Raw genomic sequence first — 134519 nt, forward strand, 5'->3', positions numbered from 1 at the left:
ATATTTTGATTTTTCAAATAATAAAGCTGTAACACCATTTGTAGGTAATGCATATACGTCCATTTAAAAGTTTTACCCACTCAGATGTTTAAAATGAGACTTCAAAATGTAAAGACCACCTTTGTTAGACATGAGGGGTGACTGTGGGAAACACCAGAGCTCAGGTGGCCAGGAAGCAGAGGTAGGCAATTACTCCTACACGCACACCACCCACCGAGGAGCCAGCCGGGCCTCAGGCGAGAGCCCTGGTTGTCCTCCAACCTGATTCCTCCTCGTGGCAGCGTTTCAAACTCCTTCCAGCTCCTCAAGCTCCCCGGGTCTCCCCTCACAGCTCCCCTTACATCACCAGATGACGTGGTCCCCACTCATGGAGGCCCGTCTCTCCTACAAAGGTCAGAGGCGAAGGTGGCCCTGCTCGCATCCATCCTTTCCTTGGTCTCTCCTGTGCTGTCACCTTCTCCCTCTGCAGCAATTCCTCCCCCTCAGGCCTCTGAACAGGCTTCCAAGAGAAGAGGAAACACACCTCCGCCTCCACCTTTGCTGTCTGTTACCCCACGGCTCTGCCAAACGTCAGGGTAGAAAGAGCCGCACCGCAGCAGCAGCTTCTCCAAGCAGCTCAACTCCTTTATTTTTATTTTTGATAATGAGAAGATGGAACTGCTGAAATCTTCTACAGGAATGGAAAGACAGTGCTTTAGGAGAAGACAATTTGGGAACTAAGGCTTCAGACTGGCCTCTTAAGTGTTCACACATAAGGCACATGTGTGCCCACTGTTGTTGGAGAAGCCCTGGGGTGGGGGGATTACCGCAGGTTTTGTTCTGTTCATCACTAAGGTCAATCCTACCTGATGCTTAACGGCACTTACTAAGAGCTTTCTGTGCATCATCCAGCAATTCTCACAATGCTGTGTGGTACTGTTATCCAACTTACAGAAAGGTGGGTACCATCGATAGGGTAGTGTTGTTCAGTCACTAAGTCGTGTCTGACACTTTGCAACCCCAGGGACTGCAGCACACCAGGCTTCCCTGTCCTTCACCATCAAACTCATGTCCATTGAGTCAGTGATACTATTGAACCATCTCATCCTGTGCCACCCTCTTCTCCTTTTACCTTCAATCTTTGCCAGCATCAGAGTCTTCTCCAGTGAGTCCTCTCTTTGCATCAGATGTCCAATGCTGGAGCTTCACCTTCAGCATCAGTCTTTCCAATGAATATCCAGGGTTGATTTCCTTTAGGACTGACTGGTTTGATCTCCCTGTAGTCCAAGGGACACACAAGGCTGTGATTCGTGAAGAGGTGAAAGGGTAGTGAAAAAAGCGAAAGTGTCAGTTGCTCGTAACTCTTTGTGATCCCATGGACTGTATCTCTCCAGATTCCTCTGTCCTTGGAATTCTCCAGGCAAGAATACTAGAGTGGGTTGCCATGCCTTCCTCCAGGAGGTTTTCCCAACCCAGGGATCAAACTCCCTGCATTGCAGGCAGATTCTTTACTGTCTGAGCCACCGGGGAAGCCCAATAGAGTAGTACCATTATCCAATTTACAGACAAGGAAATTGAGCTCAGAGAGGCTTCAGGGACTTGGTCAAGATTCTGCAACTGGGGAATGGTGGGTTGGAACTGAGCTAATTCCCCTGAGCTGCCCTGCCTTTCTGGCCAATAACAAGTTGGCTCCTGAGGTCAGAGAGAGTTAAAGAGGAGTGGATTCTTCAAGGTGTGGAGGTACCTGCCAGGACCCCGAGATTGGCTTTTGATCCAGGAGTGAGTGGAGGTGGAGGCAGGCACCGTGTCCCTGTTCTCAGAACAGGGAATGACAAGAAGAGAGGAGACCCAAGGGAGCCTGAGCTTCCGGATGGGCTTGGGATGCTGCAGAAGCAAGACAAGATGCTACAACAGAGTGATAGACTCTGTGAACACCCTGGGCCCTCAGGCAGGACACAGGGAGGTCTGCTGGAAGAGGGGACTTCCCATGAGAGTTGGAACAGGGACCTTCCCTCCCAACCAATTCGCTCTTTCCACTCCTCCATAATCACTCTTCTGCTCTTTGTTTCTCAGATTCCTCTTGGTTGACTTGCCATCTGAACCTCGCAGATCCCTGGGGTTGAGTCCCCGGTGGACAGCTTGCTCCACAAGCTCTCTGTCATCCACACGCAGGCTTCAGCTGCATCTGTGTCATCCCCAAATTTCCATCTGCACTGACCCCAGGATCTGCATTTCCAATTGCTCATTGGACATCTCCACTTGAAATGAACATGTCCAAGACAAAGAATGTATATCCCCAACCCACCCCTCCTCTTTCAAACCTCGTTTCTCCATTCTCCTACTTGGACAACCTGAAGTCATTGAAGCTCCTTCCTTCCTCGCCACCAGCATCCAGTGGGTCACTGAATTCTTACCTTTTCTCTGCAAAGCTTCTCTCCCCCATAAGACTTTCTACCCTATTCCCCCAAATCCCATGCCAACCCCTAGCTAGGTCATCTTTGGTCTGGGTCTTTGAGCAGCCTCCTCCCTGGTTTCCCTTGCTGCAACTCTATTGTCTACATCCAGATCCACTTTCCACATCACCTCTAGAATGATTTCTACACACAGGTCTGGTTCCATCTCTGGCCTGCTTCCTAATCCCCAGTGGAATGGTCCACAGGTAACATCCAAACTCCATAGCATAGTAATGGGTGAGGTTCCTTTTAAATTATTTGCTCATGTGCTACACTTTTAAAGAGTTAACAAATAATAGTTTTCTATTGCTTCTGTAACAAATTACCACAAACTTTTTTGTTCAGTCGCTTAGTGGTGTTATACTCTTTGTGGCCTCATGGACTGCAGCACACCAGCCTTCCCTGTCCTTCACCGTCTCCTGGAGCTTGCTCAAACTCATGTCCATCAAGTCAGTGATGCCATCCAACCATCTCATCCTCTATCATCCCCTTCTCCTCCTGCCTTCAATCTTTCCCAGCATCAGGGTCTTTTCCAATGAGTTGATTTTTCTCATCAGGTGACCAAGGTATTGGAGCTTCAGCTTCAGCATCAGTCCTTCCAATGAATATTCAGGACTGACTTCCTTTAGGATGGACTGGTTTGATCTGCTTGCAGTCCACAGGACTCTCAAGAGTCTCCTCCAGCACCATGGTTTGAAGGCATCAATTCTTCAGCACTCAGCTTTTTTTTATTGTCCAGTTCTCACATCCGTACATGACTACTGGAAAAACCATAGCTTTGACTAGACGGATGTTTGTCGGCAAAATAATGCCTCTGCTTTTTAATATGCTGTCTAGGTTGATCACCACAAACTCAGTGCCTTTAGTGACATGAACTTGTTACCTTACAGTTCTGTAGGTTAGAAGTTCAATGTCATCTCACAGGGCTAAAATAAAGGTGCCATCGGGGTTGTGCTCCTTCTGTTTCAATGCCTTTTCCAGCTTCTAGAGGCAGCCTTTATTCCTTGGCTTGTGGCCGCATCTTCCATCTACAAAGCCAGCGTTGCATCGCTTTGATGGTTCCTCTGGAGTGCTGTCTCCCTCTTTCCCCTGGGGCTGAACTCAGTCTGAGGTCTGAAGCACATCACTAAGGGTCCAACCAAGGCTTCACTCTGTCTCTGATTAGCTTTGTCTACCTCTTAGTGTTCCTGACCCAGGGTCCAGCCTTGTCTGGCTCAGTCCCTGAGTCTAATGGAAGCTAGATACAGACCATGTCTGGACAGAGACCTGAATAATCTTATTGCCAGCAAAGCTGCCTAGAGTGCCTGGCATGATCTGTGGACCAGAGGACTTACTAATGGTCACCCCAGAATTAGACACACTGGATTATGAGCCCATTTGGATTCCACAGGGTTCACTTTGCAGGGACAGGCCCCTTTTCTCTGGGGCGGAGAGTTGACCAGGGTGCATAGTCCTCTGGATGGGCTGGCTCCCAGACAGAGGCACCAAGAAGCCAGACCGTGGGCTGCCCCCTGGGGCCTTGGGAGTCTTGACCCATCAGAACTGCAAGGCCAAGGCCCTGGGAGAGGTGCAAGGGGAGTCTGTGCTGGGTCTAAATAACCTTCCACTCAGTTCAGAATTCCAAGTACTAACTTGATGTTTAGGACATGGCAGCGTTCTGGACTCCAAGAAAGCATATCCCAACTAGTGGAAAACCCCCGGTGCTGGGAGGTCAAAACCATAGTGTGATATAGACACATCTCAGAGTCTCTTTATTCCAGATTTTCCTTCATAGAGATCAACCTGAAGGATGGGAAAAACTCCTCTTTGCCCTTGCAGATAAATCACAAATAATTACTTAGAAGCTAAGTTGAACATATTCTCTACAGGAGTCAGCATGTGTCCGTAACTCGAGCCCCTCCCAAGACATATTTGATCAGTTAGCCTTTGTTGTCTTCTAGGAAAAAAAAAAAAAGTTCCAGGAAAAAGCTTCTAGGATTGTCAATGAAGATTTTCTGATGGTAAGATAACAGCCTCCTAAACTGACAATTCCATGAAATCTCAGGACTGGTTCCAGAGAACACATAATACTTCAAACCAGACAGAGAACATGCTGTACAAAGGCAGTGTCTCTTGGATCCAAAGCAATATTTTCCACCTCTCCCTGCCAAAACAAAACAAAAACAAAATTTAAAAAATATCTCCAAAACAGGCACACAAAAACAAGAAACCAGAAACAAACAAACAACAACAAAAAACAAACCCAAAGGAAAAACTTCAAAAGGAAACAATCCTAAGAGAAAACAACAAAATGAAACCCAGGGCTCCTACCATCTGCATCTTGTCCTTTGAGACCACCTGCCCTTCTTGGCTGGGAGAGCCTGATGCAAATGAGCTTGGGAGGGTCCCTCCAAGGTCTGCAGTCCCAGGTGATGACAGGGTGGTCCTGGGGACCCATGGCTGTGCTGCACACAGCAGAGTGGATGTGCAGGCCCACAGATGGACACATTCCTGACTTCACGACCCAGGCAGGCAGCGAGGCTCTGTGAGAGCCTGGGGATAGCAGATGGTGGCATCAGAACCACTACATGTAAGCTGGGACCAAACCTGGGAGATGGGGCAGGGGGCTGCCACCCTCAGGGCTTGTGAATGGTCATCCCAGCTTCCCTCCACTCCTTTCTGGCCACGGTGCCTGGTCACCTTCGCTGGAGAGGGGCAGCCGGGGGAAGTGACTGATGGTAGTCTCTGGGTATTTGCATCCCTGTTTCAGTTCAGTTCAGTCACTCAGTCATGTCTGACACTTTGTGATCCCATGGACGGCACCATGCCATGCTTCCCTGTCCATCACCAACTCCCAGAGCTTACTCAAACTCATGTCCATCGAGTTGGTGATGCCATCCAATGAACTCATCCTCTGTCATCCCCTTCTCCTCGCGCCTTCAATCTTTCCCAGCATCAGGGTCTTTTCCAATGAGTCAGTTCATCATATCAGGTGGCCAAAAACTGGAGTTTCAGCTTCAGCATCAGTCCTTCCAATGAATATTCAAGACTGGTTTCCTTTAGGATGGACTGGTTGCATCTCCTTGCAGTCCAAGGGATTCTCAAGAGTCTTCAACACCACAGTTCAAAAGCATCAATAATATGGTGCTCAGTTTTCTTTATAGTCCAATTCTCACATCCATACTTGATTACTGGAAAAACCATAGCCTTGACTAGATGGACCTTTGTTGGCAAAGTAATGTCTCTGCTTTTTAATATGCTACCAGTAGACCATTCAGGTATGACTTAAATAAAATGATTATGAATATATAGTAGAAGTGAGAAACACATTTAAGGGACTAGATCTGATAGACAGAGTGCCTGATGAACTATGGATGGAGGTTCATGACATTGTACATGAGAAAGGAATCAAGACCATCCCCAAGAAAAAGAAATGCAAAAAAGCAAAATAGCTGTTTGAGCAGGCCTTACAAATAGCTGTGAAAAGAAGGGAAGTGAAAAGCAAAGGAGAAAAGGAAAGATATACCCATTTGAATGCAGAGTTCCAAGCAAGGAGAGATAAGAAAGCCTTCCTCAGTGATCAGTGCAAAGAAATAGAGGAAAACAATAGAATGGGAAAGACTAGAGATCTCTTCAAGAAAATTAGAGATACCAAGGGAATATTTTATGCAAAGATGGGCACAATAAAGGACAGAAATGGTAGGGATCTAACAGAAGCAGAAGATATTAAGAAGAGGTGGCAAGACTACACAGAAGAACTGTAAAAAAAGATCTTCATGACCCAGATAATCATGATGGTGTAATCACTCACCTAGAGCCAGACATCCTGGAATGTGAAGTCAAGTGGGCCTTAGGAAGTATCACTATGAACAAAGATAGTGGAGGTGATGGAATACCAGTTGAGCTATTTCAAATCCTGAAAGATGACGCTGTGAAAGTGCTGCACTCAATATGCCAGCAAATTTGGAAAACTCAGCAGTGGCCACAGGGCTGGAAAAGGTCAGTTTTCATTCCAATCCCAAAGAAAGTCAATCCCAAAGAATGCACAAGCTACTGCACGATTGTATTCATCTCACATGCTAGTAAAGTAATGCTTAAAATTCTCCAAGTCAGGCTTCATCAATACATGAACTGTGAACTACCAGATGTTCAAGCTGGTTTTAGAAAAGGCAGAGGAACCAGAGATCAGATTGCCAACATCCAATGGATCACTGAAAAAGCAAGAGAGTTCCAGAAAAACATCTATTTCTGCTTTATTGACTATGCCAAAGCCTTTGACTGTGTGGATCACAACAAACTGTGGAAAATTCTGAAAGAGATGGGAATACCAGACCACCTGACAAGCCTCTTGAGAAACCTGTATGCACGTCAGGAAGCAACAGTTAGAACTGGACATGGAACAACAGACTGGTTCCAAATAGGAAAAGGAGTATGTCAAGGCTGTATATTGTCACCCTGCTTATTTAACTTATATGCAGAGGACATCATGAGAAACACTGGACTGGAAAAAGCACAAGCTGGAATCAAGCTTGCCAGGAGAAATACCAATAACCACAGATGTGTAGATGACACCACTCTTACGGTAGAAAGTGAAGGGGAACTAAAGAGCCTCTTGATAAAAGTGAAAGAGGAGAGTGAAAAATTAGCTTATAGCTCAACATTCAGAAAACTAAGATCATGGCATCCGGTCCCATCACTTCATGGCAAATAGATGGGGAAACAGTGGAAACAGTGGCTGACTTTATTTTTGGGGCTCCAAAATCACTGCAGATGGTGATTGAAGCCATGAAATTAAAAGATGCTTACTCCCTGGAAGGAAAGTTATGGCCAAACTAGATAGCATATTAAAAATCAGAGACATTACTTTGCCAACAAATTTCCATCTATAGTCAAGGCTATGGTTTTTCCAGTGGTCATGTATGGATGTTGGAGAGTTGGACTATGAAGAAAGCTGATCACCAAAGAATTGATGCTTTTGAACTGTGGTGTTGGGAAGACTCTTGAGAGTCCCTTGGACTGCAAGAAGATCCAACCAGTCCATCCTAAAGGAGATCAGTCCTGGGTGTTCATTGGAAGGACAGATGTTTAAGCTGAAACTCCAATACTTTGGCCACCTCATGCAAAGAGTTGACTCATTTGAAAAGACCCTGATGCTGGGAAAGGTTGAAGGCAGGAGGAGAAGGGGACAACAAAGGACGAGATGGTTGGATAGCATCACCGACTCAATGGACATGGGTTTGGGTGAACTCCAGGAGTTGGTGATGGACAGGGAGGAATGGCATGCTCCGGTTCATAGGATCGCAAAGAGTTGGACACAACTGAGTGACTGAACTGAACTGAGGTTGTTCATAACTTTCCTTCCAAGGAGCAAACATCTTTTCATTTCATGGCTGCAATCATCATATGCAGTGATTTTGGAACCCCAAGATAAAGTCAGCCACTCTATCCACTGTTTTCCCATCTATTTGCCATGAAGTGATGGGACCAGATGCCATGATTTTAGTTTTCTAAATGTTGAGCTTTAAGCCAACTTTTTCACTCTCCTTTCACTTTCATCAAGAGGCTCTTTAGTTCCTCTTCACTTTCTGCAGTAAAGGTGGTGTCATCTGCATATCTGAGGTTATTGATATTTCTCCCAGCAGTCTCGATTCCAGCTTGTGCTTCCTCCAACCCAGTGTTTCTCATGGTGTCATCTGCATATAAGTTAAATAAGCAGGGTGCCAATATACAGCTTTGATGTACTCCTTTCCTGATTTGGGACCAGTCTGTTGTTCCAAGTCCAGTTCTAACTTTTGCTTCTTGACCTGCATACAGGTTTCTCAGGAAGCAGGTCAGGTGGTCTGGTATTCCCATTCCCTTCTCCAGTGGACCACATTTTTTCACAACTCTCCAAAATGACTCATCCATTTTAGGTGACCCTACATGGCATGGCTCTTAGTTTCACTGAGTTAGACAAGGCTGTGGTCCATGTGATCAGATTGGTTAGTTTTCTATGATTGTGGTTTTCATTCTGTCTCTCCTCTGATGGAGAAGGATAAGAGACTCATGGAAACTTCCTGATGGCAGAGACTGACTGAGGGGGAAACTGGGTCTTGTTCTGATGGGCAGGCCATGCTTGGTAAATCTTTAATCCAATTTTCTGTTGATGGGCGGGGCTATGTTCCCTCCCTGTTGTTTGACCTGAGGCCAAACTATGGTGGAGGTGATGAAGACAATGGCAATCTCCTTCAGAAGGTCCCATGAATGCTCTGCTGCACTCAGTGTCCCCAACTCTGACGCAGACCACTGCTGACCCACACCTCTGCCAGAGACTGCTGGACACTCACAGGCAAGTCTGGGTCAGTCTCTTGTGAGGCCACTGCTCCTTTCTCCTGGGTCCTAGTGCACACGAGCTTTTGTTTGTGCCCTCCAGGAGTCTGTTTCCCCAGTCCTGTGTCAGTTCTGGCAGTGCTATGAGTGGGGCTAATGGCGACCTCCTCCAAGAGGGCTCATGCCATACCCAGGTCTACTGCACCCAGAGCCCCTGTCCCTGCGTCAGTCCACTGCTGACCTGTACCTCCACAGGAGAAACTCAAATACAGTTCTGGCTCAGTCTCTGTGGAGTCTCTGGGTCCTGGTGCAGATAAGGTTTTGTTTGAGCCTTCCAAACGTCTCTGGTGGGTACGGGGTTTGATTCTAAACATAATTTCACCCCTTCTACCATCTTGCTGGGGCTTCTCCTTTGCCTTTGGACGTGGGGTATCTTTTTTTTTTTTTTTTTTGGTCAGATCTAACATTCTCCTGTCAATGGTTGTTCTTAGCAGTTCAAGATGGTGGAGTAGGACATGCGCTCATCTTCTCCTGTGAGAACTCCAAAAGTACAGCTTGCATTCTGGTTTATTGATGCAAAATACTCAGCCTCGGTGCACCAGTGCTGAATCCAATCTCAGAGACAGCGTTTTGGGTGAAGTTGAAAAGAACAGCTTTATTGCTTTGCCAGGCAAAGAGGGAGACAGTGGGCTCCTGGCCTCAAAAACTGTGTGTCCCAACCTGGGAAGATTTGGTGAGTTTTATAGCAATAGTTCAAGGGTATGACTGCTGACAAGATTATGGTGTGTGTACTCCTTTAATCCAGTCTTAGGTGATTTTCTCTGATATGAAAAATGCTGACATCTTTCACTGGGGATGGGGTGGGGTGTAGTTCTATAAAGGGCTCAGAGATACTGTTATGTGTATTCCTTGTGCCAAGTCACTTCAGGCATGTCTGACTCTTTGTGACTCTATGAACAGTAGCCCACCAGTCTCCTCTGTTCATGGGATGCTCCAGGCAAGAATCCTGGAGTGGGTTGCCATGCCCTCCTCCAGGGTTTCTTCACAACCCAGGAATCAAAACCACATCTCTAGTCTCCTGCATTGGCAGGCAGATTCTTTACCATTGAGCCACCTGGGAAGCCACAGGCAAGATGATATTGCCTCCCTTTTACAGAACTATTACTCTATTAATGAAGAAAGAAAAGTTAGGTGGTCCGTGGTGAGTCTGCAGTATTGCTGAGAATGCTTTAAAACATCCTCAGGAGCAGTTGGTTGTGATAAAGAGTATGTGTTGTGATAAAAAGAATGTGTTTTATTAAAGAGAATAAAAGCTTTATTATGAAGTACAGTTAACATTTCAGGACTCCGTTCAGTTCAGTTCAGTCGCTCAGTCCTGTCTGACTATTTGCGACCCCATGAATCACAGCATGGCAGGCCTCCCTATCCATGACCAACTCTGGACTCAAACTCATGTCCATCAAGTCGGTGATGCCATCCAGCCACCTCATCCTCTGTTGTCCCCTTCTCCTCCTGCCCCCAATCCCTCCCAGCATCAGGGCCTTTTCCAGTGAGTCAGCTATTCACATGAGGTGGCCAAAATATTGGAGTTTCAGCTTCAGCATCAGTTCTTCCAATGAACAACCAAGACTGATCTCCTTGAGAATGGACTGGTTGGATCTTCTTGCAGTCCAAGGGACTCTCAAGAGTCTTCTCCAACACCACAGTTTAAAAGCATCAGTTCTTTGGTGATCAGCTTTCTTCATAGTCCAACTCTCCAACATCCATACATGACCACTGGAAAAACCATAGCCTTGACTATAGATGGAAATTTGTTGGCAAAGTAATGTCTCTGCTTTTTAATATGCTATCTAGGTTCGTCATAACTTTCCTTCCAAGGAGTAAGCGTCTTTTAATTTCATGGCTGCAATCACCATCTGCAGTGATTTTGGAGCCCCAAAATATAAAGTCTGATACTGTTTCCACTGTTTCCCCATCTATTTGCCATGAAGTGATGGGACTGGATGCCATGATCTTAGTTTTCTGAATGTTGAGCTTTAAGCCAATTTTTCACTCTCCTCTTTCACTTTCATCAAGAGGCTTTTTAGTTGCTCTTCACTCTCTGCCATAAGGGTGGTGTCATCTGCATATCTGAGGTTATTGATACTTCTCCCGGCTATCTTGATTCCAGTTTGTGCTCCTTCCAGCCCAGTGTTTCTCATGATGTCCTCTGCATATAAGTTAAATAAGCAGGGTGACAATATACAGGACTACTCAATGCTTTTCAGCTGTGACAGAAGTACTGTACACAGCAGAATGCCTGGGATCTGAGAGATGGCTGTGCCGGCTATTTCAAGCCAAAAATGTCTAAGTGCATGTGAATTACAATGTTTTAAAAAAATATTTTTTTTTTATATTTGGGTTTTGCAGAGGTATCTTTAATACTGCTGATATAAAATTTAAGAGAGAAAACATTATCTCTTTGTTTGTCCCCCAAGTGCCTCGCGTACTCAGTCGAAACTGACTCTTGCGATCCCATAGACTGTAGTCCACCAGGCTCCTCTGTCCGGGATTTCCCAGGCAAGAATACTGGAGTGGGTTGCCATCTCCTCCAGGAGATCCTCCTAATTCAGGGATCGAACCTGCGTCTCTGGTGTCTCCTGCTTTGGCAGGCAGATTTTTTTCTTTTAACCTCTGAGCCACCTGGGGAGCCCCAGGGCAGAGGGTACCTTAGGTTAATTTCCCCAAAGAAAAGCCTGAGACTCCAGCTCAGGTGTAACAGATCTATTATTAGTGCATTCCCAGGAGACACTGGGAAACGCGTGAGGGAAGTGTGATGGGAAAGAGGAAGAAGCCGAGGAGGGTGGGATTTCAGACACGGTCCTGAGGAGAGCAGCCCTCACCTGACCCCACAGAGGACGCTGGAGGTAAGTGGCTGGGTCCCCAGTGTGTGTCCTCAGCCAAGACAAGGGGCCTGGGCTGTATGCTTTTAAACCCCTTGGTCATTGCTACAGGCTTCCGCACTGGGTGTGCAACTTTCCAGGCACATTTGACTGTGTGTGGAGGCCAAGGACACCAGATGCCCACCTAAGAGGAGCCACAGGGACAAGGGCAGGAAGCAACGCTTGGGACCTTGGCTGATGGGGAGATGCACCAGCATCCCCGCAGAGCGGTCACATTTAGCAACTAAAAATACAGAGCACGTGTTTATTTAACAAGAACCAGGGACAGGGCTTCCCTAGTGGTGATAGTGGTAAAGAACCTGCCTGCCAATGCAGGTAGATGGAAGAGACGTGGGTTCAATCCGTGGGTCAGGTAGATCCCCTGGAGGAGGGCATGGCAACCCACTATAGTATTCTTGCCTGGAGAATCCCCAAGGAGAGAGGAGCCTGGCGGGCTACAATCCATGGGGTTGCAAAGAGTCAGACACGACTGAAGTGACAGCATGCACCCAGGTTCTATGCTATGTGTGTTGGTCAAAGATTATGTCATTTTAATGTTCCCCAGGCGGCCTGGGCCGGTGAGGGGACACCCCCAATATTGAGGCTAGAGCTAGAGCAGGATCATTGCAGAGGATCTGTTTCGAGCCCACGCCTTGCTGCCTGCTCACCTGCAGCCTTGCCTGAGTTCCTTGGCCTCAGTTTCTTTATAAAAGAATGGGTGGGGAGAATAGTATCACTGTATTTAATTAAGTGGAGATTAAATGAAGCAAGGATTATTCTGAGCTGAATTCACTACTTGGCATGTACTAAGTGCCCAGTGAGTAAAAGATATGCTTATTACTTGCGTTAAAAGATATTTTAAAAATAGTATTTTGAATGTGAGACAGGAAAGTAAATGGTGATAGAACTTTTGAGGAGTGAAGGAAAGGTAAGAAATAGTTCTTGCAGTGGTGAAAGAATAATTTTATATTTGCAGTTGGTTGGACATCGTGCTGGTCTGCCCCAAAATATTTTGCAGGAGGAGGAGAGGCAGGCAAGTAGGTGTGTCCTGGGCGTGGACCTCTGGATGAGGGTCAGGGAGGGAGAGGCCCTGGTAGGATCCTAGTGATCCTGGTGTGGGGGAAGACGGCAACCCTGATAGAAAAAGTGGGTGGGGCGTGTGGGTTGTTGAAATGGAGCTTTTCCAGTGGGAGTGTTGGAGCAAGTAGGCAGGGGAGGGGAGGCTGTTTGACTGAAGGGGAGGAGAGGAGAGGAAGTGTTCTGGAGATTTTGAGGTTGGGAAACCTGAGCATCAGCCGGGTTGTCTGCTTCAGGCCTGTGGGCCCTGCCTCAACACTTTCTCCCACCTATCTCTCATCAGGATTCACCAGATGTTGGGAAACAATTACTGATACCTATTTTCGGAGCCAGGACATGGAAGCAACCTAGATGCCCATCAGCAGACGAATGGATAAGGAAGCTGTGGTACATATACAGCATGGAATATTACTCAGCCGTTAAAAAGAATTCATTTGAATCAGTTCTAATGAGATGGATGAAACTGGAGCCCATTATCCAGAGTGAAGTAAGCCAGAAAGATAAAGAACATTACAGCATACTAACACATATATATGGAATTTAGAAAGATGGTAACGATAACCCTATATGCAAAACAGAAAAAGAGACACATAAGTACAGAACAGACTTTTGAACTCTATGGGAGAAGGTGAGGGTGGGATGTTTCAAAAGAACAGCATGTATATTATCTATGATGAAACAGATCACCAGCCCAGGTGGGATGCATGAGTCAAGTGCTCGGACCTGGTGCACTGGGAAGACCCAGAGGAATCGGGTGGAGAGGGAGGTGGGAGGGGGGATCGGGATGGGGAATACATGTAACTCTATGGCTGATTCATGTCAATGTATGACAAAACCCACTGAAATGTTGTGAAGTAATTAGCCTCCAACTAATTTTAAAAAATTAAAAAAAAATAAATTGAAACAAACAAACAAACCTGCATCACCTGTCAACTGAAAAACGAAAACTCAACCTAAAAGTTGAGAATGATGTTTCATTCACTGGTCTTACTGAAGACAGTAGCCCAGGAGACCGGCTATCAGTTAGCTCTGAGGAATTGCTCCAAGGAGGTAAAGAGGGAATCAGGATATACATAAATTTTTGCCTCAAAAGCCAAAAAACACCTACATAGTTGAATATCAAAAGATTACTGTGGTGCTCGCTTCGGCAGCACATATACTAAAATTGGAACGATACAGAGAAGATTAGCATGGCCCCTGCGCAAGGATGACACGCAAATTCGTGAAGCGTTCCATATTTTTAGAACATTACAGTATACTAACACATATATATGGAATTTAGATAGATGGTAGCGATAACCCTATATGCAAAACAGAAAAAGAGACACAGGAGTACAGAACAGACTTTTGAACTCTGGGGGAGAACGTGAGGGTGGGATGTTTTGAAAGAACAGCATGTATATTATCTATGGTGAAACAGACCACCAGCCCAGGTGGGATGCATGAGTCAAGTGCTCGGGCCTGGTGCACTGGGAGGACCCTGAGGAGTCGGGTGGAGAGGGAGGTGGGAGGGGGGATCGGGATGGGGAATACGTGTAACTATATGGCTGATTCATGTCAATGTATGACAAAACCCACTGAAATGTTGTGAAGTGATTGGCCTCCAACTAATAAAATAATATTTAAAAAAAAAAAAAAGATTACTGTGAATCACAAAAACCAGACATCTCAAGTTAAAGAATCTAAGGCTTTTCTATCTCTGCAATTCGAAAGTCTGGGCTTTTTGTAATCAGTCCTTCGGTGTGCATCTTAACTATCTAGGGCCAGTATCCTGTTTTTTCTGTTCTGAATTCCCCTCAGGTAGGGAGAGGCTGTAATTGCTGATGGCTTTATGGCCATTCTGTTTACTGAAATGACAGGTGACATTCTTACATTCTCAAGCCTGGCCTCTAGCCCAGGTATTTCTTCAGCTTCAGTCTCCTCTTTTTATCATGCTGCATATGCACTTTTGAAGCCAAAATGCATATGTAGTTTTAAAATCTCTCCAGTGCGTTCTCTTCCCACTTGACCTTCTCTCCTGTATTTGGTGGAGTACCTACAAGTGCCCACTCAATTCACTATCTATATTCCCATAATACAGGGGATGTGGGTTCTATCCCTGGTCAGAAAACCAAGATCCCACATGCCTCGGAGCAACTAAGCCTGCATGCCACAACTGGGAAATCTGTGAGCTGCAATGAAAGCTCCTGCATGACCCAACCAAAAGCCTGTGTGACAACAAAGATCTGATGCAGCCAAAAATTAATAAATAAAAATAAATGACTTTTTAAAAAGATACCTTGTGTGTGTGTTAGTCACTCAGTCATGTCTGACTCTTTGCGACCTCATGGACTATAGCCCACCAGGCTTCTCTGTCCATGGAGTTCCCAGGCAAAAATCCTGGAGTGGGTTACCATTCCCTTCTTCAAGGGTTCTTCTCAACCCAGGGATCTAACCCAAGTCTCCTGCATTTGCAGGTAGATTCTTTTCTGACTACTTAAGCAACACCTCTGAAGTTTTAACTTTCAAAGTGTTCACATCATTTTCTTCAAGATCTCATTGAGAAATAGGGGGATCATTCTCTATTTGGAGCTGTCTTATTGTTTAACCTGGAGATAACTCAGAGCCTGGTGTGTGGCTTGGACTTATTTGCCTTTTCTGATGTGTTCTTTTTTAAGGCTAATCCTAAGCCTGTCTATTTCACCTTCCATTCCAGACAATGACCTCTGAGAGCAGGGCTGTCCTCTTTTTCTATTAGAACCCTCCTGATTGAGTTTTGCACTCCTGTTTCACTTCATTTGTTCATCTTCTCATTTTCTTTGTCTGCAAGGTAAGACTGAATAAAATAGTCTGTAAAGATCCATACTGGCTTTCATTTTTTTCTTAAATTTTTGTGGAAGGTGTTTGGGGATGGAAATCAGCAGAAGCTTTCACATTGGAGGTGGAGAAGAGGACAAGTTCCTAACTTCCCATGGTGCTATGCAACTCTGGGTAAAACAAAATCTGAGACACATACTAAAAAGAAATTCACTAACAAAAAGTCTGTTCTGTCTATACTTTCATCCAGCTCTTTCTATAAATAAGATTTTTCAAGCACCTATAAATACCAAATACTATGCTAGGTGCCAGGGACTTAGAGACAAGTAAGACAGGGACCCTGCCTTCAGGGGGTTCAGTTCCCTAGTCAGAGAGAGAGATAAACACTGGCATCAATCTGGTCTCAGGATGCAGGAGGCCCTTAACTCCATGGGGAAGGAGAGAGGAAGAGAATGGAAAAGGTCTCACCCAGGAGGATATGTGTGAGGCTTTTATTGGTAAATAGGTAAGAATTTTCCAGTTGAGCTATTTCAAATCCTAAAAGATGATGCTGTGAAAGTGCTACACTCAATATGCCAGCAAATCTGGAAAGCTCAGCAGTGGCCACAGGACTGGAAAAGGTCAGTTTCCATTCCAATCCCAAAGAAAGGCAATGCCAAAGAATGGTCAAACTACCACACAATTGGACTCATCTCACACGCTAGCAAAGTAATGCTCAAAATTCTCCCAGCCAGGCTTCAGCAATGTGTAAACCTTAAACTTCCAGATGTTCAAGCTGGTTTTAGAAAAGGCAGAGGAACCAGAAATCAAATTGTCAACATCTGCTGGATCATCAAAAAGGCAAGAGAGTTTCAGAAAAACATCTATTTCTGCTTTATTGACTATGCCAAAGCCTTTGACTGTGTGGGTCACAATAAACTGTGGAAAATTCTGAAAGAGATGGGAATACCAGACCACCTGACCAGCCTCTTGAGAACTCTATATGTAGGTCAGGAAGCAACAGTCAGAACTGGACATGGAACAACAGACTAATTTCAAATAGGAAAAGGAGTATATCAAGGCTGTATATTGTCACCCTGCTTATTTAACTTATATCCAGAGTACATCATGAGAAATGCTGGGCTGGAGGAAGCACAAGCCGGAATCAAGATTGCTGGGAGAAATATCAATAACCTCAGATATGCAGATGACACCACCCTTATGGCAGAAAGTGAAGAACTAAAGAGCCTCTTGATGAAAGTGAAAGAGGAGAGTGAAAAAGTTGGCTTAAAGCTCAATATTCAGAAAACTAAGATCATGGCATCTGGTCCTATCACTTCATGGGAAATAGATGGGGAAACAGTGGAAACAGCATCAGACTTTACTTTTTGGGGCTCCAAAATCACTGAAGATAGTGACTGCAGCCATGAAATTAAAAGATACTTGCTGCTTGGAAGAAAAATTATGACTAACCAAGACAGTATATTAAAAAGCAGAGACATTACTTTGCCAACAAAGGTCTGTCTAGTCAAGGCTATGGTTTTTCCAGTGGTCATGTATGGATGTGAAAATTGGACTCTAAAGAAAGCTGAACATCGAATAATTGATGTTTTTGAACTGTGGTGTTGGAGAAGACTCTTGAGAGTCCCTTGGACTGGGAGGAGATCCAACAGTCCATCCTAAAGGAAATCAGTCCTGAATATTCATTGGAAGGACTGAAGTTGAAGCTGAAACTTCAATACTTTGGCCACCTGATGTGAAAAGCAGACTCATTGGAAAAGACCCTGATGCTGGGAAAAATTGAAGGCGGGAGGAGAAGGGGACGACGGCAGAGGATGAGATGGTTGGATGGCATCAGTGACTCAATGGACATGAGTTTGAGTGATCTCCGGGAGTTGGTGATGGACAGGGAGGCCTGGCGTGCTGCAGTCCCTGGGGTCGCAGAGTCAGATGCAACTGAGTGACTGAACTGAACCGAGGTAAGAATTTTCCAGCTGAGCTATGGATTGTGGCCAGGAGACCATTTTAGAAGAAACGATATGCATGGGCCGGGAGATCGGAAGAAACACAATATGGTCTGGTAACTAGCGAGTATATACCTGGAGAGGAGGCTGTCCGAGGCTGGAAAAACAGGATCAGAAGATGAAGACTGGAAAGCAAATGTTGACCTTTTGGTTGGAGTAGCAGGACCTCAGGGGGCCCTTCCTGCTGCCAATGCTGCCCTCTAGTGGATTAGCTGGAGTTGGGCAGGCACAGCTGGAAAACCACTTTGAAAAAAAAGCCTCTGAAGAGGTCAGGCTGAGGGGGGGGCGGGGGGGGTACCTGCGCTTAGCAGCAGACACGTGAAGTCCATGGCAGAACCAACCAGGCGAGGAGGGGTGTGATCTGAGCACTGCGGAAAAATGCTCTCCCCCGGGTCTTTTTGTCACTGGCTGCAGTTGTCAGGTTCCACCATTAAAAGAGTTGTTGTTGTTGTTGTTGTTGAATAAAGTAATGAGACTGCATGGACTTTGCTGGTGGCTCAGATGGTAAAGAATCCACGTGCAATGTGGGAGACCTGGTTTTGATCCCTGGGTTGGGAAGACCTCCTGGAGGAGGGCATGGCAACCCGCTCCAGTATTCTTGCGAGGAAACTCCGTATGGACAGACGAGCCTGGCGGGGTACAGTCCATGAGGTAACAGAGTCGGGCATGGCTGAGAGGCTAAGCACACACAATGAGGATGCGGAAGCTGCGTTAACAGGCATTGTGCCTGGGAAAGAGGGACACCGGTACTTCTCTCTGAGGTCTTTCTACATGTGGCTGGAGCAAATGCATGTGCTGAGGGTGATCTCCACAAGGCAGCCACGAGCAGTGGCGTGAAGTGAGACCAGGGAATTGAACTGAGGCAGCCTGGCAACCGCAATCAGAGAAAGCGAACCAAAATGACCACATGGATCACAGGCTTGTGTAGCTCAGTGAAGCTGTGAGCCATGCCATGCAGGGCCACCCAAGGTGGACGGGACATAGTGGAGAGTTCTGACAAAACGTGGTCCACTGGAGAAGGGAATGGCACGTGACTTCAGTACCCTTGCCTTGAGAACCCCATGAATAGTGCTAGGCTTCTCAGGTGGCACTAGTGGTAAAGAACCCACCTTGCCAATTCAGGAGACTTAAGAGAACGCAGGTCGGGGACTTAAGAGGATCTGCGGATCGGGAAGATCCCCTGGAGAAGGAAATGGCAGCCCACTCCAACATTCTTGCCTGGGCTCTTCCACAGGGTTGCACAGAGTCAGACACGACTGAAGGGACTTAGCACAGCACAGCTCGGCCTTGCCCCAAGAACCCCATGGATAGTAGGAAAAGCACAAAGATTTGACACCAGAAGACAAGCTCCCCCAGCTTGGTAGCTGTCCAATATGCTCCTGGGGAAGAGCAGAGAGAGAGCTCCAGAAAGAATGAAGAGGCTGGTGGAAAGCAGAAATGACACCCAGGTGTGGATGTGTCTGGTGGTGAAAGTAAAGTCCAGTGCTGTGCAGAACAACACTGCATAGGGACCTGGAAAGTTAGGTCCACGAATCAAGGCAAATTGGAGGTCGTCAAGCAGGAGATGGCAAGAGTGAACATCAACAGTTTAGGAATCAGCAAACTCAAATGGACTGGAATGTGTGAATTTAATTCAGATGGCCATTATATCTACTACTGTGGGCAAGAATCCCTTAGAAGAAATGGAATAGCCCTTGTAGTCAATAAGGGTCTGAAATGCAGAACTTGGGTGCAGTCTCAAAAATGACAGAATGATCTCGGTTCATTTCCAAGGCAAACCATTTAACATCACAGTAATCCAAGTCTATGCTCCAACCACTAACGCTAAAGAAACTGAAGTTGAACAGTTCTATGAAGACCTCTAAGACCTTCTAGAACTAACACACACACACACAAAAAAAGATGTCCTTTTTATCATAGGGGATTGGAATGCAAAAGTAGGAAGTCAAGAGATACCTGGAGTAATAGGTAAGTTTGGCCTTGGAGTACAAAGTGAGGCAGGGTAATGACTAACAGAGTTTTGCCAAGAGAACACACATTCACAGCAAGCACGATTTTCCAACAACACAAGGGAAGACTCTACACATGGACATCAGCAGATGGTCAATGCTGAAATCAGATTGATTATACTCTTTGCAGTCAAAGATGGAGAAGCTCTATGCAGTCAGCAAAAACAAGACCTGGAGCTGACTGTGGCTCTAATTATGAGCTCCTTATTACAATATTCAGGCTTAAATTGAATTAAGTAGTGTAAACCACTAGGCCATTCAGGTATGACCTAACTCAAATCCTTTATCATTATTCAGTGGAGGTGATAAATACATTCAAGGCATTAGACCTGGTAGACAGAATGCCTGAAGGACTATGGACAGAGGCTCATAACATAGTACAGGAGGAAGTACCAAAACCATCCCAAAGAAATGCAAGAAGGCAAAACGATTGTCTGAAGAGGCCTTTGTCTGAGAAGATAAACAGCTGAGAAAAGAAGAGAAATGAAAGGCAAAGGAGAAAGGTAAGTATATACCCAACGGAATGCAGAGTTCCAGAGAACAGTCAAGAGAGATAAGAAAGCCTTCTTAAGTGAACAATGCAAAGAAAGAGGAAAATGGTAGAATGGGAAGGACTAGAGATCTCTTCAAGAAAACTAGAGATACCAAGGAACATTTCATGCAAAGACGTGCACAATAAAGGACAGGAATATCAAGGACCTAGCAGAAGCAAAAAATATTAGGAAGAGGTGGCAAGAATTCACAGGACTGTACAAAAAAGGTCTTCATGACCTGGATAACTATGATGGTGTGGTCAGTCACCTAGAGTCAGACAACCTGGAGTGTGAAGTCAAGTGGGCATTATGAAGCATTACTATGAACAAGGGCTTCCCTGGTGGCTGTTTGTAAGGAATCTGCCTGCAATGCAGAATACCTGGGTTCAATCCCTTGGTTGGGAACATCCCCACTCCAGTATTCTTGCCTAGAGAATCCCCATGGATAGAGGAGCCTGGTGGGCTTACAGTCCATGAAGTCGCAAAGAGTTGGACACGACTGAGCAACAAAGCAGCTAGTGGAGGTCATGGAATTCCAGCTGAGCTTTTTAAATCCTAAAAGATGATGCTGTTAAAGCGCTGCACTCAAAATGTCAGAAATTTGGAAAACTCAGCAGTGGCCACAGGATTGGAAAAGGACAGTTTTCATTCCAATCCCAAAGAAAGGCAATACCAAAGAATGTTCAAACTACCGCACAATTGTACCAGTTTCACATGCTAGCAAGGTAATGCTCAATATCTTTCAAGCTAGAGTTCAACAGTATGTGAACCAAGAACTTCCAGATGGAAGTTCTGGACTTAGAAAAGGCAGAGGAACAAGAGACCAAGTTGGCAATATCTGATGGATCATAGCAAAAGCAAGGGAATTCCAGAAAAACATCTACTTCTGCTTCATTGACTACACTAAAGTCTTTGTGTGGATCACAACAAACTGAGGGAAAAAAGAGATGGGAATACCACTGTGGACAGTGACTGCAGTCAAGAAATTCAGACACTTGCACCTTGAAAGAAAAGTTATGACAAACCTAGACAGCATATTCAAAAGCACAGACATCACTTTGCTGACAAAAGTTCATATAATTGGAACTATGGTTTTTTCAGTAGTCACGTAGGGATGTGAGAGTTGGATTCTAAAGAAGGCTGAGCGCTAGAGTTGATGCTTTCAAACTGTGGTGCTGGAGAAGACTCTTTGAGTGTCCCTTGGACAGCAAGGAGATCAAACCAGTCGATCCTGAAGGAAATCAATGCTGAATATTCATTGAAAGGAGTGATGCTAAAGCTGAAGCTTCAATACTTTGGCCACCTGATGTGAAGAGACGACACATTGGAAATGACCCTGATGCTGGGAAAGATTGATGGCAAGAGGAGAAGGGGGTGACAGGATGAGATGGTTGTGTTAGGTAGATAGAACAGGAAAAAAAAGAGTCCAAAATGGTGGGGTCTAAAAGACAGGCAAAGAAAGCAGAAAAGTCCTCAAAAATGGAACAAAGGAAAAATCCACAGACCGGAGTGAGAACCTCAGATGAAACAAACAGGCCCCCTTCCTGGCTAGCCCTAATTTGCATTGCGTGGGCAGGGGCGGGGCAGGGGAGGAGAAAAAAGCGTATAAAAAATGGGGAGCCAAGATGGGTTGAGACCTCTCCTTTGGGGTCGGCCTGCCCTCATGCCTCAAGTGTACTATCCTTTGTTTATTGAATAAAACTCTGAGGTGTAACTAAGCAGTCACACTGGTCCACCATTTCAAATCTTTGTTGAGTCAAGGCAGAACTGAGGAAATTATACACTATTCCAACAGTTGGATGGCATCACTGACTCAATGGATCTAAGTTTGAGCAAACTCTGGGAGATAGTAAAAGACAGAGAAGCCTGGCGTGCTGTGGTCCATGCACTGTGAAGAGTTGGACATGACTTAGAGATTGAATAGCAACAAAGCCTGGATGAAAACCAGGAATCCTGGCCATCAGGCCAACAAAAGCTAGACGCCAGAAGCTAGTTTCCCCTGGATCTTTGCCCCAGTGAAAAATGCATTTATCACTGAGGCAAAACTGTAAATGCAGATATTATACAAAGTCTATTTTTAGAAACAGAGCACAACAAGTGGGAGAGCACACAGAGAAATTAAGACAGGTGAAGCAGAGGTGTATTACCCAGAGAAAGGACGTGGGGGTCCCCTCTGGTGAGGAGGGGCACGGAAAAGTCTCTCAGTCCTGACTCTCTGCAACTCCACAGACTTGCAGCCCGCCGAGCTCCTCTGTCCGTGGGTTCTCCAGGCAAGAACACTGGAGTGGGTTGTCATGCCCTCCTCCAGGGGCTCTCCCCAACCCAGGGACTGTATCCAGGTCTCCTGCAATGCAGGTGAATTCTTTACTGTCTGAGCCCCCAGGAAAGCCCATTGACCTGGAGTCACTATATGCTTCCCTTTGCTTCTCCACTTCCTTCTCTATCTCAGGCCTCTTTGCCTCCTTCTCTTCTATACTCTATTGAGTAGCCAGAGCATGTTTAACTAGACTTAAACATGGAAAAGACCCTAATGCTGAGAAAAACTGATGGCAAAAGGGGGTGACAAAGGATGAGATGGTTGGATGGCATCACCGACTCAATGGACTTGAGTTTGAGCGAACTCTAGGAGATAGTGAAGGTCAGGGAAGCCTGGTTTGCTGCAGTCCATGGGGTTGCAGAGTTGGAAATGACTTAGTGACAACATCAATGAAATATGTATGTGGGCTTCCCAGGGGGCTCAGAAGTTAAAGAACCCACCAGCAATGCAGGAGACATGGGTTCAATTTCTGGGTCAGGAAGATCCCCTGGAAAAGGGAATAGCTACCCACTCTAGTATTCTTACCTGGAGAAACCCCATGGACAGAGGGACCTGGCGGGCTACAGTCCACAGGGTTGCAAAGAGTTGGACATGACTGAGCACACATGCAATGCAAACATGTATATAAGAGCACAGTTTGTACTATTCTTGTTTATATTTTGAGAGCGTTAAAGGAAGGTTTTATATTAAAAAGAATAAAATTTAAACCAGAAGTTAAAATTGTTTGTCTCTGGGCCAGGAAAACTGAATGTCTTTTTGGCAGTAGGATGGACTGGACCCATAATATAAATTAGGATAAGACAAGAAGTATTACAAAAAAGTCATGCTGTAACAGCCTGTAAGAGACCTAACCAAAGATTTACACAAACACATAGCCCAAGGCTGAGATGCTATTTCTACAACCTTTAGTATATATGTGAAAGGATGAAGTTAACTTGTGTGTGGATTTTTCACTCCCTGCATATTTAGATAAATCACAATGTGAGGTTACAAAAATCCAGTAGTTCAGATTTCCTTCCAGGTGGAAGTAGTACTTTTATACACTACACTTAACAAGCTCAGGGGAGTGGTGGTGGGATGCTATGGATCAGTCGGCTTCACGCCTCACCGTGACAGGACCCCAGTAGGGTGTGGATACAGACAGGCCACAAGGTGGCACCGTGGCAATGCACTTCTCACGGGCAACCAGCTGAAAAATATCCAATGAGAGGTGAGATGCTGGGATTCTAGAAATCATGTTGTAAATCCAGAAAACTCGTAAATTTGCCATCTCCAAGTCTATTCTATATTTATTAAGGCTGAGGTAGGGTATTGATTTTCTTCTAAAGCCTGATCCATTATGTTAAATGAGGAATTAAGAAACCACAGAACCCTCCAAAAGCACCAAGCTTACACAAAGCCTCAACAACAATAATGATAAACACCGCTACCTTAAATATTACGGGTAATGACATCAAATGGTAGTGACCACACCCAGAAAACATTTGAGTAAGAATTTATTACATTTACTTAGAGGATTAGAGCTGATATATAACAGAACATTTAGTTATTTCAACATAAAAACAATAGCTGTGGTTACGATTCGCACATGCAATTCATTCTGCAAAAGTAAAAATACACACACTACTCTTTCTAGACAAGCCTTCTATATGAAGTTAGATTAGGTCAAGGTAAAAGAGCAAGTGAACTTGAAAGGATTGCACTTATAATTAAATGGGACATAGCCAGGGTATAAAGAGGAGACATACCTAATGCTAACTTACTGTATTGCAGTACTAGCAAATTGCACACTTATTTTTAGAGTATACTATTCAACATACATATATACTAAGACTAAAGAAATTTCAAATAACCACCTTTAAATTATCCCTTTATTTCTGACATATCACATTTTTATATTCATGTAATAGCATTTGAAATATGTAGTTATCATTGTCAAAGCTTATGTTTAAGGGATAAAAGGTCTGTAACATCTACCACCATTGGCCTCAAATGCACTTTCATCATGGTCTATCAAGTATAAAGAAGAACTGGGTAATAAAGTTAAACTAACCTGCTTTAACTACAAAAAGCCTTTAAAAATTTAGGAACAAATATGTAACAAAAGAGCTCATCCAGAGCCACCTTTTCGTTTTTAATGCAATGTATATTAGAATATCATGTGAGTACACATACAAGTAGAATATACAATGAAAAAAAAAATAGATTTAACTCCAAAGATCAGTATTTGGATTTGGAAAGTTTTGACTTGCATCTAAATTCTGCTTATAAATAGCCTGAAAGGAACTGCTATCAAGGACCAGTCTAAAGAACTAGGCTGTTAAGTTTGTTAGTTTAAAATTTCTTAAACCTAAATATCTTGCCATTGTATGGCTTCATATTCTTTCAGTTTACAAAAAAAGTGCAAACATTTTTTAAAAGTAATCTTAGAGAGCAATAGAATCTAACACAACCTACAACAAAGTTATCCCAATATTTTTAATTAATTGAACTTTTTAAGTTTTATGTAGCTTATTATGTTGACATTTTACCCATTTCAACAAATAGAAGTGTAAGGTATAGAAATTTGTTCTTGACACCAGAGGAGGAGATTGGTGTGGAATATAATGGAATAGAGGAAGAGCTTTCCTACTTGATTTACAGTTAGTCAATACATGCCAGTTAACAGAAATATTTTAGGGAATGCTACTATATAATTATTCTACTTCTAAATTTATGTCGTGATTATTTAACTATGTGAGCAGAAAAAAGACATCTTTTTAAAACTTGTTTGATTGCTATTTATAGAGCTATTTTAGATGTTTCACTTTAAATGTGAATTTTCATAAATAAATGTTTTCACAATAAACTAGGGTCACTAGATGACTTCACATGTTAAAAAAAAAAGATCTCTCATCAAAGAAAAAGGCTGAGGTTAAAACAACTAGATGAAGAACACACGTGAACACAAAACATGGGAATGACTCTGCTTTTTCCCTTGCTTCTACTCACGTGTTGGGTATATTTCCCAGTGATGAATGATCCATGTTAAAAAAAGAATTAAACTGTAAGGTTTTAGTATAGGTTTGAAGTCTGATAGTTTTCCAAGAATTATTTAGCATCGTGCCTTTATGAAGGATGAGGGTAAGATATCAAATACACCAGTAATGAATAATCAAATTACAGTAATAACAAAGGTAACATATGCTTATTATTTTCAATCTTACAAGAGGGTAACTGCATCAAATTTTTGGATACTAGATATTTAATGAGTACTAAACCCACTATCTTAAAATATAGTCTAACTTTCACATAAATTAACCTAATTTCTCTGCCAACCTAAAGTATAATTCACATGTATCAAAACAGATTATTCTATGACATGCCTTATGAAAGTAATCTTGTACTTAAGTTTCATGACTGCTTTTCTCTTTTGGGGCAAAGATGTATATTATATAAATATTTCCTGAATGAATTTTTGCACAGTATCCAAACATCCATTTAATATACCTAAAGTGCTTTTGTGGTTAGAGGGCATTCGCTCACTGCACCATGTTGTATGTAAAGTTTCAACATACAAATCTACTTATAATGATGTCCTTTCTTAAATAACTATTTGTTCTCATTCCTTTAGATCATGAGTTCACATTTTATAACTGCCCTCCCCCCATGTACAATCATTACATTAAAATGTTCTTCATAACACTGCTATGTGTCAGGAGGAAAGTCAGAGCTAAACATGGTTAAAACAACATGACTACTTATTTTGAGGAAATGAAAAAAATGTAGTAGATATAAATTTGTTGACATTTAGCAAGACCAATCCTTTCCTGATATGGACCAGCCTTTGATGGTCAACTTAAATGGTGGTGATGCTATTACCTTGTCGAGTGTGAGTTTGGGGTCTGTTCCTACTTTTCCTCATTTCCTTCTAATTCTGACAGTCTACCAATCTCATGTTGGTTTTGCCTAAATAACTGGATATATCAGAATAAAGCATCTGCTCTGTCTCACAAAGACCATATATGTGAAAGAACTCTGTGAAGTGTTAGGGAAGAATACAAAGGATAAAGCATAACAAGAAGTCTACTGTGAACAATACTGATGAGAGAGTAATGAGTAGACTTACATCTCAACTGTAAATGTGCGCTAAATTTTCTCAACCTTTTATTCTTCAATAACCTCTGCAAATATTTTAAGTGGGCTTGGTTTCTGTATCTTAAATATGACAGAAAAACAAACTTACTTGAGAGCAGTAGTCAATACATGATCTATTTCTTCTTACTTACTCAGCCCCTGGCTTTAGCCCTACCTCCTTGTCAAAGGTGGTGGATAGAGGATAACATGAATGTGAAAGTGAATATAGAACTAAACTCTGGAGGCTCAACTCACTTTTCCCCTGAAGAAGAGAACATGTGGGATGAGGTTTAAAATATTCCTAAATCATCATGTAGAATTAAATTCCACCTACCTCAGAACTGGCAGACATTAAATACTATCTCTTCATTAAGTGCCTCTACAATAAGGATATTTGCTAACTGTGATACTTACTAAGGTCAATATGTACATTTTAGGGGTGGTATTTTGCTTTGGTGAGTATCGCCCAAGTCCTATAACTTATTAGTCTGCTTCAGATACCTACTAGGAAAAACAAACAAACAAACTCAATCTTGGCCTACGGAAAAACAAAGCGTATTAAGTCAAAACACATTTTAAGGTGAAGATATATTGTATAAAGTGCTTAATCAATCAAATTCTCTGACGTCTTAAAAAGAAGGGTCAATGAAGTTTATATATAGGTATAGAAAAGTGTTAATAATCTAAGCCTTTATTAATGGCAAAGAATGTATTAAATGTTTGAGATAGTTGGTCATATTCATTCCTAGCTCTTATCCAGACACTCTGCTGAGTGTGTGAAGTGTATCTTCAAAGGTTGTCAATAATAATAGAAAGCAAATTTTTGAAAATTTACTTAATTATTGATTGTCTAATATTCAAAAATTATTTTTAGTTTGCCGTGTTAAAACAGAATTTCTTTTCTCCAGTAACTGGCAGTGTCACTACCAATGGAAGAGGACTAATATCTTACATGTTGGTATGATTATAAATGACCCCAATTTTTTCTGGCAGACAACAAAAGTTGGGCTCATATTAGCTGTATCATCTGGATTCTTCTTAAATTATGTTGTCAGCTAAAGTAGAGGGTCTAAGACCTTGTTCCTCTAATTTTTGTTAATTCTCTCCCTAAGATTTGATATTCAATGACTATTTTCATTAAAATCAGTATAGCTGTTTATGACTAGCTTTAATTTAAATACCCTCTGTTTTCTAGACAGCAAAACAAAAAGTTTCACTTTATAAATTTTAGACAAACTGTTTTTTTCTTCAGTGCAAACATCCTGAAACAGCACAAAGTCATTCAGCTATTCAGAGGATGAAGTCAGTTTATGTAGTGCTTAAAGTTGAATCCCAGATACACTGGGATGGAAAAAGCCCACGTGGCAGGACAGTACATTCTTGTCCTTAAGGGCAAATGATCATCTTCAGCGAGTGAAGATCTGAAGTCACAGATAAAGTACTTTTAGCTTTACTTTACAGGTACTTCCGAAGCTGTAACCGGGGCTGGTCTTTCACTGAGGCATGTAGCCGCCTCGTCTTACAGTCTGTGGTAAGTAGCTTTTAGGCATTCCTTCATCAACCGCAGCCTCCATCCCAACTGTTTCAAATCTCTCTACTTGTCCCTCAATGCCTGGACCAAAAGCATCCACTGCAGGAACTTCCTGAAACATTTTCATTTTCCCAGATCCATAGGGCTGTGAAATATGATCTGAAATCTGCTGCTGTTTAAGTCTAACAAAATCTTCTTCATTGACTGAGGGAACTTGCTGTGACCTTTCAAAATGTGAAATATCTGGACTGGTTTCATGCTGACTGCAGTTTTGCTTGAAATACCGCTGCCTGGGCAGAATGCCATCGCTGCCATCTACATTATCTGCCAGCTGTAAATCTTCTGGCCGCTCCTCAGAGTCGAGCAATGGCTGGGTGGACTCAGATCTTGAGAAGACTTGGACTGACGGTACCTGGTGTCTGTAGCCACTGTGTACCACTGTGGAATACTGGACAGTGCTTGAAGTGTTCTGTGCAGATTCATTTTCATCACTGCTAGAAATGCTTGGCCTCGAAGATGACATGCACGAAGACCCTCCAATACCACTACTGTGTCCTTCAGTATTAACTTTTTCTTTCTTGAATAGGTCCAAAGATTTTAGATCCTCTGGGAAAGGCTTTTTGTCATTTGCTTCTATTTCCACAACACTTACATCAGTGAAATTGCCATCTGGATACATTTGATCTTTTGAATTAAAATGCTAAGAAAGACAGAAAATGAATTATTACCTATGGTACACATTCATTTAGAAAATCTGAAATAATTATGTATAACATATTAGTTAGAGTCACAAAATGCATCTCTGAAACTTCTCAGTAACTTAATAGTGCAAAGATAATCTATATCACTAAGTCACTGCTAACTACTTGAATCACGGATTTTGTGAAATTTGTTTAAAAGGTAAGAATTAGACTGTATTTCCTCAGAATTCCAAATCAATATTGTTGGGGTGTTACATTTTTATAAACTAACCAACTCAATGGACATAAATTTGAGCAAACTCCAGGAGATAGTGAAGGACAGGGAAGCCTGGTGTGCGGCAGTCCATGGGATCGCAAAGAGTCGGATACAACTTAGGGACTGAATAATAGTAACAAAAGTCTAGAAGTAAAATTTCATATTTCATGCCTAGTCTAGGCAGCCTAGGATTAACTGGATAGAAAAATGAAGAAAACATTAAGAAAAATCAAACTCAAGTTTCATAGGTTATGAAGGACTGTCAGAAGTAAAAAAATAGAAATAATCTTCCCTTTAAGGAAATTTAAGAAATTTATTATAGGCTTCCAGAAGTCATTTAATCATATTAAAATCATAGATTTTAAGTTTGATTTTAATATACAATCTAAAATGCTTATCTTACAACAGAATTATCACATAGCTGTATTAAAACACTAGGCTTTCAACTTACAAGTTCAGTCAAATATTTTTAATGTATACTAAATAGAATTAGGAATATAAAGACAAATATGCTATGGTGATAATAAACTCCTAGAATATGCAAGTATTATTTTTAACTTTGACTAAAATTCTAATTTATGTACTATTTTCATAAACTCTATAAATATATCCTAATATGCTCATGTATTCTAAGTAGTCAGAAACATTTTATCTTACCCTTGGAGGTGTGTGAGGTGACCACTGGGCAATATGACTCTTTGAAGGATCTGGAACATTAGGCCAGATGTGTTTTTTAATTCTGGAGAGGAAAGAAATACTGCATATGGAGAACCACTTGTAATAAACGTGATCATCTAAATCTTAAGAATAAAACCAATTAAACAAAAAATACCTACTGTACTCCAAAGCTAACAAAAACATCATTTTTCTTGTAACCAATAGAATAAAATACTATTTAAAAATGCATAAGGATCTGAGTCTTTATCCTTAAAGAAAAACTGTTTGTTTATAAGACTAAAGCTGGTAATCAGTATTCAATTTTTTAAAATCTCTGAAATCAAATTCTGCAATAATAACCACTTAAAAACTTTAGCCAGGGGTACAAAACATTGTGGCACACCTTCTCTGCAAAACAAAGACTCCAAAATGTTCAATTTCCAACTAAAATAATTCAGACAATGATAAATTATCACACTGGTACAAGATAAAATAATGATTTTTCACAAGGGAGAAAAGGCTAACATAAAAATAATTAATTCAAGATATCTGTCATCAAAAATCTATTTAAATATGTTTAACATAGTCCCTAGCACAACATCAGAGGTTCACAAGGGTATGTGAGTACACAGGAAATGAGTCATCTTGAGAATAAGCTCAAATAAACAATAAAGATGGGTACTAAGATTCTAACAGATTGTCCAGCAGGAACAACTATGAAGTCTGACATAATAGAAAAAGCAATAGAGTAACAACCTAAATAAATTGACCAACCAAAAAAAAAAAAAGGAATTCCTTGAAAGACACCGATTACTGAAACAGACTGGAAAAGAAAACTTCAATAGCCCTATACTTATAATAAATTCAATTTGTAATTAAGAATCTCCCTAAAAGGAAAGAGCATCCCCAGACAGCTTCACTTGTGAATTCCATTAGTTATTTAAAGAGGAAACAATACAAACCCTATACAAACTCTCCCAGAAAATTGAGGTAATATGTACTGATTAACTTTAAGAGGGCATTCATTTTATGAGATAATCAGTATTACCCTGAATCCAAAATTAAACAATGATGCCACAAAAAAAGGACAAATCAATACCACTTTTTAACATAAAAATACAAAAATTGTTAACACACTGAATCCAGCAAATTCCAAGGAATGCAAGATATAACATCTGAAAATCAATGATAAAATTCACCATATTTATGAAAGAAAAAAAATCATAAGCTCATCTCAACAGATGCAGAAAAAGCATTTGACAGAATTCAATACCCATTCATAACAAAAACTCTTAGCAAAACAGAAATATAAGAACTTCCTCAACTTACAGCTAATATAATATGCAATAGTGTTTAAAATATATATATATACAAATAGTGTTAAGAGTGAATGCTCTCTCCCCTAAGATTAGGAAGAATGGAAATGTTGGCTCTTAACACGTCTATTCAACATTGTACTTACTGAAGGTCTTAGCCAGCAGAATAAGGAAAATAACTAAAAGTATAAAGACTGGAATAACCATCTTTACTTGCAGGCAGCGTGACTGTATACGCAGAAAGTCCTATGGAATCTAAAAAGTGACTACAATAATTTATCAAGATCTCAGTATACAAGATCAATATGCTTAAAAGGATCAATTTTCAATACACCAGAAATGAACAACTAGAAAATAAAAATATTTAAATTCCATTTATAATAGTGTAAAAAACACTTAGGAAGGAATAAATTTAACATAGCTTGAAGACTACGAAACACTGCAAAAGGAAACAAGGAATGTACCATGTTCGTGTACTGAAAGATACATGTGACTCATGAACAAGTTCACACTGTACTTTCTCCTAAACTGATGTATAGATTCAATAAAATTCCACTAAAAATTCTAACAGATTTTTAAGGGAAATTTATAAGGTGATAATTTTATAGGAAAAGGCAAAGAATCTAGAAAAAATAATTTTGGAAAAAAAAAATACTGGAGGAATTCTGCCACCTGGTCTTATTGTAGAGCTATAATAAATCAAGACCATGTGGTATCAGCACCAATAGGCATACATAACAAAGGAACAGGATTAAGAGTCCACAAATAGATCTAGACTTATACGAATAATTGATTTTGGTAAAGGCTGAAGGCAATTCAACAGGAAAAGACAGTCTTTTTAATAAATAATGCTGGAATGGTTAGATATCTATGGAAAAACTTCTTTGACCCTGAATTCACACCATGCACAGAAATTTATTCTAAACATCACAGCACAGGGTTAAAACCATTAAATTTCTAGAGGAAAATACAGGAGAACATATTTGTGACACTCGATTAAGCAAAGATTTCATAAAAAGGACACAACATCAACAACCATTAAAAAATAAAAACCCTAACAAAATGGATTTGATCAAAATTAAACACTTGCTTTTCTGAAGTCACAGTTAAGAAACCAAAAAGGCAAGCCACAGTCCAGAATTTGCAAAACATATGTGACAAAAAATTTGTAACAAGATATATAAAGAACTCTTAAAGCTCAATATTAACAAATGGCCCAATTTAAAAATGGGCAGAAGATTTCAAGACATATCACAAAAGAAGATGTGAGGTAGCACATGAAAGTATCTATTACTAGTCCTCAGGGAAACAGAAGTTACAATCACACTGAGATAGCACTATAAACCCCCGAGAAAGAATGGCTAAAATTAAAAACCTTGACAGTACCAAGAACTGGGGATGATATCGAGCAAATGGAACTTTTCACATTGCTGGTGGGAATACAAGATGATATGGCCACTTTGAAAAACAATTTGACAGTTTCTTATAAAGTTAAATATGCATCCAGCAATCCTGGATTATATGATCCAGCAATCCCACTGCTAAATATTGACTCAAGATAAATGATAATATATGCCTACACAAAGATATGTGTGTGAATGCTCATAAGAGCCAAAAATCAAAGAAACAACTTAAATTTTCATAACAGATGTATGGGTAAACAAATTTTGATCTTTCTATACTATAGAATACTATTCAAGAATAAAAAGGAGAAAAATATTAGTATATGCAACAACATGGATGAATCTCAAAAAAGTCAAGTGAAAGACACCATACACAAAAAATTACATGCTGCTTGATTCTATATATGTGAAATCCTAGAAAAGGCAAAAATACGACCACAGATCATTGACTGCTGGTGCCAGGGGCTGAGGGAGAAGACAGACTACAAAACAGAACGAGGAAACTTCCAGGGTGATGGAAATGTTCTCCATCCTAAGTGTGGTGGTAGTTACACATCTACATACAGCTACAAAAATTCATCAAACTGTTCACTTCAAATGGATGAATTTCACTGCATGTAAATTATAGGTCAATAAAAGTGGGGGAAATTGCAAAAATATGAACAAGGGTACTTACAGGTCTCGCTTATTAAAGCAGAATAAAACTCCCAAAAGGGTTGTCAACAGGAATGCTAAGCAAACAGGTACAACAATAGCTTCAATTTCTCCTTGAGCTAAAAAACAAAAAGGGGAAAGAAGGAAAGTTGTTGACACATATGCTACAGACAAATAATGCAACTTTCCAACCAGATTACTGTTGAAAAGATGAAATACCATCCTAATTTTTTTTTACAAACTTTTCAAACTTAAAGGTGTTTCTCTCTCCCCATCCCTCCCCCTTGGTAAATCATATCCTAGTTGCTTATGCCTTAGGTCATGGTAACCTGGCCACAAAGTATACATAAAATAGAAGTTGGCTGGGGGAATAAACTGATTAGTTCAGTTTACTGGATAGATAATACACCTGGTAACAGCTTTGAAACCTATTTATTTATTACATTTATCACTTGCACTCAGCAGAATCTTAGCAAAAGCTTACTTTTGAGTTCGAGGAGTAGAATTGGAAAAGCTCTAAACGATCTCAATAACTGAACTACAAATGCAACCTTCTATAAGGAATAAAAATGTAAAATTCAGATAAAAATTTTAATCATTATTTACTGATATAGGGCTAAGAATTTTAGGAGAACCTTAACAGGCACAAGGAGTGGCAGAAGTAGGAATAATATCACCTAAAAAGCAGCAAGCCTCAGATTCTTCAATACCACATGAATCCCTCTCTGAATTTGAAAGAGAGCTTAGTAATCAAATGAATCGCTAGTTGGGAGAATTTTTATCAGAAATTTTTAAATGATTTGGTTGTTTCTGGTAAACTCCTCCAACCCTCCTTCAATTAGTCTTTTACAGGAAAAATGTATGAAAGTAGTGTGACAGCCACACATTACTCAGTCATACCTTCCCACCACACATATGCCTTTACATCCTGTGAAGCATAGTAGGAACTGAGAAATCAGAGGAATAAACCATAGGTTGGAAAATATTAATTCCTGAATGCTAAGATTCTCACACACATGACACATCAAATTCAGGCAGAACCTGTCCTTTACTGGCGCTGAACTTCCTTCTAAGCTTCCATGCCTTGGGCCTTTTGCGCATGCTGCTCCAGGATGCTTTCTTCTCCCTGTCTGTCCACATCTAAACTTCAAAGCTCAAGTACTGTCTTCTCCACAAAAATCTTTGAAGGTGAAACTTTCCATTACCAGTATCTTTAAATTCTTGTTCTATTTACTAGTAGCATGGCTCAAATGGCTCTCTGTATTGTTTACTTATACTTTATTTCTTCAACTAAGCTACATGGTCCTTGAGGGCAAAGTCAAAGCCATGTGAAGTAGGTATAATGGATCCATAAAACAACAGGTCAGAGGGAAAAGTGGATGAAACAATATTAAATATGATTTCAGTTTTGGGGAAAAATGTATGCACAGAAAAGACTAGGAGGATATATAAATATGTTAAAAGATTATTTTGGATGAGGGATTAGGAGTGATTTTTCTTCCTCTTTGTGTTTTACTGTATAGTCTAAATTCCTTATAATGAACACTATTTTTGTTAACAGCATAAATTTTTAAAGTTAATTACTTTTATTTTTCTAAAGATCATGGCACAAAGTTTTATTTCCAATATTACAGGTATGCCCCCACTTTCAGAAAGTTCCAATTTTACCACTTCACTTTCACAAAAGATTTACATTAATATAGTAAAAAACTTTTTCCATAAATTACATTGTCTGTTTTTGCTAATGAAAATAAACTTATAAAAAAAGCTTGTTAGTGTACTTAATGTAGGTCTTTCATGAAAATGCAGTGGCATAATGCAAACTTGCCCAAGGTGAGGGATACTCTTTGCTCTAAACCATTCTGGCTTATAAAAGGTTTCAGAGGAATGCTCAACTTTTGGTTAGAGGTAGAAACCTATATTTGTTACATATATATTCTACAAACATGTCAACACAAATCTTATCCCACAGACGATATTCATTATTGGCCATCACACAGCAAAGCTCAGGATCTTTCAATGTCTATCTTATGTAGTAGTCACTTCTCCACTTATTTTCTCATACAGCAAACATTCAACCAACAAGGAATATGGAGCTTACTATTTATCAGTAACTATGTTGGTTCTTAGATATGACAAAAACAATAACAATAAAATAAGGTAACTGGATGATGATTCAAAATGTAGTAGTTACAGGAAAGAATGCATTTTAAGTCTGCTGTAGAGAAGCTACAGGAATAGCCAAAACAAGAAAAGGTATAGGGGAATGAACTGGGAAAAGACATAGAGGTGGGGAAAATGAAAAGAAGTTTAGGGTCAAAGAAAGAGATTATTAAAGGGCATGCACAGCAGTAATTAGAAGGCATGAGCAACTGAACTTGCTAGTTTATGTAAGTGAGAAAGAGATGAGAAATTTACTACGACTACCCCTAAGTTTCTGGGTATGGCAAAGAGTTGTGACATGAAACAAAGAAAGAGAAACCTGTCTGGGAAGAGCAGAGAGCGTGGCTGGAGTCTTAGACAGGGACTCTGGAATGGAAGACAAGAAAACAGTGCCAGGAACAGAGCTCTGGAGAATACAAAACTTTTAAAAGAGCAAAAAAGGAGACCAAGAAAAAAGTACCACACAAGGAGGAGACTCAGGAGAGTGCTACTAGAAAAATAAACCGAGGGAAGAGACTGTTTCAAGGATGAACAGGCCAATAGGAAGGATCAAACGTTGGCAAGTGTAAGGAGAAAAGATGACTGAAAAGCATGCACTGGACAGGACAACTAAGAGGTCTTCCACATGTGACAGCAGACAGGTTTCAGTGGAGTGGTGGGTGGGGTGGAAATCTGGTTTCAGCAGGTCAAAAACTGAGCTGGAGGTATGGAAATGAGACTGCAAGCGTGACTTAGTCTTTACAGCCTGTGTGTGTTAGCTGTTCAGTCGTGTCCAACTCTTTGCCACCCCATGAACTGTAGCCCGCCAGGCTCCTCTGTCCATGGAATTCTCCAGGCAACTTGCCCATTAAAAGAAGAACAAGAGAAGAGACTATACCCAAGTTTTTTTTTTTTTTTTAAGATGGTTGAAATACAACTTTATCCTGATTCTAAATGAAAAGGAGTGGGAATGACAGTAACAAACAAGATTCCACCTCTCAATATAGTCATGTGACTATAGCAGTCTTATATTTGAAACTCAAGGAGGAAACAACTGTGTTCCAAAACACCTAAATATGCAGGTCCAAAAAAATGAAGCTTTTCTTTATTTTTAAACGGCCACATTCATTCCAAAGCCCAAACATCTCCTTCAGCATCCAAAGATTAAGCACATGTTCTGCTTAGTTAGATAATAGAGTGGCAAACACGCTGCACCACTGACATTACAGGATAGTTGCCTATTTAACTAGACTTCTGACATGGGCCCCAGCTTCACCTTCTCACAGGTCATCATTTTCATCTGGGAGAGCAGTCGTCTGAGTAACCTCTAACTCATGCTTGTACTGTGCTATCAAGGCTGTGTCCATGACCACCTCTGGTGGGGCAAGAGCAGGCATGGAGACAAACTCCAAGTTACAGTCTCCGATCAATTTTCTAGCAAGCCAGAGGAAGGGTTTTTCAAAGTTGTAGTTACTTTTGGCAGAAATGTCATAGTACTGAAGATTCTTCTTTCGGTGGAAGACAATTGACTTTGCCTTAACCTTTCTGTCCTTAATATCCAACTTGTTGCCACACAACACAATCGGGATGTTCTGACACACTCATACCAGATCTCTATGCCAGCTAGGCACATTCTTGTAACTCTCGACATTACATCAAACATTATAATGGCACACTGACCTCTCAGTCCACCAAATTTCTCCTGACCAGCTGTATCCCATACACTGAACTTAATCAGTCCTCTGTTGGAATGGAACACAAGAGGATGGACCTCAACACCCAAGGTAGCTATATACTTCTCAAATTCACAAGTCAGACGACGTTTCACGAATGTAGTTTTTCCAGTACCACCATCAACAACCAATACAAGTTTGAATTGAACTTGGGGTTCTCCTTGGGCAGCCAACGCAATGTTACTTCCAGAAGCGTCTCCGCGCCCGTCTGACTAAGCGAGACCATACCCAAATTTTGCCAGTGAAAAAAATGAACCCATTTAGAAAGATAAACAAATTATTTTGGGATTTATAGAGTACAGGTAAAATTAGAAGCAGTTGAAGAAACAACAACAAAGTATGGAAAACATTTTCTGTAGTTTAAAGAAATAACCAAACAACAAAACAAAAATCATAATTTATGAACACATCATTTATATGAATCCAAAGATGCACTTTAAACAAAATTTTAGCATGTAAGTTAAGCCCATTTTTAGTCTGATTAAATTTTTAAAAGAAAAGAGAAAGAAGGAAAACTCAAGCATCATTATTCCTTACCAAACTTTGGTGTAGTAAAAGTGAACTCTGGACCATCCTTTCCACCTTCGTCTGTGTATGCTGCCATTCGTACCATATACAAAGTGTCACTAGTCAAAGAGGACAGTGTATATTCTGTGTGGGAAGAATCCACATTCACAGCTGGAAGAAAGCAGTAAGTGCACTTTAACCAACTACTCTTGCATGGTTTGGCCTTTATTTGATATTGGGAGAGTACAAAAAAGGAATCAAACCATATTTCACTAGAAAACAATGTATTTTTAGTAGGATCGTGAAGGCAACCATAAAGCATATTTTCATGTATCTCTTTTCTGAGCATAAAATGCTATATTAAGATGTAAAAAACACAAGAAGGTAAGATTTAAATTAGTATTTAAAAGCCAATGAAAAAACACCTGATTCTTAATAACTGATATAGTTTTACTACCTGTTTCATTTCCAATGACGGTTCTATAAAATATAGTATAATTTCTGATAAATCCATTCTGAACATCAACAGGAAGTTGGTCCCACTCTAAGACAGCTTCATTTTTCCCCACTTTTTTTGTCCGAACAGTAGGTCCTTTGGAAGGTGCTGAAACAGAATAAGGTATTTACTAACTGAAAAGCATAAGAATTTAGTAAACCACTAGAACTTGGTAAAATTTCATTATCATGGAATTATTTGAACATAATGAAACATATCCTTATTTAAAAAGGATAAAATGTCTTTGTCAGTACAAAATGCGATGGTTTTTCAAAGAAAGTAGGGCTGGACTTACCAGCTTGTTTAAGGTATGCCTTTATATGCTCGGGGCTTCCTGGTCCATCAGCATATACTGGAGTAACTGTTATCAAGTAACATTTGCTCTCTACTAGGTTTCCTAAAATAAGAATAGTAGATTAAGCATTTTCTTCCTTATAATGAAAAAAAAAACTTAATTAACTCCATTGCTTACTTTTACATTATAATTTTAGGACCACTGAATTTTATTTATTCATTTAAGTTTTTAAAATTGAAACAGTTGATATACAATGTTAATTTCAGGTATACTAAATAATAATGACATCTGCATACATTATGAAATGATTACCAATGAACTTTCTTTAACACTACAACTTTTAAGTAAACATTGCCTTTTGTGTACTAGATTCAAGCTTAACAGTAAATCTTTATGAAAATAAAAGGCTATTTTTATTGCCAATAAGTGAATAAAAATATTTATACTGTCAATAAAAGTAACAAATGACTGCATTTATATTCAGGATTTATCAGATGGGTCTTTCTTATAGTTTGACAATTTTTGTACATTTTACCTAATTGAGAACTGCCTATGAGCAAGATGTCAGTAATCAGAGCTAGGGAAAGCACAAACGGCTGTGGTTGGCCAGGTGACTGGGGAAAAAGACAATTAAGTGTTATTTCCCACAATAACAGAATTTTAAAAGAAAAAATTATCTTAAATACTTCCTTTATTTATAATCTTCTCAAATTAACACAGTAATCTATGTCTTTAGCACACAACAACAAAACTTATTTTTGTTTATAAACTGAAGTTTATACCTTCAACAGGAACTTACATTTCCTTAAGTGTTTATTCATGAAGTTATATATGCTTCTTTGTCTTCATAAACAGTCATTTTCTTAATGATTCAATGTTATCAAGAAGATAATTTTTATATTCTGCTTATACAGTGATGTTTTATCAGGCCTACTGAGCTCTGTGGGAATACTTGCACAACCTGAAGGTCCCCAGAACCTTTGCTCTATTGTCCAGCTAGGGCTTCCCAGGTGGCACCAGTGGTAAAGAATCTGCCTGCCAATGCAGGAGATGCAAGAGATGCGGGTTCAGTCCCAGGGTGGGGAAGAGCCACTGGAGAGGGAAATGGCAACCCACCCTGGTATTCTTGCCTGGAGAATTCCAAGGACAGAGGAGCCTGGCGTGCTACAGTCCAGGAGGTCGCAAAGAGTCCAACATGACTGAGCTCGTATGCCATCCATGGTCCAGTTACTACCAATTTATTTTCTCTCTAGCTCTACTTTGCTTTTACTTGGACAAGACTGATAAACTAGATAAGTGGGATTAGTAAAATTATATGTTAAATAATGGGTTAATGAGGTCCAAACAGCCTATGTTATGAATAAAGCTCTTTATGGCAATATAAACAGTATATTTTTAAACAGCTTTTCTAGGATTAATCATATTATTTGTAGCTGAATTCTAATGGTTATCCTCTTTACACACGTACAAACTGAGTGCTTTGTTTCCTCCTTAAAGTTGTTCCATCACTTTAAAGCTATTTGAAAAGTAGTAACTTGCAATGAAAGCAATCCATACTGGAGCTCTTATTTTCTGTCCTTTATTAGTACTTCCAGTTTAAAAGACAAGAAAATGTTAAGTTCTGATTCTGCTTCCCTTGTTCAACAGCTATAAAAAGTTAACAAGCCATCCAGAAGCTCAGGGAAATTTTTCTCATTAAAGGATGAAGTTAAATCAGGTACAGAGAACATACTAGTTAGGAGAGGAGATTGTACTACCTTGTATTTTTCTTACTTTACAGTTCTGTGGGCGTTCCTTTGATGATCAAAACAACAGAGAGTATTACAAGAAGATAGTATTAACCCCACTTAGTCCATAAACAGACTCTGCAGTTTAGTGAGGTTAGTAAGTAAGACTTGCTGAGAGTCACAAATCTAGTAAACAAGACTTAACTAGCAACAATGATAAACTGGAAGTCTTTTCAATGGACCACAAAGCCTACAAAGCAGAAAAGAGTAAGTACAAGAAAAATCTGTCTAAAGAACTAGAAAAAGGACAACGACTTAAGTGTTTCTAGCAAGGTATACCTCTTAAATAGGTGCGATGTACAGTACCATCTTCTTGTTGCCAGTCTGGGATACAGGGCGATTTATCAGATAACACACACCACTCAAGTATGTATCTGTTTACAGGTTCATTTGGAGCAGTCCATTCTACCCAAAGCACATTATCTTTGGGAAATGCTTTAAGATCGGTTACGGGGTGAGTAGCTTTAAAACAAAGTATGAATACCGATATGATAAATGAACATTTAAAACTCTGAAGTTCCAACATTTTACATTCATTTTCATAACCATGTGAACTATCTTGCTATCATATTTTCATAGCACATAAGATTAAACTGTATTTACATGAATAAAAGCACTAATCTATACAGTCAATTTATTTTCAAACTTCAATTCCTTTCCCCAAATTCTTCAAGTATTTTGTGTATATAACTTGAATTTTCTTCTTTGAAAGCTACAGATAAAGCTATAGAAAAATAATATATTTAAGTTAAATGTATATAATAAGTTCCTCAAACCTAAAAAATATATTTTTTAAAAAAGACAAATAATCCTAAAATGCTTAAACGAACTAAGTAGCTTAGCGCAAAGTTTAAGTGAACCACAAAATGATGGAACGATTTGGGTCCTGATTGATTTCTAAAAATTTAAACCACTGCAGATACTGAGGACATAGTATTAGAATACTTATGTTTTTATAGGAGTCCTGTCCATACCTAACTATACTTCACCATTCTTAAGTGAGGCTCCATCTTAGGGACAAACCTTGAAAATCCCAGGCAGGAATAGTTAACACAGACGCATCTGATTTGCCAACAGTATTTCTCGCTGTCAGAGTTGCTACATAGCGATCATTTGTGAGGTTCACCGTCAGTTTTGTGTCCTGAACTGTGTAATTTTGTAAACGTGATTTCCATCTTGTGAGAGTCACTTCATAATCCAAAATTTTCCCATTAGCTTCAAAAGGAGGCAATGTCTGTAATAAGACAATTTACTTTTAAAACATATTTCATAAATCTTGAATAAAGGTAATGTTTTCCCTCATGTTCACAAATTCTATTATGTCAAATCTCTAAATATTTAATTGCAAGGGGCTGGCAACCTTACTTTGAACTCGCTACTGAAGGGAAACTACTACACACTGAATGAAGAGTAAACTAAGAAAGAAAGTAGCACCATTCTGTTAGCTATTAGTTCTCTATACAATTCTTCACTGATGGTGTGCTGGCCTAAACTATTTTAAGTCTCAGTAATTTTATTTCTACCTTATATTAGCATGATCCATTCATGACCATTTATGAAGTGCACAACAACTTTATTTCCTATTACCAGCATACACTCTGACTACCCCAAATGTTATTTCTTTTTTATGAGGCACTGAGGAAAGTTTGATAAAACACAGGCCCCTTATAGAACTTTGACAGAATTATGCTGTAATATCTATGATGTATCACTGGCAGTTTATGAACCTTTTTTTTAAGTATATATAAAGCTTTGCATTTTTATTAAAGTTATCAAATACTATTTGATACCAAAAATTAAGCTCCACCCATGACACCACATAAAATATATTTATATGAGATAAAAGGATATAATCAAAATTTTTTTCTTACCTTCCATTTGAGTTGTACAGATCTAGTGCCATGAGCATGAGATGGCTCTATCTTATACCAGAAACTTGGTGCCTTGGATGGTCCTAAAGAGATGATATAAAAATTTTAAAATAAAAGTTTCTATTATAACAAGATAAGCTAAAATCCTAGAAATTATTCTTTTACTTTGTTTTTAATATTCTTGCCCTTCAATGATATGGTGTCTATATTTCTGTCTTTACACCAGCATTTTCCCACCTCAACATGATATGTCTTGGACTTTACCTTTAGTCAGGGTGACAGTTTGACAATTTAGATTATATTGCAACTCTTTAGTATTCTTTTTTTTTTATTTTTTTATTTTTTTTAGTATTCTTAAAATTGTAAAGGTACAAATACATCCTAAGCAATAACCAAAGATGTATCACTCTTTCTTATTGCTAAAAATCAAACTGAAATATATTTAAATACATGTGTACAATCCTTAAATGCATATATTTAAGGATATCAGACAAATAAAATAAATGGAGTAACATAGTATTAAGTTTATTACCTTACACTGGGAGTCAATGTAATGGAATATAATATAAATAAATTCACAGGATTGTTGTAATAATCACCAACCATGTGAAAAAGCACTTTACAAAACATCAAATCTGATTGCTAATTAGGTTTTAAAAATTCAAAAATTTTATAATTGCAAAATATGGCATTAAATAGGATAAAAAATAATCTGAGTAAAATCTAAGCAGTGTTGTGCTGATCATGAAGAAGTTAACTACAGGTGGACAAAACAAAGGGGAAAGGCACACCAGGAAGGCTGGGGGAAAAGCTGCTGGTACAGGGGGTTTGAATAGATATGTACATGAGTACAGTGCAGCACCCTGAAAGAATAAAGAACACAAAGCTATAAAGGATATTTTAGAGGCTAGAAACGGTTTCTAATGTTAAAAAAAACCCTGACTTCTTTCACTAATTTGAAGAAATGCATAATTCAATTGTTCATAACTTTTGGGACACCAGAAATCTCTTTTGATTTGACAAAGGTTATATGCCATCTCTCCAGAAAATGCACACAAGTATGAACCCAAATATTTTGTATACATCTTAAAGTAGTTTAGGAACTCCCCCAAACTGATCAATGTACTTTTAAACTCTTCAAGAATACCAATTTCAAAATTCCTAGCTAAGACAAAGGAATCTGACTCCCAAACCAACAAGAGTAGGATTACTTTCTTTCTTGGCATTTTTCAGAATAAGAGAAAATTAGTGGTGGAGAATGTTACTTTACTTTTCTGCCTTTGACATTCTCAATTCACATAACTCTCATGAAACCTCTGGCAGAGCTCTGTGGAAGTGAAGGGATTTAGGAGGTAGGGAAGGTTTCAAAGTCATAGCTGCTGCCACTGACACCTCAAGAGGGTGACTGTGACAAGAAAACGTTCAGAAAAAAAAAATCTGTATTCCATAGGATTATTTTTAATTGAAGGCTAACTGCTTTATAATATTGTGTTGGTTTCTGCCATGTATCAACATAAACCAGCCACAGGTATACACATGTCCCTTCCCTCTTGAACCTTGCTCCCACCTCCCACCCCATCCCACTCCTCTAGATTGTCACAGAGCACTGGTTTAAACTCCCTGAGTCATTCAGCAAATTCCCACTGGCTATCTGTTTTACATATGGTAGCATATATGTTTCCATGCTACTCTATCCATTCGTCCAGCCCGCTCCTTCTCCCCATGTGTCCACAAGTCTGTTCTCTTATGTATGTGTCTCCACTGCTGCCCTGCAAATGGGTTCATCAGTACCAACTTTCTGGATTCCATTTATGTGTTACTATACAATGTTTATTTTTCTCTGATTTATTTCATTCTGTATAATAGTCTCTAGGTTCATCCACCTCATTAGAATTGACTCAAATGCATTCCTTTTTATGGTCGAGTAACATTCCATTGTATACATGTACCACAGCCTCTTTATCCATTCATCTGTCGATGGACATCTAGGTTGCTTCCATGTCCTTTCTACTGTAAATCATGCTGCAGTGAACACTGGGGTACATGTGTCTTTTTCAATAATGGTCTTCTCAGGGTATACGCCAGTAATGGGATTGTTGGGTCATATGGTAGTTTTATTCCTAGTTTTTAAAGGAATCCCCATATTGTTCTCTATAATGGGCTATATCAATTTGCATTCTCATCAACAGTGCAAGAGGGTACCCTTTTCTCCACACCCTCTCCAGCATTTACTGTTTGTAGATTTTTTGATGATGGCAATTCTGACTGGTATAAGGTGATTTCTCATTGTAATTTTGATTTGCATTTCTCTAATAATGAGTGATGTTAAGCATCTTTGCATGTATTTATCAGCCATCTGTCTTTGGTGAAATGTCCGCTTAGGTCTTCTGCCCACTTTTTGATTGGGTTGTTTTTCTGGCATTGAGCTGCAAGAGCTGCTTATTTATTTTGGATATTAATCCTTTGCCAGTTGTTCCATTTGCATTATTTTCTCCCATTCTGAGGCCTGTCTTTTCACCATGTTTTTAGTTTCCTTTGCTGTACAAAAGTTTTTAATTAGGTCCCACTTGTTTTTGATTTTATTTCCATTATTCAAGGAGGTAGGTCATAGAGGATCTTGCTGTGATTTATGTCAGAGTGTTTTGCCTATGTTTTCCTCTAAGAGTTTCATAGTTTCTGTCTTACATTTAGGTCTTTAATCCATTCTGAGTTTATTTTTCTGTATGGTGTTAGGAAGTGTTCCAAGTTCATTCTTTTTCAGGTAGCTGTCCAGTTTTCCCAGCACCACTTATTGAAGAGACTATCTCTTCTCCATTGTATATTCTTGCCTCCTTTGTCAAAGATAAGGTGCCCACAGGTGCGTGTGTTTATCTCTGGGCTTTTAATCTTCTTTCATCGGTCTATATTTCTGTTTTTGTGCCAGTACCATACTGTCATGATAACTGTGTTTGAGTCTCCTTTTCCCAGCCTTTAGGGTTGTATCCCTTCTTCCTTTTGGTTTCTGCCCTTGGTGGGTGAGGTTGTTCCAGTGATAGGCTTTGGTTGGGAAGGACTTGTGCCTGCCTTCTGAGGGGAGGAGGTGAGTTTTTTCCCTCTGATGGGCAGGGCTGTGTAAGGTGGTATTTTCAAGTGTCTGTGGGAAGCTGGTCTGCCGATGACTAGGTTTGTTTTTGTCTTGCTTGTTCTTTGGGTGGAATCCTGTACTGGGTGCTGCTGGGTCCTGGATACAGGTGGAAGTCTTCATGGGAGTTCTCACTGATTAACACTTCATGTGGTCAGGAGTTCTTTGGCAGTCTAGTGTCCTGGATGCATCCCTCTCACTCCAAAGGCTCAGGGCCTGATATCCGGCCAGGGAACCAAGATTCCACAAGCCATTTGTTATGGCATTAAAGAGGATTGAAACAAACACAGGGCTTCCCAGGTAGCTCAGATGGTAAAGAATTCACCTTCAATGTAGGAGACCCAGGTTCTAGAGCATGGCAACCCACTCCAGTATTCTTTCCTGGAGAATCCTATGGACAGGAGAGCCTGGCAGGCTACAGTTTCATGGGGTCACACAGAATCGGAACAACTGAGTGACTTTCACTTTCACAACAAACACACAAAACAGAAAACAAAACAAGAAACAAAAAATGAATCCCAAATAGTAAATACAAAATCAGACAAATGTCAAAAACCAAGGCACGCACACACACACACAAAAGCAGAACAGTCCAAAGAAAAGAAAAGAAAGTATAAGAGAGTGACCTGGTGAACAAAGGAAACCAAAAATGGTATTGACCAATTAAAAATAAAATAAATAAAACACAAATCAGAAAACAAGACAAAAACAGACTGCCAACTGGGGAATAAAGAAAAAAAAAACACAACAGACTAATGAACAGGGTGAAATAACAGGGTGAAAGAAAAGGAAGGCAAAAGATAGAAAAGCAAAGTTAAATAAAGTATATTAAAAAAGATTTATATATATTAAAGAATATACCAGGAAAAGAATAAGAAAAATAAACAAGCAAAACAATTTTCAAAAGAAAAAACCCCATAAAACTGCAAAAAGAAAATACAGATGTAGAAGTATATAAAGGAAATATAAAGTGTGATGTAAAAAAAAAGTTCTCCAAAGCATAAATAGAGTTAATAATAATAAAATGAACAACCACAGCAAAGCAACAGGGGAAAAAAAATTCCAGAACCAACTACAGAATAAATCAGAATAAAAATAAGAAATGTTTTTCTCTGATCTCAACTGTCAGCATCCTTTTCCTCGCTGTGAATCACCTCTGCCTCCCTAGGATGCCCTCCAATACCTCCAATACCAGGCTGGTCTCTGGACCTGCTGTGGGGACAGCTCAGACTCTATAATCTGGCCCTATTCCTGAATGTTCTTGCCTCCAATGTCCACAGCTGCCAGAGTTAGGCATTTTCTTTTGTGGGAATTCTCATTCTCCTTTTATATATTCCATACACACAGAGTCTGCCTACTTGACTGTGTGGGTTTAATCTGCAGCTTGTACAGCTGGTGGAAAGGTGAAAGGTTTTCAATCCTCTTCCTTAGCCACACTGCCCCTGAAGTTCAATTGTGGTTTTATCCCCAACTCTGAATGTGAGTTGTCCACAGGAGTTTGCTCCTGAGGCTGCCTTGGAGGACTTGCGTCTGCCTCAGTGAGGACTGGGTGTAGAGGTGGTGCGGCTACTTCGATTATGGGAACCCTGGCAGTGACAGGAATGTAGGGGAGCTGGTGGCCACGGGTACAGGAGATATAGTGCTCTTAGGGTTTTTCTAGCCTCTGGCCACTCTGCCCCACAGAAGATACAGCATGGACCATAGGGACCTTGGCAGCACAGGGGAGCCTGTGGCCATGGACACCGGAGGTATGTTACAGTTTTTTCTAGCCTCTGGCAGCTCTGCCCCAGTAGAGATCAAGTGTGGAGGTAACACAGTTGCTTGGATTGTGAGGACCCTTGAAAGGTTGTTGCTGAGCCATGAAAGATGCAAAGATTCTTGGCCTCCAGAGGAGAGGAATTCAACCCAGGGCCAGTAATGAGGCTTGATCGCTCAGAGCTTTTGTGTTAGTAAAGTTTCATTAAAGTATAAAAGAGACGGAGAACACTTCTGACATAGACATCAGAAGGGGGCAGAAAGAGTGCTCCCCTGCTCGTCTTTAGCAGGAAGTTATATATATATATATACACCTACTAGCAGGCTGCTAATTAGAGAAAGGAAATGTCTCAAAACTTCAGAGAATGGCACCAGACCCCTCACCCACAACATTCATTTTGAGATAACATTGGTACAAGGTGAGTCATCTCAGGCCATAAAATGATTGACATGAATCTTGAAGAAAGGCAGGTTTCCAAACAAATACATAGTCTCATTAACACAGAGTTAATGTGTTAACTGTATGAGTTATACAGGACAACTGTATGAGTAAAACACACTGGTTTGTTGCGCCATTGTCGGTTCTGTGTATGTATGGGCGCTTAGTCGCTCAGCCATTTCTGACTCTTGTGACCCCACAGACTAGCCTGCCAGGCTCCTTTGTCCATGAGATTCTCCAGGCAAGAATACTGGAGTGGGCTGCTGTTTCCTTCTCCAGGTGATCTTCCCAACCCAGGAATCGAACCCAGGTCTCCTGCATTGCTGGCAGATTCTTTACCAACTAAGCTATGAGGGAAGCCCCATATATATATACAAAATAAATAATTTTGTATAGAGAAGGGAAAAAAAAAAATCTGTCACTTGTAGTTTGTTTCCTCCCGCCGCTTAAGAGAGAAAATACGTCTGACACTTGCAGCCTACTTCCTCCGTCTGGAGACCCCTGGCCTTCCTGCCTGTTACCCTCTCACCCTGGAGTCACAAAGTGTGCAGGGTTGCCAGCTGCCTCAGGTGCAGGAGCGGTGGCACTATTAAGAGTTTTTTTCTAGCCTCAAAGGGCCTCCCTGGCTGGTCCTTTTCTTGTTTCTTGGTAAAGAAGGCGCTCAAAGGTCCCCCCCAGGGTGGTGATGAAGTGTCAAAGTGTTAGTCGTTCAGTCATGTCTGACTCTGCAACCCCATGGACTGCAGCTCACTGGGTTCCTCTGTCCATGGAATTCTCCAGGCAAGCATACTGGAGGGACTTGTCACTCCCTTCTTCAAGGAACCTTCCCAACCCGGGAATTGAACCTGGGCCTCCAGCACGACAGGCAGACACTTTACTGTCTGAGCCACCAGGGAAGCTGGCTGGGTGCTTCTCTTGCTCAGTGCACTCGAAGGGCCTCCCTCTCTGGGTTCTTTCTCTGCTGATCAGCTGGCATGTGGGGAGAGAGACATTACAGTGATGGCTCCATCCCCCTGCATGTGACTCAGCAGTATCACCCTACCTCCATGACTACCCGATTTTCCTCCAGAGTCATTCCCCTCTGAGATCTCCTCCCTCATGTCCCTGGGGGCCATCTCCCTACAGTCAACAGCAGACCTCACCCTGGGATTGCTCCCCAATCCCTACATTCCAGCTCCCAGCCACCAGCCACCATGCGTTCTAGAGGACTTGCATTCCTGTCTGGGATGCATATGGATGTGGCAAGGATCATCTGTGGGGTTCTCACTCCATTCAGACTGTCACAGATCAATTGCTGCACCCTCTAACAGCCTCAAATGCTTCCCTGCATCCCAAACAATGCCCCAGTGTGGTGATCTGACCTCTGCTTCAGTTCCCTCACCCTCCATGTACGGGTCCAGTCCTGCTTACTCTCTTCTTTTTCACTTCCTTCCTTCGTCCTACCAAGTTTTATGTGGACCTATATATTCCTTTCCAGGGGTCAGGGACTCCTGCCTGCTCTCAGCTGGTATTCTGAAAGATCTTTATTTGAAGATGCATTCCTGAAACATTTGTGGAGATGTACTCCATGTCCACTACTCCTCTGCCATCTTGTCTTCCACCCTCCATAGGATTATTTCTTGATGGTTATAGATGAAATTAGTAACATCAGATGCTTTGGGGAAGAAATCTTACTTTATATCATGTATCCTTTTATGCCTTTTGGATTCTACGCTTTATGCACTGTATTATCATGAAAAACAAAGGGAAAATGAAAATAAACCAACCAATCAAAACACAAAAATGCTTTTTCAGGGACTTATTAAGTACTGATAAAAAATGAATAAAAGCTACAGTATAGCTATCTTTTTGATAGTGAAGGTCTAATGCATATTTTGGCAGGTAGTATGATTTTAAAAATTCAGGATATGATCCTCCAGTTAAGAGATATTTCTAGACTACTCTCCTTTAATAAAATGTCCTGGATTTACCAATTATTAATGGTCTTCTCTTTGTATCTAAGACACCATTCCACAATTTCCTTTAATTAGGTATTAAATAGATTTGTACTATCAATAATGTATATTAAATTTTACATCTTGAGATCCTTTAAAAAGTGTAAAATAACAGTTTGAATAAAATGGCCACAAAAGATGCAATGAAGTCTATATTATTAAAAGCAGATAAAATTTATAGTCAAAATTCAATTTTTTTTCCTTCATATATTTATCTACTTACTATCTTCATATGTGATACCACTTGCTTCTTCACTCCAGTCACTCCAAAATCCTTTACCATCTTCCTTCATACAACGAATCCTAAACACATATTCTGTAAAAGGTTTAAGGTCTTGAACAGTGAATGAAGATCGGGTAGATGATGTATCTTCAGGAGGAACCTGAAAACAAAGCAAATTGACCAACAAAAAATCCAGAGGTATTTATTATAGATCTTCTAAACTGCCTAATATTTAGAAGCTAATTAATGAAACAAGCCTAACAACAAATGAAAAAAGACTAATTTGACTTGAGATCTGCAGAGAAATAAATTCAAGTGAAAAAAGCAGTCAAAATTAGTAAAAGTTAATAGGTTTCGGAAATATGGAAACAACTATTATTAATCTTTTCGTCCTTTATTTCTTTCTTCTATGCACCTATAACACTCATGGTCTTAATAGGAAAAAGAGAAATTCCAATTAAAATTTAATTCAAGAAGGGTTTACTAAAGGAAATATGAGCAGAGTGTAAGAAACCTTATTAGGTAGTATAGCCAGTACTCTGGAGCTTAGTAGTGTTACCACCTTTAGAATCAAAGGGAAGAGAGGTGGTACCAGAACCTGGAAGAACAGGGTCACAAAGGGTTAACTTGAGAGCAGTAGTGACTTTAGGTTGAGACAGGAAAGCTCTAGGGAGGAAGCAGCACAAAAAAATATGCTGATCTCACTTCTCTCTCTCCTCCCTCTTGCCAAGACCCCTCTACCCATTAACTAGGAACTTACTAGGAAACTAGAGAACCAAGAGATAAAATCCATACAGGTCTGCATACCAAGACCAAGAGTAGGTGGAGAAGGGTAGAATATAAATCTAGATGGGCAAAAGGAAGATATCCAGCCCAATTACAAAAAGCAAAAACTATCTTTGTAGATAAACTTGGTTTTCAGAAAAAAAAGAGTAGACTAAACATAGATTTAGTGACTTCCCTGGTGGCTCAGGCAGTACAATGCAGGAGACCCAGGTTCTATTCCTGGGTCAGGAGTACCCCCTGGAGAAGGAAATGGCAACCCACTCCAGTACCCTTGCCTGGAGTATTTCATGGATGGAGGATCCTGGCAGGCCCCAGTCCATGGAGTCGCAAAGAGTAGGACACAACTGAGCAACTTCACTTCACTTCAAACATAGACAAATAACAGGTTCTTTCTACCACTCTGTGATCTCAATACTGAATACAAAATGTGTCATTCTTTTTTCTATAAGTGAATTAAGATTCCATGATATTGAAAAAATTTTGAAGAACTTCTGGTAGGTATCTTCTCTGTACAATCCTCACGTACAACATGAAGCATTAATCCACTTTAGTTTGTTGCTTTTTTGATTGTATTCTGAGTCCATGTGGAATGGAGGACAGAAGCAGGAAAGTCACGGGCTCAATTCCCTTCAGAGCTCATTATTGCAACCAGAGAAACAAAGCAAAGGCATACTGTTAATGGTAAACCGAGTTACAAAAGAAGAGTAGTATGCAGATCTCAATGCTATGAAGATGGCCTTTTAAATTAAAAGCTCCTAGTATTTCTTCTGCTTATAACATCATCTTTGGGTGGTGGTATTCAGTCACTAAGTCGGATCTGACTCTGCAACCCCATGGGCTGCAGCACGCCAGGCTTCCCTGTCCTTCACTATTTCTCGAAGTTTGCTCAAACTCATGTCCACTAAATCAATGATGCCATCCAACCATCTCATCCTCTGTTACTGCCTTCTCCTCCTGCTCTCAATCTTTCCTAGCATCAGGGTCTTTTCCAGTGAGTTGGCTCTTAACATCAGGTGGCCAAAATATTGACGCTTCAGCTTTAGCATCAGTCCTTCCAATGAATATTCAGGGTTGATTTCCTTTAGGATTGACTGGTTTGATCTCCCTGCAGTTCAAGGGACTCTCAAGAGTCTTCTCCAGCACCACAGTTTGAAAGGATCAATACTTTGGTGCTCAGCCTTCTTTTATGGTCCAACTCTCACATCTGTATGTGACTAGTGGAAAAACTATAGCTTTGACTAGATGGACCTTTGTTAGCAAAATGATGTCTCTGCTTTTTAATACACTGTCTAGGTTTGTGATAGCTTTTCTTCCAAAGAGCAAGTGTCTTTTAACTTCATGGCTGCAGTCACCATCCACAGTGATTTTGGAGCCCAAGAAAATAAAATCTGCTACTGTTTCCATTTTTTCCCTGTCTATCTGCCATGAAGTGATGTGACCAGATGCCATAATCTTAGGTTTTTGAATGCTGAGTTTTAAGCCAGCTTGTTCACTCTTCTTTTTCACCTTCATCAACAGGCTCTTAAGTTCCTCTTCAATTTCTGCCATTAGGGTGGTATTATCTGCATATCTGAGGTTGTTGATATTTCTCTAGCAATCTTGATTTCAGTTGGTGACTCATCCAGTGCAACATTTCACATGATATGAAAGAAAGTTAAAAGTAAAGTGTCAGTTGCTCAGTCATGTCCAACTTTGCAACTTCACGAACTGTAGCCTATCAGGCTCTTCTGTCCATGGAATTCTCCAGGCAAGAATACTGGAGTGGGTTGCCATTCCCTTCTCCAGGGGATCTTCCCAACCCAGGGACTGAACCTGAGTTTGCTGTATTGCAAGCAGATTCTTTGCCATCTGAGTCACCAGGGAAGCTCACATGATGTCCTCTGCATATAAGTTAAATAAGCAGGGTGACAATATATAGCCTTGACAATTTTGAACCAGTCCATTGTTCCGTGTTCAGTTCTAACTGCTGTTTCTTGACCTGCATATAGGTTTCTCAGGAGGCAGGTAAGGTAGTCCCATCTCTAAGAATTTTCCACAGTTTACTGTAACTTTGGGTATACAGTCCTTTTATTTTTCAATCTTATAATCCCTCTATTTCATGGGCTGGCAATCTTTCTATAAAGGGCTGGACTGTAAATACTTTAGGCTGTGGGCCAGAAGGTCTCTGTTGGTTATTCAACTCTTTCTATGTAGCACAAAAATCATCAGAAAGAATACATAAACAAATGTTTGTGGCTGTGTTCCAATAACACTTTACTTACAAAAACAGGTGACAGGCTGAATTTGGCCTACAGATGTAGTTTGTTAATGCCTGCTCTACCTTACCCATATAACCTCTTCATTCTTACTCCTCTACCTAATCTGCTTCCTGTTATCTGTGGTCATTTCACCTCTCACCAAAAATGCTATTCCTTCTCATTCTGCATCACTTCCATATTTCACTTAAAATCTACTGGGCTGAGCAAAACTGTATTCTCTATCTGGATGTCTTCCTGTTGGTCCTTGCTTGAAATACAGATCTAGAAGTGTCAAGCAAACGACTTCACATAACCAGAAATTTAAGACATTCAGAAAATGACTGAGACTTTTAGGTTAGTGGGTTAAAGAAAAGACTATTTGAATAAACAGTAACTTTCAATTTACCTGGTTCCAAGTTGAGGCATCTTTGGTCCTATATTGAATGTCATATTTCAGAGTTATAAAACTCTTAAAACGTGAGTCAGTCCATGTCAATTTTAAAATACTAGACAGTTCCTTTGAGTTGTTGACTGATAAAATATGTGGTGGATTGAGCTTCACTGAAAAATAAAAAAGATCCTAATGTTTACCATGGTTTACTTTTACAACTTCTCACAAAGTCCAATATACTCTATATTTTATTTCACAATATGCATTTATTCTCACCAAATGAACAAATTTGTCTAAAAAAATGCTATACCATACTACTATAATGGAAGGAAAAGGTTCCTAAAGAAATTCTAGTTCTTTTCCTTGTCAATTTATTACATTTGTTAATATTTTCAGGTTCAGATATTAAAAGTTAAATAGTGATGACATACGGAATTAAAAAAAATAAAAATGAAGCATATATACTATGACTATAATGCTACAAGATGTTTGATATCTGAATAGATATCAGAGATAATATTAAAAGTAAAAACAGCTGTCAGTGTGGTTGGATTATGGATATTTTTCTTTTTCCAAAGTATTTTTAATGTTCTTGATAAAGTTAATTTGTAGAAGTCACTAAGAAAATAAATGTTTATTATTTTTACATTAATTAAACTCAAAACAAATTTATAAGACACATATATTCTAATAAATTCTCAAATTTAGGTTTATAAATACCTTTATCTATAGGATCAAAATTGATATGATCTGAGGCAACCTTCCCAAGGGCATTCTCTGCTTCTACCCAGGCTTCAATGTTGACAAAATACACAGGAGGATAATCAACAGTGCATGAGGTGGGGGTGTCACGTTTTGCTTTACAATCCTCAAACTTCTCTGTTGCCCTAAATACAAAAATGGTAAAAATCAGTCATTAAAAACAGATTTGAATAAATTAGAGTGAAAAAGGTTACTTGAAAATCGAGTTTTTATGAGACCCAGATTATCACAGCTTAGAATAAATAAATTAATTTCAGTAAGTTTAAAACAAACTGCTGAACACTAGAAACAAAATTTGTTAAACATTCATCTGTTTTTCTTCAAAACTGAGTTTGATCTATATCTTAAAACACAAGATTATTTTCAAAATTTTACTTTAAGAATATCATATTTAGAATCTTATGCTCTAACCCAGTGACCCTTCTCCAACCAAAACTTATTAGTGATATCAGTCCTGTTTCTTTCTTTTCCTTGAACAGAATCTTTACGGTATCAGCAATGTCTCTTTAATCACAGTATGCTTTTTCAAAACACAATATGCCAGGAGGTGATAGAGCAGGGATAGAATTTCTATACTTCCAGAAAATTCCCTCAGCCCTTTCCAACCACTTTCTAATTTCTATTACCATAGAAAGTTTCAAGTGATATGACTAAATTTACTCATATACGTTTAAATCATGCATCAATTAAGAACATATATGCATATGTGTGTGTATACATATACACACACACTCACTGTTTTTTAAAATAGGATAAATCAAAACCAGACCAAAATAGGTAACCTTTGGGAGGAGGGGGGAAATAAGATAAAGGAGACAGGGAACAGAGACTTCTATAAACATACTTTGTCTTAGAAATTTGTGTGGATTAATTTATTACTTTATACAATGAAGAAAATTCTTAATAACCACAAGCAAAATGAAACAGCTGGAAGAAGGGAGATATAGATGTTAGATAGATGAATTAACTAAAAACCTATCGTCTGGATTTTAAATTGGAAATACCAGTACGAGTTCATGATGTATTTTATCTTAAAAACATTTTTAGTTCTTTTCACTAAAAAAGCCTAAAAACAACAACCCAGTAGCAATAAACTCCCCAACACCCAGACTACAGTCTCTAAATTGTATTCCACACTAAGTGGAACCATGATTACTTGGGAATTGGTTGATTCTAGGTCTGGAACAGAAAACATATTAAGATGAACCTGGAACATCATGTCACTTCAGAAATCAGGAAGCTATCAAAGAACTAAAGAAGTTGTGTCAAAAGGATAAAACTGAAAAGTTCCCACTAACCAAAGATGGGACAATTTAAGTATTAAGAAGAATAACTGTAATGGATTAAAACACATCAAATCAGGAATTCCCAATGGTCCAGTAGCTAAGACTCTGTGCTCCCAATGCAGGTGGTCAGGGTTCCACTCCTGATCTGGGAACTAAATCCCACATGCCGCAACTTAAAAGAGTTTGCATGTTGCAACTAAAGAAACTAAATGATGCAACGAAGATCAAAGATCCTGCATGCTGCAACTAAGACCTGGCACAGCCAGATAAATAAATAACAAGACATCCAATGTTTAAATATGAATTCATAATGGGGAGAAAAATCCCTTGTATCTGCCTTTGGAAGTTGCTGCTGCTGCTAAGTCACGTCAGTCATGTCTGACTCTGTGCGACCCCATAGATGGCAGCCCAAGAGGCTCCTCTGTCCCTGGAATTCTCCAGGCAAGAATACTGGAGTGGGTTGCCATTTCCTTCTCCAATGCATGAAAGTGAAAACTGAAAGTGAAGTCGCTCAGTCATGTCTGACTCTTAGCGATCCCATGGACTGCGGCCTACCAGGCTCCTCCGTCCATGGGATTCTCTAGTCAAGAGTACTGGAGTGGGTTGCCATTGCCTTCTCCGTTGGAAGATGCTAGGGATTCATTAATCTAATTAATGATATAAATGCTCAAGTGATTAAGGTGGAAGTATATGGATGTCTCTAACTCACTCTGAAATTCATTAAAAAGAGATGGGTTGGTAGATGGAGACAAGTACAGTAAAATGTCAACTGCAGAATCTAGGTAACAAGCATGTATAAATGTTCACTGTAAAATTCTTTCAACTTTTCTTTATATTTGAAAAAAAACACTAAACAGAAATTCTGTAATACCTGAAACCATTGCTCAAATTTTAATATAAGAAAAAGAAAAACAAACAAACATTATATGGTCGTTCCTAATGAAAATATATATAACTCCTCTATGAATTATTTTTTTGGGGAAAAAAACTGATTAACTGTCTAGATCTAATGGCAAGTTTTAGTAAATAAAGGGACAGACAGAGGAATGTGTTAAATAATGTATAACCATTATTTTAACAACTGAACTGCAAAGAAAGAAGGGAGAACCTATGGTTAGGAAAGACAAGATATATGAATTGGCAATATATGGTGATTACTTAAATCTTGATTTGACAAGTGTCAAAATATATACATACATTTATGAGACAACTGGGAAAATTTGAACACTAATTAAAAATGTAACAATATGAGAGTATTTTCAATTATATTTGGATTTTTTTTAAAGTGTCCTTATCTTTTCCATAAAAGTACTAAAATATTTATGAATGAGATGATACGATGTCTATTTCTTTAAAATAATCTGAGTGAGAGGATTATATAAAGTAAGACTGGTAATGAGCTGATAATTATAGACACTCGATGATGAGTGTGAGGATTTCTTACACTATTCTTTCTACTTTCATGTTTCAGGTGTTCTAAAATAAAAAACATTTAAAACTTTGCATTTAATAATACTACCTCACAAGATAAAAATTCTACCACAAAGGCAAATTTAATAAATTCAATGTACAACAAATTTAAAATAACTTGCCATTCAGATTTTAAAGTGTAGTTTGTTTCCAAATGTGTTTCCCTTCCAAGATCCCACTGACACATCATTTTCTTTCCTTCATTCACAATGCAAGTCAAATTTTCAGGTTTTTCAGGAGGCACTAAAAGGGAAAAATTAGCAATTTTCAAAAAGCTTCATATTCACAAAAAGCATGCAATTTATATACTCCTCCAGACATTTAAGATAACCAAAATCATACAGGAAAAAACAAAACCAAGAAAAGACATAACGAAATACTGGTGACTAAAAAAATTCATTTCTTTTCTATGTAAATTCAAACATTTTAGATAGTAACATACATTTTCTATCATACCTGTCATTAATAGGTATGTTTCAAATTAACTTTCTAGACAAAGTCAACTTTCATTTATAGCTGGAAAGCATTATCAACTGACTTCTCAAGTGTATTTTAGAAACTAATACTTGAACATTAGTAAGAGGCAAGTAATTAGAAGCAAAAATGATTCATTTATATCTCTCCCTTCCCAAACTCTGCTGGAGAGAAAGCAAATGCTAAAATTATGGTGTTAGATAATCCACAAATCTGGCGATCCATTCTTGGATCACAATAAATTTATTTGTCTACTTCAATATAAAAGGGTTCTCCAGTATTGATTCACCTTCTTCAGATAGCTGCTTTACACTGAATTTTCTCCACAACTAAGGGATATTGAAAGTTACTATGAACACAGTCACAGATTTCAACTCAACATTTTTGGTGGGTATCTCATGTCAAAATATTTTTCTATAAAGTTGACAGATGCTTGACTTTCAGGAAAAATATAAAACTTGTGTTACTCTTTAGGCTTTTATACATTTGTAATGCAAGTGCAATTCTACTTCTAGCTTATTTTTTTTTAAAACATTAAAAAAAAAAATCTAAAACTCACTGAGCTGACAGTTACTGCATTTCAAAAAGATCAAAAGACAACGGACATTAAAGATGCAATTCAACAGTCATGACAAAGTCTGAAATAAAAAAGGTAAAACAAAACTTACAGCCTGAAATGATTCTGATTCCATAAACACTCCGATTAATCTGTCCAAACATACGAATATTGCAAGTGAGCAGAACATTTATTAAAGGTATATTTAAAAATGTGACACTAGATGATGTTCTGTTTATGACAGTATATTGATCACGAGAAACAGTAGCACGGCTTGTTTTCCAGAAAATGTCATCAGCATTCACATGATAATCATCCATACATTTTTCCTTTAGTACACAAACTGCCGTGAAATTCGAACCAATTTGTACAACTGAAGATTCAGGGTGGATATGAGCACATGGAACTATAAGTTCACCTGGAAAGGAATAATAACAGAAAATGTAAGAATAAACTGAAATTTCCTGGTACAAAATGACATTCTATATCAGTACAGTTCCTCTATCATCATTAAAATATCTCTAAAGACACAGAAAAAGAAGAAACACAGTGAAAGTTAGTATCACCAAAATTTAATGTCTAAATTTGAAAAGAATTATACCAATTACGTGGCAGATGGAGCTGGATTTTACAGAGGAAAAAAAAAAAACCTATGCAAATTTCAGCCGTTTTTATAACAATCTACTTTGCTTTAGGAAACAGTTTGCCTGCAGGGTGATTCATATTTGCTCTGCCACCAATTGTGTTTCTGAACTCACACCCAGTGTCTAAATAGACCCACCAGAACACAGGCAGTGGTCTCTGCTCTCGCCAGTCCTGAATGCCTTTGGGGGTGCAGATGGGGGCATGCAAAGACAGTATACGTTGTTCATATGTCAAAATCAGACAAAAAGAGCAAGGGTGTAGTAAAATAAAAACAGGATGAGTAAAATAAGATGACCAAATGCATTGATTTTAACAATAAGTATATGGGATACAATCTCATATTAAAAAACAAAGAACCAAATTATATAAAAAAATAAAATGCAACTACATGATTTACCTATGACCTACTCCATGTTGACGACATCTAAACCCCTCTTTCTGACTCTAACTTCCCGTTTTCAGTGGCTTATAAGACATCCACCTGAGATACTTCATAAGTACTTAAAAATGAACGTCTCTAAAATTATATGTATCATAGTTCAGTTTAGTCACTCAGTCGTATCCGACTCTTTGTAACCCCTATGTATGTAACTCTATGTAACTGCACCATACCAGGCTTCCTGTCCATCACCAACTCCCAGAGTTTACTCAAACTCATATCCATCAAGTCGGTGATGCCACCCAACCATCTTATCCTCTGTTGTCCCCTTCTCCTCTCATCTTCAATCTTTCCCAGCATCAGGGTCTTTCCAAATGAGTTAGTTCTTCACATCAGGTGGCCAAAGTACTGGAGTTTCAGCTTCAGCATCATTCCTTCCAATGAATATTCAGGACTGATTTCCTTTTGGATGAACTGGTTGGATCTCCCTTGCAGTCCATGGGACTCTCAAGGGTCTTCTCCAATACCACAGTTCAAAAGCATTACTTCTTTGGCACTCAGTTTTCTTTATAGTCCAACTCTCACATCCATGCACGACTACTGGAAAAACCATAGCTTTGACTAGATGGATCTTTGTTGGCAAAGTAATGTCTCCGCTTATTAATAAGCTGTCTAGGTTGGTCATAGCTTTTCTTCCAAGGAGCAAGCATCTTTTAATTTCATGGCCGCAATCACCATCTGCAGTGATTCTGGAGGCCCCCAAAATAAAGTCTGTCACTGTTTCCACTGTTCCCCCATCTATTTGCCCTGAAGTGATGATCTTAGTTTTCTGAATGTTGAGCTTTAAGGCAACTTTTTCACTCTCCTCTTTCAGTTTCATCAAGAGGCTCTTTAGTTCCTCTTCACTTTCTGCAGTAAAGGTGGTGTCATCTGCATATCTGAGGTTATTGATATTTCTCCCGGCAATCTTGATTCCAGCTTGTGCTTCATCCAGTCCAGCATTTCTCGTGATGTACTCTGCATATAAATTAAATAAGCAGGGTGACAATATACAGTCTTGACATACTCCTTTCCCAATTTGGAACCAGTCTGTGTCCATGTCCAGTTCTAACTGTTGCTTCTTGACCTGCATACAGATTGGTCAGGAGGCAGGTCAGGTGGTTTGGTATACCCATCTCTTGAAGAATTTTCCACCATTTGTTGTGATTCACACAGTCAAAGGCTGTGGCATACTCAATAAAGCAGAAATAGATGTTCTGAAACTCTCTTGCTTTTTCGATGATCCATTGGATATTGGCAATCTGATCTCTGGTTCCTCTGCCTTTTCTAAAACCAGCTTGAACATCTGGAAGTTCTCAGGTCACGTACTGGTGAAGCCTGGTTTGGAGAATTTTGAGTATTACTTTGCTAGCATGTGAGATGAGTCCAATTGAGTGGTAGTTTGAGCATTCTTTGGCATTGCCTTTCTTTGGGATTGGAATGAAAACTGACCTTTTCCAGTCCTATGGCCACTGCTGAGTTTTCCAAATTTGCTGGCATACAGAGTGCAACACTTTTACAGCATCGTCTTTTAGGATCTGAAATAGCTCAACTGGAATTCCATCACATTCACTAGCTTTGTTCATAGTGATGCTTCCTAAGGCCCACTTGACTTCACATTTCAGGATGTCTGGCTTTAGGTGAGTGATCATATCATCATGATTATCTGGGTCGTGAAGATCTTTTTTGTATAGTTCTTTTGTGTGTCCCTGCCACCTCTTCTTAATATCTTCTGCTTCTGTTAGGTCCCTACCATTTCTGTCCTTTATTGTGCCCATCTTTGCATGAAAAGTTTCCTTAGTATCTCTAATTTTCCTGAAGAAATCACTAGTTTTTTTCATTCTATTGTTTTCCTCTATTTCTTTGCATTGATCACTGAGGAAGGCCTTCTTATCTCTCCTCGCTATTCTTTGCAACTCTGCATTCAAATGGGTATATCTTTCCTTTTCTCCTTTGCCTTTCACGTCTCTTCTTTTCATAGCTGTTTGTAAGGCCTCTTCAGACAACCATTTTGCCTTTTTGCATTTCTTTTTCTTGGGGATGGTCTTGATCAATGCCTCCTGTACAATGTCATGAACCTCCATTCATAGTTCTTCAGGTACTCTGTCTGTCAGATCTAATCCTCTGAATCTATTTGTCACTTCCACTGTATAATAGTAAGGGATATGATTTAAGACATACCTGAAGGGTCTAGTGGTATTCCCTACTTTCTTCAATTTAAGTCTGAATTTGACAATAAGGAGCTCATGATCTGAGCCACAGTAGCTCCAGGTCTTGTTTTTGCTGACTGTATAGAACTTCTCCATCTTTGGCTGCAAAGGATATAATCAATCTGATTTCGCTATTGACCATCTGGTGATGTCTATGTGTAGAGTCTTCTCTTGTGTTGTTGGAAGAGGGTGTTTGCTATGACCAGGGCGTTCTCTCGGCAAAACTATGTTAGCCTTTGCCCTGCTTCATTCTGTACTGCAAGGCCAAATCTGCCTGTTACTTCAGATATTTCTTGCTTTTGCATTCCAGTCCCCTATGATGAAAAGGACATCTCTTTTGGGTGTTAGTTCTAAAAGGTCTTGTAGGTCTTCATAGAACTGTTCCACTTCAGCTCCTTCAGCCGTCCTGGTCTGTGCATCACAGTCTGTGCATCACAGTCCCCTCCAAACTTCTTCTTTCTTCTTATTTCTCTATTGCTGCGAACAACACTGCTCCCATCTGGTCACCTAGGCCAGATAACTTTGTAGTCCTCCCTCTCTAATTAGCCTCCTCCCACACTCCCAGGCTCTTTTTGCTTCCACATTCTTAGTATGTAAAGCAACCTCTTCTCATCAACCCTATTTTGGCTGCTGGCCCTCAGGCTATCATATTATACCACAGTCTGACCTCCTTCTTGTTTATCTTAAACATACAGCTCCCAAAGTTACTGTTCAAAAATGATTATGCTATTTCCCTATTTTAAATTATTTAATGACTACCTATTACCATCAAGATAAAATGCTCAATATTTGACATGATTCCATCCTCCTTCTCTATCCTCACTGTCTAGAAACTTAAGTCAGCTTTCTTGACTGAATCCCATTTGCCAATGGAATTTGAAGTTCTAACAGCTTCAATTTATTCACTTGGAAAATGAAGTTAATCATGGCTCTCTTGAAAGTTTCTTGAGATCAGATATTAGTTATGTAAAGAAACTACTACAATGCCTGGTCTTCAAAAGGCCTCCAATAAATGGTAGCCTATCACCATTACTTGGCTTCCCTGGTACCTTAGTGGTAAAGAATCCACCTGCCAATGCAGGAGATGCAGGTTTGCTCTCGAGGTTGGGAAGATCCCCTGGAAAAGGAAATGGCAACCCACTCTAGTATTCTTGCCCAGGAAATCCCATGGACAGCAGAGCCTGGTGGGCTACCGTCCCTGGCATTGCAAAAGAGTCGGATATGACTTAGAGACTAAACAACAACAAATCATCATTACTACTACTATCCAGAGACAAGTAATCTAGTCACACTGACAGAATCTGGAAAGGTCTCTCAGAGGTGACTGGTTCGAGCAGTTAAGGTAAAAGATGTACAGAATCAGAGAATAAAAAAACTGACAAAAACCGTGGAGAGAATTTACTTCAATCCTTTATTTTATAAAGAACACTAAGATACTTTTATGGAGTCAACCTCAAATTTATCTGGCAGATTTTTCCAATTCTCAACTTGGTCCCAGGCTAGACTGCACAAAGGAAAAAACTACTTTTAAGAACTAAACAATTAACTTCTTATTCCATATCTGTCATTAAGCTCATAAGGCCCAGAGTCAAAATGTCTGTTTCAAAACTCCTGATGCGGCCTATTTATATGACCTTGCCATTATTGATTCATGTCAATGGCAAGTCCTAGTGCACAAACTCCTTTCAATTTCCATCTTGTGACATGCTAGTAAGTTACCTTGTGATAATGAGCAAGTCCTTAAAACTCCTCCAATCTTACTTTGTTCCTTGGTAAAATCATTCCTGTTTGACTTTCTCTTTAATAATGAGAGGGAACCTTAACCTAGGAAATATACTTCAGAGTACTAAAGAACATGAGATATAGCCAGAGACTAAATAACAATTTTTAATCACACAGAATAAGAAATACTAGAAACAGGCAAATGTTCCAGTTTTCGAAATGAAACACAGGCTCACTGAAACCATCCTGTGCCAAATAAAACCCGCGTTTACAGGGCTACTAGGCTGATTTTTGACTACTCTTGATCTATAAAAACAGGTATTTCATAGCTTCAAACTAATAGATTTTCACTTGATTGATTACCTACATATAAAAAAATCACTGACTAAAAAAGTCAATGAGAGGGAGGCTAAAGTAGTATGCTGAAGTGCCTCCCCGCAAACCTTGGGGCAGGCTGTACTTTCCAAAGAAGGCCATACTTATAAATGAATCCCATTCAACATGCTCATCTTACAAAGTGACAAATACTCCTCCAAAGAAATGAGGGTCTATGTTTCCCTTTTGCTCTCAGATCTTTAAGGGTGCTTATGCCTGCCCTAGCCAACAGAGTGTGCTAAGTGACTTCCACAGCTAGATGATCAAAAACTACAACTTCTGACTAGCTCTCTTTTTCTCTTGCGACATTTGCCATGGAATCCAGCCACATGTAAGGAAGCCAAGGCCGCAAGGAGAGACCACATGTGGTGTTCTAGCCAAGAGCCCAAAAGCCCTCAATCTACAGCCAGCATCAACACCAGACATAATAAGTGAATGAGACTTCAGATGACTCCAGGTCCTCATCTCTGAATATTCTAGCTGAGGACCCAGATATCACAGAGAAAAGGAGAATCTGTGTATCTGACAGCCTGTCACACATAAACCATGAAAAATAGTAAGTAATGCCATTTAAGGTATGAAGCTTTAGAGTAATCTGTCTGGCAGCAACAGATAATGTAGTCCCGTTATTTTCAACCTTTTTGTCAACAACTTAGGGGGAAAATAAACACACACACTTATCAAATCAGCAAAAGATTATAATGGATTGCCAACAATTTGGATAATGTCAGGATTCAAAATTGTGCTGAAGGACTAGACTGATAGGCTAATAAATTTGGCAAAATCATCTTCTATTTAGTTTGATAAATAAATATAGAGTGAAGGGGAAAAGGCTTAAAAGTAACTGACGTGAAAACAATCTGAGAATTTTCACTGACTGGTAGCTTAACATAAAACTACAATGTATCTTAACTGGCAAAAAATTATGTTGCTTTAATAAAGATGATCCTTCAAAAGTAAATAATAAAATCACTATACTCAGAATATGTCAAGTTCTGATATATTTTTTCCTTAAGTGCATTTTATTCAAACCTTAATAATAAATAATAAATACATTATTACATTCCTTTTTATAAAGCATACTATGGGCCAGCTACTGCCCAAATGCCTTCTGTGTATTAACTCATTTAAATCTCACAATAACCCTCGAAGTTAGAGACATTGCTATCCCCATCTTACAGATCATGAAACCGAGACACAGATTAAGTGACTGGCTAAAGTTTCATTGTTGTTAACTAGAATTAAGTGGGATGGTATTATATGTTAAATATGATATGGAAAATCAAGAGAAGAGTCAGGGGGGTAATCAGTGCATACAGATTGGAAGCCAAGTCCTACAAAGAATAATTAGGATAACTAGGTAAATTTAATTTGGGCAAGAGAGGGGTTAGAAAGCATTCCTTCAATACTTGAAGACTTGAACAGTGGCAAAGGAAAGTGGACCTACAATAGCAGGATTTTTAAGATTAATGAGAAAAAGTTACAAGGAAGAAAATTTGGGTTTAAGACTAAGGAAAGACTTTTAAATGAGAAAAAATTTCAGCGTAAGGTTTGTATCATTTTTAGTGTTTAAAAAGAGGCTGCATTCTTGAATTTGAAGAGGGTTTGACTTAGAGCAATGCTTCTCAAATTATCTGGGGTGAAGGATCAGTTTAGGTTTTCTTCATCCAATCCTTTACAGACATACACTTTTGTTTTACATTACGTTTGATGAGGCAAATCCACTGATCACATGCTTGGATATCACTGCTATGTCAAACTGTTAAAAGAGTTTCTAAACATTTATTCTTAATTTCTGTACCCATCTCATTATGGACCAATAACAACCAGTTCTCAGGCTGTGGACCAGTTGAGGCAGTATTGTTCTAGGTGATTTTTCTTCTGGTATCACAATCTCACTGCTGCTCAGTGACATCTTTGGCTATTTAGGAGTGAAGTGCTAAAAGTTAACAAACCTGATCCTGTATCTTTATTAAAAAAAATAAACAAAATCCCCTTTTTTCCTTCTCAACATTAAACTTACTATTAGTACAGCTGAACAAGATTTAGGATTATAGACTGCTTCAACTCAAATTATACAAATTATAATTTGTCAAGAGCATTTTAACTTGAGTCCATTTTTAAGACAACATCGTTCTTTCAATAATGATCCTAAAGAATAAATATGTAAGCATAATTATAGAATTATTCAGCAATACACAAACCTAATTTGTGGGATTGGGAAGAAGGATATCTCATGAACCTTACCTATAGATTCAGTGGTGAGGAAAATAAACAAGGCTTGCACTATCCAAGTTTGCAATGTGAACATCTTGCATAGATATTTCTGTAAAAAACACATGCAATATTATTTTCAATATTTTACTCTTACTGTGCATAATAAAGACACAAGTTCTAAAGTTCTTTTGTTTCCATTGTATAGTTGTTTTTCTAAAAGGTGGTAAAATTCTTGTAAGAATGCAGAAAACAAACTTAACTCTTTAGAATATTTTTCTTTATTCCCCCTAACATTATGGCTACATAAAATACTGCTGGGAAACATACTTTATACTTTGGTGGTTTTAGTCACTAAGTCATGTCCAACTCTTGGGACCCCATGGACTGGAGCCCACCAGACGCCTGTGTCCATGAGATTTCCCAGGCAAGAATGCTGGAGTGAGTTGCCATTTCCTTTTCCAGGGGATCTTCTGGACCCAGGGATTAAACCCGGGTCTCCTGCACTGCAGGCATATTCTTGACTGACTGAGCCACCAGGGAAGCCCAAATTATACTTTAAGGTCAATTAAAAGAGCGAACCTGTTTCTATATTATGAAGTCTTGCACTGCTAGTAAATACTCTGAGACTGAAGAGTTCAGAGAGACAAATTTCTACACGGCAAAACCTCACCATTGGCAAGTTCAAAAGAAAATAGCCAAATGGGAAAAAAGAGGCTTGTAATTCATAGCCTAACCAAAATTATCCCAATATATGAAGAATGCCTACAAATCATTACAAAAATTCCAACATCTCACCTTCCCTGTTTAGAAGAAAACATGTAAGATGAGCCAAACAGGCAATTTATGGAGAAGGAAATACAAGTAACTCAAACATATGAAAAGATACTTTCAACCTCACTCATAATGAGATATAAATTAAAACAAGTCAGACAGGAATGTAAGATGACACAAACACTTTGGAAAACAATTTGGCAGTTCTTTATGAATTAAAAGCACATCATAAGACTTTGCATTTCCACTCCTAATAATGTATCCAAGAGAAAGAAAAATAAATGTCCACATGAAGACTTATATCCAAACCTACAGCAGTTTTGTTTATAATAGTCCCAAACTAGAAACAACCCAAATGTGAATCAACTGGTGAAAGGATAAACAAATATCCAAACAGTAGTATATCCATACAATAGAATACTGCTGCTGTTGCTGCTGCTGCTAAGTCGTTTCAGTCATGTCAGACTCTGCAACCCCATAGACGGCAGCCCACCAGGCTCCGCCGTCCCTGGGATTCTCCAGGCAAGAACACTGGAGTGGGCTGCCATTTCCTTCTCTAACGCATGAAAGTGAAAAGTGAAAGTGAAGTTGCTCAGTCGTGTCTGACTCTTCGCGACTCCATGGACTGCAGCCCACCAGGCTCCTCTGCCCATGGGATTTTCCAGGCAAGAGTACTGGAGTGGGCTGCCATTGCCTTCTCTGACAATAGAATACTACTCAGCAATAAAAGGGGACAAACTAGTGATACAGGCAACAGCATGAACAAATCTCAAAAGCACTATGTTGAATGAAGAAGTCATAAAAAACAGGTTATATTCCAAATAGGGAAAGGAGTATGTCAAGGCTGTATATTGTCACCCTGCTTATTTAACTTATATGCAGAGTTAATCATGAGAAACACTGGACTAGATAAAGTACAAGCTGGAATCAAGATTGCCGGGAAAAATATCAATAACCTCAGATATGCAGATGACACCACCCTTATGGTAGAAAGTGAAGAACTAAAGAGCCTCTTGATGAAACTGAAAGAGGAGAGTGAAAAAGTTGCCTTAAAGCTCAACATTCAGATAACTAAGATCATGGCATCCGGTCACATCACTTCAGGGCAAATAGATGGGGAAACAGTGGAAACAGTGACAGACTTTCTTTTGGGGCTCCAAAATAACTGCAAATGGTGATTGCAGCCATGAAGTTAAAAGACGCCTGCTCCTTGGAAGAAAAGCTATGACAAACCTAGGTGGCATATTAAAAAGCAGAGACGTTACTTTACCAACAAAGGTCCATCTAGTCAAGGCTATGGTTTTTCCAGTAGTCATGTATGGATGTGTGAGTTGGACTATAAAGAAAGCTGAGTGCCAAAGAAGTAATGCTTTTGAACTGTGGTGTTGAAGATGAGTCTTCAGAGTCTCTTGGACTGCAAGGAGATCAAACCAGTCCATCCTAAAGGAAATCAGTCCTGAATATTCATTGGAAGGACTGATGCTGAAGCTGAAACTCCAAATCTTTGGCCACCTGATGCAAAGAACTGACTCATTTGAAAAGACCCTGATGCTGAGAAAGACTGAAGGCAGGAGGAGAAGGGGATGACACAGAATGAGATGGTTGGATGGCATCACTGACTCAATGGACACAAGTTTGAGTAAACTCTGGGAGTTGGTGATGGACAGGGAGGCCTGGCATGCTGCAGTCCATGGGGTCGCAGAGTCGGACATGACTAAGCAAGTGAACTGAGCTGATATAATATAAAATTCTATGTATGAGAAATTCAATAAATGGCAAAACTGGGGAAAGGGGAATAGATACAAAGGAGCTTTTGGGGACAGAAATGTGCTATGAATTGACTACGGTGGTAATAAGATTCTACACATTTGTCAAAATTTACCACATTGTGTCAAGAATTATGAAGGCTCTGAGATTTGATCCTACTTACAAGTTAACCTGTTAGTTTCATGGATACTGGCAGAAGACACAAGACTCTTGAGTCAGATACATATGATTTTATTACTCATACCAGGAACACCAGTTAGAATTAACAGCATTTTCCTGTGCCAGTTGCCTAAACTCCAATTCACAGAACACTGTGAAAAGAGTCATGGAACACCTGTATCTGCAGAGGGCTGTGTTCCAGGAGAGGAAGACCAAGCCTATGGAAGCCTGTCTTTTTTTTTTTTTGCTATATTTTATTTCTGAACTCTTTTTTGTTTTCCATTTATTTTTATTAGTTGGAGGCTAATTACTTTACAATATTGTAGTGGGTTTTGCCATACATTGACATGAATCAGCCATGGATTTACATGTGTTCCCCATCCCGATCCCCCCTCCCACCTCCCTCTCTACACAATCCCTCTGGGTCTTCCCAGTGCACCAGGCCCAAGCACTTGTCTCATGCATCCAGCCTGGGCTGGTGATCTGTTTCACCCTTGATAGAAGCCTGTCTTTTAAAATGGCAGGAAGCACAGCTGCTGGAGAAGGAAATGGCAACCCACCCCAGTATTCTTGCCTGGAAAATCCCAGGCATGGAGAAGCCTGGCCGGCTACAGTCCACGGGGTCGCCAAGAGTCAGATGTGGCCGAGTACACACACACACACACACACACACACAAGTACACCTGCCCTCTACTTTGGAGGGAAACACGGTATCTGCTTTCCACGGCTGTCAGAAACCTGTGGTGTCTGAAGAGATATCATTTATGAAGAGATATCATTTCTATCTTTCAATATCCTTGAAAAGAGTCTGGAAGAAAAGGCAGAACTATTGCTCGTAAGACATGTAGAAATGCAAGAGACCCAAGGGAAATTGCTTTCTAAATAACTGTACACTAAAAGTTGGTGAATTTTATTGTTTATAAATTGACCTCAATTAAAAACAAATAAAACCTATCCAGATAACACGTCCAGGCAAAAGAAATAAGTGCTAAATTTCTTCAAGAAATGTAGAAGAATTTTCACAGAAGTCGTATTCATAAAAGTTGAAAAGTAGAAGCAACCAAACCAAAAATCCACAAGCAGTAGAATAAATTGTGGTATATTCAAGTAACTAAATCACAGCAATGAAAAGGATAAATTAAAGGTACTCAGAGCAACATAACTAAATTTCACATATAATACAGAAGAATCCAAATGCAATAAAAGTATGGTCTATATGATTTCCTTTATATTAAGTTCAAAAACAGGCTAACTTAAATCTATGGGGATAGGTCACAACAGTGGTTATCTTTTGTAGGGAGGATAGTGTAAGGGCAGAGAAAACACTCTGGGATAGTGAACCATGAGCTCTATACTATGATTTGTGGACTTCATTGTATGTAAGTTGTATTTAGTAAAAATAGTAAACAAACAAAAGTACTGCAATATTCTCACCTTGAGTGCTGGCAAAAAAATTAACAACTAAAAAGTAACTAAGTGTTGTGAAATATGACATAAAAGCATTCTCATAAACTGATAATTACAGTGTAAACTAGCATAACCTTCCCCTCAAATTCTACACCTAAAACTGTGAATTTCATTGTTTGTACATTAGACCTCAGTTAAAAACAAAAACCCTACCTACACAAGGTGTATGGTCAGTGTTGCTCTATCAAAATTAAAGTACACATGTTTGAATCTAATTATTCTACTTCTATGGATATAAGTATGCTATGGATATAAGCAAAACAATACATGTACAAAGTTAAAGTTATTCACTATAGCATTCAATTTAATAGTAAAAGCCTGCAGCAACCTAAATGTTTGTGAATAAGGGACCAGGCAAACTATGGCATATACAAATATAGCATACTGTAGTCATAAAACATGTACAGATATAGAAGTGTATCTAAAATACATTGCTAAAGTATAAACAGTGTATTTATTATTCATGGGCAAAGACACAGCAAAAAAGACAAAACACATACTAATTTAAATATGTACATAAAATATCTCAGCAAGGATAAAAATTCAAATACTAGCTGCCACATGCTGTCTGAGACACTAGACTGGTAGGGAGCCTCTATACAGTACACTCTTTGTACCTTTCCGACTTTGTACCATGTGGCTTCAGTACTAGAAAGTAAAAAAAATTTAAATTAAAAAACACTTAATGTTTTTATCTCCCAGATAAAACTACTAACTTCTTGATGAGGACTTCAGAGTACTACGTATGAAACAGTATTATTTTATGAAATACTAATACTAACTTCACTTTTATATTCCCTAACCAGGTAATAGTCAATTGATAACAAAGCAATTTCATAGTGAATTCTATAAACTGTCTCAGGTGAAGCTATAAAAATGAACTAAGTTGCAGGATCCCTTTTTTTCTACCTGCTTTACTCCTTTACTTCCCAACTTTGAATAGTCCTAGAATAGAAAAATCTACCATGTCATTCAACTGTTCATCAAAGCAACAGTACAAAAAATACATACATATTGGTAGAGTACTACGAGGGGATTCCCAGGTGTCTCAGTGGTAAAGAATCCACCTGCCAATGTGGGAGACATGGGGTTCAATTCCTGGGTTGGGAAGATGCTCTGGAGGAAGAAATGGCAACCCACTCCAGTATTCTTGCCTGGATAATTCTCTTGCCATGGACAGAGAAGCCTCTGGGCTATAATACACAGGGTCACAGAGAGTCTGACACCTCAGCAACTGAAGATGCATGCAAAGTACTATGTGGTCATGTCATCCTGACCCACTACCCTAGCAAGTACCTTGTTCACACTGTAGAGAGGTTTCTGTATAGTTCTGAAAAAGGGCAATCTTTCTATTTATGCACTATAGTCTCATAACAAAACTCTGAAACAAGAAGTCCCATGAAAGTACTTATTACTTCAAAGCAATTAGATTTATGGGAGTAGTGCCATGAAACACAGTAAAAGGAAAATAGGCAAAGGCAGGTTTCACATTTTAACTGTTAGAAAGTAATGTTTCCTAATTTTTATAGGACTGTCACTGAAATGTGATAAACGAACATCTGTTAAGAAACTTGATTTCATAGTCCAACCTAAGAGATGGAGACACAAGGACACTATCAAAAACGTCATGTGTAATATAGCCCATTTGAGGGTTTCAGTTCAGTTCAGTTCAGTCGCTGCTCAGTCGTGTCTACCTCTTTGCAATCCCATGGACTGCAGCAAGCCAGGCTTCCCTGTTCAGCATTTCACATGATGTATTCCACATATAAGTTAAATTAGCAGGGTGATAATATACTGCCTTGATGTACTCCCTTCATAATTTGGAACCAGTTCACTGTTCTATGTCTGGTTCTAATTGTTGCTTCTTGACCTGCATACAGATTTCTCAGGAGGAAGGGACGGTGGTCTTGTATTCCCATCTCTTGAAGAATTTTCCACAGTCCGCTGTGATCCACAGAGTTAAAGGCTTCGGCTTAATCAATAAAGCAGAAATAGATGTTTTTTTCAAATTCTTTTGCTTTTTTTATTCGAGGGCTTATCTTGTTTTAAAATTGACAGAATGGTTCAGTTTAATTGTCGCTCAGTCACGTCCGACTCTTTGTGACCCCATGGACTGCAGCACGCCAGGTTTCCCTGTCCATCACCAACTCTCAGAGCTTACTCAAACTCATGTCCTTTGAGTTGGTAATGCCATCCAACCATCTCATTGTCTGTCATCCCCTTCACCTCTTCCCTTCAATCTTTCCCAGCATCAGGGTCTTTTCCAGTGAGTCAGTTCTTCACATAAGGTGACCAAAATATTGGAGCTTCAGCGTCAGTACTTTCAATGAATATTTAGGACTGATTTCCTTTAGGATGGACTGGTTGGATCTCCTTACTGTCCAAGGGACTCTCAAGAGTCTTCTCCAGCACCATGGTTTGACAGCATCAGTTTGGTGCTCAGCTTTCTTTATAGTCCAACTCTCACATCTGTACATGACTACTGGAAAAACCATAGCTTTGACTAGATGGACCTTTGTTGGCAAAGTAATGTCTCTGCTTTTTAATATGCTGTCTAGGTTTGTCACAGTTTTTCTTCCAAGAAGCAAGCATCTTTTTAATTTCATGGCTGAGGTCACCATATGTAGTGATTTTGGAGCTCAAGAAAAGTCTGTCACTGTTTCCATTGTTTCCACATCTATTTGCCATGAAATGATGGGACTGGATGCCATGATCTTCGTTTTTTGATGCTGAGCTTTAAGCCAACTTTTTCACTCTCTTCTTTCACTTTCATCAAGATGCTCTTTAGTTCTTCTTTGCTTTCTGCCATAAGGGGTGGTGTCATCTGCATATCTGAGGTTATTGATATTTCTCCCAGCAATCTTGATTCCAGCTGGTGCTTCATCCAGCCCAGAATTTTGCATGATGTACTCTGCATATAAGTTAAATAAGCAGGGTGATAATATACTGCCTGGATGTATTCCCTTCACAATTTGGAAACTGTTGTTCCATGTCTGGTCCTAACTGTTGCTTCTTAATGAACCTGCATACAGATTTCACAGGAGGCAGGTAAGGTGGTCCGGTATTCCCATCTCTTGAGGAGTTTTCCAGTTTGTTGTGATCCACACAGTCAAAGGCTTTAGCGTAGTCAATGAAGCAGAAGATGTTTAGTCACTACACTGTGTCCAACTCTGCGACCCCATCAGGCTCCTCTGTCCATGGGATTTCCCAGGCAAGAATACTGAAATGGGTTGCCATTCCCTTCTCTAGTGGATCTTCGTGACCCAGGGATCAAAACCGTGTCTCCTGCATTAGCAGGAGGATTCTTGTACCAGTGAGTCACCAGGGAATCCCCGAATTATATATAATTACAGCAATATATGTTATCCACCTGCTTCAAAAATGAACTCAGTTTATTCATTCAACAAATAAATATTAAGTGTTTACTATGCTGAGTATGATTCTAGATACTAGGAACACAGAATGGAGCAAAACATGCAAAATCCTTACACTCTAATTTGGGGACACAAAGTATTAGTTTCCTAGGGCTGTTGTAACAAAGTACCACAAACTTAAAACAAACTTATTCTCTTAAAATTCTGGAGATCAAAAGTCCTTCTGAGACTCTAGATAGATTTCTTACTCACCTATTCATAACTTCTGGTGGCAGCTGATAGTTCTTGACATAGCTTATTACCTACAGCACCACACAGTAAATATTTTAGGCTCTTTTGGCACTATTGATATATGTATCTTTCCCCATCCTTTTATGTTTAGACTGTCTCTTCATATTTAGAGTACTATCTTCTTTGTTGCTGGTGTTTGTTTTGCTTTGGTTTTCTAAGCAGCATGTACTTGTTTCCTGGTTTTTGTTCTCCTTTTTTTTGTTGTTGTTTCTCTGTCCCTATCTCTTTTTTTTTTTTTGCTGTAGGGTGCAGTATGCAGGATCTTAATTCCCTGACCAGGCAGTCAGTAGTCAGGCAGTTTCTTTATATGCATCCACTGGTCAGTACTCGGCTCAATAGTTGAAGGGGTGCGCTGAAGCATTTAAGAATCCTCTTACTTCAAGAGCTCTCCAGTATTCTATTCTGTGCACTCCACTCATCTTGGGGTCCCTAGTCGTCATCTTTAACTCAAAAAGTATCCGCTGGGCTTAGCCTACACCTAGATTTCTCCTACCTTTGACATGGTTTGTAAAGTCAATGTAGTGTGTGTGTGTTCACGTGTGCATGCTCAGTCACTCAGTTATGTCCCACTCTTTGCAACCCCATGGACAGTACAAGCTCCCCTGTCCATGGAATTTTTCAGGAAAGAATACTGGAGTGGGATGCCATTTACTTCTCCAGGGGATCTCAAACCTGCATCTCTTGCATCTCCTGCATTGGTAGGCAGATTATTTACCATTGTGCCACCAGGGAAGCCCTCTCAAGGTGGTAAGCTAGTCCAATCACAGGCTCACTTTTTCCCATCTTGCAAGATCATTGCCTTTCACCACCAAGTGTTGAGTCTCTTGATTATGACCATTCTTTGTATGCTAACAACTACAGAAAACTAACCAAAATGATCACTTGGATCACAGCCTTGTCTAACTCAATGAAACTATGAGTCATGCCGTGTAGGGCCACCCAAGACAGATGGGTCATGATGGGTAGTTCTGATAAAAAGTGGTCCACTGGAGAAGGGAATAGCAAACCACTTAAGCATTCTTGCCTTGAGAACCCCATGAACAGTATGAAAAGGCAAAAAGATAGGACAGTGAAAGATGAACTCCCAGGCCCAATACGCTACTGGAGAAGAGAGGAAAAATAACTCCAGAAAGAATGAAGAGATGGAACCAAAGCAAAAACAATGCCCAGCTGAGGATGCGACTGGTGATGGAAGGAAAGTCCAATGCTGTGAAGAACAATATTACATGGGAGACTGGGATCTTCGGTTCATCAATCCAGGTACACTGGAAGTGCTCAAACAGGAGATGGCAAGAGTGAACATCGACATTTTAGGAATCAATGAACAAAAATGGACTGGAATGGGTGAATTTAATTCAGATGGCCATTATATCTACTACTGTGGGCAAGAATCCATTAGAAGAAATGGAATAGCCCTCAGGTCAACAAAAGAGTCTGAAAAGTAGTAGTTGGGTGCAATCTCAAAAATGACAGAATGATCTTGGTTCATTTCCAAGGCAAACCATTCAACATCACAGTAATTCAAGTCTATGCCTCAACCACTAATGCCGAAGAAGCTGATGTTGAACAGTTCCATGAAGACCTAAAAGACCTTCTTAGAACTAACACCCAAAAAAGATGTCCTTTTCATCATAGTGGACTGGAATGCAAAAGTAGGAAGTCAAGAAAAACCTGGAATAACAGGCAAATTTGGCCTTGGAGTATAAAATGAAGCAAGGCAAACACTAACAGAGTTCTGCCAAGAGAACACACAGGTCAGAGCAAACACCCTCTTCCAACAACACAAGAAATAACTCTACACATGGACATCACCAGATGGTCAATAGCGAAATCAAACTGATTATGCTCTTTGCAGTCAAAGATGGAGAAGCTCCATACAGTCAGCAAAGACAAGACCAGGAGCTAACTGTAGCTCAGATCATGAACCCCTTATTGCCAAATTCAGACTTAAATTGGGGAAAACCACTAGACCATTCAGGTATGTCTTAAATCATATCCCTTACTATTATACAGTGGAAGTGACAAATAGATTCAAGGGATTAGGTCTGATAGACAGAGTGCCTGAAGAACTATGGACAAAGGTTCATGACAATGTATAGGAAGCACTGATCAAAACCATCCCCAAGAAGAATAAATGCAAAAGGCAAAATGGTTACCTGAGGAGGCCTTACAAAAAGATGAATAAAGAAGAGAAGTGAAAGGCAAAGGAGAAAAGGAAAGGTATATCCATTTGAATGCAGAGTTCCAAAGAATAGCAAGGAGAGATAAGAAAGCCTTCCTCAGTGACCAATGCAAAGAAATAGAGGAAAACAATAAAATGGAAAAGACTAGAGATCCCTTTAAGAGAATTAGAGATAGCAAGGGAACATTTTATGCAAAGATGGGCACAATAAAGGACAGAAATGGTATGGACCTAACAGAAGCAGAAGATATTAAGAAGAGATGGCAAGAATACACAGGACTATACAGAAAAGATCTTAATGACCTAGAAACCACGATGGTGTGATCACTCACCTAGAGCCAGACATCCTGGAATGCAAAGTCAAGAGGGCCTTACGACGCATCACTATGAACAAAGCTAGTGGAAGTGATGGAATTCCAGTTGAGCTATTTCAGATCCTAAAAGATGATGCTGTGAAAGTGCCGCACTCAGTATGCCAGCAAATTTGGAAAACTCAGCAGTGGCCACAGTACTGGAAAAGGTCAGTTTTCATTCCAATCCCAAAGAAAGACAATGCCAAAGAATGTTCAAACTACCACTCAATTGCACTCATTTCACATGCTAGCAAAGTAATGCTCAAAATTCTCCAAGCCAGGCTTCACCAGTACGTGAACTGAGAACTTCCAGATGTTCAAGCTGGTTTTAGAAAAGGCAGAGAACCCAAAGATCAAAATGCTAACATCCACTGAATCATATAAAAAGCAAGAGAATTCCAGAAAAACAGATATTTTTGCTTCATTGACTATGCTAAAGCCTTTGTCTGTGTGGATCACAGCAAATTCTGAAAAATTCTTCAAGAGATGGGAATACTAGACTGTCTTATCTGCCTCCTGAGCAATCTGTATGCAGGTCAAGAAGCAATAGTTAGAACTGGACATGGAAAAACAAACTGGTTCCAAATTGAGAAAGGAGTACGTCAAGGCTGTATACTGTCACCCTGGTCATTTAACTCATATGCAGATTACATCATGCAAAATGCCGGACTGAATGAAGCACCAGCTGGAATCAAGACTGCTGGGAGAATATCAGTAACCTCATATAGGCAGATGACACCACCTTTATGGCAGAAAGCGAAGAGGAACTTAACAGCCTCTTGATGAAAGTGAAAGAGGAGAGTGAAAAAGCTGGTTTAAAACTCAACATTCAGAAAAAAAGATCATATCTGGTCCCTTCACTTAATGGCCAACAGATGTAGAAACAATGAAAACAGTGACAGATTTTATTTTCTTGGGCTCCAAAATCACTGTTGATGGTGACCTCAGCCATGAAATTAAAAGACGTTTGTTTCTTAGAAGAAAAGCTACGACAAATCTAGACAGCATATTAAAAAGCAGAGACATTACCTTACCGACAAAGGTCCATCTAGTCATGGTTTTTCCAGTAGTCATGTATGGATGTAAGAGTCGGACCATAAAGAAAGTTGAGTACCAAAGGATTGATGCTTTTAAACTGTCGTGTTGGAGAAGACTTTTTTGAGTCCCTTGGACAGCAAGGAGATCAAACCAGTCCATCCTAAAGGAAATCAATCCTGAATATTGGAAGGACTGAGGCTGAAGATGAAGCTCAAATACTTTGGCCACCTGATGTAAAGAACTGACTCACTGGAAAAGACCCTGATGCTGGGAAAGATCGAAGGGAGGAAGAGAAGAGGACGACAGACAATGAAATGGTTGGATGGTATCACCAACTCCATGGACGTAAGTTTGTACAAGCTCTGGGAGTTGGTGATGGACAGGGAAGCCTGGCATGCTGCAGTCCATGGGGTCACAAAGAGTCAGACATACTGAGTGACTGAACTGAATAAGTATTCTGCCTAAACAACACAAGTATCTTTCAGCACAAGAAAATACACCAACGCTACCCCCTAGATTTGTTAAAAGACTGAAAAGAAAACAACACAGTCATTGCACTAGATGCTTCAAAAGCATCTCAGACTATTCAACAACTGTCTACTTAAAATTTTTAAAGAACAACAAGGTACTGCAAAACTACAAGTGAAAGAGACGGATCTTTATCTTAATGAAGCAAATAAGAGGATGGACTCTATAATCAGACTGCCTGTATTAAAATTCTAGATCCTCTATTCTTTGTAAAACATCTTAAGCAAGTTATTTACTAGCTCTAAATTTCATTTTCCCTATCTATAAAAATGAGGATAAGATCACCACCTACTGAAATGTCAGGAGTAAATAAGTCAGCACACATAGACTGCTTAGAATCCATTTGCCTCATGCTCAATAAACAGTAACAGCTGTTAGCAGTGCTGCTCTTGCTGTTTCTGCCACAGTACTTTATCAGAAACCTATAGTACACATATTTAAAGAAAAAAGTCAGAAGCATTCCTATTAAGGTCAGGCGTCAAACAAGATGCTTTGAGTCAACAGGTATTCAACATTGTTCTAGCAGGCTTAAACAAAAAACAATAAACTGATAAGACATAAAAATGGAAAAAGAAAAACTTGTAGATGATATGAAAACAAAGGGAATCAATTAACAAACTACTAGGACCACTGAGAGCGTAACATAACAGTTGAACAAAAAGATCATGAAAAAATCCCTCTCCCGTACACTGGCAATATCCAGTTAGAAAATGTAATAGAAAACAAAAATCCTATTGACAATAGCATTTAAAATAATAAAATATATCTAGGCAAAACAGTAAAATCTGAGCAATGCCATAAGTTTATGGAGAAAACTACAAAACTTTACTAAAAATTGTTGATTAGTAAGACCTAAACACCGTGGAAAGAAAAAATATATATACACACATATAGACACATCAGTTCTTCACAAATATATTAATGCAATACAATTTTAATTTAACTTGCAATGTGGTTTACTTTACAAACCAACTTAAAATTTTACATAAAATATTAGAGAACAGCCTGAAGCCAATTTTCAAAAAGAATAAACAAAATACTTGATGTTACATCTATTGACATACTATTAAAGTTATAGTAATTAAAACACGGCATTGGCATAGGAACAATTAAATCAGGTATAAAACAAAAAGTCCAGAAACAGACACAAGTGTGTATGTGTATGTGTGTCTCTGTGTGTATAAGAATTTAATATTTTATGGGAAAAAAAGCTACTGCTACCACTGGGGAAATAGAGGACTATTCAATAAACAGCATTGAGACAACTGGTTCTACAAGCAAAAAAATAAAGAGCATATATATCCCAGATTGATTAAGGATCTAAATGCAAAACCAAAATTGTAGGACTACTGAAGAAAATACAGAGCCTATTTTTGACCTTAGAGTTGGAGAAAGTCTTTTACAAATTATTACTACAGGGGAACACATACCACAGAACACCCAAACAAAAACAGACTGCACAGAAGACCAATATAAAATGCATTATTCAGAAGTAATGATAAAACCAATCTATCCTAGAGCAAACGGTGAAACTAGTTCATCTGGGTCAAAAGCAAATGAGAATTTAGAAGTAGAATATTCAGATTTTCACAGGGCAACAAATTCATTGTGCTGAAAGGAATGAAGTTCCTTCTATGGATATATATACATTCAGCTTTAAAACAATAATTCGTAATATACCACATTTCAAGGGATGGAGCTCTCTTATTCAAATCAATTGGCTAATATTTCTCATGAAATTGCACTAAGATATAAAAGCCATTTAACAATATCACAAACATTCTGAAGCATTTCACATTGATTATCTCTGCTTCCTGAATTTTCTTATCTCTCAGTTTCTAACCATATCATGAGGTTGAATTCTTTCCTTTATTCACTTTACTGTCTCATTCACAGAATTCTGTTAGGTCTTATCTTCTAGCTATGAATGTACCCAAAAGTATTTGGCATCTATTCTTCTTTTAAAATACCAACTTCTTTGAAAATGTATGATTTCAACTGCTACCTTCACACAAAATAATTTCAAATATTCTGAGATATTTGAATATCTCAGTTATATATCATCATCTTAGATATTCTGCCTGTAACTCAAATAAGTTAAATAGGTCTAAAAATACACACTCAACACACACATAAATATATAAATGCACCCACTTAAAAAAAAAAATCACAGCACTTCCTGCAAGTCACTCAGTCCTGTTCGACTCTGCAAGCCCATGGACTATACAGTCCATGGAATTCTCCAGGCCAGAACACTGGAGTGGGTAGCCTTTCCCTTCTCCAGGGGATCTTCCCAACCCAGGGATAGAACCCAGGTCTCCCGCATTGCGGGCAGATTCTTTACCAGCTGAGCCACAAGGGAAGCCCAAGAATATTGGAGTGGGTAGCCTATCCTTTCTCCAAGGTATCTTCCCGACTCAGGAATCAAACCAGGGTCATGAGCATTGCAGGCGGATTCTTTATCAACTGAGCTATCATGGAATCCTCATCTAAAAACGCATCCTTCTTGAATTTTCTTCAGTAGGGTCCATCGTTGTCTCTTGCCTATCCATTACATTCTAGCTTTTCTCAGTTACAAATCTTATCCAATCTTCTTTCATAATCTTTCCCACTTGCTTTTTCTTTTCTACTCTCTACCATGACCAACCTAATTTAGGCACTGATCACCTCAGTTCTTACAAATTGCCTTCCTGTTTCTGGTCTCTTTCTTCCCTCCAACTTATTCTGAATATTATTACTGATGGGTGAAATATCTCTAAACATATTTCAAACTTGTCATTCTTTTCCTCATAGCTTTTTTAAAGGGTGAATAATGATGCCCAATATTTCAGCTACTTAAGAACTTGAAAATTTGGTTTCAGTGTGCTTGTCCAATTTCTCTTTTTTAATATTTAAATCTATTCTTAAAAAAAATCAAAACCCTCTATTCAGATTTTGCCCTCAAGCTCTAGAGAAAACTACAATTAATCTGGTTTCTACTCTGATCATGCTGAAATTATTTTTATAGTTTCCTAAACGCAAAGCAAATAATTAAGCTCTTCATTTTACTTAACTTTACCATGCCACACAATTTGCTCTTTCCTTATATCACGTCCTCCTAGCTACCCTTACAGACTTTAAGCTCAAGTCACAGCAAACTACTGCTTTCTCTAACACTTTTTTTTCAGAGTGTGCTTCCACAAATGCTGTTCCTTGACTCTAGAAATGTCTTTCCCCAAACTGCTTTGTAGTAATGGTTTATAACTCAGATGAAACATCATCTCTTCTGTGGAATTCCTCCCCACTCCCATAAACATCTTTGCTCCCAAAGCACTTGTATGTAGTTCCCTAATAGGATTCAGAGCATTTACAATGCAATTTTTGTTTATATTTTTTATATCCTGAGAATCTAACATACTTTAAAGCACACTGTTGCTGTTGTTTAGTTGTTAAGTCATGTAAGACTCTTTTGCAACCCCATGGACTACAGCCCCCCAGGTTCCTCTGTCCATGGGATTTCCCAGACAAGCAGACTGGAGTGGGTTGCCATTTCCTTCTCCAGCAGATCTTTGAGACCCAGGGATTGAACTCACATCTCCTGCATTGGCAAGTGGATTCTTTACCACTGAGCCATCAGGGAAGCCCTCTGAAGCACACAGTGGACAATTAAGAGTAGGTTTTAAAAGACCTTCTGGAATGGCCATATTATTCCAGCTGTCACTCAAGTATACTATATGAAGAGGTAGTATACTTACAGCTTTAGGAGTTCAGATTCTGAAGTCAGGATGTCTAGGTATAAATTCTGGATATACCTCAGAAGATACCACTTCAATGGCAGAAAGCGAAGAGGAACTAAAGAGCCTCCTGATGAAGGTGAAAAAGGAGAGTGAAAAAGCTGGCTTAAAACTCAACATTCAAAAACTAAGATCATGGATCCAGTCCCATCACTTCATGGCAAATAGATGGGGGAAAAGTGGAAATGGTGACAGATTTTATTTCCTTGGGCTCCAAAATCACTGCAGACAGTGACTGCAGCCATGAAATTAAAAGACACTTGCTCCTTGGAAGAAAAGCCATGACAAAGCCTCGGCAGTGTATTAAAAAGCAAAGACGTCATTTTGTCGACAAACGTTCATCTAGTTAAAGTCATGGTTTTCCAGAAGTCATACACAGATGTGAGTTCTGGACCATAAAGAAGGCTGAAGAATTGATCCTTTCAAACTGTGGGTCTCTTGGACAGTAAGGAGATCACACCAGTCAATCCTAAAGGAAATTAACCCTTAATATTCATTGGAAGGACTGATGCTGAAGCAGAAGCTCCAATACTTAGGCCACCTGATGTGAAGAGCTGACTCACTGGAAAAGACCCTGCTGCTAGGGAAGATCGAAGGCAAGAGAAAGGGGTAACAGGGGATGAGATGGTTGGATGGCATCATCCACTCAATGGATATGAGTTTGAGCAAACTCTGGAAGATAGTGATGGACTGGGAAGCCTGGTGTGCTGCAGTTCACAAGTCTGCAGAGTCAGAACCAACTTAGCGAATGAACAATAACCACCACCACTTAATAGCCCCGTGGCACCAAGTGAGTTAATTAAGCTCTCTATGCCTTGGCTTCTTTCTTTATAAAAGGAAAATAATATGATCTACTTTATAAGGTTATGAGGATGAATTGAATTAATATAAGCAAAGTGTACAAAACAGTGACTGACACAAAATAAGTATTACAAACACACTGTACTACTATCCTTACTATACCTTAATTATTTCTGACCCTTTCTACATAGACCTCTATTTGGAATGAGCTCCTTTCATTTTTCCCCTTATCCAAATCTTACCCAGGTTTCACCCACTCCAGTATTCTTTCCTGGAAAATCCCATGGACAGAAGAGCCTGGCAAGCTACAGTCCACGGGGTTGAAAAAGTCGGACACAACTTAGCGACTAAACCACCACCTACCCAGGTTTCAAGGTTGATGACCTCTGGTAAATCCTTTGATCATTTCAACCCATAAATGATTACTTCCTAATCTGGATATTTATAGCATCTTCTGTATCACTCTGCATTTAATTAAAACTACCTTGCATTCTTGTTGTTTTTCACAAAATGTCTACCCAATTGCTGTAAACTCTTTGAAGGTCCTAAGGACAATTCATGCATCTTTCTGAGTTCCTACAGAAACTACTAAGTGTTTAGTACTTGTTATGTAAAATAATAAAGCTCAGTAGAAACTTCAACTCTGATCAAAACGTCTTTGCAATCAAAGAAATGGAGAAGACTGGGAGAACATTCCATGCTTCTCTAAGAGCCAAACTGCAAATGTATTAGCGCCAGGGAAGACTGACTCCCATTAAAATAAGCTGCTCTCAAATAGCTTCTGGGAGGAAAAAAACCCTCCCTGCAGAGGAATTTTGGGGAGTTCTTCCCAAACCAAACTGTAGCAGTGAACCCTCTATGAGAAATGTGTTAGCATGACAAAATGACTGATTAAGGATTTGGAATTACACAGATCTAGGTTTCAAAGGGACACTGAGCTTTAGTTTCCTTCTTTATAAAGTGTGTACTGTAACATCAACTTCACAGGTATCGGACAATCGACATCCACCCTAACATTTAACTGAAATGTAAATCCCCTTGGAAAAATTTTAAATAAATTGAAAATATGGTAATTCATAAATAACTGTACACATTTTTCAGTACATAAGAAAATGCATTAAATTAGCCATGTATAGTCTAAATTACCTATGAGAAAATTAAACATGTAGAGTCAATAATCCAGAATTGGGATGAAGGAAAAATTCTACCATAAAATTTATCTTTTATGACACTTTCTCCATCCAGTAATTTTTTCTTCCACTTGTGATTAAAAACAAGTATTCAAAATTCTCCCCAAAGAGAAATATTTGGAAAGCACAATTTAACTTAATAGCAAGTTGGTTCTATAATTGTAGTATTCCAGTTTACAGTTCAAAAAACTTCCAAATAGGAATTAAGATGAATTTAAGAAATTATGATAATGGCGAATAGCTCATATGATGATCTGAGTCAGTAATTTCAAATTAAGAGTTGTTCCAACTTGAAGCTGGCAGTCACACAGTCTAAAGGGTTTGTTTACAGTACTGACTAAACCAAACACTCCAATCTTTTAGAATTTCATCCTGGCACCCTAACAATTATTTTAAAGCAGTATAATCGCTGAAATGCCCAATACTACACAAATCAAACCGAAATGGGAAGAAAAAAAGAAAAGAACAAAAGTGGCAGGTCTTATTTTTAAGCTGTGATTTTTCTTCTTTTTCAGTTCGAAAAAATACTGAAAAACAGAACTCTGCTGCTTGGAATGATCTTTAAACTCGGGGGAGGGGTGATAGAATTTTTTAAAAATCCGGCGCCTTCAGGATACAGTGGTATGTGGGGTTCATTAGGGCCTGGCTCTGTAAGCAATCAAAAGATGAAAAGAGGCGTTAGTGAGGAATTTTAGTACACGGTGTAACTTTCAGTAATCTTGAAGGGTTACAATGATGAAAAGGAAATTAGTCTCCGAGTTGAAAATGAAGGGTCAAGTGCGGGGCTAATGGAATTTAAGGGAGACAGAAGGTGACGGGGGAAAACCAGGACTTGGTAGCCAAAAAGGGGTAAAGTCAAGAAAGGCGTTGGAAACTAGAGGCTTAAGAAGGGGTGTATGTGTGAGTGTCGTGTGTGCGTGTGTGTTTGTGTGTAAGTGAGGCTTTTTTTAGCGTTGGGAAATCTAGGTGATAAACTTGTGGAGATCAAATTCGGAGATGTGGGAACAGGGAGAGAAAGGAATGTGGGGATTTCTAGGCTGGGATAACAAGAAGTTTGGGGTGCGCGCTGTCGGGGCGCCCATCTCCCGGAGAAGGATGGCCCCCTCGAGTCCCCTGACCCGGCCGCCCCGACGCAGCCCTCACCGTCCGGCTACGCGGCCCTTCAACCCGGCCAAGGCCCCTCCTCACCTCAGGCCGCGGTGACTCGCTCCTCCGCGACTCCACAGAGCACGTCCCACTCGGCGCCTGGCCCGGCCGAGGCCGTCCGCCGGCAGCCGCGGCCCCCAAGCTGAGCTGCGCCCGGGCCTTCCCCGAGCGGCTCCGCTGGCCTGTCGGCTCCTTGTCCCAGCTCCGGCTAGCTCCCGGGACCTTCCAGCAGACGCTGCACGCGGCCCTCCTCCCGCTGCGGGGCAAAGCGCCCCCTGACCCCGCCCCGCGGCGCCCCGTAACGCCCCGCCCCCGGACTTGGACTCTGTAAGCTGATTGGCCCCTGTGATACCCGGCGCGCTCCGGCATTGGCTCAGCTGTAGCCCGAAGGCGAGGAGGCGGTACTCCGAGAGGCTGCTATTCCCGTAACGCGGTTCCTGGCGTCCCGGATTCCGGTGGCTGCGCCCGCGTCGCCTCTCCCAGACTAGATCGAAGGGTTCCCCCACCTTCCCTCTGCGGGCGGAAGGAGCGGAATGTTCCATTTTCCCGTGGAATAACGGGGTCGTGAACTAAAGCCCGGGTGCTACCTGCGCCGTCCGACCTCGCTTCTTGCCGCGGGCACTTTTGGCCTGCGTTCAGTGCCTTCCCCAGGGACGTCGGAGCCGCGAGGGACCGCCGGCTGTCCTTGGGGACTGGGGAAGTGTGGGAGTTCCTCAGGGAACGTGAAGGGCTCGGTGGCAATGATTCCACGTGAGATTACCGCAGATTGTGGCGGCTTCGGTCCAAGTCTTACATAAAAGAACCTTGCCATAATATATGTTTTTAAGTTAATATGTTTGGGCGTGATTGATCAGAGAACCTCAGAGTTGGTGACACGCCAAGAAACTAGTTTTTCTTGCAATTTGTACCTCCTAATCTGTGACAAAAATACCAAATAAAAACCAGTTTCATTACAACCTTTCTCTTTCCCGCTAGTGGTCTGGAAAATGAACCTTTAGGCTCACTTTGATATATATATTTTTCAAAGTAAGATGAGAAGCTTAAAAGATAAATGTGTGTGTGTGTTTATCAAGAAACACACCCAAGGCCAGCGCCTTTTGTGGAAGAATGGCAGGCTATTGGAGGGCAATAATGATTTAATGGACTTGAACAAATTATACCCATAAATTAACAATTGTAAGGTTCTTCATTATATTGAGGATTCAGATACAGTAAAACACAAAGCAAATTATGATCTCTTAGTTGATCAGATCATTTTTAAATCACAGGAAAGTGGGCCTGTTTTGTGTCTAGCTAAGGCAGTCCCAGGCCAGCTGGGGGTTGTGCTGCAGAAGAGACAAAGCTTCATTGTGTCTTTGGTTCTTGCTGCTTCCTGTCATCCTATATCTAACCCCCAGAGAGTGACTGGAGTGTATTCTAGCTCAGCCATTTATGGAGGTATTTATTTTAAAGCAAACTTATAAAACGTTAAATGAGGGGGGATAAATTAGGAGTTTTATATGTACACTACTATATATAAATCAGATAACCAACGACCTACTGTATAGCGCAGGGAACTATAGTCAATATCAACAACCTCAGATATGCAGATGATACCACCCTAAAGGCAGAAAGTTAAGAAGAACTAAAGAGTCTCTTGATGAAGGTGAAAGAGGAGAGTGGAAAAAGCTGGCTTAAAACTCAACATTAAAAACTAAGATCATGAAAAAAAAAAAACCAAAACTAAAACCATGGCACCCTGTTTCATCACTCCATGGCAAATGGATGTGGAAAAAGTGGAAACAGTGATAGATATTATTTTCTTGGGGTCCAAAACCACTGTTGACAGTGACTGCAGCCTTGAAATTAAAAGACACTTGCTCCTTGGAAGAAAAGTTGTGACCCACCTAGACAGCATGTTAAAAAGCAGAGACATTACTTTGCCAACAAAGGTCCATCTAGTCAAAGCTATGGTTTTTCCAGTAGCCATGTACAGATGTGAGAGTTGGACTATAAAGAAAGCTGAGCACCAAACTGATGCTGTCAAACCATGGTGCTGGAGAAGACTCTTGAGAGTCCCTTGGACTACAGGGAGATCAAACCAGTCAATCCTAAAGGAAATCAGTCCTGAATATTCATTGGAAGGGCTAAAGCTGAAGCTCCAATACTTTTGACCACATGATTCGAAGAGCCAACTCATCGGAAAAGACTTTCATGCTGGGAAAGATTGAGGGCAAGAGGAGAGCGGGTGACAGAGGATGAGACGGTTGAATGGCATCGCTGACTCAATGGACATGAGTTTGAGCAAACTCAGGGAGATAGTGGAGGACAGGGAAGCCTGGTGTGCTGCTGTCCATGGGGTTTCAAAGAGTTGGACACAAGTTAGTGACTGAACAGCAACAATAAGGGAAAATAATCTGAAAAAATAGTATATGTAACTGAATCGCTTTGCTATACTCTTGAACCTAACACAACATTATAAATAAAGTATTATTCAATTAAAAAATAAAAAAAAAATTTGAGGCTTCTCTAGTGGGTCAGTGGTAAAGAATTCACCAGCCAATGCAGGAGACACAGGTTTGATCCCTGACCTGGGATCATCCCACCTACTGCAGAGCAGCTGAGTCGTGTGCCACAACTATTGAGCCTGTGCTCTAAGCTGGGAGCCACAGCTACTGAGCTCATGTGCTGCAACAACTGAAGCCCGCACACTTTGGAGCCTGTGCTCTGCAACAAGAGAAGCCACCATAATGAGAAGCCTGCAAACTGAAACTAGAGGGCTACAGAGTAGCCCCTGATTGCCACAACTGGAGAAAAACCCATGCAGCAGCGAAGACCCAACACAGCCAAAAAAAAAAAAAAAAAAAAAAACTTAAAAATTTCATTTAAATCTAATGGACATTTATTTAGGGGCAATATATACTAATAACCTCAGATAAGCAGATGACACCACCCTTATGGCAGAAAGTGAAAAGGAACTAAAAAGCGTCTTGATGAAAGTGAGGGAGGAGAGTGAAAAAGTTGGCTTAAAGCTCAACATTCAGAAAACTAAGATCATGGCGTCTAGTCCCATCACTTCATGGGAAATAGATGGGGAAACAGTGTAAACAGTGTCAGACTTTACTTTTGGGGGGCTCCAAAATCACTGCAGATGGTTATTGCAGCCATGAAATTAAAAGACGCTTACTCCTTGGAAGGAAAGTTATGACAAACCTAGATAGCATATTTAAAAGCAGAGATATTACTTGGCCAACAAAGGTCCATCTAATCAAGGGTATGGTTTTTCCAGTGGTCATGTATGGATGTGAGAGTTGGACTGTGAAGAAAGCTGAGCACAGAAGAATTGATGCTTTTGAACTGTAGTGTTGGAGAAGATTCTTGAGGGTCCCTTGGACTGCAAGGAGATCCAACCAGTCCATCCTCAAGGAGATCAGTCTTGGGTGTTCTTTGGAAGGACTGATGTTGAAGCTGAAACTCCAATACTTTGGCCACCTCATGCAAAGAGTTGACTCATTGGAAAAGACCCTAATGCTGGGAAGGATTGGGGGCAGAAGGAGAAGGGGATGACAGAGGATAAGATGGCTGGATGGCATCACCGACTCGATGGACATGGGTTTGGGTAGACTCTGGGAGTTGGTGATGGATAGGAACGCATGGCGTGCTGTGATTCATGGGGTCGCAAAGAGTCGGACACGACTGAGTGACTGAACTGAACTGAACTGATACCAGTTAAATGTATTTTCTGTTTGATTGCATGGGTTTGAATACTGGTGCTGCTATCTTCCACGTCTATGAACTTGGGCAGGTCTGCTCAGATTCTTCAATCAAATGAGAAGAAAACAGTACTGTCAACTTAAAAAAAGTGCAAAATGTGAGAGTTGCAAGTAAAGTTTCATTTGGGGCAAAATGAAGACAATAGTGCAGGAGACAGCACCTCAGATACCTCCGAGAAACTGCTCCAAAGAGGTAGGGGGAAGGTCCATATATCCGGGATTTTGGTGAAAGGTGAGTACATGCACTAAAGCACTTTTTTTTTTTTTTTTTTACAGGTTTCTGCTAGTCACAAGGAGCAGTCATCACCATGAAGGATTTTGGTGCTTTTCTAGATATGAAGAGATACAAGAACTGGGCTCTTGAAATCAGCTCTTAAAAATATCTAACCATCTGAAGACCTGTCCTGCCAGTTTTTCCCAGAGCACAGAATGCCTCATTTCTGCTCTGACCTCCTGAACTCCTTACAGGAGGTATTGAAAATCAGCAGCTGCAGCAGTAAATTATTTAGTCTGTGTAGAGATAGATGGCAAATGCCAATTTGTAGTTGACAGTACCAACCTAACAGAATTGCTCCCAAGGTTAAATGAACTAAAATACATGAAATGCTTGGCACACAGTAGATGCTCAATAAACATCTGCTGTTATCTTTCTTGAATGTCTACTATGAAAGTGCTTCCTCAGCCTTTTTGTTTGTATTGCAGTGTATACTGAAAATGACAGTACTTCTCTGGCATAGAGGTAGACAGAGGGAATCAATATATTATAGCACAGTAGCCTATATTGTACACTAGGCAGGAAAGCAAATAACTGAGTGAGTTCTTTTGTGGATATTTTTGTATTGGCTAACATTAACCCATAAAAGACTCCCATTTTGTGGGGAATGGTTAATTTGTGTGCTTCACTCCATCGTGTCTGACTCTTTACAACCCCACGGACTATAGCCCACTAGGCTCTTCTGTCCATGAAGTTTTCCATTCAAGAATACTGGAATGGGTTGTCATTTCCTCCTCCAGGAGATCTTCCTGACCCAGGGATCAAACTGCATCTCCTGCATTGCAGGAGAATTCTTTACTGCCAAGCCATTGTGGAAGCCCAGGGAATGGTTAAAGTCCTTGGCTAAAACAATAAATCAATATTGGAGAAAGATTTTTTAGGACAGCTAGAGCTCATCTCCCCTGGGCTGAAATTACATGACTTTGCAAAACCTCTGTAAGGTTCTGGTCCTGAAACAACCACTTTCAGGATAAGGATTTGTCATTAGAATGAATACCCTGTAAAATGCAAAGAAAAGTGGGAAAAAGTGATATAAAAATTGAGAATTTTCCATTTGTGCTTTGAGACTTATTCAGGATTTTAGATATATCAGAATCAGAGGGGGGACCTGTACAGTGAGAGGACAACATGAGAACTTGGAGGCTACTTGAGAGTAAATGAACAAAACCAAGAGAAACTGCTACAGAAGAAACAAAGGTGATACATTTCAAAGACCAACTGCCTGCCTTGCTATTTGCATAAATCTGGCCCTGCCCAGGTTGGCCATCCACTTCCCTGCCTGTGTCCAACTGTTTCTGAAACTCTGTGTCAGCCTTGAGCTATCCCCAAGTCCTTCATCGACCCAATGATTTCAGCATTCACGATAATGACTCATTAGCACCCTGACCTCACAGTTTCTCATCTTTCTTTTTTTCAGTCATCTTCAACTTCACTCTATATCAGGAACCCACATATGTAGCCACACCTTGAAGCCAGTCATCAGATGAAAGTACACTACCTGCAAAATTTTGGATTGTGAGTTTCCCTCTGTATCCACAGCCACCCACCTTCTGCCTCTCTTACTTACTCCCACTGAGTCTGTCATTTGTCCTTAGTGTGACCTCCAATCTTTTTTCTCATAGTTTATCTGTTACTTCCCACCTTCTCTTATCTTCCTAAACTCTGAGAACACTTTTATCAACCATTTTAGTTGCACTCTCACTAGTTCTTTAATTCCCTTGACCTTCAGCCGTGACACCATGTCAGCATTATTATTTCTTAATTCCCTGAACTGGCAGCTCCATCCCAACACTATAGCAGAGCCTTGTTTCATTATTCCCTGGAAAAACCAGGACCATCATTCTTTAGTATCCTTTTCCTCTCTTCTGAATGCCCAAGAAGAAGAATCTTATTCTTTAAAAAGTTTCCCTCCTTCTCAGTTTTTTGTCCTGCTTTTACCAGGTTCATAGTTTTATAATTTTCATTATTAGTATAAAATACCTTGGAAAATTAAAAAATTAAATATGAGCTCAAAGAACTGGAGACAGTATGTGTGTTAAAATCTTTGGAACCTCAGTTCAGTTCAGTTCTTTTCAGTTCAGTCGCTCAGTCGTGTCCGACTCTTTGCGACCCCATGAATCGCAGCACGCCAGGCCTCCCTATCCATCACAAACTCCCAGAGTTTACTCAAACTCATGCCCATCAAGTCGGTGATGCCATCCAGCCATCTCATCCTCTGTCGACCCCTTCTCCTCCTGCCCCCAATCCCTCCCAGCATCAGGGTCTTTTCCAATGAATCAAATCTTCACATGAGGTGGCAAAAGTATTGGAGTTTCAGCTTCAACATCAGTCCTTCCAATGAACACCCAAGACTGATCTCCTTGAGGATGGATTGGTTGGATCTCCTTGCAGTCCAAGGGACTCTCAAGAGTCTTCTCCAACACCACAGTTCAAAAGCATCATTTTTCGGCACTCAGCTTTCTTCACAGTCCAACTCTCACATCCATACATGACCACTGGAAAAACCATAGCCTGGACCAGATAGACCTTTGTTGGCAAGGTAATGTCTATGCCATCTAGGTTTGTCATAACTTTCCTTCCAAGGAGTAAGTGTCTTTTAATTTCATGGCTGCAGTCACCATCTGCAGTGATTTTGGAGCCCCCAAAAATAAAGTCTGACACTGTTTCCACTGTCTCCCTGTCTATTTCCCATGAGGTGATGGGACTAGATGCCATGACCTTAGTTTTCTGAATATGAAGCTTTAAGCCAATTTTTTCACTCTCCTCTTTCACTTTCATCAAGAGGCTCTTTAGTTCCTCTTCACTTTCTGCAATATGGGTGGTGTCATCTGCATATCTGAGGTTATTGATATTTCTCCCAGCAATCTTGATTCCAGCTTGTGCTTCTTCCAGCCCAGTGTTGCTCATGATGTACTCTGCATGTAAGTTAAATAAGCAGGGTGACAATATACAGCATTGATATACTCCTTTTCCTATTTGGAACCAGTCTGTTGTTCCATGTCCAGTTCTGACTGTTGCTTCCTGACCTACATACAGAGTTCTCAAGAGGCAGGTCAAGTGGTCTGGTATTCCCATCTCTTGAAGAATTTTCCTCGGTTTTTTGTGACCCACATAGTCAAAGACATTGGCATAGTCAATAATGAAGAAATAGATGTTTTTCTGGAACTCTTGCCTTTTCGATGATCCAGGAGATGTTGACAATTTAATCTCTGGTTCCTCTGCCTTTTCTAAAACCAGCTTGAACATCTGGAAGTTCTCGGTAGATGTATTGCAGAAGTCTGGCTTAGAGAATTTTGAGCATTACTTTACTAGTATGTGAGATGAATGCAATTGTGCGATAGTTTGACCATTCTTTCGGATTGCCTTTCTTTGGGATTGGAATGAAAACTGACCTTTTCCAGTCCTGTGGCCACCACTGAGTTTTCCAAATTTGCTGGCATATTGAGTGTAGCACTTTCACAGCATCACCTTTCAGGATTTGAAATAGCTCAACTGGTATTCCATCACATCCACTAGCTTTGTTCGTAGTGATGCTTTCTAAGGCCCACTTGACTTCACATTCCAGGATGTCTGACTCTAGGTCAGTGATCACACCATTGTGATTATCTGGGTAGTGAAGATCTTTTTTGTACAGTTCTTCTGTGTATTCTTGCCACCTCTTCTTAATATCTTCTGCTTCTGTTAGGTCCATACCATTTCTGTAGTTTATTGAGCCCATTTTTGCATGAAATGTTTCCTTGGTATCTCTAATTTTCTTGAAGAGATATCTAGTCTTTCACATTCTGTTGTTTTCCTTTATTTCTTTGCATTGATCACTGAGGAAGGCTTTTTTATCTCTCCTTGCTATTCTTTGGAACTCTGCATTCAAATGGGAATATCTTTCCTTTTCTCCTTTGCTTTTCACTTCTCTTCATTTCACAGCTATTTGTAAGGCCTCCTCAGGCAACCATTTTGCCTTTTTGCATTTCTTTTCCATGGGGATGGTCTTGATCCCTGTCTCCTGTACAATGTCACGAACCTCTGTCCATAGCTCATCAGGCTCTTTGTCTATCAGATCTAGTCCCTTAAATCTATTTCTCACTTCCACTGTATAGTCATAAGGAATTTGATTTAGGTCATACCTGAATGGTCTAGTGGTTATCCCTACTTTCTTCAGTTTTAAGTCTGAATTTGGCAATAAGGAGTTCATGATCTGAGCCACAGTCAGCTCCCAGTCTTGTTTTTGCGGACTGTATAGAGCTTCTCCATCTTTGGCTGCAAAGAATATAATCAGTCTGATTTCAGTGTTGACCATCTGGTGATGTCCATGTGTAGGGTCTTTTGTGTTGTTGGAAGAGGGTGTTTGCTATGACCAGTGCATTCTCTTGGCAAAACTCTATTAGCCTTTGCCCTGCTTCATTCTGTACTCCAAGGCCAGAGTTGCCTGTTACTACAGGTGTTTCTTGACTTCCTACTTTTGCATTCCAGTCCCCTATAATGAAAAGGACATCTTTTTTGGGTGTTAGTTCTAAAAGGTCTTGTAGGTCTTCACAGAACTGTTCAACTTCAACTTCTTCAGCATTACTAGTTGGGGCATAGGCTTGGATTACCATGATATTGAATGGCTTGCCTTGGAAACAATCAGAGATCATTCTGTCGTTTTTGAGATTGCATCCAAGTACTGCATTTTGGACTCTTTTGTTGACTGTGATGGCTACTCCATTTCTTCTAACGGATCCCTGCCCACAGTAGTAGATATAATGGTTATCTGAGTTAAATTCACCCATTCCAGTTCATTTTAGTTCGCTGATTCCTAGAATGTCGACATTCACTCTTGCCATCTCCTGTTTGACCACTTCCAATTTGCCTTGATTCATGGACCTAACATTCCAGGTTCCTATGCAATATTGCTCTTTACAGCATCGGACCTTGCTTCTGTCACCAGTCCCATCCACAACTGGGTATTGTTTTTGCTTTGGCTCCATCCCTTCATTCTTTCTGGAGTTATTTCTCCACTGATCTCCAGTACCATATTGGGCACCTACCAACCTGGGGAGTTCGTCTTTCAGTATCCTATCATTTTACCTTCTCATACTGTTCATGGGGTTCTTAAGGCAAGAATACTGCAGTGGTTTGCCAGACCCTTCTCTGTCAGACCTCTCCACCATGACCCAACCTATTTGGAACCTAATAGCATCTAATTCACTGAAAAGAATTAAAAGTAATTAATTAAATATATGTTTCAAAATGAAGTTATTTAAGGCACATTGTAATTCACTTAATAAAAGAAGTTTGTAATGAAATATGAACTTAAATCAAGTTGTAAGTAAATTTCTAAACTAGAAAACAGGAAAAATTCATTTTATGGCAATACAACTTAGCAACATTACATCTCCATTTAAAAAATGCTACTGAATACAAAGCTACTGTAATGAAAATAGCATGGTATTGGCATAAAAATGGACATATGGATCATTGGAACAGAGTAGAGAGCCCAGAAATAAACCCACACACCTACAGTCAATTAATCTTTGGCAAAGGAGGCCAGAATATATTAATGCAATGAAGATGAGACCGTCTCTTCAGCAAGTGGTGCTGGGAGTGTCTGGGTTTCTGTAATGGCTCAGACAGTAAAGTTGAACAGCTATGTGTAAATCAATGAAGTTAGAACACATCCTCACACCATACACAAAGATCAACTCAAAATGGCTTAAACACTTAAAATATTATCTAAGAATAACATATATTCAGAAAAATGAGCGTACTAGAAGAGTATACTAGAGCATATACAAGAGCATACTAGATCTTGCATCTAGATCAAGAACCAGAACACGACCAGAACTTCAATAAGCCCCTCCTCCTCCCTTCTAGTTACTGGAAGGCCACTTATATTATTGGTGACCATATTTAGACTTGTAATACCAGAGTTTTATGACTGTCATTTTAAAATTGAGATGTTAGCAGAAACGTCTTAATGTCATTTCTTATTTGATTTCATTTTAATGAATAACTATAGTAAAGCAAGAGAGTATGAAATGAAATAAGTACTACTCTGTCGAAAGGTCAAACAACACAAATTGAAGCTGAGGGAGTCTAGCTTCTGGTAATTCTGGATTTCTGGAAAACCCTGTCAAATGGCCCTGTGGTGGTCAATAATGTTGTATTACCTTTTTCACAGGGAGCTTGGCTCCAGAGAAGGAAAGGCTAATGCAGGAATGAGTAGCAGTTAGGCTCGTACTGTTCCTAGACACGCATATAGGATAAAGAAGTCAAGTATTGGAACCACAGCTTTGGGATGGCCCAGACTGCTTTCAGAACACCATCCTGAGGAGTTGGAGCAGATTTTCTTTTTGCTTACTCTGACCACTCCTGCAGAAGTAGGGGCTCTCCTTTGTTGGTCCTTGTTTGAAGGAATCCTCCTCAGTTGCAAAATACATTCCTTAGCTCCAAGTCTGATACTTATACTAAAACTAGATAGGTGAGAAAGTACCAACATGAATGTTTAAAAATATGTGCTTTGTGGGCTTGTATGGGTAAGAATTCCCAGCCCCTTGGCTAGCATTTGGATAAAGATACGATACTAATTGCATTAAATTGTGGCTTAGGCAAATGCACGTCTGTCTCCCCAAGGGAAGATGGCAGTGCCTGATGAAAAGGCAAAAATTAAATAACACTACTTTCTGAGATAACTGGAATGTTCTGAAAACTGTCTGTCCTGATTTTTCTTTAGAATTTTAGGGGTTGGTCATTTTCCATGATCGACAAATAACAAGTGGAATTTTGTTTCAGAGTCCAATTACACTGGAAAGAAAGCTAATCTACCTCATATTTCATCTTATGAGAATCATAATGTTGCTATAAGCAGCATGGTAAGCAGGCTCGTGGGATGAACTCTCTGACCTGCTGCTTTCCAGTGCTCTTCATGTGATTTTCTTCCCAGGAGTGTAAAGGGATATGTGTGACTATGTTGCATAGATTTTAGTGCCATCTTACAAGAGTCTCTTCATCGTGACTTTGAAAAATCAAATTTCCATGTGGTGGCCTCTATATTACATGAGATTATAGTGCTCATCTTGTGAGGAGACTCTTTCTTTCTCCCTTGCCAGCTTTGATGAACAAGCTACCACATAGAGAGATCTGTGTGTCAAGGAAGAGAGGCTGGCTTCTGGCCAACTGTTAGTACAAAACTGAAGCCTTCAGTCTTACAACCTCAAGGAACTGAGTTCTGCCAACAAAAGCAGATCCTGCCCCAGTCAAACCCCAAATGAGACAGCATCCCCAGCCAACAACTTGATCACGGCCTTTGGAGACCCAAGAGAGAGAATCCAGTCAAGCTGTGCTTGGAATCCTGACCCACAGAAGCTGTGAGATAAATGTGTGTTGTTTGAAGATGCTAAGTTTTTAGTAGAATTCTGTGCAGGCCTGTACTTATGGGCTCTTGGGACACTTGCTCCAACATAGCATGGCCCTATGTGGGTCCCTGCTGAGCCAGGAAGGACTGCTCAACCTTCTGCTGCTGGGGCTTGGAGACAAGGACCCTGCTGTGTGGACACCTTGGCTATGGGCAATGCGACCTACCAGTCTGGTCCCCTGGGACCTGCCCTGATGGCCATCATACCCAGTATGACTCAGCTACTTGGAGATCCTCAGATTGGTATCCTGCAATCAGGATGCAATGCTCCAAGAATGCTGCTGGTATCCTGCAATCAATGCTGCATCAGCTGTGGGCAACTTGGGGCCTGAAGGTTTAGGGGAGGAGTTGTTAAGTGCCAAGTACCCCCGAGGTTCCTAGAGAAGGCATGTGGAGACTCCCAGGTAAATGTGAAGGAGGCCACTCTCCCGCCCTCCTTGCCCTCCAGAGCCTCTGACAAAAGCCCTGCCTCCATTAGAGGCTGGTGGGATACCGCATTAGAACACTAACACAGTCAGCAAAAACTGAAAGTTCTCCATGTACATGTTCGTAGTGAGTGTTATTTTTATATATTCAGTTCAAGCAGTTCTTAAGTCAATAAGAAGATCTGTATCTGGTGAAGGAAATTATATCAAACAGGAAGCTGCTCTGGTGTCCTGAAGACCCAGAAGTTAAGGGGCTCTCAATCATTTCAATTTATTCAGCTTATTTTTTCCATAAATGTTTATTGAGTATCAACTATGTATTAGACACTCAGATTGAGATCTATATAAAACACATATTTTTCTTCCCTCAAAATTTAATGAGAGAAAGAAGGATTAAATAAATCATCAATTATATTAAAGTAAGAGAGCTTTCTATGTAAGAGCCTTCTGGGAATACGTGCATGTCAAGTTGCTTCAGTCATGTCCGACTCTTTGTGACCTGAATTCATGGACTGTAGCCCACCAGGCTCCTCTGTCCATGGGATTCTCTAGGCAAGAATACTGGAGCGGGTTGCCATGCCCTCCTCCAGGGGATCTTTCCAACCCAGGGATTGAACCCCTGTCTCCTGAGGCTCCTGCACTGCAGGCGGATTCTTTATGACTGAATGGGAAGCCCATTCTGGGAATATTCCTGCACAAATACTTCAGGAACTGGGGATTATAGGAACTCTCTACTCTTCTCTACCTCCAATCTCACATCCTCAGACTGTGGTGGGGTAAAGATGGCCACAAATTTTTTAATACTCATCTGTGGAAGATGAGGTCTATTCCATTCCTCCCTCACTTACATAGGCTTGAGTACTGCACTGATTATTCAATAGAGTGCAGAGAAAGTGACAGTATGCCAGTTGGCTAGCCTTTTAGAGGAGCTTTCACTTTGGTCTCTGGAAATGCTAAGCTGTCATTATAAGTCCCTCTGCCTTGTTAGACCATATGGAGAGGATTGAAGTGACATGGAGAGAGACCAGGCACATGTCCTGGCACGAGGCATGTGAATGAAGCCACCTTAGAACCTTCAAACTGTTTCAGCTTCAAGGCAAATATTATTGTGATGCCAATCAGGGCCACATAGAGCAGAAAATCTGCCTTGCTGAGTCTTGCTGAAATTTCTCACCCATGAAATTGTGAGATATAGTAAAATGTTTGTTATTTTCAGTCACTAAGTTTTGTTAGGGAGCAGTAAATATCCAGAGGAAACCCTCATATCCAAACGCACAATGCTGAAAATCTGACCATCTCACTCTTTGAGGGTCTGTCAATGCCTTCCTATTACCTTAGCCCCTTTTATAAGTCGTAAGAGTCCCCCTTCACCTGACCTCTACTCACTTCTCTAGCCTTATCTCTAATATAACTTCTAACTCCTGGCCATCACATTACCAATTTGCTAATGGTGCCCGGGCCAGCCTCCAGCATACAATTTCCTGCTTCCATGCCAAGCAAAGATAGCTTATGCTGCTCCCTTGGCCTATCCTTGCCTTCCTCATTCTCTTTATCTAACTTGATCACTTTCCTTCAATATCTTGGGAGTTATATTCTCCTTCCAGAAGTCTTTTTTGACTTCTCCCAGCCCTAAGCCCTGAGAAACTCACAGAAGAAAAAGAATGCAAATAATTCTAGGCACTATCCACTATCTCCTTTTTTCCAGAATAAGCTGAGTTCTGGGTCAGTAGGAGAGAGCTTCTGTCCTCAGTCTTGACATGCCCTGGCATCTGTTGAGATGAGCAATAGCCCTGTACTTAGGTGTCATCACCCCCACATCAGGCACCTCTGGAGATGTCTTTGGCCCAAATGGACTCTTGATATACACTCCATGCCACTTTCCACTTTCATGACTCGTTGTCTCAATTACGTAGCCTCTTGGGCCTTTTGTCAGCTAAATTCTGTGCCCTTTTGGGGGGCAGAGGGGCAAGTTAACTCTTTGCCTCTGCCTCTCTGGGGCTGTTAGAGATTTAGAAAGGCTGTCTCAGGCTTTCCTTACCTGTGGCACACTGTGTGGTCATCTTTAACTCACCACTGTCACAACCTTGTGGACTAAGAAACATCTACAAGGCTCTTGCCTCCCAGGATTTCATACAGTAACAGATTCCTGACAGCATCATGAGCCTTCATCATCTTTCCCCACCTTGGACCCAACCTCAAGGTAAGGGGAGTGGCAAAGGACACTTTCTTACAGCTTCAGTACCTTGAATTCTCTTGCCTACCCTCATTTATCCACTTCTGTGATCCTCAACTCAGAAAGTCTTTATCTTGTCTGAAGATGGGGATGGATGGGAGCTTGATGTTAGTAGAGGGGCAGTTAAAACTGATCAGCACACACTCTTCCCAAGTCTCTCTGTCTTATACCTGGATCCAATCTTCTGAACTTGGACGTTAAGAGTCTGACAACTTGATTCTCTGCTAATGATGAACTAATTTTTCTAAAGCAATGGGGAAAATTTAGTAAAAGAGGGGTGCAGAGAGAAAAAGCATACTTTGGAATGAATACGAAAATATTTTAACATACCAGAATAAAGCTTTTAGCTCTTCCAAATCTAGGCTTCCTCTTCTCACATTGGCCAACACAGTCATAGGTGTTGACCTGAATGAAGTCATACTGGATTCACACTGGAATGAAGAGTGTCTGCTTCTTTAGGCTGATATCTGCTGTGTGGGTAGAAGAGGAGAAAGATCAACTAGATGAAAACTTGCTTTCAAGTACCTGTGCCAGGGGCTTCCCTGGTGCCTCAGCGATAAAGAACCTGCCTGTCAATGCGGGAGATGTGGGTTCGATCCCTGGAGGAGGAAATGGCAACTCACTCTAGTCCACGGGGTCTACAGTCCATGGAGTTACAAAAGAGTTGGATACGACGTAGCAACTAAACAACACCACCACCTAGGCCAGAGCTTGGAACGGGATATTTTCCTAGGGGTTGATTGACTTGGGACTGAGCCTCAGAGGTCATGTAGAAAATTTGCCAGTGACTTTCAAGGTAGGTCACGCTCTCTATTGTGGTAAATAAAGGGGGAAACTGAAAAACTGCCTGACACCAAACTTCTTTTGTGGCTCACTCAGTTGCGCATTGTGTAACTGTGGGAGGGAGGATTCCTGTCACACATCTCTCCCCCTTTGGCTTTCCTCATGCTTTCCTTTCTCTTATACTCTCTTACCTCTTAACATCATAATCACAAATGTTTTTCCATATCCTGTCTTTGGCTGCGTGTGTGAAGGCAGAACAAGAAATGAAAGAATGAGCAATAGCTCTGAAGTGTTTACCTGGTAGGAGGTGATAAGAAAGCTGTTGTTGTTTGTTATTTAGTCTTCCAGTCATGTCTGACTCTTTTGCAACCCCATGGATTGGTATTTTCCAGGCAAGAATACTGGAATGGATTGCCATTTCCTCTTCCAGGGGGTCTTCCTGACTCAGGGATGGAACCTGTATCTCCTGCCTGCATCTTCTGCATTGCAGGCAGATTTTTACCACTGAGCCACCAGGGAAGACCATTTTGAGCTTATCAGATTGCATTGAGAGAGACTTTGGAGAAAAGTCTTTTCTAGCCACAAAGTTCTGTCATGTTGTTCCATCTAATTCAGGGATGTCATGGCACTAATTTCTCTGAGTAAGGTTTACTATGTGTGAAAATCAGAGTGATAATAACAAACATTTAGTGCTTACTATGCGCTAGACATTTTCCTAAGTGCTTTATATCTTAATTCTCAATTCTCACGACAATTCTATGAAATCGGTATAGTTATTATCTCTGTTTTAGAAATGGGAAAACTGAGGGACTTCCCTGGTGGTCTGGTGACCAAGACTCCACGCTCCCAGTGCAGGGGGCCAGGGTTCCATCCCTGGCCAGGGAACTAGATCCCAAATCCCGCAACTAAGAGTTTGCATGCTACAACTAAGACCTGGGGCAGCCATTAAATAAATATTAAAAAAAGAAAAAGACTGAGTCTCAGTGGTGAAGCAATTTTCCCAAGATCTCACTGCTGCTAAATGGAGAATCTGGGACTTGAATCCTGAGACTGTGCTGTTGAACACTCTGGAAACAGCTATTTATAAATTATAGTGTATCAAGATATTTTTATAATTTAAAATATGTAGTCAGCATCAATGTCTAGATCAACTATGGCTCCTTATGCTGTAAATAACAGAATAACCCAGTACTACTTCTGAGAGAAGTCCAGAGGCTCCAGGAAAACTATGATCCAATGGCTCAAATGTTGGCACCACAGATGTGTCTTTTCTCTTATCTCTCTACTATGCTTCCATAGTATAGATGGAGCCTTGGGCTCTACTAAGTGGTTACCTGAGTCATTACATGTTTTCATTCTATGGTGACAAAATACCTGCAAAAGTTTGAAAGTTAATATTACTACACCATTTTAATGGGAGAAAAGTGAAAGCTTGCCTTTCCCCAACACTCTAGCAAACATCTCCTCATATCTCATTGGCTCTAATTAGGTTGCATGTCCACACGTAAACCCTGGCCAAGAGAATGAGCTAAACTGATTAGCTTCAGTTTGCTGCGTTCCACTTATGTAGTTCACACAAGAGACATGTCTAAGAATGAGAGGATGGTTCCCCAAAGCAAATACAGGGGGTTATTTCACGGAGGGAGAATATATGCTGGGCAGGAAATGGCAATTGCCAATGACACCCATGCTCCTACAGCTGAGAATTATTCCTATTTTCTAAGAATATTTTTTAATTCCATATACTTTTTGTTTCTTCATCCTACCATTATGGCCCAAGCAATTTCCAATATTGTTAGAAGCTTATTCTACTGACTACACTCATCATGTGTTTATTAGCTCTAAGAAGTCTTCAAATAAATCTCTCTGATATAGATACTAAGAATAGACATAGCTGGAGGATATACGTTTGTAGTCAGTCATGACCAACTTTTTGTGACCTCATGGACTATAGCCCGCCAGGCTCCTCTGTCCATGGGATTCTCCAGACAAGAATACTGGAGTGGGTTGTCATGCCCTCCTCCAGGGAATCTTCCTGACCCAGGGATCAAATTCAAATCTCCTGCATCTCCTGCATTACAGGTGGATTTTTTATCACTAGTGCCAGTTAGGAAGCCCACCTGGAAGGCATAGCAATTTCAAATTAGCCTGGGTGTGGTCTTGGAAAGAGGCAGCTGCCTGGCTGCTCCCCACTACTCTTTTTTTTTAAATTGAGGTACAGTTGATTTACGATGTTGTTCCAATCTCTGTTACACAGCAAAGTGACTCAGTTTTATACTCACACATATATTTTCAACTATTCTTTTCAATTATAATTTATCTCAGGAGGTTGGATATGGTTCCCTGTGGTAGTAGGACCTTGTTGATATACCTCCTAAATGTAATAGTTTGCATTTATTAACTCCAATTCCCAGTTCATCTCTCTCCCTCTCCCCTGCCTTGGCAACCACAAGTTTCTATATCTGTGAGTCTGTTTCTCTTTCATAGGTATGTTCATCTGTGTCATATTTTAGATTCTACATATGAATGATATCATATGGTATTTGTTTTTCTCTTTCTGACTTACTTCATTTAGTATGATAATCTCTAGTTGCATCCATGTTGTTGCAAATGTCATTATTTTTTCTTTTTATGACTGAGTAGTATTCCATTGTATATATGTACCACATCTTCTTTATCCACTCATCTGTCAATGGACATTTAGGTTGTTTCTGTTGGCTATTGTGAATAGCGCTGCTATGAACACACTAGGGTTCATGTCTTTTTTTTTTCTTTTTTTTAATATTGTAGTGGGTTTTGTCATACATTGACATGAATCAGCCATGGAGTTACATGTATTCCCCATCCGGATCCCCCCTCCCAACTCCCTCTTTACCCGATCACATGTCTTTGCTCAAGAGTGGGATTATTGGATCATACAGTAATTCTATTTTTAGTTTTATGAGGCAACTCCATACTGTTATCCATAGTGGCCACACCAATTTACATTCCTACCAACAGGTTAGGAAGGTTTCCTTTTCTCCACACCTTCTCCAGCATTTACATTTGTAGACTTTTTAATGATGGCCATTCTGACTGGCATGAGGTGGTATCTCACTGCAGTTTTTGTTAGTATTTCTCTAATAATTAGTGATGTCAAGTATCTTTTCATGTGACTACTGCCATCTGTATGTCTTTTGCTCCCCACTACTCTTGCCTCTCCTACAGCCAAGCTTCAAGTCCCTCTTTGCATGGCTTTTGGAGTTTGGTTTGTGAGGGGAGAGGATGAGGAGAATGTAGGTTCTAACTTCCCAGCAGTATTCAGCTTCTTTTGCTTCGTCACCATTATCCCCAACAGAAAAAACTGTAGACACCAACATCTACTCCTTCATGACCTGAGAAACTCTATAGCTTGAGTAAAAAGACCAAACAATGGGGAGAAATTAATTAGGATTATGGCAAGTTATGGGTGGAAGGAGCTTCCACTGCATGACTCTGAAAACCCCCAGCATGGCCCTGGCATCAGTCTCTGAAGACATACAGTATCGTCTCTGTGCGACGTGTTTTTCACTTTGGTTGGATTTTCACTTGTAAGAGGGCCAATTTCTCTTGGGTTTGGACAGAATATTTTAGATCCTGAATTTGTGGGTTCATGCTCATTTGTGCTTTTCCTAAGTAGAATAGGCAGGTTGAACTTGTGGATTAACAGTCAATATGTGCCAAACAAAATATTTTCCTCTTTGAGGCAAGTAACAAGTTCCAACATTCTACTTGGGCCTTTCACACATAAGGAAATAGGTCACATCATTAACACTGCCTTGGCGGGGGAGGGGTGGGGGTTATATGATCGTATTTGTAAAGCTAACATTCTAGAAGAGTGGGAATTATACAACTAGGGAGAACTATTAATCAGTGTTTTGTGCTCGCAGATGACTTGACGCTTTGTGTGTTAGTCTCTAAGCAAAGTTCATAGTGATCACATTATGCGTGATGGTGCAAGGCACTGGCCAGGTGGTGGGCAGCTGCTGGCTCTGATTTCTGTTCTGCTGGGCCTGGATGGAAGCAACCAGTTAGGTGAAGAGAGGCAGACAGACGCCTTTCACATGAGGGGCAATTAGTTGTGATTTGGTGTTTACATTATGGGTCTGAGAAGAGTCACTGGAGAAGAGACAGAGATCAAACAGCTCTACCACTTCTCTGGTCTAGTAACTTTAGGCAGGTCACTAACTTTAGGAAGGTCTCATCTGAACCTCCATTTCCTCATCTGTAAAATGGGAATATAATCTCTTTCCATAAGTTATTATGGCCATATGAAGAACAGTATGGAGATTCCTTAAAAAACTAAGAATAGAAATACCATGTGATCTAGCAATCGCACTCTTGGGCATATATCTGGAGAAAACCATAATTCAAAAAGATATGTGCAACATTCATTGCAGCACTCTTTACAATAGCCCAGACATGGAAGCAACCTAAATGTCCATCAACCGAGGAGTGAATCGAGAAGATGTGGAATATATGTACAATGGGATTTTACTCAGCCATAAAAAAGGATGAAATAATGCCATTTGCAGCACCATGGATGGGTTTAGAGAGTATCATACTAACTATGTCAGACAGAGAAAAACAAATATCATCTGATATCACTTCTATGTGAAATCTGGGCTTCCCTGGTAGCTCAGCTGGTAAAGAATCCACCTGCAATGCAGGACACCCTGGTTTGATTCCTGGGTCAGAAAGATCCACTGGAGAAGGGATAGGCTACCCACTCCAGTATTCTTGGACTTCCTGGTGGCTCAGCTGGGAAAGAATCAGCCTGCACTTTGGGAGACCTGGGTTCAATTCCTGGGTTGGGAAGATCCTCTGGAGAAGAGAATGGCTACCCACTTTAGTATTCTGGCCTGGAGAATTCCATGGACTGTATAGTCTGTGGGGTCGCAAAGAGTTGAACACAACTGAGCAACTTTCACTTTCATATGTGAAATCAAATAACAAATGATACAGATGAACTTATTTACAAGCCAGAAACTGACTCAGAGATCTCCAAATCAAATGTATGGTTACCAAAAGGGAAACTTTGGGAGAAGTGATAAATTAGGAGATCGGGATTAACATATACACACTACTGTATATAAAGTAGATAACTGGTAAGAACCTACTGCATAGCACAGGGAGCTAGCTACTCAGTATTTTCTAAGAACTTATATGAGAAAAGAATCTGAAGAAGAATGAGTATGCCTATTTATGGGGCTTCCCTGGGGGCTCAGACAGTAAACAATCTGCCTTCTATGTGGGAGACATGGGTTCAGTCCCTGGGTTGGGAAGATTCCCTGGAGTAGGGCATGGCTACCCACTCCACTATTCTTGCCTGCAGAATTCCATGGACAGAGGAGCCTGGTAGGCTACAGTCTATGGGGTCGCAAAGAGTTGGACATGATTGAGCGACCGACATTTTCACTATATTATATATACATATATATATATATAATTTGCTTTGCTGTATACCTGAAACTAACACATTGTAAATCAGCCATATTCCCAAAAATTATAAAAAGACAAGTTATTATGAAATCTAAATCAGATAGCATATGTAAAGTTGATTTATATGGAAAAATATAAATGTTAAGGTATGTTATTATTGTCATTAAAATTATTATTAAGTTTAACCATTCAAACACTTGCATACTGCCTAGTGAACTGTGATAGCTTGGTAGAGATCTGTGACTTAGGGTCTCAAAATAACAACAAAAACATAAATGTTGGTACTAGTCTCCCATTTTTACAAAAACAAACATAAATATCTATCCTGATTCTACACGTAGACTCACAGACAGACACATACACACACACACACACACACACAGCCATTTGTCTACTTGGTGTTCTTGGTAATGATGTGGTGGTGTTTTGTCGTTTTTTCTTTTTTTATTTTTTTGATGTTTCTAGTTTTTGCTACCCATTTGCAAGGTAGTCAACGCAGGATTCTTTCAAATTCCAGAATCATTAACTTTTAAGATTTGGTAAATACTCCAGAAATTTGACTGTACATCCAACCTTACTTTATAGATGAGAAAATTGGGACCTGCTCTGCTTCTAATTAGACCGTGGTTCAAATAAACAGTTAATGGCAGAATTGGGATGATAACCCACAGTCCTAGGCTCTTTCCATTTTCCCAGGTAGGTAAGATAAAGGATCCAGTGGAGCAGCCTGGGTCTGATGTTAAACCCTCAAGTGATTCCATTACATGGAGATAACAGAGTCTTTTGTCTACAAATAATTGAGGGTTTTGAGTAACTGGCTGAGCCTGATAGAAGTCAGAGATAGATTGTTTTGATATCATACATTGTATCATCTTAAGGTTTGTTTAGGAAACACTGCCATAATATAATTCTTGTTAATTGCTTAGGATAAGAAATTACGCCCACCATTATGAGTTAACCATGTATTATGTGAAGGCATTCTACTTAAGGTAACTTTATCTTTCCACCAATCTGGAAAGTTGGTACTAGTTTCCCATTTTACCGAAATCAAAGCTCAGAGAGACTAGGGAGCTTATTCAAGGTGATAGATCTAGTAAATGTCAGACCCAGGATCCTAAGCCAGGTCAATAAGGCAATGAAACCCAGGTTCTTTCTACCACTTAGTTAATATGGACAACTCAGGGACAAAGACTGAGTGCCTCATTGATGGCCATATCTTTAGTTCCTAGCTAATCTGAAAACAAAACTTCTGCCCCCAAAATTAGTTGTCCTAAGATGGAGTTTCTTGCTTAATGTAATTCACACTGTTAAAATTCTCTACTTCAAATAAGTGCTTGGAATGTTCCTTGTTACAGTGAATTCACACTGCGGTGACCCCAACTCTCCAAATCTTTCTAAACACTTCATGTTCCTGCCTGGAATTTGAAGGGAAGGAAAAGAATCATTATACCTAGTCACATATGGAAACTTTGGTTTGAATAAACACAAGAAGTAGAGACTTGGGCAAACACTCAAGTTAAATAGGATTTGATTACAGCTTAGGGTTAAAACGCAACACAGACTATACAGTCCATGGAGTTCTCCAGGCCAGAATACTGGAGTGGTTAGCTGTTCCCTTCTCCAGGGGATCTTCCCAACCCCAGGGATTGAACCCAGGTCTCTCCCATTGCAGGCGAATTCTTTGCCAACTGAGTCACAAGGGAACACGACCTTAGATACTTTTTGGATAACTAACTGAAGAACAGACCTGAACCCTGTGTTTCCTGGGAGCAGTATACATACTTGAATACTGAGCAAAAGATTCTGGAGAGGAAGGTGAGAAAATTTTTACTATTCTACAACCTGACTTCAATTATCTTACATGTAGAACATACACAATATGCTTTACTTTGGAAAACCTCATTCCATGTGACAGGCACATGGGCTGTGAAGCGGGTGGGCAGATGACAAGGGTCAGAACTTCTTTGAGTCCTGGGTCTGTAACTTCCTGACTGTTCAGCTTTTGGAAGAGAAATTCACATAATCTCTCTGAATTTCACTTTCCTGGTGGGTAACATGGGACTAACAAAGGCCACACCTGGGTACTGCACAGGGATGGTGTGAGGGCCGAATGAGACAAAGACCTCAAAGAGTTAAGGAGATGTAAGGAGTTAGTAGCAACCACAGAACTTCCTTGCTTTGAGAGTGACTTCTGTGAGAGGTTGGGGAGGTGGGGAGCGGGTGGAAGTGTGGTGCTAAGGAGGACATTGGTAGTGTTTACTTTCAGATGTTAATCCACAGCTGCCAGGCAGGCAGAAAGCCAAGGCCAAGCCTGCTCTCTCTATTGCATGTGAGACTCCAGTTCCTGTCTGCACTGTTCACTCACTGCCTAGTCTGTGAATAGGGAAGGACTAGGCCCTTCACATCCCACAACCACAGAGAGCAGGGAAGTCAGCACTGAGCCACAGAGAGGTTGGGTTCCTAACAATAACTGCTATCTGCTATGTGTCAGGCATGATGCCAAGGATTTTACATACATGATCTTATTTATTTTGCATGTCAGAACGTGAGATAGGTATGAGCATTATCCCATTTTATAGACAAGGAAACCGAGAGTCAGAGCAGTCTAATGACTTGCCCAAGATTATAAGTAGACAGCAGTCTTCAGTGAGAGTCTAATCCAGGTAGTCTGACTCTAAAACCCACATCCTCAAACACTGAGATGTACTGTCTTCTTAGAAGCCCGAGTAATCTCTGGCTCACATACCTTCTCACACCCTTAGCTTCCTGCCACCAAACAAAACCCCACTCCTGGGATCCAGATTCTGAAGAAAGCAAATGCAGAGAAGGGGGTTGGGTGCTAATGATGATTTATAAACTCCATTTCTGACTCACCATGTGATGTAGAACTGCATCAGTGCAGTGAAGTCCTGTCCTGGAAGGGTGACCAACCTTTCTTCTGGTTACCTGTGTCTTTTTGCTGCTGGAGATTCTGGCTAATAATGTCATAAAGTTGTCTAACCTTAATTTTAGGCCACCACAGGATTAGCATTGTAATTAAGTCAGGGTTTTTCTTTTTTTGGCTGTGCAGGGTCTTGTGGTGTACACGGGCTTCTCTTGGTGTGGAGCATGGGCTCTAGAGTGCCAGGGCTGAATAGTGTGCGGGCCTCTCTAGTTGTGGCTTGTGGGCCTAGTTATGGCATGTAGGATCTTGGTTCCCTGACCAGGGACCGAACGCATGACCCCTGCATTGGATGGTGGATTCTCAACCATTGGACCACTAGGGAAGTCACAAGTCAGGGTTTGATGTGGTGGTCATAAACCAAGGAATGTCTGTGACCTGGAGATGGGGAAGAGTTGCTAAAAGTGACTGCAACTGGTGGCACACCAACTCTTACCTCCATGGACCAATGGAATCACCACCTGTAGGAAATATTTCCTGAGCATGGCTGGAATGCCACACACAAAGCCAGATGCCAGGGACTTACAGATGATAAGGCACTTAAACTTAAAAGAAAGTCATAGAAGATAGTATATTATGAAAACAAATCGGTGGCTCAGAAAGTAACTGAATTCTAAAGAAGAGGAGACAATTTGGGGTGGAGAAGTCAGGATGAGCTTTATGAAGGATTGAATTGGACTTTGAAAGAGGAATGAAATTTGACTATGTGAAAATGGGTGGGGATTGAAGGGAGAAAGTTTTGAGAAAGGATGGCATTGTAGGAGAAGGTTTAGTGCCAAGGTAGTTTCAAGAAAAGTGGGAATGAGCACTAGTGTGTAAGGATGCTTTCTGCTCATTGGGCCAGAAATGGCTTCCACACATTAATTCTTTACTACAGTCCAAAAGTTGGAGGGGCTTCGGGATGGTTTCAACCAGCAACTAAACAGTGCCAGGTTTTCATGTCTCTGCTCTGCGGTTCTTAGTGTCACATTTAACAGTCCGGCAGTGTATTCCCTTGTTCATATCCAACAAAAGAATGATTGATTTATCTTTACCAAAAATCTCAAACTAACCTGTCTATGTATTTCATTGGCTCAAACTGGCTTTAGGCCTGCCTGTTCCTAAACCCATCACTGAAGGAAATTGAATATTATGAATGGCTTGTATCAGTGGGTCTCAAACTTCAGTCTACATTGGACTCACCTGGGAGGGCTCATACAAACGCATATTGCCACCTTGTTCTACCTCAGAGTTTCTGGCTCAGTAGGTCTTGGGTTGGAATTTACATTTCTAACAAGTTGCTATATGATTAGTACTACCTGTTCTGGAACCACACTTTGGGGACCACTATCTTAGAATGATTATTCATATTGGGGGTGAAGTGGAGGTTGGGGCCTCAATCACAATGTCTCCTATGGATATGGCCACTATATGCACTGGTTTATCTGGCACACAGTTCTTGTTTATGTCTGTTAAGCCAGTGTGATTATGTCTCCTTTACTCGCAAAAGTGCCCCGGTCACTTTCACATATAAATTGCATGACTATCTGACTATAAGATATAATCAGATATATCTATAAGATATAGTCAGATATATGTGACTGGCACTGTTTAGTTGCTGGATGAAGCCATTATCTGAAGACAGAGACCTTTCCCTACAAGTGAGCCCAGGCTAGGATCTATCAATAAAGTATGTATTCCAACTGGGAAATCTCTTCTTTGTCCTGTGTCCAAGGATGTAAAAGAGGGGAAAACCCAACAGTGTCAACCATCAACCCATTAACAGTCAGGACTGTTGGGTCCTGACTGATGTGTGGTAGGAGCACTGCTCTTAATTTATCAGGAAACTATCCTCTATTCATAAAATAAATATAGCTTTTGATACCGTTTTTGCTTAATGTTCTTAACAGTATAACTCATTTTATTAAGCTACATGTTGCTTCAGTTATGTCTGACTCTTTGTGGCCCTATGGACTGAGGCCCACCAGGCTTCTCTGTCCATGGGGATTCTCCAGGCAAGAATACTGGAGTGGGTTGCCATGCCCTCCTCCAGGGAATCTTCCCAACTCAGGGATCATATCCGAGTCTCTTTATATCTGCTGCAGTGGCAGGTAGCAGACTTCACTATTTTACTAAGCTGTAAGGCATCAATTGCAAATAACTCATTTAATGTCTTATGTTTATTGACTTATAATTTTTGTGAAAATATGAAACATTTATATTAATCTAAAATATTCTATTTTAAAATCTTTGACCATAAGGCAGTTCACAGTAAAACAGAGTTCAGAATTAATAAATAGTGTTAGTTGCCAAGTACTTTTGATTCATCCAGAACTAAAAATTTTTGTTGAAAATTTATTACATCTGGCAGTCATAGTAGGAGGCCATGTAGTTTCTGGAAGAAAAGCAGTGAAAGAATATTCATGTTTTTCTTTCTTAATCTAGTACACTTTTCTTAGTTTCTTCTACCTAAAGGTTACCAAGACTAGGTTTGAAATGATCTTACATATCAGACAGCTCCCACCTTATTCATAAAATCTTATTTAACCTCTTGAGTTTCTTAAGAAACTGATAGCAAGCAGTGTTTGGGGTGCAGCTTAAGAGTTTACTTAAACCACTTCCTCCCAACCCCACACAAAATCACAAATTCAAGCAAAATCTAGATGAGAATCATAGATATCTCATTCCTCTTTGCAAAACCAAGAATTGTGAAATTTTACTTAATTCAAAATTGTTTGAATTGTGTTGTTCCAAGCCTTTTAATAGACTTTTCTCCTTATGCCAATGTAGCCACTTATGGTTTCAATACTTTGAGAGGGAGACAACTTGGGGTGAAACTAGCAAAATAGCAATATTATAAAAGTTTAAACAAGGTAGAAGTTTTGAGTTGAAGAGAGCCTAACAGTCTTCTTCTCTAAGCTGCTGATCATTTAGGAATCCCCTCTCTAACATCACTGGGAAAAAGTTTCTTTAAAACTGAGTTACTGCTTCCAGTGATAGGAAGGCCACAGTCTCAAAGGGTGGGGCATTGGTTTCATTGTTGAAAAGTTTTGCTAGAAAGTTTTCTTACAGGGAGTTACAACTGTGCTGTGCTATGCTTGGTCGCTCAGTCATGCCTGACTCTTTGCGATCCCATGGACTGCAGCCCACCAGGCTCCTCTGTACCTGGGGATTCTCCAGGCAAGAATACTAGAGTGGGTTTGCTCTCCTACAAGGGATCTTCCCAACCCAGGTCTCCCACATAACAGGCGGATTCTTTACTACCTGAGCTACCAGGGAAGCCCAAAATTACTGGAGTGGGTATCTTATCCCTTTCTCCAGGGGATCTTCCCAACCCAAGAATTGAATTGGGGTCTCCTGAATTGCAGGTGGATTCTTTACCAGCTGAGCTACCAGGGAAGCCCCAAATGCGGTGATAAGGGTGGCATCCTAATCTAATAGGACGAGCGGTCTTAAAAGGAGAGAGGAAGAAAGGTCTCTTTCTCTCCATTGCATGCACTGCGTGAGAAAAGGCCATGTGGAGACTCAGTGAGAAGACAGCCACCTGCAAGCCACAAGGAGAGCTCTCAACAGAAAACTGAATAGACTGGCGCTTTGATCTTGAACTTCTAGCCTCCAGAACTGTGAGAAATAAATTTCTGCACTTAAGTCACTCAATCTACAGTATTTGGGGGCTTCCCAGGTAGCGCTAGTGGTAAAGAACCAATGAAAGAGACATAAGAGACACGGGTTCAACCCCTAGGTCAAGAAGATCCCCCTGGAGGAGGAAATGGTAACTCACTCCAGTATTCTTGCTTGGAGAATCTGATGGACAGAGGAGCCTGTTGGTCTAGAGTCTATAGGATCACAAAGAGTCAAACACGACTGCAGCGACTTAGCACACACACACTACAGTATTTTGTTATAGTGACCTGAGCTGACGAAGATATGCTGTACAGGCTGCCTTTTCAATACCAGAGGTCTCAGCTATCATGCCCATCCTACCACGGTCTTCAAAATGAAGATTCACAATGAGTTCTATTTTACCTAATTGCTGTGAAGCTTGGGTCTGTCTCATCGAAATAAAGTTGTCTAAAAATGGACATAGAGTATTCTAAATTCATTCTGACCAGTGCAGAATACATTCAAACATTATTTTCTTTACACTAGATTGCATGTGTTCCTGTGGGCCATACAAATGTTGGTTTTGGGTTTTCAGGAACACATTATTTACAACTTAAATTTTATGGCCACCTAAAATCTGCATATTTTTAAAAGTGGGTTTCTTTCTGGGTCCTGTAATCCAATAGGCTCATACCAAGTATGAGAACATATGAAGAAAAATGTAGAAATTTAAAGAAAACTGACACAGTTGACCCTTGGACAACATAAGTTTAAACTTAAACATTTCTACCCTGCCCACAATAAATAGTACTACATGATCTTCAGTTGATTGAATCATGAATGTGGAAAGTTGGATGTGGAAGGCTGACTAGAAAGTTAAACTCAGATATCTGAGTGCATGGGTGTCCCTAACTTCCTCATTTTTCAATCGTCAATGGGATTTCACCATATAGCTGTGAATCCCAAGAGCCAATTGGTTTACATAACAGGTAAGTCAATTATACAGTATGTTGGAAGGGGCTAAATTCTATGGAAAACAAGGAAAAGGAAAGCAGAGCAGGAGTTCTGGGGATTACAATCTTCTAGTCAGAGCACAGAAAGAAGCACCTGTTCATTAACATGGTTGTTAACTTTTTCCGTTTCTGTTGCCTCAAACTCAACCATGAATAAATTGATCACTTTGGAAACTTATTATGTATTTCACATATTTAATATCTCTAATGCAGAGCTGTTATAGACTCTGGTAATTAATTCAGCTTAGGAAATAGTCACTGAGTTATTCACTTAGAGTAACAACTTGTGATTTTATTTATTAGTGATATATCTGATTTTGAAATGCCTTCATTTAGTCAATTGACCCATCATCCATCATTTAGTCAACAAATATTTATGGACTGCTTGTTATGCAGAAGGTTGAATTATATGTACATGTTTTAAAGTTATAATTAAAGAATTATGAACTCTAGAATTCTTGGATATTTATAAAGGTAGAATTAGGTGTCTAGAAATATTGTGAAGTTAAAAAATTGCAGTATGTTTTAATGCAAAGAATAAAGCTGAGCTATGAGTATTTTTCATTTTTTTGTTTTTACCATTGTATAAGAACATGTTGGTTGGTCTTAAAATACCCCTCTGGTAGATAGATTAGCATGTTTTCCTTGCTGTTTATGTGGGGAAACTTAAAATTCCAGGAAGATAGGTATCTTGTACTTAATCATTCAGGCAGTGTTAGTATTGCAGTGGGAAACTGTAGATTTCAGGGTCACTGTCTAGCAACATCTGATTTTGAGTCAGTTAGTGTAAGAGATCATGTAGTTTTGGCTCCAAGCATCTCTGGGAGCCAGGGGCCTTTCACTGTAACACCCATTCTGATCTCCCCTGTTTCTGAGGTCCACATTCTCAGTGTCAAAAGGCCTCAGGTAGCAGCAGTTCTCAGGATGCTCCAGGTCATCTGTCTTAGCCAATGGGGCCCAGTCTTCCCTCTAGTCCAGATATCAGCAGATACAGAAGGAGGGTGTAGGGGTGAAAGTGGGGCAGGAGAAAAGGCCAGAAGAAGGAAGCAATCATGTTTATTCCAGTTCCTTTATTTTACTGCTACTCCCAGCTTGTAACTTAAAGTTAAGTCGCTCAGTCGTGTCCGACTCTTTGCGACCCTGTGGACTATAGCCCACCAGGCTCCTCTGTCCATGGGATTCTCCAGGCAAGAGTACTGGAGTGGGTTGCCATTGCCTTCTCCAGGGAATCTTCCCAACCCAGGGATCGAACCCAGGTCTCCCACATTGCAGGCAGATGCTTTAACCTCTGAGCTACCAGGGAAGCCCAGCCCGTAACTTATCCTTCTCCTAATCAATTATAGGAACAGCAACAACAAAAAAGGAAGATGACAATTATAAAAGAATCTAGACAAGTGCCACTGACCATTTAGCTTTTGGGAATGTCATGTTGTTAGGCTGCACCCTCAGACCTGCAAGCCTTGTAGTTGCCCAGACTGGCGGCCGAATGGAGCGTGTAAACAGTGACAGAGACCACGATGATGTATTGAGGAGGGGATCTTTCACGTCTGCAGCAAAAGGAGCTGGAGCAACATGCCACTGTAAGGCAGACAGTAGGCAGAATGTGGCGGCAATCGCTCTTGGTGTGGTGGGGGGCGGGGGGCGGCAGGGAGGAGGCTACCATGTCTAGGAGAAATTGACCTCAGATAGACTCATCAGCTACCCAGGAAACAAGCAGCTGAATCACATCCTCCCCAGCCCCTCAGGTGAATGACCATCACCAGGGCAGATGTTTTCCTTTAGTAAATTAGCAGGTGGAGTCGTTCTGGCCTAAGGGTTAGAACGGTCACTCACTGAGGCAGGGGGCAAGCATGTTCACATGAGCACGATGTTGGTAAGGCAGGGCTGGCTGAGCAGGGGATGGACAAAGAGCAAGAGAACTTCTGGAGTGGCCTGACCCTGCACGTGTTCACACCTTAACTTTTGAACACTGTTATCTGGTGGTTGTCAATCTGGTTACAAAATGGACAGAAGGCATATTACCCCATGAAGATGTATTAAAAATACCTGAGAAAGAAAATAAAGTGAAAGTGTTAGTTGCTCAATTGTGTCCGACTCTTCAAGACTCCATGGACTGTAACCATTCAGGCTCCTCTGTCTAGGCAATAATACTGGAGCAGGTTGCTATTCCCTTCTCCAGGGGCCCTTCCTGACCCAGGGATCCAACCCGAGTCTTCTGCATTGCAAGCAGATTCTTTACCATCTGAGCCACCAGAGAAATCCAAAAATACCTGATGAAGTGGTGTTAAGCTGGGAATCTCTGCCTTAGACCTTCCCAAGATGATCTCATGCTAGTGAAGATTCTCAACCCTGGTTGCACCTTATAATTACCTGGAGAATTAAAAATGAAATTCCCAGGCCTGGGCCTACCTCGGAGGCCCACCTCCAGGTGTTCTGAGTTCTTTGGTCTAAGGTACAATCCTGAATGACATTTTTTTTGAAAGCTCTAATGTGTTTTTAATGCACAGCCAGGATCACCGCCCTGGTGATCCCCTGTGGCTGACAGGAGAGCAACCCATCCTCCATGTCCTAAGTCCAGGTGTGTAAGTGTGGAGAAAAAAGCTGGGGACCATCAGCCCAGTGACTCTTAAACTATAGTTCACACACCAGCAGCATCAGGATCACCTGGTAACTTTTTGAAAATGCGTGTTCTCAGGCTTAACTCCAGACTTACTAAATTAGAGACTCTCAGGGTGAGGTCCAGAAATCTTTGTTTTAAAAAACCCTGCAGATGATTGCAATGTATAGTAAAATTTGAGATCCACTGTCCTAACTTAACCTATAGTATTCTGAACTTGTAATCTGAATATAATTGGGTTGCCTGCATGCATGCTAAGTTGCTTCAGTCTTGTCAGACTTTTTGCAGCCCCATGAACTGTAGCCCTCCAGGCTCTTCTGTCCATGGGATTCTCCTGGCAAGAATACTGGAATGTGTTGCCATGCCCTCCTCCAGGAAATCTTCCCGATTCAGGGATTGAACCCCTGTCTCCTGCAGCTCCTGCATTGCAGGTAGTCTTTACTGCTGAGCCACTGGTGAAGACCTTAATTGGGTTAGATACCTATTTTTTTCTGACAGAGAGAACATTTTAGTTATAAATGTGAACATAGTTAAGGCTTTGCTCGACTAAGTAAAGAGTGTCTATAGAAATCTAAGACAGTAACTGAAGAAGACTCAGCTTTGAGGTATAGGTTCTTTCCCAAGAAATCACACTGCATAGGCAGACATCTTCTCCCCTGAGCTAAGCTCTTTTTGTGTTGACTATGAGCTTAAATTTTAACCTGCTCAACGTAGGCCCTTCCCTATAATCAAACAATATTTTCAAAGACAATGAAGATCAGCAAACAAAACCTTGCACTAGACAGAAGGACTGAAAACACTTGAATTCACCCTAAGCCAAGACGTGTCCCTGGGAATTCACTGGGTCTTTGACTACAGCCATAACATGATTTGGTCACGCCAGAGAGCTGTGTCATCACAGTTGGAACTGAAAAATGATATTTCCTGATCCATTTTGTCCCTCAGTGATCCTGTTGGCTCTGAGGGAACCTTTAGATATGAAACTTTGGAGGTGGGAAGCTGTGTGTTTTCACACATGCTTCACGTTATGTTTCCAGCTTTTGATCACATCAGTGAGGACTTCAGCAATGCCCTAAGCAGGAAAACCGTGATATCATTGGAAAAGCCTCCCTGCTGACAAACTTTCAGATTTCTTTGTTGTGGAGCAATTTATTATAGACTGAAACAGGTCTGAGGGATAGGCTGCTTTAAGATCTCACCTGCTTCATATATAGCTCATAAATTCTCGAGGAATAGATCACTCTTACGGGGACTGAAGACATGTTTAAAGTCAGAATCTAATGATTCACTCTGAGATTTCATATCAAGCCACAGGAACTAAAAATGCAACTATATTTCCTAATGCGAAACACAATCTGTAATCTTAATCCATTTAACTTCCTCAAATGGCCATATTACTCAAAACAGCCTATTTCTTCATTGAGCATAGATGAATTTCCTCTGTGGTAACTGTCACAATCTGACCCAATGATATATCAGGCTCCCCTGGCCACTTGTGCCTTCTCCTTCAAGGAAAGACATTGAACAAACAGAAATGGTCTAGTCAAGGGCATGCGCTTGGATCAGATTACCCATGTTCAAATCTACCAGTGTGGCTTGAAAGGGGTATACCTCTGGGTGGTTTCTTAGTCTTTTTAAAGTACAGTTTCCCCACCTATAAAATGAGGAACTAATAGTACCAACCTCATAGTATTAGCAATAGCACAGGGTCTGTTACACAGGGAGAGCTCAATAAATATTACCTCTTATTTGAGTGGTTTACAACAAAATGGTTAAGAACAGGATCTTGAGGCCAAACTGTTTAGTTCAAATCTGAGCTTTGCTGCTTACTAGCTGGATGATCTTGGATATGTTTCCTAACTTCTTTGTGTTTCTATTTCCTTATTTATAAAATAGAAATAGTAATAATGTTATTTCACAGGTTGCTGGAGTATCAAATGAATCATTGCATGTAAAGGGCTTATGACATCAATTGGCATATAGCTGAATGAAGTATTGGCATAAATCTGAATTAAGTATTAGTCCTGTGATATAGGAATCATGACATGGAATTCTTCTCAGGATATAGTAGGGATGAGTCAAGAACCTGCTCTCAGGTAGAATCAGACTAGTATTTTTCTCCTTGACGTCCTTACCTGATGAAGGCTGGCTAATTCATCAGAGAGAGAAGTGAAAAGGGAGTCCAGAGGGAACTTGGACAGCACTCCCACCAGGTTTGCCCCTCACGTCTGTAGGGTACCAGAGTACTAACCAGCCCCACTTGCCATATTTTAACTGCTTAAATGTCATAGATCAAGTAAACTATACCTCATAAATAAGTAAATTTGTCCTGGGGATGTAAGGTATAGCACGGTGACTATTGTTAACAATACTGTATTACATATTTGGAAGTTAAGAGAGTCAATAGTAATGTTCTTATCACAAGAAAAAAGCTGTACGTATAGGAGGTGCTGGATGTTAACTAAGCTTATTGCATTAATCATTTCACAGTATATACATACATCGTTAAGTTGTAGACCTTAAACTTATACAACGTCATGTGTCAATTATATCTCAATAAAAATGGAAAAATGTTATAGATCAAGCTAGAAAGCTGTTAAGTAAGACATTAGCAAAATTCTCCTATCTTGAGAAATATTTCTTTACAACAACTCCTCAGAGTACCGTGCCAGAATTTGGAGGTAGAAATGGAGCCAGAGGCCAGCCCCTGGCCCAAGCCTCTTCCACTGCCAGCTTCTTTCTGTGCCCCGTCTCAGCGTTGGTGTACCCTCCTCATCCTCACTACCATACACAACTCAGGGTTGAAAGCGTGCTACCTAGCAGTCTCGAGGGAAGTTCCAGGTGGAGTCCTGGATACTAGGAACTCCTTCTAAGGGGAATGTTATACACTAAATGTTGTGGCCCCCACCCCAACCCCTGAATTTATATTTTGAAGTCCTGACTTCCAGTATGGCTATATTTGGAGATAGGGCCTCTAAGGAAGTGTGTATGAGTGCTCAGTTGCCCGGTCGTATCTGATTCTTTGTGATCCCATGGACTGTAGCCTGCCAGACTCCCCTGTTTATGGAACTTTCCTGGCAAGAATACAGAGTGGGTTGCCATTTCCTCCTCCAGAGGATCTTCCCAACCCAGGGATCAAACCCATGTTTCCTGTATCTCTTGAATTGGCAGGCAGATTCTTTACCACTGAGCCACCTAGGAAACCTGTAACACCTACACTGTGAGAAAATACATTTCTAGTATTTAAGCCTCCAGTCTGTAGTATTTTCTTATGACAGCTGGAGTTGACTAATACAGGGAGTGTGGGGAAGGCTCCTGTTGGGCCCATCCCTCGGCCCTGCAGTCTTTGATCTGTGTGGAGGAAAAGCAGCCAGAGGAGAGCTCTTCAAAAGAGTTCCTCTAAAGAGAGGGCCTCAGGGCAGGAATCCTTTTGAGCCCTAAACACGGTCCTTCTCAGGGTCCTTCTCAGGAAGTGGAGAATCTATGAATTTCATTTATACTTGGTCTAGGGAGAGAGACTGAGCCTGAGAGTTTAGGCCAAGATCCAACTCTTTTCCATCCTTTATGCTGTAGCCCGGAGGCTCCCCAGTCCAGGGGACTTTTCAGGCAAGAATACTGGAATGAGTTGCCATTTCCTCCTCCAGGGGATCTTCTGATTCAGGGATCGAATTCATGTCTCCTGCATTGCATGCAGATTCTTTACTGCTGGAGTCATTGAGGAAACCCAAGAACTAAATGGATCTTGGCAATTATGGTCATGGACTTTTCAGCTAGAAATTACCTTAGGGGTCATTTGGCCTTGGTTTTACAATTGGAGAAACTGAGGTCTACAGACTTTCCAGAGTTTGCAGAGAACCTAGCTGAGACTTTGGATCTCTAAAATCTTGGGCAGATACTCTTTTTAATTATTAGCTCAAGTTTCCCAGTTTTTGGATTAACTTCCAGAGGCCTACTCAATTTGCTAGGAGAAGAACTTTGGAGAACGCTTTAAGAGTTCTTGGGCTTCTCTGGTGGCTCAGTGGTAAAGAATCTGCTTGTCAATGTAGGAGACACGGGTTCAATCCCTGGTCTGGAAGGATCCCACATGCTGCAGAGCAACTGAACCTGTATACCACAACTATTGAGCCTGTCTGCTAGAGCCTGGGAGCCACAACCACTGAGCCCACGTATCACAACTACTGAAGCTTGCTTGCCCTAGAGCTTCTGTCGTGCAACAAAAGAAGCTACCGGAAAGAGTACACTACAACTAGAGAGTAGCCCCGGCTCGCTGCAGCTAGAGAAAAGCCCTTACAGCAGCAAAGACTCAGCACAGCCAAAAATAAATAAATAAAATTATTTTAAAAAAAAGAGAGAGAGAATTCGTGCCTCATTGTGGGCCAGAGCTACTCATGTCTGCTTGACCCAGGGTTGATGAGACAAAAGCACTTGGTTAAAAATCATACATAGCTGCCATGTAATTATTTGCATTTCCTTTATACTTATTAACTTAGGAACAAGTGCTTAATAAGATTTTAGGGCAAGACTTTGAATATTTACACACTGTTATTCACCCCATTAAGACAAACATATGACTATAGCAAATACGGCCCTTTGAGATTCAAAGGAAATATTTGTTTACATTAAAAGTCTATTGAGGTCACTAGAAGGAAGCACTTTTGAAGCTGGGTAGAGGAGGCCATGGTAGGCTGCAGTCCATGGGGTCGCTAAGAGTCGGACACGACTGAGCGACTTCACTTTCAATTTTCACTTTCATGCATTGGAGAAGGAAACGGCAACCCACTCCTGTGTTCTTGCCTGGAGAATCCCAGGGACGGGGGAGTCTGGTGGGCTGCCATCTATGGGGTCGCACAGAGTCTGACACGACTGAAACGACTTAGCAGTAACAGCAGAGGAGGCCAAGATGTAGTTCAGTAAAGGAGCTCATGTTCTCTCTCATTCCTGAAGGCCTGGGGGCATTGAGAGGGGAGCAGGTAGGACCTCAGAAGATCAAGGTTTAGAGAAATGTGGTCCAGCACATCTGGAGTTCTATGCAGCTTCTGTCCTTTTTTTGATGATAGGTAACCTGTTCCAGACCTGTTTGCAGGTCAGGAAGCAACAGTTAGAACTGGACATGGAACAACAGACTTTTGACTGGTTCCAAGTAGGAAAAGGAGTACGTCAAGGCTGTATATTGTCACACTGCTTATTTAACTTATATGCAGAGTACATCATGAGAAACGCTGGGCTGGAAGAAGCACAAGCTGGAATCAAGATTGCCGGGAGAAATATCAATAACCTCAGATATGCAGATGACACCACCCTTATGGCAGAAAGTGAAGAGGAACTAAAAAGCCTCTTGATGAAAGTGAAAGAGGAGAGTGAAAAAGTTAGCTTAAAGCTTAATATCCAGAAAACTAAGATCATGGCAGTGGTTCCATCACCTCATGGGAAATAGATGGGGAAACAGTGGAAACAGTGTCAGACTTTATTTTTTTGGGCTCCAAAATCACTGCAGATGGTGACTGCAGCCATGAAATGAAAAGATGCTTACTCCTTGGAAGGAAAGTTATGACCAACCTAGATGGCATATTAAAAAGCAGAGACATTACTTTGCCAACAAAGGTCCATCTGTCAAGGCTATGGTTTTTCCAGTGGTCATGTTTGGATGTCAGAGTTGGACTGTGAAGAAAGCTGAGTGCCGAAGAATGGATGCTTTTGAACTGTGGTGTTGGAGAAAACTCTTGAGAGTCCCTTGGACTGCAAGGATATGCAACCAGTCCATTCTCAAGGAGATCAGTCCTGGGTGTTCATTGGAAGGACTGATGCTGAAGCTCCAATATTTTGGCCACTTCATGTGAAGAGTTGATTTATTGGAAAAGACCCTGATGCTGGGAGGGGTTGGGGGCATGAGGAGAAGGGGACGACAGAGGATGAGATGGCTGGGTGGCATCACCGACTAGATGGGCATGAGTTTGAGTAAACTCCGTGAGTTTGTGATGGACAGGGAGGCCTGGCTGCAATTCATGGGGTCGCAAAGAGTCGGACATGACTGAGTGACTGAACTGAACTGAACTGAACCTGTTCCATTGATGATAATCAGTCTTTTTGGGTATGGAGAAAGGTATAATTATAGTAATAATTTTCATTTACCTAGGGAATTTTTTATATCCAAATGACTCCTACACATTTAAAGGCATTTAAGCTGATTGGCCCTGCACTTTTAGTATTCCTAGTTGGGAAATGACATTATTAAAATTCAAGAGGCTAATAAAATGATTGGCTCACAGTCATGCAGCTGAGAAATTTAGAGCTGAGTTCACGTCTTCTGGCATCAAGTCTTCTATAGGGTGCTATAAAAATACAATAGCAAGAGAGTATGGACATTTCTTCTTCAGACCTTAGCTGTGCTTATCAAAGGAAATTGTTTTAAGAAGGTATGCTAATGTATTTTGTTTCCTCCCACTAAGGGCTTCCCAGGTGGCACAGTGGTAAAGAATCCACCTGCCAATTCAAGAGATACAGGAGATGCAAGAGATGCAGGTTCAATCCCTGGGTCGGGAAGATCCCCTAGAGAAGGAAATGGCAACTCGATCCAGTATTCTTGCTAGGAATATCTCATGGACAGAGGAGCCTGGTGGGCTACAGTCCATGGGGTCACAAAGGGACAGACGTGACTGAACGCAAGCACAACAACAACAAAAAAAACTGAGGCTGTAAGTTTGTCAGCATCCTTTGCTCACATCTTGGTCAGTTCAGATGGTTCCTCTCCTGACTCCAGGAGGAAAGAGTTGTGGCCTTCTCTCTGCAGCTCTGCTTTTGACAGAAATAATCACACTGCTGCTGTTTTTAGTTTTGGGTGGATAAGACTGGGAGATACCTCAAACTGGTATGCAGTTTATCTCCTGAAAGGAGTAAAAGTCATTCATAATGTTCCAAATAATTCTGTTAAAGCATAACCTAATGTTCATTGGCTTTTTACTGATTACAGAAAAAAAAAAATCTCATAGATTTCTTTATAGAAAGTTTGCAAGTCACAGAAGAGTATTAAGAGGAAATCAAGTTCACCTGTAATTCTACCTCTTTGAGATAAACACTGTGAACACCTTGATGTGTTTGCTCAAGTCTTTCTGTTCTGTATTAAAATACCTGGACCATACTATACATATTATATCTTGCTTTTTAAAATTTATTATTTTGTATTATTGCATTTTCTCATGTCATTAAATGTATTTTAAAATGCATATTTATTTTAGTAGATGCTTTCCTATTGTTGAACACTTTGGCTTGTATCTAAATTTTTCAGTCTTATACATAATTCTATAATAAATATTCTTCATGTAATTCTCTATTTCTAACATCCCTAGAATTTGAATCTTGGAAATGAAATTATTGGAATCAAGAACCAAAGATCCTTTTGAGATCCTTGATACTTAAGAGTCAAACTGCTTTTCAAAGAGGCATTACCAACTTATTCCACCACCAGTAGCTCAGAAGAGTGGTTGTTTCATGATTTCCTCCCAACACTAACTCTTGCCTCATAGGTTAGCACTGGGATCAGGCTCCTGAATCAAACTGTCTAAAACTGAATCTTGACCACATCCTAGCTTTGTGGATTAGGAAGAGTTGCTTGGCTGGGAGGAGTTGCTTAGCTGTTCTGTGTCTTAGTTTCTCTTCTATTAAGTGGGCTTAGCAATATTGCTTACTTTGTAGAGTTATTATGACATTTAACTGACATATTATACATAAACACTCAGAAGAGTACCTAGTACATAGTAAATATCCAATAAATGCTAGTCTATGATCATCAGTAAAATTCCCTTCCAATCTGATATATGAAAACTATCTCATTGTTACATTAAATTGCATTCTTTGATTATTAGTGATGATAAATATTTTTCATGCTTCATGGCCAATGTGTATGTCTGTCAATTACTATTCCTGTCCATTGACTACTCTCAATTGGGATTGCAGTTTTCTTGTTACAGATTTTTTTTGGGACTTATCCATAGTAAGGAGATTTACTTCATGCATGTCCCTTATACTGCCAATATTTTTTCCCAGTTTGTGATTTGCTTTTAGCCTTTATAAATTTTTTTGTTAAATAAAAGTTTAAATTTCTGTGTGGTCAAATATAATGTCATTTTGACATATTTTTCTATTGCTTTTATACTTAGAAATCCAGTCCTTTGCCCACATTAGTTTATAATACATTCTTTATCATTCATTCATTAATAAATTGGATTTTTTCTATTCCAAAGTCTGTTTTGAGATTCACTATAAGATACCATTTTTGCATCAGTAATACTGTGTTTTACTTATTCTAGCTTTATGTTTTAATACCTGATAGCTTTTTCCTTTCAAAAATTTCTTAGATATTCTTTAATTCTTTTCTTTCAGTTTATAATTATGTTGACTGAAAAAATACATGCAACCTACAAGTGGAGAATTATGTTTTATTTGGTGGAAATTTTTAGGACTCCAAGACTGAGAGAGAGCATTTCAAGTGGCCTGAGAGTACTGCTCTGAGGAGGTGAGGGGTGGTTGTACTTTATATAGAAGTTTTGCAGCAAAGGGCAGGTGGCTTGAATTTCAAAAGATTTTGTAAATTAAAGAAAACCAGATATTTCAAGTTAAAGAATTTAGGAACTTTTCTACATATAGGAAGATGCAAGAGTCTGGCCTCAGTGAAATCGTTCCTTTGACATGGCCCACTTCCCTGGTGGCTCAGACGATAAAGCATCTGCCTACAATGCGGGAGACCTGGGTTCAATCCCTGAGTCGGGAAGGTCAACTGGAGAAAGAAATGGCAACCCACTCCAGTATTCTTGCCTGGAAAATCCCATGGACAGAGCAACTTGGTAGGTCACAGTCCATGGGGTTGCAAAGAGTTGGACACCACTGAGTGACTTCACTTTTCACTCACTCAGCTATCTGGGGCTAGTATCCTGTTTTCACATCCTGAGTTCCTCAGGGCTCACCTTAGGGAGTGGGTGTAGCCTGATGAGAAACCTTCCTCTTGAGAAACATGTATGCAGGTCAGGAAGCAACAGTTAGAACTGGACATGGAACAACTGACTGGTTCCAAATAGGAAAAGGAGTACGTCAAGGCTGTATATTGTCACACTGCTTATTTAACTTATATGCAGTGTACGTCATGAGAAACGCTGGGCTGGAAGAAGCACAAGCTGGAATCAAGATTGCCGGGAGAAATATCAATAGCCTCAGATATGCAGATGACATCACCCTTATGGCAGAAAGTGAAGAGGAACTAAAAAGCCTCTTGATGAAAGTGAAAGAAGAGGGTGAAAAAGTTAGCTTAAAGCTTAATATCCAGAAAACTAAGATCATGGCAGTGGTTCCATCACCTCATGGGAAATAGATGGGGAGACAGTGGAAACAGTGTCAGACTTTATTTTTTTGGGCTCCAAAATCGCTGCAGATGGTGACTGCAGCCATGAAATGAAAAGACGCTTACTCCTTGGAAGGAAAGTTATGACCACCCTAGATGGCATATTAAAAAGCAGAGACATTACTTTGCCAACAAAGGTCCGTCTGGTCAAGGCTATGGTTTTTCCAGTGGTCATGTTTGGATGTGAGAGTTGGACTGTGAAGAAAGCTGAGCACTGAAGAATGGATGCTTTTGAACTGTGGTATTGGAAAAGACTCCTGAGAGTCCCTTGGACTGCAAGGATATCCAACCAGTCCATTCTCAAGGAGATCAGTCCTGGGTGTTCATTGGAAGGACTGATGCTGAAGCTGAAACTCCAATATTTTGGCCACCTCATGTGAAGAGCTGACTCATTGGAAAAGACCCTGATGCTGGGAGGGATTGGGGGCAGGAGGAGAAGGGGACGACAGAGGATGAGATGGTTGGATGGCATCACTGACTCGATGGGCATGAGTTTGAGTAAACTCTGGGAGTTGGTGATGGACAGGGAGGCCTGGCATGCTGCGATTCATGGGGTCGCAAAGAGTGGGACACGACTGAGTGACTGAATTGAACTGTAGCCTTATGGCTGCTAGATAGCAGGGATTCTCCTCCCTGGGTTCCTTTAGGGTTCACCCACTCACATTGGAGGGCTGCGATTACTGAGGATTGTGAAATCTTCATTTACTGATTTGGCCGGAAATTTCGTTTCACAGTTGTTTTCATATCGTGTTGTAAAGTTCCCATACACGGAAAATCTTTTTAATTAGACTAAGATTTAACTCATAAATTAAATCTGCTTTAGGAAGGTGAACTGTTTTTTCATTTATTACAATTTTAGTTTTAAAGTTACACAGATTTACTGTTTTTGTGGTTGTTTTCATATAGCCCTATATGTTTCTTACTAGGATTATTTCTACAGTTTAAAAAATATTTTAAAATTATAAATTGGCTTGTTTCTCCCACTATATTACCGAACTTATTGTGGCCATATGGGGCATCTACAGATTTCTGGCTGTTATGCCTTTGACTGCTCTGAGGAACTTTCTTAGGAATTTCAAAGACTTATGGTTGAAGGCAAAAGGAGAAGAGGGAGCAGAGGATGAGATGGTTAGATAGCACCATTGATTCAATGGACATGATGTGAGCAAACTCTGGGAGATAGTGGAGGACATGAAGCCTGGCAGGCTGCAGTCCACAGGGTTGGAAAAAGTCAGACATGATGTAGTGACTAAACTACAATGGTTGAGTCGGTCGGATTTTCCTAGTTCATAATCAGATCATCTGGCATAATGTTAATGTTTTTCAAATAATTGTATCTTTTTTGTTTCATGGATATTGTTAATTATTGAAAATGTGTGGAAATGCTATGTCTAAAGCAATCTTTTCTTCCCTGTGCTCTCCACTTCTTTGACAAATTTGCAGAGGATGAGTTGAGGGTGGGGAGAGGAGCAAGGGTTGTGCTTATCTGCTTATCTGGGAAGAGGTAGAGAAGCCTGCACAGCACAATTGCTGCACCCTGAGGGCTGGCTCTTGACCTACTCTTGTCAGCGATCCTTTGTTTCCCATTTCTCTGCCGGGAGCCTTGCTTTTCCCTCTCCTCCTTCTATGAGGGAGGATATGGCAGGGGCTGTAGCCTCTGCATCCAGGAAAGAAGTTGCTGACATGCTTCTAGTTCTACTAGGAGACCATTCATCTTTGGCCGGGGATAGGTCCCTGGATCAGCTCTAAGAGTCCTTAGTACTCCTGAAAGTGAAAGTGTTAGTCAATCAGTCATGTCCAACTCATTGTGACCCCATGGACTGTAGCCCACCAGGCTCCTCTGTCTATGGAATTCTCCAGGCAAGAATACTGGAGTGGATAGCCATTCCCTTCTCCAGGGGACCTTCCTGACACATGGATCAAGCCTGTGTCTCTTGCATCTCCTGCATTGGCAGGCAGATTCTTAACCACCTCACCACCTGGGAAGCTCCTGCCCTGATGCAATTCCTCCCTTCTCTCCATCTTCCCTGCTCCCAGCTTCCTATGAGCCACCAAGAGCACTCATATTGACACTTGCATTAGTTCCTCTCCAATCCATTCTCCTCTCAGGGACATATTTTATTTTATTTTTTTTTTTATTTTTTCAGGGACATAAAAGAAATACACTCCCTTGTTAAAAACTTTTCAGTCCCTATTGTGAAATGGAACAGGACACTACGGTCTTTGCCACCCCCAACCCGCCATCATGTCCCCGTGTACTCTGCCTGCTTTTTCTCTGTGGAAAATTTTAGTCAAAGAATAAGTTTAATCAGAGAAGTGAGAAATGCTGAAACAAAGGAAAACAGTCAAAGGAGATGAAATAATAATAATAATAATGTCATTAAGCATAGTCAAGGACCTTTAGTTCTCTCTCAAGGGTTACAGATAATATTCCTATGAGCTGTCTTGTGGATACCAAAACCCCAGGTGGAAAAGTTAACTATATGATGACCAGACTCTTCCTAGGACATGAGCTGCCACAATTCTGAGAATTGACAGCAAAGAAATGGGAATGAATGAACCCTGGAACTGAAGATTAACTGTACCTAAAACAATCAAGATAATGCTGGTCAGACTGCTGATGACCAATTTGAAGATGACTTAGAGATGACTGTGCTGTTTCTATATGTAGCAACCCCCCCCCCCCACAAGGCCTCACCCCATGCTTGTCAGTTGGGGGAGTTGGCCTTTGGACAGCTTGCCACCCTTCCACCCCACAGTTGCCAGCATCTGAAATAAAGCAAACTTTTCTTTCCATCAACCTGGCCTGTTTATTGGCTTTTGAGCCATGAGCAGCTGGATCCCATGCACATACTCTTTCGCTAACAATAGGGCTTAGGATGAAACGCAAACTTCTTAACATGGTGCCATGTGATTTGGACTATACAGTCCATGGATTTCTCTAGGCCAGAATACTGGAGTGGGTAGCCTTTTCTTCTCCAGGGGGTCTTCCCAACCCAAGGATCCAATCCAGGTCTCCCGCATTGGAGGTGGATTCTTTACCAGCTGAGCCACAAGGGAAGCCCTTTCTATCTCTAATAGCATCTAATACTCTCTTGTCCTTGTTCTCTGGGCTCCTACCACTCTGCCTTCTTTCTTTCTCTAGAACACACAAAGGGCATTGACACCTCAGTTCCTTTGGACTTGCTACTCCGTCTGCCTGGAACGTGTTTTTCACTCTAGCCCTTGGCATATGTTCACCTTCTTATGATTCAGGCCTCATGTGTGTTTGTTAGTCACCCAGTCGTGTCCAACTTTTTGTGACCCCATGGACTGTAGTCCACCAGTCTCCTCTGTCCATGAAATTCTCCAGGCAAGAATACTGGAGCAGGTTGCCATTCCCTTCTCCAGAGGATCTTCCCAACCCAGGGATCTAACCCAGGTTTCCTTCATTGCAGGCAGATTCTTTACCATCTGAATCACCAAAGAAGCCCCTTAGGGATCATGTTCAATACCCATGCCCCCACACTTCCCGCTGTTAGAGCACCTTGTTTGTGTTCTTCAAGGCACTTATCACAATCTATAATGATCTTGTTTATTTGTTCACTAATTAACCATGTGTTTGCCACCTGGATTTGGTTTGTTCTGATTACATCTGATTACGTCTGAATCCCTGGTATCCAGAACCATGGCATAGAAAGCACTTGAAAAACAACACTTTAGCCTGTGTTATTCCTAGAAAATGATGTCTGCTACCAGGACTTGCGTGCATTTGGGGGAAGTGATTTCACGTAAGCCTGGGGGTTGGGGAAGAAAAACAGTGAAGCAGGAGAGCCAATACAAATGTTTGTCCTCAAGTGGCTACTCAAAGACAGGGGATCGTGGAGATGGGCTTTTGCTGTGCAGCCACGTAGAATGTGTCTCAGAACTGTCCATTCAAGGGACAGAGGAAGTGGGTATCTACCCACTAGATTCTGTTGCGACTCTGGTCAAGGGCTGTTATTTCAATGGGTGCATGTGGGAACAGGTATAAAATTCATTAGGTCTAGTGCAAAATGAATTTATAGATCCTTGTTCAAAAAGTAGTAAGAAATTCAAGACAATGGATGATAGAAGAGTCTTAAATCAAGCCTGGGGCCCTTCTGAGCACAGAGTCTGTGACACTGCACAAGCCTCATGATCAAGCTCTCAGGCCCTAGGTGTCTACCTGGGTGCTAAGCAGGTTCTGGCAGGCACCTTTCTGGATGTCAGAGAAACCCCGGGGGCAGAACAGTTAGAGAAACGAGGGGAAGCTGAAGGAAGGTGCTTCCAGATTACACCTGCAAAAAACAGATTTCCCAGCAGTGACTGGAGGAAAGTGTGGGCTGAGAGGATGTCAGGACTGGCCACTAGAGGTATCAGATACCAAAAAGAATAAATGAATTTTGTGTTACTATTGCTCCTTGAAATGCACCTAAAATTCCAGAAAACCTAAATGATAGTTTTGAGAGTAACCATTCTTTTATTTTTGACATTGATGAATACATTCCTTTTACTTCACACTTATGTATGATCTTGGTATTAGTTTGGGAAATGAGATTATTATGCAAGCAAACACCCTGTTCCTGGTATTCTGTACACTGATTATTAAAATATTAAGTAATAAAATAGTTTTGTTTTCTTCTGTTCTGATTATTTACTGCTGTGTCACAAAGAACCCCAAAATTTAGTGCCTGAAAACAGATTTTTTTTTTTCTTTCTTTCTTTTAATAGTTTACAATTGTGTGTCAGAAATTTGGGCAGGGTAAGGTGTCAACTTAGTCACTCGGTATTCAACTGTGGGGTAAGCTGGCCTGGAGGGCCCAGGATGGCTTTGCTTACGTCTGATAGCTCAGCAGGGTTGGCTAGAAGTCTGGGCTCAGCAGGGATGGTCAACCAGGGCACCTCCATGTGTCCTCTCCAGCATGGTGATCTCAAGATGCTCAGATTTCTTGCTACCCTTCTCAGGGCTTCTTGAGGGTTGGAACAACCCATCTGACAGCTGCAAGGATTTTTGTGCCTTAGCCTCAGAAATTATGGAATGTCACTTTTGCCACATTATATTAATATATGTTAAGAACATCTCTAAGGCTAGGCAGGATTCAAAAGGAAGGGAATAAACTGATCTCAACTGGAAAGGAGGCAAAGAATTTGTGACCATCTTTAATTTACCATGTCCCTTCTAAACTTTCCTATATATCACATGGTAGGACAATTGATCCCTTTGGTATGGAACCAGTGGTATCTTCAATTAGGGTTACCAGATAAAACACAGATATTGCATGAGACATATTTATACTAAAGTTTGTTTGTTGTTTATCTAGGGATCCTTTTTTCTTCCTAAATCTGACAAGTGTATCTTCATTACTTCTAAGTAAACTGCATATGAGGGGCTTCCCAAGTTGTGCCAGTGTAAAGAACCTGCCTGCCAATGCAGGAGACACAAGAGACATGGGTTCGATCCCTGAGTCAGGAAGATCCCCTGGAGAAGGGCATGGCAACCCACTCCAGTATTCTTGCCTGGAGAATCCTATGGACAGAGGAGCATGGCAGGGTACAATTCATGGGGCCACAAAGAGTTGAACACGAGTGAAGCAACTTAGCATGCATGCACAAACAGCATATGTACTAAATTACACAGTAGACATGCCAGTGTGCCCTCAGAACAGCCGAGGGAGATGAGCTGAAAATCAAGGAGTACATCTGTAATATACAGCAAGGCCCAAGGAGCAAACCACATGCCACGAAAAGCTGGTTTACTTTTCTGATAAAGTAAAAATTAGCTAGAAGCCTAACTGTTCTTCGACCTAGGTTCTGCAAATTGTCTAAAGTATAGGAAAGACAATATGCAGCAGTAGTACAAGGCCCAGGCTCCGAAGCTCTTAAAATGTGCTTTAAGCATTAATACAATTTTCTAAGGTATCCTAGAGGCCAGCTCTGTCCAATAGAACTTTTTGAGATGATGAGAATATTTTAGGTCTGTGCTGTCCAGTATGGTAGCCAATGTGCACATGTGGCTATTGAGCACTGGAAAAGTGAGGAACCGTTCTTTAAATTTCTTTTCATTTTAATTAATTGGCATCTACATTTAAATTGCCATGTGTGACTAGTGGCTCCGGTATTGTGCCATGCAGCTATCTACAGTCAATGATATTTGGTCACTCTACTAACATTAACACAATACATCAAAAGTTCACTTCTGTTTTGTCTCTCTGTGAGCCCCATGAATTCAGAAAGTTAGTCCAAGTTTGCTTAAGTTTAAGGCAATAGATTCTAGATCCAGGAAAAGAAGTTCCATTTTCCCATCTTGTACCCAAGGTGACACAACTAATTGATCATGGCATTTTTTTCCCCTTCTGAGCAGAAAATCTTTCCCTACAGTTAGACTCTGTAAAGCCACTGCTCATTGAGAGGAAGGGCTAACAATGTGTTGAGCGTTTTATAAAGCGTCACCTCGGAATTAAATCCTAGTCATTTCAGCCATGCAGATCTGCATCTTCTTCTTTGTGTTAGAAACCAAGATATTATTTCAAATGTGATTGGACATCAGCCTACTACTCTGAGACAGTCCAGTCATTTAAAGGACAAAGGCACTCCTTTTCCTCCTCACAGTATTTGCAACCTCAGTCCCTCAATTGTGTCTGGTCCTTTTGTGACCTTGTGGACTGTAGCCCACCAGGCTCCTCTGTCCATGGGATTCTCCAGGCAAGAATACAGAAGTGGGTTGCCATTTTCTCCTTCAGGGGATCTTCCTGACTCAGGGATTGAATCTGTGTCTCCTGTGTCTCTTGCATTGGCAGGCAGATTCTTTACCACTGAGTTATCAGGGAAGTCCCTCACAATATTTGACAAAATTTTAAATATTGATCTTCTGATTTTCATTTCACTTTGTTTATCACATATACATAATGGAGGCTGGACATAGGAGAAGAAAAACAAAAGAACATTTCCTAAGTGTCTGTGTCAGCACATTGCAAGTTGCTACAGATATTTGATGTCAATTAGCAGCTAGAAGAACCACACTGACAGAGTATAAGAAGCATCTTTAATTTTCCTTTTCTGCTGTACCTCCCAAGAAGTGAATAATTTTTGGCAGAGAATATTTAATTCAATTTACTTATTAATTCATTCACTTATTCTTTCAGTGATATTATTTAAGTATCTATTAAGTGTAAAAGCCAGTGCTTGGGTGCAGCATACAGACAAGGTCCTGGCTTTGAAATGTTCAGCTTCTTGGAGTACAAACTAAGAATAAAGAGCTACGCAATACAGAGGAGAGTGTGTTTGAGAAGGCAAGAAAGGCTGCAAAGAGAAGGTGACCCTTTTACTGGGTGTTGATGGATGAAAAGGATTCATCAGGCAGCAAAGGAGAGTCTGTGTGCTCAGTCACTCAGTCGTGTCTGATTCTTTGTGACTGCCTGGACTGTAGTCCTCCAGGCTCCTCTGCCCTTGGGGATTCTTTAGGCAAGAATACTGGAGTGGGTTTCCATGCCCGCCTCCAGGAGATCTTCCCAACTCAGGAGTCGGACTCAGGTCTCCCACATTGCAGGTGGATTCTTTACTATCTGAGCCACCAGGGAAGCTAGAGAATCTAGACTGGGGTAAAATCATTTATAATAGCATGGAGGTTTAACAAGATCATGTGATGCATTTGAGAAATTGTGAGTGATTTACCATTACTAAAAGTTCTGCTCTGGAAGTGATGTGTAGTCACTTACAATGGTGTGTTGTAAATTACTTTGCAATTTCATGATGAACTCAAAGTAATCATTTGGTATGTAAGTGAGGCTGTTGTGCTTGTGAAGATGTTGTCATGTGAAGTATCAGTGTATTACAATATTTCAGTAAAGTCAGAGGGAAAATGACATGCTGCTAATTAGCTATCTGATGTCAAGCAAGTCAGCTTGGTTTACTTTAGGTTTTAATTGCTTCATCTATAAAATGGAGAGACTGATATAGAATTTAGACTTCATTGTTTTTCCACTATTCTAAGAAACATTAATTATCCTAAGGACTCATTCTCAGAATGAAGGAAAAAAGAAGATCAATAGGTATTTATTCAATCTGTCTCCTTAATCTTATAAGCAACCAAAGGAAAAGAGATAAGTATGTCTTCAGTATAAATTTGCACAAAATGATTAAAATCTGCTAAGACAGTGTTAAGGTGGAAGTTTGGACTGCTGGATGCCAATGGCTGGGGGAGGGGTAAAATGTGGTGAGGAAGAACACAATTGTGAGTCTAAGCTATCCTGTTTGAGAAAGATTTGCTAGACTTATACAAAGCAATCAGAAAAAAAGGATGCTGCTATGCTCTATCAATATCACGTTCTTAAAAAACAAAAGAGATTATTCCTGGAACTCTGATAAGAAAGGTTCCAGTAGTCAGGTCAGCTGAGGTTCAGCCAGGAAGGCTATTTACTTAATATTGTTGCTGCCTGGATTGAAGAGAAAGAGATACTCTTAGCTTCAAACTCAGCCTAGGCTATAAAACATGGAAAAAGGATTCATGTGTTTTCTAGGAAGAAGCAGATGTTATCAATAATAATAAAAATAATAATACTATATAGCTGTGTTATTGTAAGGTTCATATATGAGAACCCATACCCATATCACATTCATGTGTGATAGATGTCATTTGTTCTTTAGGTAAAGGTAGTAATGCATCTGCAAATAACCAGATAGTTCAAAAAAATATTTGATTTGTTAAACCTAAATTAGGAGGTGAATTCTCTAAGAACAACCAGGGACTATCTGAAGTTCCCACACCTACAGATTTCATTTCATCCCAACAAATATTCATGACGTGTGTGCCAGGTGCTGTGCTAGATGGTATGTATACATTGAATGATGAAACGAACACAGACTGGTCCTCCAAGAGCTTAGAGTCTAATGGAGGAAACACAGTAAAAACAAATGCAATAAAAAATATCTCACTAATGCCTAAAGGAAAATAACAGCGTGTTACAAGAGGAAAAAAATGAGGAGAATGTAACTTATGTTGAGGAGCCAGGGAAGTAGATGCTGGCTGCCCTTTTCCTTGCTTGTAAGAACAGACTCCATTCAGCTATCAGGGATTTTTCAGAGCAAAATACTTCTGTAAGTGATTTAAGTATTAATTCAGGATTTTGTGGTCATAAAAGTTTTAAAATCTTCACCCTTGATACGTTAGTCAAAAACTGTTTTCACTCATTGCATCCTGACCCACAATAAAAATAGCAACATAATCCATTCTATTCCCTTCAGATCTAGATAAAGTTTCATAAAACCTTCTTCATTCCTTGCCCTGTAGAAGTCAAAGCCCATTTCAATACTTCTGTAAAGTATTGAAAGAGTTTATGATCTCATGGTCATGGCTGGCCCTGAACTCCTGCTTTTGTTGTTGTTGTTGTCCAATTGCTAAGTCGTGTCTGACTTTTTGCAACCGTATGGATGGCAGCACACCAGGCTTCCCTGTCCTTCACTATCTCCTGGAGTTTGTTCAAACTCATGTCCACTGAGTTGGTGATGCTATCCAACTATCTCATTCTGTATCACCCCTGCTTTTGTAGATGGGTTTAGATCATGGAACATATTGCTTTCCTATAAATGCAATTTCTATTCTCTGCCATGTTAAATCAGATGTGAAATTCAGTCTCCTTTATGATCACCACAGAGCCACCATATTTGTATGTATAGCAGACTTTTTAAAAAGTTTTGAAAGGGAATGAGATGAAGAAGCTTTAGTCAGAGTGAGTCTGCTTAACCACTATAGCAAACCAGTCCCAATTGCAAGAAGTTAACAACAAGAGCAGAAGAGGAAAAGGATGATCCTTTACTTAAGTCATAGTCCAGTGGTTATGGGAAGAGGCCTGATCTGCCCAGTCCTTCTTCTGGTGGCTCCAGCATCCTCCGGGGCCCTTGCTTCCTCCACCTGATCCTCTGCAGCTGAGGGCAAGGTGTGGAGAATAAGGTGGGAATTCTAGTAGCCAGGCCTGGAGGTGGCCCACATCCCTCCCGCCCACATTCCATTGACTAGAACCTCCAGGATGGCTGGGAAATATAGTCTAGTTTTGAACTAAGGAAGAAAAGAAAATGGCTTTGTACAACACCAAATCTATCTTGGTCAGAGGATTTACACTACAGAGATACAAACTTTTTCACATTTAATGTTATAGTTCCTAATTTTTAGAGAGTCCTTGGCCTTCTGACTACTAGGGACTTTCAATGCAGTGCTCAGGCATGCCGACTTGTTCTCTCACTTTATTCCTTTCATCCATTTCTTTCTTTTAATTACTCAACATTCCTGCTCTTTTTTTTTTTTTTTTCTGAAAAGGATTTTTAACTCTCTTTCATTGTCTTATCCCCCAAAGTTCCTGAGGCTCTCAGGGTCCATTTAAATGTCTTATCAAAGAACAGACAATGCTTCACTAGAGAATTCTTCACAGGACATGGATTTGAGGCCTTCTAAAGTACTGTATTACCAACTCCAGTATTCTTGCCTGGAGAATCCCAGGGACGGGAGCCTGGTGGGCTGCCGTCTATGGGGTCGCACAGAGTCAGACACGACTGACATGACTTAGCAGCAGCAGCAAGTCTGTATGACATGTCTGTGCTTCTCATAATGATGTAAATTTATTCTTGAGAATCTGAGGCTTTGTGCCTGGAAATATATGCTGTCTTAAGATAAAAAGAATTTCTTCTTGGCTCAGAACAGTTCTCCCAGGGGCCACATTTGTGCTGTCCTCTTCCTTTTGGACACTGTTCTCTTGCATCTCATTGCTCTAATATATAGACTGAATCTTTTAAATGTGACTGGTGTGTGTGTGTGTGTGTCCATCCTAATGTACACAAATGTGATTTGCATCTTTTGTTCCCTCTGTTTTTCTCTTGCAGAGAAAAGCAGAAGCAAGAGGCAGAAAGGAA

General features: G+C 40.4%; 1 protein-coding gene, 1 non-coding gene and 1 pseudogene across 2 annotated transcripts; 1 reads left to right on the plus strand and 2 right to left on the minus strand.

Moving 5' to 3' along the window:
* Window positions 1-13853: 13853 nt before the first annotated feature.
* LOC136146802 (U6 spliceosomal RNA) lies at window positions 13854-13960 on the plus strand. Its single transcript, XR_010659081.1, has one exon. It is a non-coding gene; the product is annotated as a U6 spliceosomal RNA (small nuclear RNA).
* Window positions 13961-23855: 9895 nt separating this feature from the next.
* Window positions 23856-84024, minus strand: IL6ST (interleukin 6 cytokine family signal transducer). Its single transcript, XM_065905795.1, has 16 exons — window positions 83805-84024; window positions 64953-65031; window positions 57448-57753; window positions 56428-56548; window positions 53508-53674; window positions 52803-52957; window positions 49374-49533; window positions 41842-41924; window positions 40994-41204; window positions 40250-40432; window positions 38184-38285; window positions 37850-37996; window positions 37423-37563; window positions 33033-33129; window positions 29638-29719; window positions 23856-28723 (listed from the first exon to the last, which is right to left on the minus strand). The coding sequence occupies exons 2-16, from the start codon at window positions 65014-65016 to the stop codon at window positions 27986-27988; spliced, it is 2757 nt and encodes a 918-aa protein (XP_065761867.1). The 5' UTR covers window positions 65017-65031; window positions 83805-84024; the 3' UTR covers window positions 23856-27985.
* Window positions 36194-37403, minus strand: LOC136146747 (GTP-binding nuclear protein Ran-like; annotated as a pseudogene).
* Window positions 84025-134519: the final 50495 nt, after the last annotated feature.

Source organism: Muntiacus reevesi, chromosome 14, assembly GCF_963930625.1.
Source record: "Muntiacus reevesi chromosome 14, mMunRee1.1, whole genome shotgun sequence".
NCBI classification, from domain to species: Eukaryota; Metazoa; Chordata; class Mammalia; order Artiodactyla; family Cervidae; genus Muntiacus; species Muntiacus reevesi.

Excerpts from the sequence above, each read along its gene's own strand:
- IL6ST (XM_065905795.1), bottom strand. The coding sequence starts at position 65,016 with ATGTTCACATTGCAAACTTGGATAGTGCAAGCCTTGTTTATTTTCCTC. Across the intron at positions 38,286-40,249 it reads ACATCGCACCTATTTAAGAG|GAAACCTAGTAGAGAGCAAA; the intron begins GTATACCTTGCT and ends TTCTTATTTTAG. Across the intron at positions 33,130-37,422 it reads TTTTACTACACCAAAGTTTG|CTCAAGGAGAAATTGAAGCT; the intron begins GTAAGGAATAAT and ends TTTGTTTTTTAG.